This window comes from Scyliorhinus canicula, chromosome 19 (assembly GCF_902713615.1).
Source record: "Scyliorhinus canicula chromosome 19, sScyCan1.1, whole genome shotgun sequence".
NCBI classification, from domain to species: Eukaryota; Metazoa; Chordata; class Chondrichthyes; order Carcharhiniformes; family Scyliorhinidae; genus Scyliorhinus; species Scyliorhinus canicula.
In genome coordinates this window covers 49543435-49666186 of record NC_052164.1, presented here as the reverse complement: position 1 = coordinate 49666186, position 122752 = coordinate 49543435, and the positions used below count along the sequence as shown (strand labels likewise).

At 47.9% G+C, this 122752-nt stretch overlaps 1 protein-coding gene across 1 annotated transcript; it reads left to right on the top strand.

Annotated features, from left to right (window-relative positions):
• Window positions 1–8062: 8062 nt before the first annotated feature.
• LOC119954180 (proline-rich protein 29-like) lies at window positions 8063–58143 on the top strand. The gene is made up of 6 exons (XM_038779171.1): window positions 8063–8216; window positions 19540–19630; window positions 26748–26866; window positions 30479–30705; window positions 52905–52975; window positions 57974–58143. Exons 1-6 carry the CDS (start codon window positions 8142–8144, stop codon window positions 58003–58005), a joined length of 615 nt encoding a protein of 204 aa, XP_038635099.1. The 5' UTR covers window positions 8063–8141; the 3' UTR covers window positions 58006–58143.
• Window positions 58144–122752: the final 64609 nt, after the last annotated feature.

Genomic DNA, 122752 nt, shown 5'->3' with positions numbered 1-122752 from the left:
AAATCTGAGAACCCTCTTCATAATACAGCTGGCGTCTCTGCACAGAGTTCAGTCTGTAAAATTCTCATGTATAAATCTCCAGTAATATCCCAGGGAGACAGCGTATCTGGTGGGCAAAGGATAGAATTGCACTGATCTGAATCCCGTGGGTGAGGCTCCATCTGGTGGTTGAAGGGCAGAATTGCACCAATCTGAATCTCTCGTCTAAATCTATTTCCCAGAGAGTCATATTTGGAGAAGACCGGCGCCTACAGAGGCCACAATCGCAGCAGTGAAGATTAATCTCAAATCTTTTGTCCAGGGCTCTCTGCTCTGTTGCGGTGAGGGGTCACAAGTCCGGCGGTACCCCTCCTTACTTCTTCTGTTCCCCGCAGTTATGGGTGGTCTTCTCCTGGGGGCGGGTTTGGCGGAAACAGTAAATGCAGTGTCAGACGGTCCGACACGTGCAGCTCAGGGGTTGGGTAGCTGGTGGCTTCAGTGGCCAGGACACAGCGAACGGCATCAGCCGGCAGCATCCTTTCCGGGCCAGGGTACAGGGTTGCCTGCCTCTCCTCCAAGGCATCTAGCAAGGCCTCCAGTCCTGCATCAGTGAAACTTAGGCTGTGCGTCTTGCTGCCGTCTTGTTGACTGGGACGGTGTGTGTGAGGAGTGAAATGCTTATGGCTGCAGAGTGCCAGCCTTCTGAGTGTCAATCACGGACCAGGCCACTCCTGCACCGATTCTCATTGGAATCGATTGTGTTCCATGTGGAGTCGGTGCTAGCCCCTTAACGGTCGTCGAATCGGAGCAGGTGCGTTGCCAGTTTTGCTGTCGTAGAACTCCACTAGTCCTGCCCTGGCGTTAACACAGTCTCAGGAAAGGTGAATCTGGCTGAGAGGTGCTGTTCCACGAGCTCATACTGAACTTCATTGGAACCCTGCAGCAGGCCGAGGGTGGGGATCTCAGATTGGGAGCAGAAAATTAGACCAATAAGTGACCCAAAAAAGCTTGGAGTCATGGATGGAAACATTCAGAAAAGGGAGGAACAATCTTGTTTGGTCTCTCTAGTGTCGAGGTGATTGCATTAATTGTGAGCTGCAAATGGAGCATATTAAATTGAAAGTAGTATGCTGTGGTGTTTCAAGTGTTCACCTAATTCTTCTGAAATGTTGTGAGGGTTCCCGCCTCTCCCACCCTTTCAGGCAGTGAGCTCCAGATACCCACCACCCTCTGGGTGCAAAAGCTTGTCCTCAAATCCCCCCAAAATATCCTTCAATCTATGCTCCTGGTTACTGACCCCTCTATTAACATATTAATCTTCCTATTTACTCTTTCTATGTCCCTCATAATTTTGCACCTCGATCAGGCTTCTCTGCTCCAAGCAAATAACCCCAGCCTCTCTTGATTGCTGAAACGCTGCAGCCCAGTCCTGGTGAATCTCTGCGCCCTCTTTCATGTAATCCCTAGATTGCAGCTTAAATTCAACCTGAACAAAGAGATTAACTGCAAATGTCCGAGTCTCTCATCCTGAGCAGCGATAATGGCTCTGTCCAATTTAAAATTTTCACTTGTGATTTGCTCAGATGCTCCCCCATCTGTTTTATACTGGTACTGCACCACAATTTGCTGCCGAGTCCCAGCCCAGACCAATGTTGCCCTAACATGGCTGGAACCGATTGTAATTAGGTCCCATGCAAAAGCAGGTTCCCTATCCGCAGTTTCACCGTTATTTTGCATGAATGAAACCACTCCTTTACATTTACTGTGATCAGAAATAGCCAATGCCTACTGTAACTGTTTTGAGGCTTTTCAAACCGAGGCCAGGAAATGCAAACGGCAGAACAAAAGTGCAGGAAAACAAAGAATCTGCAAAAGGGGAAGATGTGTTATGTACTCTGGGATAACACAGGCTGCAACTGGATGCAGCTTTGACCAAAAGATACTCCAGACCTTGAAGTTAGTTCAATCTGATTTATTGAACCAGTAGCACAGTTAGCACAGTTCTCTGTGAGTTCGACTCTCTGCTAACCTAAGTGTGGTTACTCTGTCTGACTGAACCAGACTAGCTCTTAGCCACGTGGTGGAGGTGTGATACTGTAAATACACCCTGACTCACTCTGATGATGTTCATCAGTGGAAAGGGGCGGAGCGTGAGTGCCTCGTGCCTTTTATAGTGAGATACCACCCCTGAGTGTCCTGCCTGCTCATTGGTTATGTCCTGTTCTCTGTGTTCATTAGCTGCTGTCTGTATTTCATTATCTGCATGTTTGCATATCATGACAGGGGAGGTGGTGGTGTAGTGTATAGTCACTGGACTCGTTATCCAGAGAGCCAGAGTAATGTTCTGTGTACCTTGGTTCCAATACTGCCTTGACAGATGGCAAAATTTCAATTCAATAAATTTCTGGAATAAAAAGTCTAATGATGACACTGACATTGTCAATTGTTGTAAAACCTATCTGGTTCACTCGTGTAATTTAGAGTAGCAAATCTTTGCCCTTACTTGATCTGGTCTACATGTGACTCTAGACCCATAGGAATGTGGTTGATTCTTAACTGCCCTGCACTCTGAAACAAGGAACAATTCAGCCCCTCGAGCCTGCTTCACCATTCAATATGATGATGGCTGATCTCATCTCCACCTTTCTGCCTGCTCCCTATGATCCTTCATTCCGCTACTAATTCAAAACCGCTCTCTGTCCTCCTTAAATTTGGTTAGTCGTCTGGTGTCCACTGGACTCTGGGGTAGAGAATTCCACAGATTCATGGCACTTTAAGTGAAATAATTCCTCCTCATTTCTGTTTTCAATCACTTAGCCTAAAACTGCAGCCTTTCATTCCAGAAATGGCCCAGCAAGTCATCAGTTCAAGGGCAATTAGGGATGGCCAATAAATGCTGAAATGCTGGTCTTGTCAGAACAATAAGAAAAATTAGAAACAACAAATATGCCCCTCAAAATGGATGCTTCCAACCAGATGAACAAACATCTTTTGCAGATCGAGGAAGAAAGATTAAAGTCACTGCATGAGTTGTCAAATTTGCAAATCTCCGTTTCTCGGAGTCACGCGACACAGATGAGATTTGCGTTGCTTTGGACAATATAAAGAGTTATCTTGCCTGTGACGTTAAATATGATTTTATTGTCCTGACTGGAAGAAAATGGCGATGGCAGAAAAACCAAGTGGAGTAGCCCATTGGAGCTTTTAATGTGGGGACGTGGGTCCAAATCCAGCTCGAAACCGCTGAGGAGACTTGGTTGTGCGAACTTTGGGTTTGTAACGGGTTTTTGTGCAATAATAACAGGAGCCAAACAATTTTCTGCCTTTAGCGGTTTATTTTGGAAACTGACTATGCCAATCGGTACATAGTCATGAAGATTGAACAGGTTAGGGGAGCACGGTAGCATGGTGGTTAGCATAAATGCTTCACAGCTCCAGGGTCCCAGGTTTGATTCCCGGCTGGGTCACTGTCTGTGCGGAGTCTGCACGTCCTCCCCGTGTGTGCGTGGGTTTCCTCCGGGTGCTCCGGTTTCCTCCCACAGTCCAAAGATGTGCGGGTTAGGTGGATTGGCCATGCTAAATTGCCTGTAGTGTCCTAAAAAGTAAGGTTAAGGGGGGATTGTTGGGTTACGGGTATAGAGTGGATACGTGGGTTTGAGTAGGGTGATCATGGCTCGGCACAACATCAAGGGCCGAAGGGCCTGTTCTGTGCTGTAATGTTCTTTGTTAATGCTGCAATGTCCGCATGGACTGATCAAAATGCGGTTCTGATGTCTGGATCACTCTGGTGTTGCGCTGCTGTATACCCTCCAGACAGTCTACCACTTTGTGATGGTTTGCTTTGCCATCCATAACCTGATACAGCAGTGGGGCGACATGATGGTGGTGGTGGAGGAGGAGGAACATGCGGCCTTGTTTGCGAAGGAGGATGAGGAGCTGGATCAGGACGGGATGGTGGATAAGGCCGGGAAGAAGCGCAGGAGGATGGAGGTAGGCAGCGGAGGTGGTCGGCATGCTCGGAGGGCCAGAAAGATCCTCATCCTCACCCTATTCTCGAGTCTTTGTCCATCAGCTGACCCCTCCCCACCCAATTCCCCTCCTTCCCCCACATTTCCCACCATTCTCCCCCCCGCCCCTTCCCAGACAAACCCCCCCGTCCAGCTACCCTGTTCCACCCTTCCGATGCCAGCACTTTCAGCAGGTCAATGTACAAGGCAGGAGAGTGATGAACAATTGCTGTGACATTAGCGCCTCAGTTTATGCCAAAGTCTGACTTTTGCCTTTCTGCTGGCAGCTCGCTCACACCATCTTCTGAATGGGGTTTGTGTCGGGGGCATCTGATCTTGGAGCATTGTGCCCAGGAGATGGGGGTGGGGTGAGCGGAAGGCAACAGGGTGTGGCACTTCAGGCAGGCCTGCTGTGAAGGCTTCACATGTATCAGTTGTTACATGTTTTAACACCAATAATTTTACATTTCCATTCATTTTTGTGACACCCCCCGCCACGCCCCAAGTGGTCACTCAGTGATCCTCTCTCTTCTTGACCTTACGTGGTCTACTGCGACTTCCAGGTGTGTCCCGAGGATGGACATCAGAGGTGAAGGCAACCTGCTGCTTTCGTGTCCTGTGGCCTTTGTAGCCCTTGGTTGAATTCCGATGGGGGGCCCCTGCCGACTTACCTGTGTCACTGACATCACCATGCCGCCCTGTTCTTCCCTTGAGACGCGCTGGTGTCAGGAGGGAGGGATTCGGAAGAACTGGAAATGGCCGTTGTTTCCTTGTTGGCAGACCCAAGGTTGGCCTCCAGCGCATCCTCCTCCCTGATGGTGCCCCATGGGCTCCGTGGGTCTCAATATAACATCACAGCGCAGTACAGGCCCTTCGGCCCTCGATGTTGCTCCGACCTGTGAAACCAATCTCAAGCCCAACTACACTATTCCATTATCATGTATATGTTTATCCAATGCCCATTTAAATGCCCTTAATGTTGGCGAGTCCACTACTGTTGCAGGCAGGGCAAGGAACAGCTACTGCGTGTCCTTGATAAGTATGTACCTGTCAGGCAGGAGGAAGTGGAGAGCAAGGGAACCGTGGTTTACTAAAGTAGTTGAATTACTTGTCAAGAGGAAGAAGGAGGCTTATGTAAAGATGAGACGTGAAGGTTCAGTTAAGGCGCTTGAGAGTTACAAGTTGGCTAGGAAGGACCAAAGTGCTCACCTACCTCCAAATCTAACATATGTCCTGGTTCATTACCCAGTACCAAATCCAATATGGCCTTGCCTCTCGTTGGCCTATCTACATACTGTGTCAGGAAACCTTCCTACACACATTGGACAAAAATGGACCCATCTAAAGTACTCGAACTATAGCGTTTCCAGTCAATATTAGGAAAGTTAAAGTCCCCCATAACAACTACCCTGTTACTTTCGCTCCTATCCAGAATCATTTTTGCAATCCTTTCCTCTACCTCTCTGGAACTTTTCGGAGGCCTATAGAAAACCCCTAACAGGGTGGCCTCTCCTTTCCTGTTTCTAACCACAGCCCATACTACCTCAGTAGATGAGTCCTCATCAAACGTCCTTTCTGCCACCCTAATACTGTCCTTGACTAACAATGCTACACCTCCCCCTCTTTTACCACCTTCTCTGAACTTACTGAAACATCTAAACCCCGAAACCTGCAACAAACATTCCTGTCCTTGCTCTATCCATGTCTCCGAAATGGCCACAACATCGTAGTCCCACGTACCAACCAATGGGAAGGAGGGGCAGCTGGAGTGAGCTCCAGATGCCTCTGCATCATCTGGCTCTGCCAGTCCTTTTTTAAAATAAAAATTCCAATTGAGGGGCAATTTAGCATGGCCAATCCATCTACCCTGCATATCTTTGGGTTCTGAGGGTGAGATCCACGAAGACAAGGGAAGAATGTGCAAACGCCACATGGACAGTGACCCTGGGCCGGGATTGAACCCGAGTCCTCATGCTGTGAGGCAACAATGCTGACCACTGCATTACCGTGCTGTCCTTTGGCTCTACCAGTCCTGGCTTCCCCATTGTCTGCACCATGGTCTTAATACCCTTGGCGATGCTCCTCAGTGACTGTGCCTTGCTCCGCAGTGCCTCGGCAATGTTCACCTGCTTATGGGACATGTCCCTCGGCGACTGGGACATGATGTTGAGGTCATGTTGATTGTTATCACAGACTGAGCCATGCCTTGGACACCACCATTCAAGATGCTGATCTCGCGCTGCAAGCTTTCCACTGCAGTCGTCACCCCGACAATGTTCGGATTTGTGCCATGTATTGTCGGCATCATCTCCTGCACCCATAGCCTTTGGGCTCCTCCAATCTGACATCACCTCCTGACTCTCACAGTCGTGTCCTAGCATCTGTATCAGCTCTGGATAAACTCAGGGCAGCACGGTGGCCTAGTGGTTAGCACAACCGCCTCACGGCGCTGAGGTCCCAGGTTCGATCCCGGCTCTGGGTCGCTGTCTGTGTGGAGTTTGCACATTCTCCCTGTGTCTGCGTGGGTTTCGCCTCCACAACCCAAAAATGTGCACTGTAGGTGGATTGGTCACGCTAAATTGCCCGTTAATTGGAAAAAATAATTGGGTAATCTAAATTTTTTAAAAAAAAGCTCTGGATAAACTTGCCCTGAAGCTCGGCATCTGACTGGGATTCAGCTCATTCCTGGGACCCAGCAGACCTCCGACTGCCTACTTCCTTGGCTGTTCCTACCTCCGCCTGATGTGCCTCAGCAACTGTGTGGTGCTCACCAGATTGTACCACAGAATCCTGTCCATGAACATTGCCACCGAGTTGTATGCCTCTGCGCTAGTGGAATGTGGGGTGATATCTATGACGCTTTGCTTGTGATCTCATCGGGGCTCTCCACCTTGGGTGGCGGGGTGGGGACAACTCCGGGTGGCCTGCCCTCATCCCGCAAGAGAATGGACAGGTGGTCAGTGAGAGGAAAGGATCATTTTGTATGACATGAACAGCTCACTTGAGACAGGTCATCTGGGTGAAGGGAATGTGGATCCTCACCTCTGTGGCACAGGCCAACCAACCCTCGTCTTGGCTCTTTCCTGATTATTACGCTTATCTTCTTCTGTGAGGACAAAGAGAGTGCTTTGTGAACCTCACATTTGCTGGGTCGGGGGGGGTCTCTGACAGGTGCCATGTGTGGACACCGCAACTGGACATGAAGTGAGTGTGCTGGTGGGTGGCAGGGGATGGTGAGGAACAAGCATAAAGATTGGGTGTGGCAGGATGTGAGGTACAAGCCAGTGATTTGTCGGAGGGTGGAAGTGCGGGTTTGGGAATTTGAGGGGGTGGAAGGCAGAACGAATGCCAGGAGAGAGGTGGTAACTTACCCTTGCAGCTCGCTGGAGGTCTATGGTCTTCTTCCTACATTGGATGTTGGTCCTCCTGGTCATGCTGCCCTCATTGCCAATTGGTATTGGTTACCCTGCTGCTGGTCGTCTGACCCCCCTCAGGGGAACAGGATGTCCCAGCTCACATCCATAGCATCCAGAAGCCTGACCAGGTTGGCATCGTCAAAGTGAGGAGCAGGTCTGCCCGCTGCCATGTTTGTGTGCTGAGTGAATGCTGAGGGGGCCTTTAAAAGCAGCTCCCCATTGTTCGCAGCAAGGTGCTGAGGGGCGGGTCTGATGAATCAGATGGCGTGGCAGCCGGAGGAGCTCTTGGGGACTTATTTCCCGCACTAAGTGACGTAAAATAGGGTCCATAATTTCACCAACGCGGCTGTCGAGAAACCCCACCCCGCCAATAGTGCCCAAAATGACACTTAGATATTTTTCCGTTAAATCCCACCCTCAAATTCTAGGCACAAAGCCCAGGATATTAAATCACAGGAAAGATATTTGTCACTTTGATCTTTTCACTTTGCCATTATAGTATCAGGTTGTTTACATGAGCTGCACTCATTCCTGCTGGTAAGCATTGTGTCTCTCTGGATGCATTCAAAGTCCAATGTCAATAGTTATTTACAGTGGCTGCCGTGTTCAGCTCAATCACGTCAGTGTTTATGCCTGGTTCCCAAGGCGACCAGTTGCATGGTCTCTCAGATGGTTTACAAGCTGACTGATCTGCAGCAGAGTTCTCCCATTCAGAGTGTCGTGCCTGTGAGTGAAGAACATGTACTTTGCAGAGAGCTTTTCTCCTCAAGAGTGGAAGCAGGACCCTCAGGGAGTGCAGATCATTCAACAGCAGGTTAGTGAGGCCCAAAGACTCAAGCTTGGGTGTGCGGAGTGCCTCCAACCTTCTTGTAGGCCATTCGACACTGCCTCTCTTAAACTAGTCAGCTTGTTAATGCTGGTTAATAGCTCCTCACGGTAACAGCGTATGCCATGTTCAATAGCAACAGACTTACCTCTGGGTCAGAATGTTATGATCATACTCCGGGATTTGAACATTAAATGCAGGCTGACACTCCAGTGCCAATACTGAGGGAGTGCTGCACTATCAGAGGTGCCGTCTTTCAGATGGGGCCATATCTGCCCACTCAGGAGACCTAAAAGATCCCGTGGCAATATTTGAAAGATAGGTTGGGCAGGGGGCAGTGACCAGAACAAATATTAATCCTTTGACCAACCTCATGAAAATAGATTGAGATATGTGATGATTGGGTACACAGGACTGTGATCATCCCTACACTGCTCATCGCCTCCCCTCCACTAACCCTCTTGCTATAGGTTACGAGAATACAGACTGGTCTTACGCATGAGCATGGCCATTTGAGAGGCCGTCTGCTGGTATCTCAGTAAAAGAAGGGCTGGGAAATTGGAAAAGAGGATAATTTTAGACAAGTTAACTGTAAAAATTAAACTAAAAAATCAACTTGCATTCCTGTGGCACCTTTCACAACCCCAGAACATCTCAAAGCAAACTACAGCCAATGAAGTACTTTTAAGTGACTTCATTGGTGAACACAGTTGTGATTTGGGAAACGAGGCAGCCAGTTTGATCACAGCAAGCTCCCAAAAACAGCAACGTGATGAACTGTTTCTATTTACTGCTGTGTTGGAACTATAGAGTGCCGACAATGCAGAAGAAGGCTATTCGGCCCATTGAGTCTGCACCAACCCCCTGAAAGAGCACCCTATCTAGGCCCATTCACCCCTCCATCCCTGTAAAGTGAATGGAATGTTGGCATTTATAGCTAAAGGAATGGAGTATGAATGTAAGGAAGTGTTGTTGCAACTGTACACGGCATCCTGGAGTATTGTGCACAGTTTTGGTCCTTTTTTGAGGAAGGATGTTGTGATATTGGAGGCAGATCAGAGGAGGTTCACTAGGTTGAATCCAGAGATGAGGGGTTTGTCGTATGAAGAGAGATTGAACACTTTAGGCCTATACTCTCTAGAGTTTAGAAGAATGAGGGGAGATTAAATTGAGGTATACAAGATGATAAAAGGTATGGGTAAAGCAGACATAGAGCAGATGCTTCCTCTTTGTGGGGCATTTTAGAATGAACGGTCATAGTCTTAGGATAAGCAAATTTAAAATGGAGTTGAGGAGAAACTACTTCTCCCAATGGGTTATGAATCTGAGGAATTCGCTACCCCAGAGTGGATTGAATGCTGGGACATTGAGTAAGTTTAAGCGGGAGTTAGACAGATTTTTAATGGTAATGGGTTAAAGGGTAATGGAGAATGGGTAGGATGGTGAAGTTAAGTTCACGACGGGATTAACCATGATCGAATGGCAGAGCAGACTCGATGGGTCCAATTCTCCTCCTCTATCTTATCAACTTATGAACTTATGAACTCTGGAAATTGACCATAGCCAATCCACCAAACCTCCACATCTTTGGGTTGTGGGGGGAAACCAGAGAAAACCCATTCAGACCCAGGGAATAGATGCAAACTCTTCACAGTCACCCAAGGCTGGATTCAAATGAGCATCCCTGATGCTGTGAGGCAGCAGTACTAACCACTGTGCCACCATGCTGCCCTGGCTGTTTCCTACCCCATGCTCAGTGAGTCAACATTTGGGTGGTCACTATTTTAATACTTTGTTCGCTTTGGCCACAAACCAGTCATAGCCTCCCAGTAAAGTTACCTGTAGCTATGCACTCGGCCAAGGAAGGCTAAACTGACCACCCATCCTTGAGGCAGTGCTCAGCAACTTCTGAAGAGGTTGAAAGTTTGGCAATGGAGGAGGGAAATCTGCCATTCCATGGTGCCCTCAGCAGCCAATCCACCTCTGTGTCACCCTGCAGGGGGCTCTGTTTCATCTGATATGTGGCACTGCCACTTTCTGTATCTTTGCCCCAACATACAATTTGTCTGAAGTACCATGGGCCACTTGAAAGTATTCACACATCTTAAGTAAGGATTCTGCCCAATCATCGCTTCATTTAGCCAAAATGTTTATGTAATCTCCTTTCGATCACTGGTAGAGTAATATAGCACGTTTCCATAGTAATTCTTGTGAAGCACCATCACACAGGAAGGCTCCTAAAGCCTCAGGCCCAGCATTCTACAACAGTGAACCACTGGTGGGTGTGTAACTGCAGGAGTTCCTCTGTGTGGTGTCCTGGGCCTAACCATCTTAATAATAATAATAATTGTTTATTGTCACAAGTAGGCTTCAATGAAATTACTGTGAAAAGTCCCTAGTCGCCACATTCCGTCGCCTGTTCGGGATGCCGGTACGGGAATTGAACCCGCGCTGCTGGCCTTGTTCTGCATTACAACCCAGCTATTTAGACCACTGTGCTAAACCAGCTCCGTTTAGCTTTATCAATGACCTTCCTTCCATAATAAGAGGTTGTGTTGAGGGAGAGCACTGCAGTGCTGGAGAAAGCGGATGTCCCAGAAGATTCAAGGAAAGTATCAGTTTGGGTAGTGCTCATGGTGACATGGTGGCACAGTGGTTAGCAATGTTGCCTGACAGCACCAGGACCCGATTCCAGCCTTGGGTGACAATTTGTTCAGAGTTTGCATGTTCTCCCGGCATCTGCATGGGTTTTGATAGGAAGAACATGCATTCTGTGTATATGCTGGCCGAAGACCCAGGATAGGGCTGCTGCCTCACGGGCGACAATGTCGCAGAGCCTCCTGGACATTGCAGCGCCGTTCCTGAGCGTGCCTCAGTCACAGCAGGCCATGGCTGGAAATATTGGCTGCATTGCCCAGGTGCTGGCCGATATGGCGCCGTCACAGAGAGAGGTGACCCAGTCCTGAGGGAGTTGGCACAGTCGCTGGCTGATGTGACACAAACTCAGAAGGTGATGGCACAGTGGCAGCATTATGTGGCGCAATCTCAGATGGAGATGGTCCACTCCCTGTGCTCGATGGCCGTGAGCATGCAGACCAGACACCAGAGCGGGTCTCCAGAACTGGCAGTGTTAGGTGTCGGGGGAGCCTCAAGGGGTAGCTCTGCTCGCACCCCCATCACATGGAGCAAGTTGGGAGGCCATTGGGCAACCAAGGCAGGAGAGGTGATGGGGCCCATGCTGGTGACTCCCGCAGGCATGTGCTGGAACACAGCAACACCTCAGATTCCACCCCCCCCCCCCCCCCCCCCTCCACTTACCTCCATCCCATCCCTGGGGCATCTAGTGGGCCATGGGCAGAACACAGAACACAGAACAGTACAGCACAGAACAGGCCCATCGGCCCTCGATGTTGTGCCGAGCAATGATCACCCCACTTAAACCCACGTAACCCGTATACCCGTAACCCAACAATCCCCCCATTAACCTTACACTACGGGCAATTTAGCATGGCCAATCCACCTAACCCGCACATCTTTGGACTGTGGGAGGAAACCAGAGCACCCGGAGGAAACCCACGCACACACGGGGAGGACGTGCAGACTCCACACAGACAGTGACCCAGCCGGGAATCGAACCTGGGACCCTGGAGCTGTGAAGCATTGATGCTAACCACCATGCTACCGTGAGGCCCAACAGGGTGGCACCACGCCACCCGTGACACCCGAGCAGCAGCCGGGCCCATGCGGGCTCGGTCGCTTGAGAAGACGGTCACAAACAGCGACCCTTGTCACAGGGCAGGATTCAGAGCAGGCCACCTGCATTCCTGCCTGGGGATCCACCTAGACATAACATCAGGGCAAGTATGGCCAGAAAAGTAGACACCAGTTAATTTGGCATGGGTTCAAGGCACAGTTTAGTTATAGGAGCTCGGGCACAAACCTGCATATATTTGTCCACAATAAATAACTTTTACCACTGTTACAATGTGCATCAGTGCTCTGTCTGATGGGTGTGAGGGTGATGCATGATCAATGACTACTAAAGCGAGGTTGTAGTCCAACTGAAGGCTTTAATAAGCTAGATGTTTCCCCCCAGCAGCTCAGGTACAGAAAGGGAGCTGCTGGGGCGGCACAGGCTCTTATACCCCGCCTTGCAGGGCGGAGCTACCATACAGGCTCGACCAATGGAAAGCATACATTATCTACCAATGGTGTTCCAGCACTACTAGGTACTGTAATACCGCTACACAGACTACCACATTCACCCCCTGTTAAAAAAGAGTCCGGCGGGGGTGGTGGCTTGGTATTACAACATGGTAACGAGGTAGAAGTTATGGTTATGGAGGTACCGTAATACCTCCGAACAGCGTTTTGCCTGATTATCGTAACTATTTACAATTTTACAATTAACTATATACATGTTAAAATGAAGCAATCAGTCGATCGTGGGCCCTGATCGTCCTCTGTGATCGTCGAAGCTTCGGTGGTGACGCCGGTGGAGGTTCGGGCGTCTGTGACTCCGGGAGTGTGGTTTCGATCTCTGTGGCAGCTTCAACACCCCTAGACAACGCTGGTGGGGGAGCTGATTGACCTGGGAAGGGAGCGTCTGCGGGGTGCATCGGTGGGCGGGGGGGCCTAGACGGGGCCGGCGGGAAGAACTGATCCTCCTGGGAAGGGGCAGCTGTAAGGTGCACCGGTGGGATGGTGGGTGGGACTGGTGGCGGGGGTGTGCGCGGGTATCCGGTGGGCGCCAGGTCTCGTAGGGAGACCGTGTCTTGTCGGCCGTCGGGGTACGGCACGTAGGCGTACTGGGGGTTAGCGTGGAGAAGATGGACCCTTTCGACCAACGGGTCTGACTTGTGCACCCGCACGTGTTTTCGGAGCAGGATGGGTCCGGGAGCTCCCAGCCAGGTCGGGAGCGAGGTCCCAGAGGAGGACTTCCTGGGAAAGACAAGGAGGCGTTCGTGAGGTGTTTGGTTGGTCATGGTGCAGACCAGGGACCGGATGGAGGGTAGAGCATCCGGGAGGACTTCCTGCCAGCGTTAGACTGGGAGATTTCTGGACCATAGGGCCAGTAGGACGGTCTTCCAGACCGTTCCATTCTGCCTCTCTACCTGACCGTTACCCTGGGGGTTATAACTGATTGTCCTGCTCGAGGCAATGCCCTTGCTGAGCAGGAATTGACGCAGTTCGTCGCTCATAAAGGAGGACCCCCTATCACTACGCATGTAAGCGGGGAACCCGAACAGTGTAAAGATGCTATGGAGGGCTTTGATGACAGTGGTTGCGGTCATGTTGGGGCAGGGGATGGCGAATGGGAATCGGGAGTACACGTCAATAACGTTCAGGAAGTATGTGTTGCGGTTGGTGGAAGGGAGGGGATCTTTAAAGTCCATGCTGAGGCATTCAAAGGGACGGTGTGTTTTCTCTGGCTGGTAGAAGTGTGGCAATTCCTGGTGGCTGTCCTGACCTCCTCTATGGAGTAGGGCAGGTTGCGGGTCTTGACAAAATGAAAGAAGCAAGTGACCCCCGGGTGGCAGAGGTCCTCGTGGAGGGCTCGGAGACGGTCACTTGTGCGTTCGTACATGTGCCGCTGGACAGGGCATCAGGAGGCTCATTTAGCTTCCCAGGACGATACAAGACCTCGTAGTTATAGGTGGAGAGTTCGATCCTCCACCGCAAGATCTTATCGTTTTTTATCTTGCCCGCTATGCGTTATCGAACATGAAGGCGACCGACCGTTAGTCAGTGAGGAGAGTGAATCTCCTGCCGGCCAGGTAATACCTCCAATGTCGCACAGCTTCTACTATGGCCTGGGCCTCCTTTTCGACTGAGGAGTGGCGGATTTCAGAAGCATGGAGGGTACGTGAGAAGAAGGCCACGGGTCTGCCCGCTTGGTTGAGGTGGTCGCCAGAGCTATGTCTGACGCGTCGCTCCCGACCTGGAAGGGGAGGGACTCGTCGATGGCATGCATCGTGGCCTTTGCAATGTCTGCTTTGATGCGGCTGAAGGCCTGGTGGGCCTCTATCGACAGGGGAAAAACTGTGGATTGGATCAGAGGACAGGTCTTGTCTGCAGAGTTGGGGACCCATTGGGCGTAGTAAGAAAAAAACTGAGGCAGCGCTTCAGGGCCTTGGAGCAGTGAGGGAGGGGGAACTCCATAAGGGGGCACATGTATTCAGGGTCGGGGACTATAACTCCATTTCACACTACGTAGCTGAGGATGGCTAGGCGGTCGGTGCTAAACACGCATTTATCCTTGTTATACATAAGGTTAAAGATTTTTGCGGTCTGGAGGAATTTTCGGAGGTTGGTGTCGTGGTCCTGCTGGTCATGGCCGCAGGTGGTGACATTATCGAGATACGGGAATGTTACCCGTAAGCCGTATCGGTCAACCATTCAGTCCATCTCTCATTGGAAGACCGAGACCCTGTTAGTGACACCGAAGAGAACCCTTAAAAAGTGGTAGAGCCGTCCATCTGCCTCGAAGGCAGTGTACTTGCGGTCACTCGTACGGATGGGGAGCTGGTGGTAGGCGTACTTAAGGTCCACCGTGGAGAAGATCTTGTATTGCGCGATCCTGTTTACCAGGTCGGATAAACGGGGGAGAGGGTACGCGTCCAGCTGCGTAAACCTGTTGATGGTCTGACTGTAGTCGATGACCATCCTATGATTCTCCCCGGTCATTACCACCACTACTTGAGCTCTCCAGAGACTGTTGCTAGCTTCAATGACTCCTTCCCTCAGTAGCCGTTGGACCTCTGACCTAATAAAGATCCGGTCCTTGACACTGTACCGTCTGCTCCTGGTGGCAACGGGTTTGCAATCCGGGGTGAGGTTTGCAAACAGGGAAGGCGGATCGACCTTGAGGGTCGCAAGGCTGCAGACAGTGAGAGGGGGTATAGGGCCACCGAATTTGAAAGTTAGACTTTGGAGGTTGCACTGGAAGTGTAACCCTAGGAGTGTGGCCACGCAGAGGTGGGGAAGAATGTAGAGCCGGTAATTTTTGAACTCCCTTCCCTGGACCGTGAGGTTTGCTACACAGAATCCCTTTATCTCCGGAGGCCAGGGAGATTTTTTGATTAACAGGGTGGACGGGGAGAGAACAGCACCTTACCGTGTCAGGGTGTATGAAGCTCTCCGTGCTCCCAGAGTCGATTAAGCAGGACGTCCCGTGTCCGTTGATTAGCACCGTTGTTGTAGCAGTTGAGAGTGTTCGAGGCCGAGACTAGTCCAGGGTCACCGAGGCTAATCGTGGCAGCAGCTGGGTGTTATCATCGGGCGGTGTGTGGTCATCTGCACCAAGGTCCTGGGAGTCCATGCAAGATGGCGGCGCCCACTGGTAGCACATGACTGTGGGTGCACAAAATGGCAGCGCCCATCCATCACACGCGGCGTCAGCGGAACAAGATGGCGGTGCCCGGAGGCCACACGTGGCCCTGGAGGAGGAAGATGGCGGCGCTCGCTGGCCGCACGGGGCCTGTGGCGAGGGTTGCAGTGGCGGTCTGCATTCGCTTCCGGGAACCGCAGCGACTGCCTGGGTCTGGCATACCGCCACGAAGTGACCCTTTTTGCCGTACCCTTTACATGAAATGAAATGAAAATGAAAATCGCTTATTGTCACGAGTAGGCTTCAATGAAGTTACTGTGAAAAGCCCCTAGTCGCCACATTCCGGCACCTGTTCGGGAGGCTGTTACAGGAATCGAACTGTGCTGCTGGCCTGCTTGGTCTGCTTTCAAAGCCAGCGATTTAGCTCTGCGCTAAACATGTGGACGAACGGGCTAGGCAGTGCTATCAGAGGTGTTTGGCTTGCCCGCAAAAATAACAGTGGGGTCCCCCGGAGTTGCCGGGACATCTTGCAGCGCAAGCATGTGGGGGGATGTGGGATGCCTCGGAGTCGGCTGCAGAGGGATTCCACGCTGTCCAGGGGGCTGCTGCGCAGTCGGGGGCGAAGGCGCGGGCGTTTCGGGAGACCACATTCAGGGAGCCGGCAAGGGCCGTGCCTCCTTGAGGCCTAGAGTTTCTTTCTCCAGCAAAACCGTGGCGGATTTGAGAGGACAGCATACCCGCAGCGAAAGCGTCCCGAACAGTTCAGTGTGGTCGTTTGCTGAAACTTGTGACCAGCTGCAGCTTCTCCCCAACACTAGGAGCGCACGGTAGAATTCTTCTAGTGACTCACCAGGAATTTGTCGCCTCGTCGCAAGTAGATGCCGGGCGTAGACCTGATTCACAGAGCGAATGTAATGTCCTTTCAGCAACTCCATCGCGGTATCGAAGTCGTCCGCGTCCTTGATGAAGGTGTAGACTTCGGGTTCACCCTCGAGTGCAGGATCTGCAGTTTCTGTTCTCTTGTGGGTGTGTTTTCTCCGTTCCGAGGTAGCCGTTGAAGCACGCCAGCCAGTGCTTGAAAGTCGCCGCCGAGTTTACTGCATGGGGGCTGAGTTGCAGACACTCCGGCTTGATTCGGAGCTCCATTCTTTAAATCTAGCTTATTAAATTGATACACGATCAATGACTACTAAAGCGAGGTTGTAGTCCAACTGAAGGCTTTAATAAGCTAGATGTTTCCCCGCCAGCAGCTCAGGTACAGAAAGAAAGCTGCTGGGACAGCACGGGCTCTTATACCCCGCCTTGCAGGGCGGAGCTACCATACAGGCCCGACCAATGGAAAGCATACATTATCTACTAATGGTGTTCCAGCATTACTAGGTACCATAATACCTCTACACAGACTACCACAGAGGGGTGGGCTGGTCTAGGCTGATTGGGGGGTGAAATGTATATGGGCAGACATTTGGGAGGATATGAGTAGAAACTATGGGTGGTGCATGCCCCCACCCCCTCCCCCTTCCTGACTGTGTGAGGGGTGGGCTTGGCTCAGGGACCACAGTTCAGCCAGCGCTCACTGTTCCTGTATCCTACCCCATCCCCCCCCCTCCCCTACACCCCCCCCCTCCCCCCCCCCTCCCCACCATCCCCACCTCTGCCACCCAAGGGATCCGGTTGGACCATGTAATGGAACGGCCAGTTCACATGGAGGGATCACCTAGCTGAACGGTGGAAAGTGCTACCATGGGCAGGGGTCACTCGTTGTAGAATGATGTGAAGCACCAGAGCTCATCGCAGAGAGGGTTGTCATCATCGTCCATCCCATGGACCATACCCGCTGTTACCGCCAACCCAGGGCCCATACTCTGTAGTGCGGCAGATATGTATCATGGAAGGGGTTGCAGGCATGAGAGGTGGCAGGGGAGGCGTGGTGGGGGTGGGGTTGGGGGGGTGGTGTGGGGATGGGATGTGGTGTCCGTTTCCCTGGCCAGTCCCCACCCCGTGTCGATGAACCTGGAGCGATCAGAGCGCACTGTGCACATCGGCCGAGACGCACATGGTGTGCGGCATCCCGTGCCTGCCCACGCATCATATCATGCCCTTTTCGCCCTCCCCAGCATCCTCCTCATCAGATGAGGACTGACATTCCTCCTCATCCTGCGGCACGTTGCCCCTCTGCTGTGCGATATTGTGGAGGATGTAGCCCTGTCCGGCGCCCCCCCCCCCCCCCCCCCCCCCCCCACCGTACCGCTGGCATGGGCAGCGCCAGCCGATGGTGCCCCTGGAAGCAGGAATGGGCACTGGGCCAGATGCCCCCCATGGTACAGGGCAGTGATGAGGCCTGGGATGCGGGGATGGGGGCGGGGAGGAGGGGGGCATGTAGGGGCAGGTATGCATTGCCGAGTAGATGCCAGTGTTGTAGCTCTACTGGAACAACTTGGCCAGGAGTGTGGCAAGCTCTGGAACAAAAACCTTCAGTACTATTGCCGGAATATTGTCAAAACACATAGCCTTTGTAATATTCAGTGTCTTCAGTCATTTCTTGATAGCACGTGGAATTAATCAAATTGGCTGAAGACTGACATCTGGAGGTTGGGGACCTCTGGAGGGGCCTGAAATGGATTATCCACTTGGCACATCTGGCTGAAGGCTGTTGCAAAAGCTTCAGCCTTATCTTTTGAACTGATATGCTGGGGTTCTCCATCACTGAGGATTGGGATATATGTGGAGTCTCCTCCTCGTATGATTTGTTTAATTGTCCACCACTATTCACAACTGGCTGTGGTAGGACTGCAGAGCTTAGACCAGGTCCATTAATTGCGGAATTGTTTAGCCCTCACTATCACTTCTGCTGAGGCTGTTTGGCATGTAAGTAGTCCCCTAGTTTAATGGTAATGATAGAGTGGGGATATGTTGGGCCATGAGATTACGGGTTGTGGTGTTCAACATGGAGGTCTACTGATTCATCCACTGAGATGGAGGAGGGGTGGCAGGTGGTAATCAGCAGGAGGTTTGACGTGATGCCATGAGGTCCCATGGAGCCCAGAGTTGATGTTGAGGGCAACATCGCTCCTCAGTGCATACCACTGTTCTGCCCCCAGTAGTGGGTCTGTCCTGCCGGTGGACAGGACACACTCAGGGATGGTGATGGTGGAATCGTGAACATTATTTGTAAGGTATGATTCTGTGAGTATCACTATGTCAGGCTGTTGTTTGATTTTTAAAAATAAATTTAGAGGATCCAACTTTTTTTCCAATTAAGGGGCAATTTAGCGTGGCCAATCCACCTATCCTGCACCTCTTTTGGGTTGTGGGGGTGAGACCCACATAGGGGAGAAAGTGCAAACTCCACACGGACAGTGACCAAACCTTTGGCCGGGATCAAACCTGAGTCCTCAGTGCCGTGAGGCAGCAGTGCTATCCACTGCGCCACTGTGTCGCCCTCAGGCTGTTGTTTGATTAGTCTTTGGGATAACTCTCCCAATTTTCACTCAACCCTCTGATCTTTAGTAATTAGGAATTTGCAGGGTCGACAGGGTTGGGTTTGCTGTTGTCGTTTCCGGTGCCTAGGTCGATGCCAGGCGGTACATCCAGTTCTATTCCTTTTTGTAGACTTTGTAACGGTTTGATCCAACTAAGTGGCTCGCTCAGACATTTCAGAGGGCAGTTAAGAGTCAAGCACATCGCTTTGTGGCTGGAGTCACATGTAGGGCAGACCAGGTCAGGGCAGAAGATTTCCTTTCCTAAAGGACATTAATGCATCAGTGAACCACATGGGGTTTTACAACATCAACAATGGCTTCATGGTCACCATTAACAAAAGTAGCTATTTAATTCCAGTGGCGGGGTTCAAACCCATGTCTCCTATCATTCGTCTGGGCCTCTGGATTCCTGGGCCTCTGGATTTCTGGTCTGTTGCCATTGCCATTACAACCCCTTCTTCCCCCTCAACATTATTTTAATCCATCTCATTTTCTGCAGATTCCACAACAGCCGACGACCATATTCCAGAATCTTTCTGGAATGCAGCATCTTCAAACTCCACCAATCAGGAATGGGCATGTGAAGGAAGGTAAGAGTCCCTTTTCTGTAGGGACTAAGAGTAATAGCAAAGCACTAATCGGAATAACCAGGGACGAATTGAATCACTTGGAACTAACCAAAATAACCAGGGACTAACAGAATAACCAGCGACCAACCAAAATAACCAGGGAGCGACATGGTGGTTTTGCTTTCCTAATGGGTAATCCTGTGTATTGGGAGCACTCTCTCAGACTGACAAATATTGCAATGCCAGACCAGACCAGAACTGTGTTGTGATTATGTACAGAAACCCCAATATTTTATTCTAGTTTTGTAAATCTGAGGAAAGGATACCTCGGTCCACGAATGATTTCATGCAATATAGGGATATGATATATTAAAACAAACTTTAAACTAAAGTATTAAAATATCTCTAACAATGGTTAACACTGTTGCCTCACAGCTCCAGGGACCCTTGTTCGATTCCGACCCTGGATCACTGTGAGGAGTTTCCACACATTTCCCTGTGCCTGCGTGGGTTTCCTCTGGGTGCTTCCGTTTCCTCCCACAGTCCAAATATGTGCATGTTAGGTGGATTGTCCAAATATGTGCATGTTAGGTGGATTGGCCATGATAAATTGCTCCTAAGTGTCCAAAAGGTTAGGTGGGGTTATGGGGTTATGAGAATAGGGTGGAGGCGTGGGCTTAAATAGGATTCTCTTTCCCAAGGCCAGCACAGATTTGATGGGCTGAATTACCTCCTTCTGCACTATAGGGATTCTATGGTCACACAAGAATATAGCTTAAAATTCCCCCATAATCAATACAGTGTCACAAAAACCCTTAACTGCTGTATGTATTTCCACTCAGATAACAAAACCATCTCAGATCCCAATCCACTTTTAAATGCTATTAGCACTCAGGAATACTTTCTGTACAGAGATGTCTTGAATACCTCACTTTGAGAAAGAGAGATATTTTGAGATTGCTTAACTGAAGAGACCTAACACCCTGTCAGAATAATGCAGAATCTCTGGCGGGATTAGGGTATTGAATTTGATGATCAGCCAAGATCAGAATCAATGGCGGAGCAGGCCCAGAATGTCTACTCCTGCTTCTGTTTTCTCTGTATGGGCCTATGTATGTTTCTATGTATTTCTTCAGATCACCTTCCAGCCAGAAACTAACCCTGAAAACCTCAACACCTGACCGCTTCAACCCGTGGCTCCTCCCATTAACTGCATAATCTTGCTAAACTGAACACAATAACCCTAATTATTACTCCCCAAGGAACACTTTTAATCTAAATGAAAGACCATTAGTCCAAACTTTTATAAGGCTTTAATTGCACCTCTGGTTCCAAAAAGCCTAGCTATATCGGAAACCAGGATTTTAAAAAACACCACCATAGCAATTACACAAACACTAATCTTTTAATCCTTACTGCACCAAATCCATATAATACAATACATCTGAAATTTCTACACCTCCCCCCTTAAAAAAATCAATGGCCAATCAATCAGGTGGCATCATCATTTTCCAAAGGGTTTACACTCTCAACATTTCTCATTACTGAACACAACTATAAGATATATATCATATTATATTTAAACATGCAAAGTTAAACATAGGTATTGTCCATTTTAATCTTTCTTTTCCACCTTTGAATGTTTCAGCCTTCTCACATTTCAAAGTCATGATAGAGCATCTGCAATCATGTTTTCTCTTCCCACTGCATGTCTAATGTTTTATTTAATGGTTGTAGCAATAAACACCATCTAAATCGTCTTGCATTTTGATCCTTAAACTTTTCCAATAACTTGAATGGATTATGGTCTATATATACAACTGTCTCCGATGAGTTGTTCGCAATATTAATGGCAAAATGTTGTAACGCCAATGCCAAACTCAATATCTCCTTCTCGATGGTTGAATATTTCTTTTCATGAATATTTAGTTTTGGCGATAAATAGCCAACAGGCCTTTCTCTACTTTCGGCACCTTCCTGCAACAGTACAGCACCAACACCCACATCATTTGCATTACTTGCCACCTTAAATTGCTCGGCATAACTATGTGTGCCAACACTGGTGCAGTGGTTAACAAAGTTTCCATATTAACGAATGACTCCTGAAATTCTGAAATCCATTGAAATTTTCTGTGCTTTTTCAGAAGTTAAATCAGTGGAGCGACCACACTGCTAAAATTTGGCACAAATTTTCGGTCGAAACCACTTCTGCCCAGAAATCTCAGGACTTCTCCCCTCATCGATAGTATTGGTTTTAACATTCCATGCAACCATCTGACCATGTTAAATTGTATGGCCGAAGAATGTGACTTGAGCTTTTACAAATTCACTTTTAGCCATGTTTATCACCAACCCAGCCTCCTGTAGTCGAAGGAACAATTCTTTAAATGTTCCAAATGCTCCTTCCACATTTAACTGAACACCACTAAATCATCAATGTATATTGCACAATTATTTAGTCCAGAAATGATCTTGTAGGTTTATATTTGGAATGTTGCTGGCACATTCTTCATTACAAATGGTATGACTGGTACAGACTGATACATTTAGTGTCATAGAAGCCAAAATTTCCTTTGCTCTGTCTGATAAATCAAGCTTGGTAATAAAATTCACTTGTCTCACCTTTTCAACACAGTCACCCAAATGAGGAATAGGATAAGAATCTGACTTCGTAACTGTACTAGTATTTCTATTGTCTATACATAATTGCTGTGCTTCATCTGGCTTTGATACCACCACAAAAGGCGAGCTCCAAGCAACACAACTCACTTTGATTATATAATTCTTAAGCATGCTTTCAATTTCCTTTGTACATTCCTTTGTAATTTTAGTGGATTGACCCTGTATGTTGTTGCTTAATTGGAGTAGTGTGTCCTATATCTACATCATGTATAAGTACTTTTGTACTTTCTAATTTGTTCTCACATATAGCTCTCTATGTGACTTTGATGTTCCTCCGGAAAGTAATTTTTCCTAACTTTTTATCATTTCTTCATTGTCCAATCTAATTTGAGGATGTCAAATTCATAATCATCTGGATTTATCTACTTTCTCTGAGTTAAAATGAATAAGACCTCCTCCTTATTTCTTTCTCCATCAAAATATCTGTTGACACACTCTGTGACTTTTCCTTCTATTTGGCGTTCTTATCAATTAATTCACCTCACTAAATATCCTTCCAATTTAATAAGGCCCACTAAATCTTGCTTTTAATGGTTCGTGTACCATTGGTAATAATATGAATACTTTCTCTCCACTAACTAAACTACAAACTTTTGATTTCTTATCCGCTTCTTTTTTCATCACATGCTGTGACAATTTTGAATGCTTTCTAGCCAACTCACCAGCCCTAGTTAATCTCTCCCTGAGATTTGACACATAATCCAAATGCTGCCTCATCAATTTCTCTTTCATCAATTGAAGTGGTCCTCTTACCTCATGATCAAAAATCAATTAAAATGGACTGAATTTAGTTAATTCATTAGGTGAATCCCTAATTGAAAATAGCACAAATGGAATTCCTTTATCTCATTCCACTGGATAATCCTGACTCTCAACCCTCAACATGGTTTTTATCATTCAATACCACCTTTCTAATGCTCCTTGTGATTCTGGATGATATGCAGTTCAGTTAAATTGCTTTATTCCTAAACTATCCATAACTTCGCTGAATAACTTCAAGTAAAATTGGATCCCTGATTGGATTGGATTTATTTTGGTAGTCCATATCTGGTAAATCATTTGGTGAACTCTTCTGAAATTCTCTCAGCTGAAATGTTTCTTAATGGAATGGCCTCCTAAAATCTAGTAGACACATCTATTATGATTCCCACTTTCCATTTGAAGCAGGGGCTCTACGCAATCAATTACGACCCTTGTGAAAGGTTCCTCAAATGCTGGAATGGATTTTAAAGGTGTTGGTTTGATTGCCGCTTGAGGTTTCCCTATTACCCGAAATGTGTGACATATTCTGCAAAATCCTTATGCAGTCCAGGCCAATAAAAATGTTTTTGTATTTTTGCTTGAGTTTTTCTCACTCCTACTGGGACGTCATGTGCTACCTCAAACCCTCCTTTCAATAATCCACCAGTATACCACTTGGTGAATTTCTGCCCATTTCTCATCTGCTTGACTATGCCAAACTCTCCATTTTCTCATTAATACATTATTTCTAATGTAATAACACACTGGTGTACATTCAAATTTTCTTTCTGTATATGCTTTCTCATACAACTGCTTTATCTTTGAATCTTTCCACTGTAGTTATCCCAACTTTCTGTAACAAAAGATATCCACCTCATCCACCACCTGTTCTTGTTTATTATCTAATCAAACATTGTGTGCAACTAATGGCCACATCGCACCTGACTCGGGATGTGACCGGTAAGTCTTGTGAGATTTACCTGGTTCGTTACGCCTCACAAGATCTAACGGGATCTCACAAGATGTCACGATCTGGATCTTGCCCATAATGGACAGGATCCAGATTTTCACATTCAAGTGAGCAGGTAGCTTTGCTTGACTATGTGTTTGTCAGATTTACCAAACACCCACGATTGAGACCGCGCCCGTGAGCCGTATAACACTGGTCTCCACAAACGTGGACCATGCGGAATGGCACTTGTGGGGTCTCCCAGGTGATTGGTGGGTGGTTGACTTCTGGGAAGGGTGGTACCCTGGCACTGCTCATGCCATCTGGGCACCCTGACAGTGCCATCTGGGTGCTGCACACACACTGATGGGGTATACATGTGGCACTGCCAGGCTGACAGGACACTGCCAGATTGCCAGGCTGGTGTCCAGGTGGCATTTTCCCTGTGCCATCAGGCTGGTGGGAGGGGGGGGGGGGGGGGGGGGGGGGGGGGGGTATCCTCTCCTTATGTGGTGGGGTGTAGAGGCCCAATGACTCTGCCACTGATTGCTAAGTTTGGACATTGGGCGGTGGTCTGGAGGCCATGGTGGATGGTCCAGAGAAATGTTGCCCCGATCCCTTCTTGCACTAGCGAGCGAAGTTCATTAATGCAGGAAATGGTACTGTGTGGCCTCGGCAGGGCGTTCCATGCTGGGAAACACCTGGCTAAACCTGCCCAGCATGGGACTCTGTTTTATTTCAATTAAATTGCACCCACTGTTTCTTATAACTGAATCTTAGCCTCCCTATCTGTACTCCTCATGTTCTGTTCCTCCTACCTCAACATGTTCCTTTGTGATCTTGTCACCACACAATCAGGGACCACCCCTGGGATATGTTTCTTGCAACACCTCAGTTATTTGACTTCCCACCGGCTTTGCAACCACGGTAGGCTGCAGTCCTACCTGTGGTCGAGCTATATCATTATCTAGGATAAATTGTACCCCTGAAAAACATAATTTCTCTGTTACTCCCACCACCACTTCACCACTTTTCACCAGATCCTCTAACCTTACCTTACATCGTGGCACACTATTGTTCTCACCAATAATTCCACATATTACCGCCTTTTGAGGTAATACACCTTCCAAACTACATATCACCTTACCTCTCACCATTAAAGATTAACTTGCTCCTGTACCCCTTAAGATTTTAACCTTTTTACCTTAACATATTCCACCTGTACACAAGAATAAACCTTACCCTCACAAATAAAATCTTCAAAAAGATCTGGCACCTGCATATCCACCACCCTCAGAACAGGCTGTATACTCTGTTGTACCTGTTCTGCTGGAACTATGTTTTTTTTGTCCCCACTTTAATAAACCACACTGGCTTATCTTGTTTTAATGAGTCTGTGTTCCCAGTTTTTTTCTGAAGCCACCAACACTGCGACTTCATGCATCTAACTTTATTATAATAAGATCATAAAAAGTTCAAACAGCAAACAATGCAAGAGTGTGATACTTTTCTGAGTGAACATAAAAAGCATCCTAACACCATCCTTGAAAAAGACTTTAGTTTTCTTACCTCTCTTCCACTATCATAGGTTTCCTTTTTAACCTGAGGCAAACGTTCCTGAATATCTCCAACTTGAATTCCTTTGCCTTGACTATCTGTGAATTTCGCATTTCCCCACTTACTATCCTTCACATGTTGAAATTCATGTTAAAAACCTGACTTTGCTTTGTGAACTAGTTCAAAATCATTGACCATTTCTACTGTCCATCTACTGGGGGGAAGTGAATCTTTAAATTCTTCCAAAATAACCATTTCCCTATAAGCACCATAGTTTGATCTATTTGTATGCTCTTATCCACCTATCAAAATTATTTTGGCTGGTTGAAGCTGGCCCCACCCTAATTGCTGAGAGGCAGTTTTCTGTCAGGCACCTGGAGCCTGCTTATGGGTGTACATTGTATTCTTCTGTTTGAAGCTTAAGTAGTGTGAGTCACCTGGTTAGCTGGATTCTGTACAAAAGACAGACACAAAGCGCACTCAGTAAGCTTTGCGTAGGTGAAGGATACACATCCTGAGTGAGTGAGACACATCCAGAGTGGGAATTGGAATTTGGTGCAGTGAGGTAATTCGGTGCAGAGTAGGTGAAGATGCTTTTTCCCTATCGTTGTGTTCTCTTTCTTCTGGCCTGTAACTGTTAATCTTCAGGGAGAGAACTAGAGAGCATCCTGGGAAGGTAAGTGATTTTTATTTTAGTTTTTATTACCTATTCAAATTGTGTGTGGGGCGAACTGTAAGTGACATCACAGTAAAGCTGTGAGCTGATTGGCTGGTTGGGAATCTGTTAAATTTGAAAAAAAAAATAATATTGCAAAAATAAATCTAATTGATTAACTAGATAGTGGAGTAACTTAACCTGAGGGCAGAGATTGGTATTTAGCATTTAACTTTACAGTAAAAATCATGTAGTGTCAGGGCCATATAGTTAATTGTCACTCAATCTAACAATAATTCAAGTGTTGTTATGTTTTTTAAATGATCTGGTGAGTAAACTGAGCCAGAGATGAAAGGGAATACGAGGGACATTAAATAAATTGGTGCGAGTGTGAGGAGGAGATTTTGTAAAGTGATTGCTAGACAAATGAAAATAAAATCCCGGCAATACACAGAAGAAGGCCATCGGTTCATCCTGTTTGTTCCTGTTGGATTCCTGAGTCTAGGAATTCACTGGGTTACAGGTTCTGACAGTTAATATATTTTTTCTTCCAGACCTGGTGGACCTGATGATGATACAGAATGCCCAGATGCACCAAGTGATCATGAATAACATCACCATGGCAGCACTCACGAGCTTTGGTTACAGTGCACAACCGCAGCCTGCCGTACAGGTCAGAGGACAATTATTTTCAGCACAAGCTGAAAGAACCACTGTGTTCTAGAGGTCAGATGGCATTTATTTTGGGGGAGGTAATGGAGGAGCAAGAACGAGGCAGGGTCCCAATTCCAAATCGTAGCCCACACTTCAGCCAAAGCTCAGTGTGCAGCTCCCTCACCCGAATCAAGAGGTGTGGTTTCAAATCCCACTTCAGCGACCTGCTGACAAAGCTGACATGACATGTGCTGAGGGAGTGTTGCATTATCAGGTGTGTTTTCGATCAAATGAGATATTAAACTGAGGTCCCAAATGCTCTCTCAGGCGAATGTTAAAAATCCCATGACACTGTTTTGAAGTACAACAGGAGTGTTCCCATGCAATTACTTCTCAATCTAGATCACAAAAATGAATCATCTGATCAATATCACTTTGCTGTTTTGGAAGCTTGTTGTGTAATTGATTCTTGCATTCCTACAGCAGATTAGAGATCTGTTACACCTGAGAGACACTCACGACCTCTGTTTAACATCTCGCCGGGATTCTCCGACCCCTCGCTGGATTGGAGAATCCCCAGGGAGCAGCGCGAATCCCACCCCGCCGCCCCGACGCTGGCGCAAATCCTGCCCCTCCGCCCCAACGCCAGCTGCCATATTCTCCGGCGCCATTTTTCAAGTGGGAGCGGGACTCCTGCCACGCCGGTCGGAGCCGTTGGCAGTGCCCCCCCCCCGGCAATTCCGCGGGCCCAGATGGGCTGAGTGGCCGTCCATTTTTAGCCAGTCTCGCCAGTGTGGGTTACTCAGCTCCCAAACAGCGGGACCTGGCAGGTGAGTATGCATGGGTATTCTTTGGGGGGGGGGGGGGGGGGGGTGCGGGGGGATCCGACTCCAGGGGGGGGCCCCAACAGTGGCCTGGCCCACGATTGGGGCCCACCGATCTGCGGGCGGGCTTGTTCCTTTGCGGCACTTCTTTCTTCTGCGCCGGCCCCTGTAGGGCTCCGCCATGGCCAGAGTGGAGAAGAGAACCCCAAGCGCATTCGCCAAAATATGCCGACCGGTCTGCACATGCGCGGAATCACGCCGGCCCTTTGGCGCATGCGCGGACTCGTGCAGTCCCTTCGCCGCCATCTGGAGTGGCGACAACCCCTCCGGTGTCCACCTCGCCCCCAAAAATGCGGAGAATTCCCCACTTTTGGGGGCTGTTGAAGCCGGAGTGGTTGGCGCCGGTTCTCCCATCGGTATGGGGACTTAGTCCCCAGAATGGAGAATCCTGGCCCTCATCTCCAACAGTGCAGCATTCCTTCAGGACCGGACTGGAGTACCAGCTCAGATTATGGCGGGGGCCTTGAACTCACGGACCTTGGAACACGGAAGGAACAACAGAGCAATGTCAGACGAAGATTGCAGGGAGTTCCCCTCGCGCAGTATTAACCCAAAGTGAACTGAATATATCACTGGACTAATAATCCACAGAGTGGGAGCTCATTAATGCAGTTTGAGAATTTGAATTTGTTTCGTAAACAAAAAATGGAAACAAAAATTAATAGTTGACCATGCGGCTGCTATAGAAACCCGACTGGCTCATAAATGTATTTCCGGGAAAGAAACTTGCTGTTTTGGCCCACACATGACTTGAGTCCCACATTAACGTGGTTGACTTCTAATTGCCCTCAGGAATGTCCCAACAGGGGCTGTTTAGCGCACTGGGCTAAATCGCTGGCTTTGAAAGCAGACCAAGCAGGCCAGCAGCACAGTTCAATTCCCGTAACAGCCTCCCCGAACAGGCGCCGGAATGTGGCGACCAGGGGCTTTTCACAGTAACTTCATTGAAGCCTACTCGTAACAGTAAACGATTTTCATTTCATTTTTTCACAAGATACTCAGTTGTATCAAAATGCCACAGCAAGGGGCAACTAGGGATGGACAATAAACGGCCGCATTGGCAGCAACAAGTACATTGTTTTTGTGAAGGTTGAGCCAGTGAGTGGGACGTGGTCATGGTAAGTCACAAATAGCAGAAGAGCCAATGCCACAGGCCCAGCAGTAAGACCTTTCACACAGTGTAATCTAGTCAGCTGGAATCAATCCACGAGCAGCTACAGACAGACTGTACTCACTTCAATCGTAAATAAAGTAAAGTTACCATAGTCCCAGATGACTGTAGGCTGCTTTCCCCTTTGAGGGGAAAAGCTGACTGGTGGTGATTTAACCTGAGGATCACCACACCTCAGGTGAGGGACAAGGTTGAGAAGGCGGAGCCTTCATGAATAACCTCAGTCAGTATGGGAATTGAACTCACACTGCTCGCCTCGCTCTGCATCATGATCCAGCTGTTCAGCCAACTAAGCTAAACCAGCCCCTGAATTGTAGGAGAATGAAGTGGATAATTAGCAGAAATGTTTCTCAAGGAGGGTTGTTAGGACATGACTTCAAAGTACTCAGCTTTTTAGCAATGAGACTTTGGCATTCTTAAATGTAAGCTGAGTGTAAAGAACACTTTTGAAGAGAAAAAAATTGAAAATGCCTCTAACATTGAGATGATGCTGGTTTTTAATGGTTAGCACAAACTGCAAACATGGATTGACCCAAGGCCTTGTCCACAATGAGTGAAGCTGACCCTCAAGAGTAGGGGTTCAGGAGAAGGCCACTACTTTTCAAATCAGGTCCTGAGGCAGGGTAGGGGGAGCATGGACAGGATTCCCTCCCGTATTGCCCCACCTGCTTTGTAAAATTTTATGGCAGGGCCTCAGATGGGAGGCCCACCATTTCCCCGATTAAGTCTGTTAGGCTCCTTAATGGCTAATCTGATTGGTTGGCAGATCGCTAAGGCTGGACCTCCTTCCAAATGAGGACAAATGTCCCATCTGCTGCCAACCACTGCTCATTGGAGTGATGGGAACGAGTGATGGGGTATTAAGTCACAGCCATCTGCAAAATTCAGACCAAGGTCTCTAATTTCCTCTTACAATCCTTGTCACATGTTTGACTTGACAGGAAATGCCACCCTCCCCATTTAAGGACTTCAACTGTTTACACCATGAACTCCAAAATTCTCATGAACCAGGTACGATAACATCTGAATTTTAAAAATCTCATTCTGGTGTTCAAAATGATCAATGGCCATATCGGCATGTAGCAATGCATCCCTTCGCCAGGCCGACAATCCTCTAAGAATTCTCGCCTCCTCTGCATCCCCACTCTATTCACAACGTCATTGGCAACTAGACCTTCCTCTATCCAGGTCCATGTCTCTGGAATTCCCTCCATGAGCCTCTCCCCATATCTTTCCTCCCAAAGACTTTCCTAAACATCTGCTGTTTCAATCAAGCATTTGGTTATCTGTCTTAATACCTCCTTATGTGGTTTGCTGCCAATTTTTGTCTAATAATGATGCTATTCCTATGACTGTCATTGGGGCATTTTCTATGTCAATGGAGCAATATAAATACAAGTTGTTGAATTAGTCCATTGTGGACCCATTCCACCTGATATGGCTAACAACAGCTGCTATTTGAAATTCCCACCATTACAATTATTAGTTTTAAATCTAGAAATGTGAAACCTCTGTGTGTTTGACAAAAGTATTAAGTTTGAGCAATCAGTTTGAGAATGTGCTGTCTTGTGTTCAGAACCCAGTAACAATCAGAATGGAAGAGAGCGAGCCTGATGCTGTTTATCACCATCACTATCAGCCTTGGCCATATCCTGCATACCCCTCTTGGTCTACACTGCCACCTCAAGCCCAAACGCAGAGCCATCCTCAGGCACATCATATGCTGAGACTACTGCAAGAGAATTCGAGGCCGACGGTACGACACGTCAGTGGCGACGCACCCCCAAGTCCGCGACGAGAGATGTAAGCACTATCATTGTACAAGGGGCTGCAGAGCATCCTCAGTCTTTAGAAGTTGGGGATCATAGAGTTTTCCAAAACCCAAAGCTTCCAGGGATAACACTGGCTCTTAAGATCAATGGATTTGGTAAAACATCCCATCCACAGCTGTATGCCCTTCCTGGCATGGGTAGCGTACCACTGACCAGGAAGATCCCAGCTCCTGCTCCATGCTGTATTGGCGGATCACAGCCATGGCGCTGCAATTGCTCTGTGTGCCTCCAAAATAGGGAAAAGAAACGTGCCAATGCTTCAATGTGGGAGTGCATCTGGGGGTGAGGGGGAATATATGAGGATGAGAAATGGGGGGGAAAGGTCCAATCCTTATACGCATCTGTCTCTGATATTGGCCAACAATTGTCGATGCTCCATTTTGCCTTCTACCTACCTCTGACCTGGGATCTCTATGACCTCAGACTGCACACTATTGTTTCCTCCCTATTCCCTGTTTAATTGTCACAAAACCACTCTCTAAATTGTGTTTTTTCTGTGCCCATTCATGTGCATTTTGGTTCAGACCAGCTTTGCCATTTCCAATTTCTCCTCCTTTGACCCCGCTCTCCTGTTGTCATACCCTGATTATTCACCTGTGCGGCTCTCATCTCTGCCCCATGAAGTCCAAGGGATGCAGAGTTGAACAGATACTGGGATTACTGGGTTTAGCACTTATCGACAAATCTGACTGGGTCTCTTAAAAACTAACCAGTCCTGCACACGTATGACAAAACTGTTCACTGTTCCAGGATCATCCTGTGACTGAAAACTGTTTTCCCTCTTCATTGTCTCGTCCACTTTCACCTCTATCAACAATTAGGAGAACCTCATGGTTTTTTGGCATCAAGACCATCCAATCAGCTACCTCAGCCAGCTCCTTCCCTTAGCCCACCAGACTGAACTCCAAACTTCCTGCTCCCACCGACTTCCCGATTCCTACATTTACATCCTTCTCTACTTCTCCTCTTATCATCCCTCATTTCCTCCGCAGGTTCATCTTGCCAACCATATTTCCCTCTCCTGACTATCCCACTGAACTGATGACCTTCCCTCCGTGTCTTTTATTAGCCAATACTGTGAAAGGTTTTCACTCTTCAGATACTTTCAATCGCCCCTCTTCAAAAACAACCCCTTGATCCCTCTCAGCCTCCAGGAATCCCGCTGAGTAACTTTGCAATTCTCAGTTAAACAGTTCTTAAACACAAGAAAAAACTTACTATCTATACCTGCTACCAACTCCAACTAAGAAATCCAGATACCATTTATAAATAAAATTAACAAACAGATTAACATAGAACATACAATGCAGAAGGAGGCCATTCGGAAAATCGAATCTGCACCGACCCACTTACACCCTATCCCCGTAACCCAATAACCCCTCTGGTGACTGAGGGCAATTTATCATGACCAATCCACCAAACTTCACGTCTTTGGACTGTGGGAGGAAACCAGAGCACCCAGAGGAAACCCACAGAGACATGGGAAGAACGTGCAGACTCCACACAGACAGTGACCCAGCAGGGAATCAAACCTGGGGCCCTGGCGCTGTAAAGCCACAGTGCTAATGACTTGTGCTACCGTGCCACCCGATTACTTGCTTAACTGACTAGATACCTTTGGAGAGATTTTGTTTCAAGAGCAGTACACTTCTGCTCAATCTCGCAGCATTTGTCAAAATTTCTGTTCAACTTAAAATCCTTCTGTCTTGTCAAACTGCAAAACTACAGACATACCTGACTCCACCCATTAATTACATCATCTGTATCCCACTAAAATGTTACATGCCCTGCTTAGCTAGGACTCAATGCAACCCCTCATAAAGTATCTACTCTCCAGGGAGTCTCCAGCAATCAGAACTATTTTCCAATAGACCTTTATATTTAAACAAGTAAATGGTTAGGACGTCACCTTTTATGACTTCTTAATTACAGTTTTAGCAGACACACAGTATGGATACCTTAACCTAAATTCTTTAACAATGTTACGGTTACAAATATATACCTTAACCCAGATTTTTACAAGCCTTCCTGCAACAGATATAAAATATAATATGTAACAATTTCTACATTCATCACAATATAAATACAAATCTGCATCAATTGACACTGCAACACTTGGAGGAGGACTTTCCATGGTGTCTGACCATGGAAACAGCAATGAAGGATGATGTCATGCAATGAGATATGACCTTATCTTGCTATATTCTCATTCTCATGTCTGATTGGAAAATGGGCTTTTATTTCATATTTGTGGCCTCTTTATGCATGGCTTCCCTGTTGAGTGCACAATATCTGAAAATAACCACTTATCTTGTTTAACAGACGTAACGGTCATGTTTACATGTACTTGTTCAACAATAAATAACAAACATTTGAGATCTTTGGAGCATAACTTTGGCTCACGGCACATTCTATCAATCTCCAAATTTGCCTCAATGCTGCTTGTTAGAAAGTCAAATACTGGGGAAATATTTTAGTTGAAGGATAAACCTCCAACTCCTGACACCATTTTGTGTCCTTATGACCCTTCCATAGTTCTGGCACAGATGCTACCAGACCTGCTGAGTTTATCCAGCATTTTCTGCTTTTATTTCAGGTTTACCGCATCTGCAGTATTTTGATTTTTTTTTGCCATTTTGATGATGCTCATTGCCTTCTTGCACAGGCAGAGAAAAGGTGAGGAATAAGAGTGATGTAAATTGTTGTTTACAGCACTGGAGGATGCCATTCAGCCCGTTTTGCCTGCACCAGTTGTTTGCAGAAGAATTTCAGGACAAGTGGAGAGGTCTCCCATTCCCTGTCTGTATAGCCACTTGGAGTAAATCAGACGACCAATCAGGTGGAAGATACTCCACTACAAGCCACAAAGAAGAAAGGGGGACAATAGAGAGTGAAGCTGTTGTGTATTCATGTAATGCTGCCTTTTGGTGGAATGTCACGTGATCTGTAGTGACGTTAGCGGTGTGTCTGCACAGGCTTTCGTATAAAGATATTCCTTCTTCAGCAGCTAGTCAATTGCAAAAAAGGTCTTCGATTTTGAAAGCATATGATTGTGATATCCAGTATCGTCAATCAAAGCAGCACGCAAATGCAAATGCTTCATACAGACAGCCGTTACAAGTCAAACAAGAACCAGAGCAAATTTTGTATGTATCTTGGGCGGGATTCTCTGTCCAGCGACATCGGAATCGCGAAGCACGGTTAGGTGGAGAATTGCACCTCAGCCTGAAAATCGAGACCTGCACTGGGCGCCCAATGGAATGCCACACTCCGGTGCCTCAACAGTGTCCAAAGTGTCCAACAGCGCCAGAGTTTGCTGGCATTTGTGCCACTGGCCGGGGTGCTTCTGCCAGGGTGGCGGGAGTAATGGGGAGGTGGTCAGCAGATGGGCCATGGGGTTGGGGTGGAGGGGCATGGACCATCATTGCCGCAGCCTGCAAGGCTGCCATGTGGCTTCACACGCCACTAACTGCCGACTGTGAACTCAGCACCATTGGCCATATGGGTGTCACCCTTGACCTTCCCCTGGGTACCCTCTGGCCCCAGCCGATCCATCAACGGGATGGCGTGCTCCAGCACAACCAGTGCCATCTGCTTGGCTGGGATGAGGGTGTGTAGGAAGTGGAGTATCTAGATTCAGCTCCTGCTTGTCAGGCTTTAGAGTGGCAATCCCGACTCCGGTGACTCACACTCCAGAGTTTGTTGGAATTGCATTAATTCCACATGGCACCAGTGCTAGCTCATTAGGACATCCTGAACCGCTCCTGGACTGGTGCCGCTTTGGGGCCGTAGACTCATTAAATTCAGTCTCAGCATCAGCACTTAGTCCTAGAAATGGAGAATCCACCTCCTTATATCTCCCTCACATGGATGATGTACCTGTGACTTCATCTCAAGAGCAGAGGTATACAAGAGCTGATGCAATGATTGAATTGGATTTGTTTATTGTCACAAGTACCGAGGTATAGTGAAAAGTATTTTTTTGCGAGCAGCTCAAACAGTACATGAAAAGAAAACAAAATAAAAAGAAAATACATAATAGGGAAACACAAGGTACACAATGTAAATACATAGACACCGGCATTGGGTGAAGCATACAGGAGTGTAGTATTAATTTGGGCAGCATGGTAGTACAAGTGGATAGCACTGTGGCTGCACAGCACCAGGGTCCCAGGTTCGATTCCCTTCTGGGTCGCTGTCTGTGTGGAGTCTGCACGTTCTCCCTGTGTCTGCGTGGGTTTACTCCGGGTGCTCCGGTTTCGTCCCACAGTCCAAAGACGTGCAGGTTAGGTGGATTGGCCATGATAAATTGCCCTTAGTGATCAAAAAAGGGTAGGAGGGGCTATTGGGTTATGGGGATAGGGTGGAAGTGAGGGCTTAAGTGGGTTGGTGCAGAATCGATGGGCCGAATGGCCTCCTTCTGCACTGTATGTTCTATGTTCTATGTTCTAGTCCTTCAGAAGGTAGTTTAGGAGTCTGGTAACAGCAGGGAAGAAGCTGTTTTTGAATATGTTTGTGCGTGTTCTCAGACTTTTGTATCTCCTGCCTGATGGAAGAAGTTGGAAGAATGAGTAAGCTGGGTGGGAGGGGTCTTTGATTTGCCCACTTTCTCCAGGCACCGGGAGGTACAGATAGAGTCAATGGATGGGAGGCAGGTTCCTGTGATGGACTGGGCTGTGTTCATGCAGATGTCGGCACTGGACTGGGGTGGGCACAGTAAGAAGTCTCACAACACCGGGTTAAAGTCCAACAGGTTTGTTTGAAATCACAAGCTTTTGGAATGCTGCTCCTTCAACAGGTGACTTCACCTTGTGATTTCAAATAAACCTGTTGGACTTTAATCTGGTGTTGTGACACTTAAGAACATAAGAACATAAGAACTAGGAGCAGGAGTAGGCCATCTGGCATCTCGAGCCTGCTCCACCATTCAATGTGATCATGGCTGATCTTTTGTGGACTCAGCTCCACTTCCCGGCCAGAACACCATAACCCTTAATCCCTTTATTCTTCAAAAAACTATCCATCTTTACCGTAAAAACATTTAATGAAGGACCCTCAACTGCTTCACTGGGCAAAGAATTCCATAGATTCACAACCCTTTGGGTGAAGAAGTTCCTCCTAAACTCAGTCCTAAATCTACTTCCCCTTGTTTTGAGGCTATGCCCCCTAGTTCTGCTTTCACCTGCCAGTGGAAACAACCTGCCCGCATCTATCCTATCTATTCCCTTCATAATTTTATATGTTTCTATAAGATCCCCCCTCATCCTTCTAAATTCCAATGAGTACAGTCCCAATCTACTCAACCTCTCCTCGTAATCCAACCCCTTCAGCTCTGGGATTAACCTAGTGAATCTCCTCTGCATACCCTCCAGCGCCAGTACGTCCTTTCTCAAGTAAGGAGACCAAAACTGAACACAATACTCCAGGTGTGGCCTCACTAACACCTTATACAATTGCAGCATAATCTCCCTAGTCTTAAACTCCATCCCTCTAGCAATGAAGGACAACATTCCATTTGCCTTCTTAATCACCTGTTGCACCTGTAAACCAACTTTCTGTGACTCATGCACTAGCACACCCAGGTCTCTCTGCACAGCAGCCTGCATTAATATTTTATCATTTAAATAATAATCCCGTTTGCTGTTATTCCTACCAAAATGGATAACCTCACATTTGTCAACATTGTATTCCATCTGCCAGACCCTAGCCCATTCACTTAACCTGTCCAAATCCCTCTGCAGACTCCCAGTATCCTCTGCACTTTTCGCTTTACCACTCATCTTAGTGTCATCTGCAAACTTGGACACATTGCCCTTGGTCCCCAACTCCAAATCATCTATGCAAATTGTGAACAATTGTGGGCCCAACACGGATCCCTGAGGGACACCACTAGCTACTGATTGCCAACCAGAGAAACACCCATTTATCCCAACTCTTTGCTTTCTATTAATTAACCAATCCTCTATCCATGTTACTACTTTACCCTTAATGCCATGCATCTTTATTGTAGTAGTATGACTAGGGGTATTAAGGTACCTTAGAAGTGAGCTGCTATTGGTGCAGAGGACTCACTGCCCATTGGCCCGGGTAAGTCATGTGCCTCTCAGCCAATTGGCTGAGAGGTAGGTAGCTCCGCCTACAAGGCGGGATATAAGAACCCATGTTCCCCGGCAGTCGGCCATTCTTCTGTACGTCTGCTGCCGGGCACACATCTTGTGCATTAAAGCCATTTGTTTGTATCACATCTTCGTCTCGTGTCCAATTGATGGTGCATCAATTTAATGCACAAGTTTTAAAAGATGGAGCTTCGTACCAAGCCGGAGTGCCTTCGACTCAACCCGCACGCAGCAAATGCAACAGCTGCATTTAAACACTGGCTGGCGTGTTTCAATAGTTACTTGAGCACAGCCAAAAACCGCCCGACGAGGGAACAAAAACTGTATAACCTCCACGCGTGCGTGGGCACCGCCGTGTATACGCTCATAGAGGACACGACAGACTATGACGCAGCTATGGACTTGCTAAAGGGACATTTCATCCGGCCGGTAAACCAGGTCTACGCACTGCACTTACTGGCCACGAGACAGCAATTCCCTGGTGAGTCTTTGGACGAATTCTACCGGGCCCTCCTTGTTCTGGGGAGAAACTGCGCCTGGCCACAGGTTTCTGCGGCTGAGCACACCCAACTTTTAATTAGAGACGCTTTCGTTGCGGGTATTCAATCTTCCCAGATCCGGCAGAGACTCTTGGAGAAAGAAACGTTAAGCCTCGCTGAGGCACGGGCCCTCGCCTTCTCTCTCGATGTCGCTAACCGCAATGCCTGCGCATACGCTCCCGACCGCGCAGCGGCCCCCTGGGCAGCATGGAAAGTGACACACCTCACCCCCGCAGACTCGGACCCCCCTCAGGCCTGCGCCGCAGGGCGCCCCGATAAACCCACAGGGCCCCGCTGCTACTTTTGCGGCCAGGCCAAGCACCGCCGCCAACGCTGCTCGGCCCGCACCGCAACCTGTAAAGGCTGCGGCAAAAAGGGCCATTTTGCGGCCATTTGCCAGTCAGAGGCGGGCGCTGCAGTCCCGAGCAGCGACCGCGAGTCCCCACCCCGCGCTCCTCACACACCCCGTGCGGCCCGTGGAACTCTCTGCCCCCACCCCCCACCGCCACGAGTGATCACCGGGCGTCGCCATTTTGGGCCCCCGGCTCCACGTGCGATCCCCGGACGCCGCCATTTTGGGCCCCCGACTCCACGTGCGATCCCCGGGCGCTGCCATTTTGTTCACCCCCCACCTTGTGCGCAAGTGACCACTCGCTGCCGGATGACGACTCGGAGTTCCGGCCACGACTCGCCTCAGTAACGTTGGATCAGTCACGGCCCCGCACGCTTTCCACGACGACCACGAAGATCTTCCTCAACGGTCATGAGACGAGCTGCCTGTTGGACTCCGGGAGCACGGAATGTTTTGTCCACCCCACCACGGTAAGACGCTGCGCACTTCCCGTTTATCCGGTAAAACAAAGAATCGCTCTGGCCTCCGGTTCGCACTCGGTCCAGATCACAGGGTGCTGCATAGCGGACCTCATGGTCCAGGGGAGGAAGTTTAAAAACTATAAGCTCTTCGTCCTTCCCCATCTCTGCGCAGTGGCACTCCTGGGGTTAGATTTCCAGTGTAACCTCCAAAGCTTAACAATCAAATTCGGCAGCCCTATGCCCCCCCTTACTGTCTGCAGCCTCGCATCCCTCAAGGTCGACCCCCCATCCTTGTTTGCAAACCTCACCCCGGATTGCAAACCCATCGCCACCAGGAGCAGACGGTACAGTTCCCAGGACCGGACCTTCATCTGGTCCGAAGTCCAAAGGCTTCTGAAGGAAGGGGTTATCGAGGCTAGCAACAGTCCCTGGTGAGCACAAGTGCTGGTGGTTAAGACCGGGGAGAAAAACCGGATGGACATAGACTACAGTCAGACCATCAACAGGTTTACACAGCTGGATGCGTATCCTCTCCCACGTATCTCCGACCTGGTTAACAGGATCGCGCAGTACATGGTTTTTTCCACGGTGGACATTAAGTCCACCTACCACCAGCTCCCCATCCGCACGAGTGACCGAAAGTACACTGCGTTCGAAGCGGATGGGCGACTACCATTTTTTAATGGTTCCTTTTGGTGTCACGAATGGGGTCTCAGTCTTCCAAAGGGAGATGGACCGAATGGTCGACCAACACGGTTTATGGGCAACCTTCCTGTATCTCGACAATGTCACCATCTGCGGCCACGATCAGCAGGACCACGACGCCAACCTCCGCAAATTCCTCCGTACCGCAAAACTCCTTAACCTAACCTACAAAAAGGATAAGTGCGTGTTTAGCACCGACTGTCTAGCCATCCTCTGCTACGTAGTGCGTAATGGAGTGATAGGCCCCGACCCCGAACGCATGCGCCCCCTGATGGAGCTCCCCCTCCCCCACTCCCTCAAAGCCCTCAAGCGCTGTTTGGGCTTCTTTTCATATTACGCCCAGTGGGTCCCCATTTACGCCGACAAAGCCCGCCCCCTCATCCAGTCCACCACGTTTCCCCTGTCGATGGAGGCCCGCCAGGCCTTTAGCCGCATCAAAGCAGACATTGCAAAGGCCACGATGCGCACTATCGACGAGTCCCTCCCCTTTCAGGCCGAGAGCGACGCGTCTGATGTTGCTCTGGCGGCCACCTTCAATCAAGCGGGCAGACCCGTGGCCTTCCTCTCCCATACCCTCCACGCTTCCGAAATCCGTCATTCCTCGGTCGAGAAGGAGGCACAGGCCATAGTCGAAGCAGTGCGATATTGGAGGCACTATCTGGCCGGCAGGAGGTTTACCCTCCTCACAGACCAACGGTCAGTGGCTTTCATGTTTGATAATGCACAGAGGGGCAAGATAAAGAATGATAAAATTTTGCGGTGGAGGATTGAGTTGTCCACGTACAACTACGACATCTTGTATCGTCCTGGGAAGCTAAACGAACCTCCCGATGCTCTGTCCCGCGGCACCTGTGCCAACGCACAAGTGGACCGCCTCCGAACACTCCACGCGGACCTCTGCCACCCGGGGGTCACCCTCTTTTTCCATTTCATAAAGACCCGCAACCTGCCCTACTCCATCGAGGAGGTCAGGACAGTGAAAGGGACTGCCACATCTGCGCGGAGTGCAAGCCGCACTTCTGCCGCCCTGAGCGAGCGCACCTGATAAAGGCTTCTCGGCCCTTTGAACATCTCAGCATGGACTTCAAAGGTCCCCTCCCCTCCAACAACTGCAACACGTACTTCCTCAACGTGATTGACGAGTACTCCCGTTTCCCTTTTGCCATCCCCTGCCCCGACATGACTACAACCACCATTATCAAAGCCCTGCACACCATCTTCTCCCTGTTTGGTTACCCGTACATTCATAACGATCGGGGGTCCTTATTTATGAGCGACGATCTGCGTCAATTCCTGCTCAGCAGGGGCATCGCCTCCAGCAGGACGACCAGTTACAACCCCCGGGGTAACGGATAGGTCAAGAGGGAGAACAGTACGGTCTGGAAGACGGTCCTGCTGGCCCTACGGTCCAGAAATCTCCCAGTCTCCCACTGGCAAGAGGTCCTCCCAGACGCCCTCCACTCAATCCGGTCACTTCTCTGTACCGCCACTAACCAAACGCCTCACGAACATCTTCTTGTTTTTCCCAGGACGTCTTCCACAGGGACCCCGCTCCCGACCTGGCTGGCTACCCCCGTGCCCATTCTGCTCCGGAAACACGTGCGGGTGCCCAGGTCGGACCCGTTGGTCGAAAGAGTCCAGCTACTCCACGCGAATCCACAATACGCGTATGTGGAGTTTTCTGACGGCCGACAGGACACGGTCTCCCTTCGGGACCTGGCACCCGCCGGATCTCGGCCACACCCCCCAGCACCAGCCCCCCCCGACACCAACTGCCCCCAGCAACGACGCACCCACAGCTCAGCGGAAAGGGACCCCCTCCCACGGCCTGGCCCCGCTAGCTCCGACCAGGGGTACGGATGCAGAAACAAGATTATTGCTCCCGGAGTCACGGACGACCAGCGCTCCGACGTCGCCGGCACCACTGCGCAGGTCGAGCAGGACATCGAAGGCGCCCACTCGACTGATTGAATCGATGTGACCTACGGGTGGATTTCTGCCTGCGGATGGACTCTTGTGATTTTCTTTGTTCTTTATCTATTCACCCATTCTCTCTCTCTCCCCCCCCCCCCCTCCGATTATACACACTGTACATAGTTGCTGTTTTTTTTTCCTCTTGCACATTAGTTACGGGTCAGTGGGCAGCCATCGATGCAACGGTACGGCCTCAACATCTCTAGTCATACTACCAGTCTCATGTACTCACGGGACACCACCACCCCCCCACCCGCCTCATGCCCGCGTTTCCTCCCCGCTTCCTTTTCAACAAGGGGTGAATGTGGTAGTATGACGGGGGTATTATGGTACCTTAGAAGTGAGCTGCTATTGGTGCAGAGGACTTGCTGCCCATTGGCCCAGGTAAGTCATGTGCCTCTCAGCCGATTGGCTGAGAGGTAGGTAGCTCCGCCTACAATGCGGGATATAAGAACCCGTGTTCCCCGGCAGTCGGCCATTCTTCTGTACGTTTGCTGCCGGGCACACATCTTGCGCATTAAAGCCTTTTGTTTGGATCACATCTTTGTCTCGTGTCCAATTGATGGTGCATCATTTATCTTATGCAGCAACCTTTTGTGTGGCACCTTGTCAAAGGCTTTCTGGAAATCCAGATATACCACATCCATTGGCTCCCCATTATCTACTGCACTGGTAATGTCCTCAAAAAATTACACTAAATTAGTTAGGCACGACCTGCCCTTTCTGAACCCATGCTGCGTCTGCCCAATGGGACAATTTCTATCCAGATGCCTCGCTATTTCTTCCTTGATGATAGATTCCAGCACCTTCCCTACTACCGAAGTTAAGCTCACTGGCCTATAATTACCCACTCTCTGCCTACCTCCTTTTTTAAACAGTAGTGTCACGTTTGCTAATTTCCAATCCACCGGGACCACCCCAGAGTCTAGTGAATTTTGGTAAATTATCACTCGTGCATTTGCAATTTCCCTAGCCATCTCTTTCAGCACTCTGGGATGCATTCCATCAGGGCCAGGAGACTTGTCTACCTTTAGCCACATTAGCTTTCCCATCACTACCTCCTTAGTGATAACAATCCTCTCAAGGTCCTCACCTGTCATAGCCTCATTTCTCTCAGTCGCTGGCATGTTATTTGTGTCTTCCACTGTGAAGACAGACCCAAAAAAACTGTTCAATTCCTCAGCCTTTCCTCATCTCCCATTATTAAAACTCCCTTCTCATCCTCTGAAGGACCAATATTTACCTTAGCCACTCTTTTTTGTTTTATATATTTGTAGAAACTTTTACTGTCTGTTTTTATATTCTGAGCAAGTTTACTCTCATACTCTATCTTACTCTTCTTTATAGCTTTTTTAGTAGCTTTCTGTTGCCCACTAAAGATTTCCCAGTCCTCTCGTCTCCCACCAATCTTTGCCACTTTGTATGCTTTTCCTTCAATTTGATACTCTCCCTTATTTCCTTAGATATCCACGGTCGATTTTCCCTCTTTCTACCGTCCTTCCTTTTTGTTGGTATAAACCTTTGCTGAGCACTGTGAAAACTCGCTTGGAAGGTTCTCCACTGTTCCTCAACTGTTCCACCATAAAGTCTTTGCTCCCAGTCTACCTTAGCTAGTTCTTCTCTCATCCCATTTTAATCTCCTTTGTTTAAACACAAAACACTAGTGTTTGATTTTACCTGGTGTGTCTGTGGAGAATCCAGGACCATGACGGTGGTCTGAACCTTGCCAGCAGTAAAGGTTCCTCACAGATCAGGGTGCCATTTTATCCGGCGGCCCCAATATTCTTAATGATCCAATGATGGGGAAGTTTATGGAATCATAGAATCATGGAATTATAGAATCACTACAGTGCAGAAGAAGACCATTTGGCCCATCAAGACTGCCCCAGGGGGCCTTACCAGGTAAAGGGGGTTGATGGGGGTGTTATATTACTTTTTGTCATACATATATTATTCTTTTGAACCAGCCGAGTTGTTGAAATGAGTAGTAGTCTTCTTGTGACGATAAAATAATTTATTGAGTAATATAAATAAATATTGTGAGTTCTTTTTACTTAATATTCAACTAGTAAAACAAAGAAACAATTGTAGAGATAACTAATTAAATTATACAATACAATTCTTTGATAGCTAATAACGTCTTCTCTATCTAGCATTCCTATGTCTGTTCTCTCTGCACTCCTACACACTCCTTCGGAAAGAATGGGAAAGCTATTTATATAGGTCCTGATAGTGAGACATCAAGTGCGGGATTCTCCAACCCCCCTCCGGGTCGGAGAATCCCCGGGGGGGGGGGGTCGGCGTGAATCTCGCCCCGCCGCTCCGACACTTGCTGCCGTATTCTTCGGCGCCGGTTTTCAGGCGGGGCGGGGTTTACGCCACGCCAGTCGGGGGCCGTTGGCAGTGGCCCCTCCGGCAATTCTCTGGGCCCCGATGGGCTGAGCAGCCGTCAGTTCCTGACCAGACCTGCCGGCATGAAATGGACATGGTCCCACACAGCGGGACCTGGCTGCTGGGCCGTCTAGTGCTGTCCTCGGGGGGATCCGGCCCCGGGGGGGGCGCCCACGGTGGCCAGGCCCGTGATCTGTGGGCGGGCCTGTGCTGTGGGGGCACTCCTTCCTTCTGTGCCGGCCTCTGTAGGGCTCCACCATGTCCGGCACGGAGAAGAACCCCCCTGCGCATGCGCTGGAACACGCTGGCCGGTCTGAGAATGAGTAGAACCACGCCGGCAGTTCTGTGCATGCGCCAACTCGTGCCGGCCATTTGCAGGAGAATTCCGCCCATAGTGTTCAATTGCCTGTACTGGCATTACATATATTGATCATGTATATTGATATACAGAGATCACTACAGGGTGTTCCCGGTGACCCCCAAGGTTGGGAGGGTTTATATATGCAAACGGGTGGGAGTTGCCTACGGGAGGGTGGGGGAATATTGGGGCCGTCGGACAAAATGGCACCCTGATCTGTGAGGGACCTTTACTGCTGACGAGGTTCAGCCCACCATCATGGTCCTGGATTGTCCACAGAAACACCAGGTACAGGCGATGGGTAGGAGCGAGCATTCAGCAGACAGGCAGGAGTCAGACTTTTGTATGGATTGAGGAGCACCAGCGATCAGTTCTCAGCATTCCCCTTCGTGCCATTGCCAGTGACTCATTTACAGCATCTACAGTCCCATCACCTTGGAGTGATGTTACACAGACCCGAGGAGGGTGGAACAGGGTTGTGGGTGGGGGGAGGGAATGGAAGGCGGGGAGGGATAAGGGAGGGAAGCAGGAGAGATGATGGACTAAGCCATGTCCTATGTGAAGCGGGCAAGGATGAGGGCACATGTGGTTCTCGATTTTGACCTCCCCTGCCATCTAATGGCCACATCGCACCCTCGCTCAAGCCCAACCCGGCCGTAAAACTGTGTCCTTAGAATAGTGTGGGGAACTAAACTTGCCAGCCAGATCGGCTCCTCAGCGATTGGGGTGCCATTTTGAAAGTGTGCCCCGATCACAAAGTAAAGTTGAGTGTCCCCACACACACCACCCACAGACAATGCGAGCCCTTGCAGTAATGGACAACATCCCCAACCCTCCACACCCCAGGACAGTCATTTTCAAACCCAGGGTCGTAACCCGCGGGAGGGTCATGCGGCCATTCGTTGTGGCGTTCCCGATCGCCAGGCCATGCATCATGGCGTTCCCGCTCATGGGAATTAGTGCCCGACAGTGCATACGGTTTTTAAAATGCCGGCCAAGACTGGCTTTAAGAATGTCACTCCCTCAGCAGTAAGCAGACTATGCCCAGCAGAGTTTGGGCAGCGTGGGTCACGAAGATCAGCCCGCATAGAGCACGAAGTCGGCCGACGCGGGTTACAAAGGATGGCTGGTTGGTAAAAATGTGTCCTAGGCAAAAAGGTTTGAAAACTATTGCCCTAAGGCAAGCTCCCCCCAATCACGAAAGGTTAGCCTGACCACCCCCCTCTCCTGCCAACATCCAGGCCTAATCGTGACGCTGCCCCACATCCATCCATCTTTGTCGGCATCGGTGCATCTCCCATCCCCATAAATGAGCATATGGGATCTCTGAGGGACCCCCACATTTAAGGCCTTCCTTTTAAGTCCTTCACTTTTTAGGACCCACCCTTTTAGCCCCCCCCCCCCCACCCTTTATTCCCCCCCTCTTTGTAACCCCACTTCATACTCCTCACCCATCATACCTACCATTCACCCCTCCTTTCATAGGCATGGGCCCCTTAGGCCCTGTCCCTTTGGCTGTGTCCCTAGCATGCCTGCAGTGCCAGGGCACTGTCCAGCCCTGTGCCCTACCACCTGGGGGGTTCCAATGGCCTCAGAGCCCCAGGCTTGTTCCTCACACCAGCAGAGTCCCGTACGAATCCCCGCCCGGGTGAGGCCTTGCTGGTGCGGTGTTGATCCCCGGGAGCTCAGAGAATACAGCCTCAAATGGCTGAGGTTACGACACCCTGGGCAAGTGCAAGGTCAATTCCAGTCTCACGTGCCCGGAGTCACAACACAAGTGAATTAACCAATAATTCTTATATAAATACCTCAAGTCTTTGTCCCTTGGCTGCCCAATAATTACTGTCACCAGGTATGTTTGGGGAGAGGGTGGCTACTGCAATTCACCACTATATTGTATTGTATTATGTTGATGTCCCTGTGGGTCCCGCGGGCTACCAGCTGCCCCCCTGGGGATCCTGAACACCGCCCCAACCCTACACGGCCTACACCCCCCCTTCCCCCATCGCCGACGCACCGTGATGAAGCTCCAGACGACACGCTCCCGGAATCAACGAGTCCAACACACGTGCCCGCAGCGACGAGTCCAACACCCGTGCCCGCAGCGAAGCTGGAGCTGAGGCAATCACAGAGAACGATTAAGGCGCCAGACAGACTCAATCTGTGAGCCCACCTCACCCCCGCTGGACTTCAATTTTTAATAGGGGGTGAATGTGGTGAACCTATTGCTACTGCAATTTACCGATGTATTGTATTGTATTATGTTGATGCCCCTGTGGGCTCTGCCTGTGGCTCCGCCCCCTCAGGGTGGTATATAAACCTGCAGCCTGTAGGCGGCTCTCAGTACAGAGCAGTCTCAGGCAGGTACAGATCTAGCTTATTAAAACCACTGTTCACTTCTACTAATCGTCTCGTGTGAATTGATGGTCGAATCACCGGGTTTTTAAACGTAAACACGATTACTGTTTATAATGAGAATTAACATGAAGTAGTCCGTAAATACAACTGATTAACTTATTTAACTCTTAACTTCCACTTAAACTTCCCTCTCCCCAAACATACAAAACAGACAAACATAGGGGGTGAAAGGGGTGAAAAATAATAAGGATTCAAGTCAAAAGTGAGTATTGGCTTCAGATGGAGCTTTTTTTTAAGCAGCTTTGTTACAATCCTGGCCTTCTTTTTAAGGCTTTTACTGTGGTTTCATTCAGCTATCTGTGGTTTCAGAATGCAGTGCTCACAACTTTTAGCAGCTTTCCTGAGAGAGTTATACTGCTCACAGCATTACCTTGTTGTACTTTGCTTTCTATTCGTGGTTTGGCTTCAGGCCTCTATAGTTCCAGGAAAACAGCACTTGGAGGCTTTCTGGAGAGTGAATCGGCCCTCACAGTGCCTCCTGGAGAGATCTGCCAAAATCAATACTGAAACCAACGTGAAACATCGGGACTCTGAATAACATCCAGTGGAATAATATCCAAACACCACCTGTTACCGGGCAGAAAATAGACCTCTGGGCCCATTCATTGGCCACCAGCCAAATGAATCAATCGAAGTCCCATCCCATCTCTCTGTCACTGGTTTTTGAGAAGCTGACAAAATTAATTGTTGAGGGAAAGGCTGTGCATGTCGTCTGCATGGACTTTAGTAAGGCATTTGACAAAATCCCTCATGGCTGACTGGTACAAAAGGTAAAGACGCATGGGGTTCGGGGTGTGCTAACGAGACAGGAAAAGAACTGGCTTGGCAACAGGAGACAGCGATTAGCAGTGGAAAGGAGTTTGTGAGAATGCAGATCTGTAACTAGTGGTGTTCCACAGGTGTCAGTGTTGGGACCACTGTTGTTTGTAATATACAAATGATCTGGAGGAAAATGTGGTTAGTCTGATTAGCAAGCTTGCAGAGAATACAGCAGAAGAAAGATAGATTGGAACAGAGAAATGGCAGATGGAGTTCAATCCGGACAAATGCGAGGTGATATATTTTGGAAGATCAAATTCAGGTGTATATTATACAGTAAATGGCAGAACCTGGGATAGCATGGTGGCGCAGTGCCTAGCACTTCTGCCTCATGGCACCGAGCTCCCAGGTTTGATCCCGGCTCTGGGTCACTGTACATGTGGAGTTTGCACAGTCTGCCTGTGTTTGCGTGGGGTTTGTTGTGTTATGTTTCTTTGTGTGGCATAAGCTGCTTCCTTGATGTATGCTTTGACAAAGGAAGGTCCAGACTTTGTAATGAGTTCAATATGTTTATTGAACTATTAACACAGTTCTTAAATGAGTTTGACACTCCTGCTAATCTGCTAAGTAACTCAGTCTAACTAAACCAGTCTGCTCTAAGCCACATGCTGGGTATGATGCTGTTGATCAACCCTGATGTACTCTCCAGATGTCTGGCTGTGGAAAGAGGCAGAGCATGTGCGCCCTGTCCTTTTATATGGGTTGTGAAGTGCCCCTTGTGGTAATGCCACCTCTGGGTGTCCTGATTACCCATTGGTTGTGTCCTGTTGTAATGTCCCATTGGCTGTATGTCTGCGTGTCATGACATCTCTGGTGCTCGCTCTAGTGGTTACTTAGTTGTAGTGTATTTACATTAACCCCTTGTCTATATACAGTGATGCATATCACCACAGGGTTCACGCCCACAACCCAAAGATGTGCATGGTAGGTGGATTGGCCACGCTAAATTGCCCCTTAATTGGAAAAAATGAATTGGGTACTCTAAATTTATTTTAAAAAGTACATGGCAGAACCCTTAGGAGCATTGGCATTCAGAGGGATCTGGGCATTCAGGTCCATAGTTGCATGAAAGTGGCTATACAGGTGGATAAGTTGGTCAAGAAGGCATATGGCATTCTTGCCTTCATTGGCCGGGATATTGAGTACAAGGGTTGGCAAGTCATGTGCAGTTATATAAAACTTTAGTTAGGCCACATTTGGAACATTGCGTGCAGTTCTGGTCGCCACACTACCAGAAAGACGTGAATGCTTTGGAAAGAGTGCAAAGAATTTGTACCAGGATGCCTGGTCTGGAGGGTGTTTTTTGAGGAGAGGTTGAATGAACTCCAATTGTTTTCATTGGAAAGACGGAAACTCAGGGGAGATCTGATCGAGGTCTACAAAATTCCGGAAGGTATACACAGGGCGAATTGTCAGAATCATTTTCCCAGGGTGGAAGAGTAAATTACAAGGGGCACAGGTTCAAGGTGGGAGTTGGAAAGTTTAGGGGAGATGTGTGGGGAAGTTTTTCACGTAAAGGATGGTGGGCACCTGGAACGCATTGCCAGTGGAGGTGGTGGAGGCAGGCACAATAGCAACATTTAAGATGTATCTTGATAGACACATGAACAGGCAGGCAATGGAGGGATGGAGATCATTTGGGCAATAAGTCGTCGGTCTATATAAGGAATCTGGATCGGCGCAGGCTTGGTGGGCTGAAGGGTCTGTTCCTGTGCTGTAATGTTCTCTTTGCTCTTTCTTGGTGCCAGCAGTCTACTATCTCCACTTTTAATCAGCACAGCCTTTTGGATTCTTCTGTTTGAATTAACGATACTGGCTGCTTGCCTTAAAGTTAGATGTTCATTAATCATCCATGGATCAAAAAGGTAACGGCAAAAATTAAAGAAAGGGGAGTAAGGGAATACACAGGAACAAACAGGAAGGACCCTTACGCTGCATATTTAGATGAGCCTAATAGCTTGTTTAAATATGATTATCTTGATCAAGATTGCGTCGGGCGTACTAAATCAAGGACTCACCATCATACTCTTCTTCAAGAGGAAATTGAGAATGTAATTCCACCTCTTGATACCACCTGATAATTAAGAAATTGTTAAACAACAACAACAAGCACTACTTTCGAGGGCAGAGCAAAACTCAAAGGAGCTACATGACAAGTGGAAAATAGACACCGGTCATCATCCTTGCAAAGACAGGTCTGATATCTTACACCGTCCAGATGGATGATGAAAGAGTTTGGCAAAGTCATGCTGCCCAACTCCTAGTTCACAAAATCAATGAACTGAGTCTTCACCAGAAGTATTCCCGTTGGAGTGAATGGCAAGAGATATGTCAGAACCGAGGTCTACTACAGAGGAAATGACAGAATCTGTCACTACAGAATCACCAGTTAAAACTGTACAGATACCGAGTTAGTTTCTCACGATGTACCACTAAAAGGTGAACCAGATGTCCGTGATCTTGAAGGGCCAGATTCCTGAACTTCAAATATTACCTATAAGAGACAGACATCCTCCAAAGAGGCTGGTTTACTAATATGTATATGTATAGATTACATAATTGTATAAAGCAATGTCATGAATATTTGCCCTCTACCTTGCAGAGGCTGAGCGCCAACTCTCTCAGACTTCCTCCTACCTCCTCCTGGACCATGACCAGACCACTGAACATCGAGCCATTATCTCCGACACAGTTAGTGACCTCATTTCCTCTGGATGCCTCCCCCTTTCGGCTTACAACCTCATAGTCCCCCAACCCCGGACAGCCCGCTTTTACCTACTTCCCCAAATCCACAAAAAAGACTGTCCCGGCAGGCCCATTGTGTCAGCATGCTCCTGCCCCACCAAACATTTTTCCTCTAATCTTGACTCCATCCTCACTCCACTTGTCCACTCCCTCCCCACCTACATCCGGGATTCCTCTGATGCCCTGCGTCATATTGACAGCTTCCAGTTCGTGGGCCCTAGTTGCCTCCTTTTTATGGGTATGTGGAACATTCCTTGTTCCAGGCCTATGCGGGTCCCCTCCCACAACTCCTATACCAGTACATTGATGACTGTTTTGGTGCCGCTTCATGCTTTCGTCCGGACCTGGAAAAATTCATCAACTTTGCTTCCGGCTTCAAGTTTCCACCCCTCCATCACTTTCACCTGGTCCTTCTCAGACACTTCTCTTCCCTTCCTTGACCTTGCTGTCTCCATTTCCAGCAATAGACTATCTACTAATATCCATTACAAGCCCACTGACTCCCACAGCTGTCTGGACTACAGCTCTTTGCACCCTACACCCTGTAACGACTCCATCCTTTCTCTCAGCTCCTTTGCCTCCGTTACATTTGTTCCGATGATGCCACTTTCCAAAATGATGCTTTGAAAATGTGTTCCTTCTTCCTCAACCGTGATTTCCCACCTACGGTTGTTGACAGGGCCCTCAACAGTGTGCGGTCCATCTCCCGCATCACTAACCCTCGTCCCCTCCCTTCCCTCTCAAAACAAGGTTCTCACATTTCACCCCACCAGCCTCCGTATGCAAAGCATAATCCTCCACCATTTTTGCCAACTCCAGCGCGATGCCATCACCAAACACATCTTCCCTTCAGTCCCACTGTCAGCATTCCGCAGAGACCGTTACTGCCGAGATAATCTACTTCATTCCTCCACCATATCTAACACATCTCCCATCACACAGCACTTTCCCATGCAATCGCAGAAGGTGTAAAAGCTGCCCCTTTACCTCTTCCATGCTTAACATTCCAGGCCCAAAACACTCATCCCAGGTTAAGCAGCGTTTCACTTGTACCTCTATCAATTTGGTCTCCTGCATTCACTGCTCCCAATGTGGTTTTCTCGATATTGGAGAGACCAAACCAGACTGGGTGATTGCTTTGCAGCGCAACTTCGGTCTGTGCGCATTCAGTACCCTGGCCTTCCTGTTGTTTGCCATTTTAACACAAGACCCTGCTCCCATGCCCACATGTCTGTCCTTGGCCTGCTACAATGTTCCAGTGAAGCGCAACGCAAACTGGAGGAACAACATCTCATCTTCCGGTTAGGCACACTACAGCCTTCCAGTCTCAACATCAAATTCAACAAATTCAGATGATTAGCTCTACCCCACCTAGACCCCTTTGGTTTCATCCCATTTCGTTTTAACTGTCTTTTACCATTTTTTTTCCTGGTCTTTCCTTATATAGATTCCACCCCCCCCCCCCCCCCCCCACCCCCATCTTATCCCCCCTTTACTTACCTTTTCTCCCCTTTGCTTCCCCGTCCCCTCTCCCACATCTACATCTGTCATATTTTCCCTCTGATGTTAGTTTCTCTGCTGTTTGGCCTTTCACAATTTGTTTCTGTGGGGACTGCCTCTTTTCCCCTTGGTTTCTGTGGCTATTAGCACCCCGTTTCCCTGGGTTTCTGTGGCTATTAGTACCCCATTTCCCTGGATTTCTGTGGCTATTAGTACCCCATTTCCCTGGGTTTCTGTGGCTATTAGTACCCCATTTCCCTGGGTTTCTGTGGTTATGACTCATCTTTCATTCTCTCACCCCACAGTGAGCATTTATAAGCATTTCCCACTTTCCAAGTCTTTCAGCTCTGACAAAGGGTCATCTGAACTCGAAACATTTGCTCTGTTCTCTCCCTACAGATGCTGCCAAACTGCTGAGATTTTTCAGCATTTTCTCTGTGGTTTGATGAATATTTTATTGGGTCTGTTTAACAAGAAGCCGTTTGCACTAAAGGAGTAAGGGGGGAGGACTGTTATGTTATGTATTCAAGTAACACTGCCTGCTGCTGGAATGTCACATGATCTGCAGTGATGTCAGTGGTGTGTTCTGTGTGGTCTTTCAGCTCATCACCTTACCCTGACAAAGTAACATCTCTCAGTAAACCCTGAACTAGGTCCTTACGAACTTAGAACGTTGAACCTCTACTTCTGTTTCTCTTTTCGGCTAACAACAAAAATATAACTGAAGCAAAGAAAAATATTAACATTTTAATTTCCTTCAGCAATTTAGCCAGCGGCAGGGCGCACATACAATGAGAAACCCCGTTGACGACAACGGAACCAGATAATCCAGCCTTCGGCCAAAGGCGGGCCATGTCCGCCAATGCGAAACACCGCGGGGGGCATGGGATTGCCAGCCAGCCTTTGTTTATTTACTATATCTGTCATAATATACCCCAGTATATCATGGTGCAGACACAAACTGATGGACACACACAGGGACCAATCAGCTTGTACAAACACCGCAGCCAATCACCAGTTAGAATACACACACTATAAAGGCAGAGGGCACCACGGTGCCCGCTCATTCTGGGTGCTGCCTCTGAGTGTAACAAGAACTCATCCAGCCCAGCACAGTCTCTCGTTTAAGTTAGCATAATTTAGACTCACAGTCATCGTGTGTTAGTTAGTTAGATATAGTTAATAAAATTGAGTTGAACCTTCATCGGTGTTGGAAGTGTCTGTTCATCTCTCAAGTCTACACTAGCCAACACTTCAATATCCATCACTGCTCTCTTTGGCTGTGCCATCGTGAAATCTTTTGTCATTTAATCTCCCTGCCCACCACTGTATCACAGACCTTGGGCACGCGATTCAGCGGCCTCGTCGTGCCCGACTTGGTGTCGGGTCGAGGCCGATGAATCTTGCGAGTGGCAAAAGAACAAATCCTGAACCGTGCTTCAATTTAACGATAATACATCAGGTAAATCCAGAAAATATGAATCTTGGACTCCAAAGGAAAGCAAATGTTCAAAATGATCTACTCCTCGGCAAAAGCCTGTCCTCACTGCACTTCCAAAGGTACTCAACCTGTCTTTCCACATCCCCAAAAATGAAGCAACTTATTGCATGTGGCCACACGGAGCTAATAAACCTGGCTGTGTCGCTATGAGTTAAAGTTGGTCAAACTGTTCATGACCCAGCAGGAATTTCCAGTAAAATTGTCGATGAATAAAGGGTTAGATAGGCCACAGTCGCTTTAGTCGCTACAATGGGTTCATAATTAACCAGAATCTGTTGGATTTTCTCCTAGTAAAGCCGTTCCTCCACCCCCACCGCCAAGTGCCACAGGGACAGTTGGGGCTGATGTCCGTCCAGCTTCAGGTAAGCTGAATCACCATGAAATACCTTGTGCTCCTGCCCAATACACACCTAAACCTCCCCATCCCAAATAATATTCCATGCTGTCGCTGTTAAAAAGCCTATTAACTCCTTTAACTATAACTTACCCCAGGTCAGACATCCTAAAGTGTATCACAATTGGTCAGTTCCCTTATTTCCAATAATTCTCCTGAACCCATTCCATTCACAGACCTGAAAATACCTTTGTCTTTTTACTAAGTTTGACATTGCGTGACACTATAATCTGATTCATTCCATCTTTCGCTCCACTGTTCTTCTGCACCATGGGGCCTTCCCTTCTCCCTGATAGTTTCAATGTTTAATGTATAACATGCCATAAGGATCGATAAAATCCTTGCTTTGTTTTGTTATTTTTTATTATATCATGTTATCTGTAACTATATGCAAAATGCTATGAATTAATTGTTATGCAAACCATAAAATCCCTACAGTGCAGAAGGAGGCCATTCAGCCATCGTGTCTGCACCGACCATCTGAAAGATCAGCCTACAGAGGCCCACTCCCCCGCCCTATCCCCACCTAACCCGCACATCTTTGAACTGTGAGAGGAAACTGGAGCACCCAAAGCAAATTCACGCAGACACGGGGGAAATGCAAACGACACTCAGCTACCCAAGGCCGGAGTACAGTTTTCCAAAGGCATCACTTCTGAGCGTCAACTTGATTTTTTTACATTCTCTCCCTCCTCTAAAACCCATCTCCAATATCTAAAGACCTGGGCTACAGTAAGAACTCTTGCCAAATTCCATTAACATACCAGCATATAGTAATGCATGAAAACATGGACCTATAACATGTTTCAGGCTCCATCAATAATGCTATGCGATTTGTTTTCCTCTTTTGTTCCCAAATATTGTTAGTTATCGGACTTTAAGTTTGGAAAGGTCACAATTCTTCATATCTAATTGCCAATACCGTCTTTAAAAGAAGGAACGGTTTGAACTGGTTCTCTTACATACCACATGAGTCTCCAGTCAAGCTGTGATTTGTGGCTCTTTGGAACACTTACACATAAAATGTGAAGTTTAGATGGATTGACCCTGCTATAATTGCCCATTTGTGTCCAAAGATGTGCAGTTTGGGTTGGGTTTGAGTGGGGCAGCTAGGTCGGGTGCTCTTTCAAAGGTTTGGCGCGGACCCGATGGGCCAAATGGCCTTCTTCTGAACTGGAGGGATTCTATTCAATGTAGAATAATTACTACCTAATATTTTGCATATGTTTACACATACTACAACAATATATAACAAATAACAAAACAAAACATGCGGCAATTGAACAAATTGCATCGCAGCCGAGGAGTGGGACCCCCAAAATATAACCAGGGTCCGGCGCACGGGCCTTCACTCAACCACATGGTCTCTGCCTTGCTTCATACACTGATGTCGAGCTGGGGACTGAGACCAAAAAACCCATGGGGTGGAGGTTTAGGATCACGGAAGAGGCAGCCAACATGTAGCCCTAGAGTTAGATTGAGTAGCACCAATCTACAATATGTGATCAGTCACCTATTCGCAAGTCCAGTCAGTTACTGAAACACACTGGCATGGAGAAGTTAACAGATGAACACGAGGGGGCCATTCAGCCCCTTCAGACTGCTCTTCCATTCAGCTGGTTCATGCGTAATTTGCACAAATTCATTTAGTTGCCTTTAATCCATACCCCTTGATGCCCTTACTGAACAAAAATCTCTCCGATTTCAATCTCAATTGGTCCAGCCATAACAACAACTATTTGGCATAAGAGAGTTGATATTTTCACTCTTCTTGGTGTGAATTGCTTCCTGACATCTTCCCTTCAATGGTCGAGCACTATTTTGAAGATAATACCCTCGCGTACTGGATTCCTCCCAGCAGAGGCAGTAGTTTTGCTGAAGGAAATGGGGAGAGCAGGAAAGTTAGCGGAGGAAGTTTGTGGGAAAATCAGGAGTAAAAACTCTCTTTAACCTTATTATTGTTTTTGCAGCTTAGGCGGGACAGTCATGTTAAACATATGTTCCAATTTTTATCGGTAGAATTCATCCCGCTAAGGTAGCTGCGCTCCTCCAACTCCAACCTCTTGTGCACATCCCATTCACCTCATCCACAATTGGGAGACATTGCCAAAGTTACCTCCCAAAACTTCTTTCTCCTTAAGATCCACCTCTTGCAGTAAATTTGTGACTGCCTTTCGAGTCACATAAGAGATGGGACGGCATGATGGGCGGCACGGCAGCACAGTGGTTAGCACTGCTGCCTCACAGTGCCAGGGACCCAGGTCCGATTCCGGCCTTAGGTGTCTGCCTGTGTGGACTTTTCACTTTCTCCCCATGCCAGCGTGGATTTCCTCTGGGTGCTCCAGTTTCCCACCACAGTCCAAAGATGTGAAGGTTAGCTGTATTGGTCATGACTAAATTGCCCCTTAGTGCTCCAAGATATACAGGTTCGGTGGATTGGCCATGATGAATTCATGAGGTTACACGGATAGGGCGGGATAGGGTGTCTGGGAAGAGTGCTCTTTCAGAGGGTCAGTGCAGACTCGATGGGCCAAATGTCCTCCTTCTGCACTGTAGGGATTCTGTGGCTCTCATGATACTCTTTGGAAGTAGAGAATAGAATCATTCTTCCTGGTGTCCTGGCCGATATATATCCCTCAATACACATCACAAAAATGATACTCTGGATATTCAGACAAAATTAACAGTCACTTGGACAAATGTGGTTAATTAAGGAACGACAACACGGATTTGAAAAGGGCAAATTGTGTTTTTTGAATTTTCTTAATGAGGTAACCGAGAGAAGAGTCGATGCAATTGTGTAGTCATGGAATTTCAAAAGGAATTTGATAAAATCCCTCATGCAAGTTTGTCAGCAAAGCTGAAGCCCAAGGAATAAAAGCAGCAGTAGCAACATGGGTATGGAATTGGCTGGATGGTGGGAAACTGAAAGCAGTGGTGAATGGGTGACGAGAGAAAGATATATAGTGGGGTATTCCAGGGTCAGTGTGAAGACGCCTGCTTTAACTGATATAGTATAATTGACCCAGACTTCAGTGTACAGGGCACAATTTCAAAATCTGTGGATAACACAGAACTTGGAATTATTGTAAACTGTCAGAAGGATAGTGAAAAACCTCAAGAGGGCATGGACTGGCTGGCAGAGCCGGGGGGGGGGGGGGGGGGGCAAGTGTCAGATGGAAGTTACCGTAGAGAAGTGTGACGTTGGGGTTGCCCCCCTCGGTGAAGCGGAGATTTTATAGAGGTGTTCAAAATCAGGAAGGGCCTGATAGAGTAGACAGGAGAAACTGTTTTCATTGGCAGGGGGCACAGATTTAAGCTGGTTGTCAAAAACAGTAACGTCAACATGAGGAAAAATGTTTTTAAGCTGTTAAGGGACAGGGCTTAGATACTCCAAAGTGTATTATGAAGTTTACCTGACCTATAACCTTGATGTTGAATTTGGCTAGGATAGGCCTTTGCTTCAGGTGTGATTCATCAGACTTCTGAGGCGCTTTAATCAAAACAAGGTGAATTCTTAGAATGTAGTTAACATATATATGTAAACACAGCAAGACTTTTTTTGATCAATTTCAAACATAAAGCCAACACAACAGCTACAGTAATCTATATAACACTTAATTAATTCCCCCTTAGCTGTTGCAATTCAATGACAAAATCCAATAAACCAAAACCCCTTTCAAGGGCATGGCCCAGCGCACTGTATTCTCACTTGAATTGGCCTGGTCCTTTCCCTGAGATTCTGATCCAGTTTCAACCAGCAGTTTCAAACTCTTTCTGGAAAACAACTCTTATCTTTAAAATTACCAAGGCAGTTTTGCCACACCCGATGTGCTTTTCACTAGAACAGCTTTTAAAAACAGGGAAAACACTTCCTTCTCCTTCTGCAGTTCAAAGCATCAAAACGAAAACTGAAACCAAAAAAAAACCCTTCTCATCTGACAGCCACAGCCCAGCTCCACCCACAAATTGACATCACTGAAGCTGTGCAGCAAGTCACACGACAAGAGATCAAACCTTTCTTAAAGGGCCACTCACATGGCAAGGGTCTGGAACGCATTGTCCGAGAGTGTGGTGGAGGCAGATTCAAAAGGGAACTGAACATATTTCTGAAGAGAAAAACATTTCCGGGGCTCCAGGGAAAGGTTGGGGGAGAGGGACTAGACAAACCAGTCACAGAGAGCCAACACAGACCTAATGGGTGAAATGGCCTCATTCCAGGCTCTAAACGTCTATGGTAATTTTCACATTATCACATTGCTGTCTGTGGGAGCTTCCTATGTGTGAGTTGGCTGCCAGGTTTCCTACATTATAGCAGTGACCGCACCTCAAAGAAAACATCATTGGCTGTAAAACAGTTTGGGATGTCTGGTGTTTAAGAAAGGCACATAAAAATGCAAGTCTTACTTTCTTTAATGTCTCCTGCTTTGGTACGTATTCATTTTAATCTAATATTCCTGTGAAGTCCTTCAGGGGGTGGCACGGTGACACAGTGGTTAGCAATGCTGCCTCACAAGGCCAGGGACTGGGGTTCAATTCCGGACTCGGGTAACTGCCTGTGTGGAGTTTGCACTTTCTCCCAGTGTCTGCGTAGGTTTACTAGTTTGTACGTTCTCCCAGTGTGTGCTCCGGTTTCCTTCGGGTGCTCCGGTTTCCTCCTACAATCCAAAGATGTGCAGGTTAGGTGGATTGGCCATGCTCAATTGCCCCTTGTATCCAAAAGGGTAGGTAGGGAATAGGGGGAGGCATGGACTTAAGTATGGTGCTGTTTCCAATGGCTGGTGCAAGCTCAATGGGCCAAATGGCCTCCTTCTACACTGATTCTATGATTCTAAAGGTGATGTCTAATTGTCGGTTGAAATCTCCAAGGAAAGAAGAGATAGCGCAGTACATTTTCCAATTAGGCTTAATCAATTTCCACAAGTTGTTTTCGAAGGTCACTGATAATCTGTTCTTCACTCTGCAGAGTATTACGATGTGGCTGATGGCCAAATGTGATGAGTCCCATGTTTGGTGGACATCCTTCCACAAACCACACGTCTGGATCCTTGACTGCCGAGACCTGACAGGCTGAGCACCAGCAGCTAATGAAATGAGACTCTGTAAACATTGCAATAAATGTGCACTTGGCAGGACTTATCTGTGCTATTGCTTTGATTATCACAGGCTCGTATATGGTGCTCTGCTGAACACTCTTTTAATTGTCTATTCCCCGTGGAAACAAAGAGCCGTAAAAACTGAAAAAAAAAACAAGACACTGCAAATGGCATACATTCCCCACGGCCCCCAGGACAGAACATTGTCCTGTTTTTTATACAGCAAGCTGGGTGCTTCCAGGTTTCATTTCTTCATTGAGAATTGAAGAAATTTGACACCAAATATACAGGACCCATACAGGTCTTGCTCGCAATTATGTTCTGCTTGATTTTTTTCCCATTCTTCCTTCTCTAACTCTATGTATAAAACTCTATATTACCATGTCCCTCATGTGCCTATCCGGCTTCCCATCAAATACATTGTTACAATTTGATTCAATTATTCCCTGTGAGAGTTCCGCTATCTCAACACTCTGACTAATGAAGTTTCTTTTGAATCCCCTTTTGGGTTTCTTGGTGACTACCTTATATTTGGGAGCGGCACAGTGATTAGCACTGCTGCCTAACAGTGCCAGGGACCCGGGTTCAATTCCAGCCTCTGGTGACTGTGTGTGTAGTTTGCACATTCTCCCCGTGTCTGCGTGGGTTTCCTCCGGGTGCTCCGGTTTCCTCCCACAGTCCAAAGATGTGCGGGTTAGGTAGATTGGCAATGATAAATTTCCCCTTAGTGTCCAAAAGATTGGGTGAGGATGCGGGGATAGGGTTAGGGCGTGAGACGAGGTGGTGTTTTCTTTCCAGGAGTCGGTGCAGACTCAATAGACTGGGTGACCTCCTTCTGCACTGTAAAAATTCTGTTCTGTTCTATTGATGGCCTTTGGCTATGCTGTTTCCCACCTGAGAACAATATTAAGGCACCAATCACTCAGGAGGGATTATATAAACATGCTGTGGATTAATTTATTTAGACTAGGCACATGAGAACAGATGTACATGAAGAGAAAGCTTGAAAGCACTTCAGCATTAATGCTGTTCAAAGGCTAGAGTAAAACTGAAACTGGATTGCGCGACACATTTTCTTTCTGGTGATGTCATGCTGCAATCTGTTAAATGCATTTTACGACACACTCTTTTCAAACCTTTCATAATTTAAAGGCCTCTATTAGAGAAGTATGAAGTCTTCTCATCTCGGAAGCGGAAGCACAGACTCTTAATTCTTTCCTGCTATTTCTGGTGTCATCCTCGTAAATATTTTTCCATCCGCTCCAATGGCTTGATATCCTTTTTATAATGTGGTGATCAAAAATATACATAGTTCTCCAAATGTGGTTTAACATTATGAGTTCAGAATCACTTCTCTACTTTGCAATTACATCCCTCTAAAGATAACCCTCAGTGTTTGCTTTGATTGTGTTATATGACATCTTTATTTTATTTAGCAAAATGTAATACATCACACTTACAATGGATCAGACAACTTGGAGATGCTGCGGCTGTTCGCCCTTGAGGAATGAATGGCAAAAGGAGATTTGATAGGTCTTGAGAGGTTTTGACAGAATAGATAGAGAGAAACTGTTCTCATTGGTGGAGGAGTTAGATACTAGTGGACATCGATTTAAAGTGATTGGCCAGTGAACCAATATGAACCAATGTTTCTGTAAGGGGCAGCACGGTAGCATGGTGGTTAGCATAAATGCTTCACAGCTCCAGGGTCCCAGGTTCGATTCCCGGCTGGGTCACTGTGCGGAGTCTGCACGTCCTCCCCGTGTGTGCGTGGGTTTCCTCCGGGTGCTCCGGTTTCCTCCCACAGTCCAAAGATGTGCGGGTTAGGTGGATTGGCCATGCTAAATTGCCCGTAGTGTCCTAAAAAGTAAGGTTAGGGGGGGGGGGTTGTTGGGTTACGAGTATAGGGTGGATACGTGGGTTTGAGTAGGGTGATCATTGCTCGGCACAACATCGAGGGCCGAAGGGCCTGTTCTGTGCTGTACTGTTCTATGTTCTATGACGTGAGGGAAAATGTTTTACGCAGTGAGTGGTTAGGATCTGGAATGTATTGTCTGTGAGTGTGTTGGAGGCAGATTCGCACAGTGAGTGGTTAGGATCTGGAATGTACGATTTGTGAGTGTGTTGGAGGCAGATTCACACAGCGAGTGGTTAGGATCTAGAGAGTACTGTCTGTGAGTGTGCTGGAGACAGATTGACACAATGAGTGGTAAGGATCTGGAATATATTACAGAGAAACATAGAAACAGAGAAGATAGGAGCAGGAGGAGGTCATTTGGCACTTCGAGCCTGCTCCTCCATTCATCACGATCGTGGCTGATTGTCCAACTCAATATTCTAATCCTGCTTTCTCTCGTGAATCTTTGATCCATTCGCCTGAAGTACCATATCTAACCACCTCTTGAATATATTCAATGTCGTAGCCTCAACTACTTCCTGTGGTAATGAATTCCACAGTTTTTGGCTGAAGAAATGTCTCCTCATCTCTGACCTAAATGGTCTTTCCCGAATCCTCAGACTGTGATCCCTGGTTCTGGACACACCCACCATCGGGAACATTCTCCTTGCATCCACCCTATCTAGTCCTGATAGAATTTTATAAGTCTTTATGAGGTCCCCCCTCATTCATCTAAACTCCAGCGAAAACAAGCTTAACCTAGTCAATCTCTCTTCAGATGACAGTTCCGCCAACCCAGGAACCAACCTAGTAAATATTCGCTGCACACCCTCGAGAACAAGAACATCCTTCCTCAGAAAAGGAGACTGTGACGCAGCATGGTAGCACAGGGGCAGCACGGTAGCACAAGTAGCTACTGTGGCTTCACAGCGCCAGGGTCCCAGGTTTGATCCCCCACTGGGTCACTGACTGTGCAGAGTCTGCACGTTCTCCCTGTGTCGGCATGGGTTTCCACCGGGTGCTCCGGTTTCCTTCCACAGTCCAAATATGTGCAGGTTAGGTAGATGGGCCATGATAAATTGCCCTTAGTGACCGAAAAGGTTAGGAGGGGTTATTGGGTTGCAGGAATAGGGTGGAAGTGAGGGCTTAAGTGGGTGGGTGCAAGACTCGATGGGCTGAATGGCCTCCTTCTGCACTGTATGTTGGACCATCGCGTCAAGTGCAGGAGAATCCCGCCCACTATGTGGGAGTAAGGTGGATGCAGGTTCTATCATGGAGTTCAAAAGGAAATTGAATGAACTTCCTAAAGTTCAAAAAACAAATTGCAGGACTACAGGAAGGAGCGGGAGTCTGAGATTTGTAAAATTGTTCTTTCACAGAATTAGCACAGGCCTGATGAGCTGAAATGCCTCCATCTGTGCTGTCACCAATCTTTTATTCTCTTTGATTTTGAAATCAAGTTGCCATTTGTAATCCCATTCTACGGGTTTAATAATGTATTTTTCTCATGTTTACAGTCCTCCTCAGCAACGGGAATCGCTTGCGCGCAATCTGCGCGGCTTCGGGGTCATTGACAGATTTTCCGAGCAAAACTGGCCGGGTTTCAGTCTGCGGCCCCTGGTGGGGAGTGGGGGGGGCATCAAGGATGGCCAGGGGAGCGATCGGGCGGCACGGATCCAAGGGCGTGCGCGATCTCCGTGGGGGGGGGGGGCTACATTTTGTATGATGGTCTGTGGTCCGAGTCCGCCATCGCGCATGACGAGGCCACTGCAGGCCATCGCCACGCGCATGCGCAGACTCCCTACCAGAAATGCAGGGCCCCGTATCCGCAGCGAGAGCTGCGAGGAGCACTCCTGGGCCCTGCCAGCCCCCTGCAGGTAGGAGAATCACTCAGAACTTTCTTAAGGAAAGTCAATAGTGAAACGCCAGCTTTTCTACGCCGACGTGGGGACATAGCCCCATTTTTGGTGAATCCAGCCCCAGATCTTTGTTTGTAAGATCAGGAGGTAAAATCAATTTGGGTGGAGAGCAAAGAAGTCACTAGTGTGAGTAGTTTATAGATCCTTACATTGTAAAACAGAATATACAGGAAGACATAATGAGGGATTGGAAGAAGGGCACTGCAATAATCATGGGTGGTTTTAATCTCAAGCTGGTTTAGCACACTGGGCTAAATTGCTGGCTTTTAAAGCAGACCAAGGCAGGCCAGCAACACGGTTCAATTCCCGTACCAGGTGCCGGAATGTGGCGACTAGGAGCTTTTCACAGTAACTTAATTGAAGCCTACTCGTGACAATAAGCCATATAATTTCTTCACAAATATTGGATGAATCAGATTGGCAAAACGCCCTGACAGATGAATTCATGGATGACACATGGGGTCAATTTCTTAGAGCAAAACATTCCATTCCACTCCATAGTTTGGGGGATAGATAGGAGATTCTGTGGGAACGAGAGAGACTCGCGATTGGGGTGTTGCCTCCCAGGTGCCAGGGTCCGCGATGTCTCGGATCGTGTTTTCGGGATCCTTAAGAGGGAGGGGGAGCAGCCCCAAGTCGTGGTCCACATAGGTACCAACGACATAGGTAGGAAAAGGGACAGGGATGTAAGGCACGAATTCAGGGAGCGAGGGTGGAAACTTAGATCCAGGACAGAGTTATTATCTCTGGGTTGTTACCCGTGCCACGTGCTAGCGAGTTGAGGAATAGGGAGAGAGAGCAGTTGAACACATGGGTGCAGGGATGGTGCAGGAGGGAGGGTTTCAGATTCCTGGACAATTGGGGCTCATTCTGGGGTAGGTGGGACCTCTAGAAATGGGATGGTCTACACCTGGACCAGAGGGCTACTAATATCTTTGGGTGGAGGTTTGCTAATGCTCTTCGGGAGGGTTTAAACTAGTTCAGCAGGGGATTGGGAACCTGAATTGTCGCTCCAGTACACAAGAAGTTGAGATTAGTGAGGTCATGTGTAAGGATTCAAAGTTGCAGGAGTGGACCGGCAGGAAGGAAGGTGGTTTCAAGTGCGTCTACTTCAATGCCAGGAGCATCCGGAATAAGGTGGGTGAGCTTGCGGCATGGGTTGGTACCTGGGATTTCGATGCTGTGGCCATTTCGGAGACATGGATAGAGCAGGGACAGGAATGGCTGCTGCAGGTGCCGGGATTTAGATATTTCAGTAAGCTCAGGGACAGTGGTAAGAGAGGGGGAGGGGTGGCATTGTTAGTCAAGGACAGTATTACGGTGGCTGAGAGGACATTTGATGAGGACTCGAATACTAAGGTAGTATGGGCTGAGTTAAGAAACAGGAAAGGAGAGGTCACCCTGTTAGGGGTTTTCTATAGGCCTCCGAAAAGTTCCAGAGATGTAGAGGAAAGGATTGCAAAGATAATTCTGGGTAGGAGCAAAAGTAACAGGGTAGTTGTTATGGGGGACTTTAACTTTCCAAATATTGACTGGAAACACTATAGTTCAAGTACTTTAGATCGATCCGTTTCCTGACGCAGTTTCCTGACGCAGTATGTAGATAGGCCAATGAGAGGCGAGGCCGTATTGGATCTGGTACTGGGTAATGAACCAGGACAGGTGTCAGATTTGGAGGTAGGTGAGCACTTTGGTGATAGTGACCACAATTCGATTACCTTTACTTTAGAGATGGAAAGGGATAGGTATATACCGCAATGCAAGAGTTATATCTGGGGGAAAGGCAATTATGATGCAATGAGGCAAGACTTAGGATGCATCGGCTGGAGAAGAAAACTGCAGGGGATGGGCACAATGGAAATGTGGAGCATGTTCAAGGAACAGCTACTGCGTGTCCTTGATAAGTATGTACCTGTTAGGCAGGGAGGAAGTGGTTGAGCGAGGGAACCATGGTAGTAAAAGAGCCAGAAGGTAACAATGATCACAGCATAATAGAATTTCATTTGAGGTTTACAGTGTGGGTCTAAGAATAGTTTCCTGAACTAAAATAAAGATTTAACAAGGGTATGAGGACAGAGTGTGTTGAAATGAGCTGGTAAAATTTGTTTCAACGTATGACATAGAACATAGAACATAGAACATTACAGTACAGTACATGCCCTTCGGCCCACGATGTTGCACTGTCCTGTGAAACCCTTCTAAAGTCCCTCTACACTATTCCCTTATCGTCCATATGCCTATCCAATGACCATTTGAATGCGTTTAGTGTTGGCGAGTCCACTACTGTTGCAGGCAGGGCATTCCACGCCCTTACTACTCTCGGAGTAAAGAACCTACCTCTGACATCTCTCCTATATCTATCTCCCCTCAATTTAAAGCTATGTCCCCTCGGGCTGGACATCACCATCCGAGGAAAAAGGTTCTCGATGTCCACCCTATCTAATCCTCTGATCATCTTGTATGCCTCAATTAAGTCCCCTCTTAACCTTCTTCTCTCTAACGAAAACAGCCTCAAGTCCTTCAGCCTTTCCTCATATGATCTTCCCTCCATACCAGGCAACATTCTTGTAAATCTCCTCTGTACCCTTTCCAATGATTCCACATCCTTCCTATAATGTGGCGACCAGAACTGCACACAATACTCCAAATGCGGCCGCAACAGAGTTTTGTACAACTGCAACATGACCTCATGGCTCCGAAACTCAATTCCTCTACCAATAAAAGCTAACACACCGTACGCCTTCTTAACAACCCTCTCAACCTGGGTGGCAACTTTCAGGGATCTATGGACATGGACACTGAGATCTCTCTGCTCGTCCATACTACCAAGAATCTTACCATTAGCCCAGTACTCTGCCTTCCTGTTATTCCTTCCAAAATGAATCACCTCACACTTTTCTGCATTAAACTCCATTTGCCATTTGTCAGCCCAGCTCTGCAGCTTATCTATGTCCCTCTGTAACTTGTAACATCCTTCTGCACTGTCCACAACTCCACCGACTTTAGTATCATCTGCAAATGTACTCACCCATCCTTCTACGCCCTCCTCCAGGTCATTTATAAAAATGACAAACAGCAACGGCCCCAAAACAGATCCTTGTGGCACACCACTAGTAACTGGACACCAGTCAGAGCATTTCCCATCAACCACCACTCTTTATCATAGATCATAGAACAGTACAGCACAGAACAGGCCCTTCGGCCCTCGATGTTGTGCCGAGCAATGATCACCCTACTTAAACCCACGTAACCCGTATACAATCCCCCCATTAACCTTACACTACGGGCAATTTAGCATGGCCAATCCACCTAACCCGCATATCTTTGGACTGTGGGAGGAAACCGGAGCACCCGGAGGAAACCCACGCACACACGGGGAGGACGTGCAGACTCCACACAGACAGTGACCCAGCCGGGAATCGAACCTGGGACCCTGGAGCTGTGAAGCATTGATGCTAACCACCATGCTACCGTGAGGCCCCTTTGTCTTCTATCAGCTAGCCAATTTCTGATCCAAACTGCTAAATCACCCTGAATCCCATGCCTCTGTATTTTCTGCAATAGCCTACCGTGGGGAACCTTATCAAACGCTTTACTGAAATCCATATACACCACATCAACTGCTTTACCCTCATCCACCTGTTCGGTCACCTTCTCGAAGAACTCAATGAGGTTTGTGAGGCACGACCTACCCTTCACAAAACCATGTTGACTATCTCTAATCAAATTATTCCTTTCCAGTTGATTATACATCCTATCTCTTATAAACCTTTCCAAGACTTTTCCCACAACAGAAGTAAGGCTCACTGGTCTATAGTTACCAGGGTTATCTCTACTCCCCTCCTTGTACAAGGGGACAACATTTGCTATCCTCCAGTCCTCTGGCACTATTCCTGTAGACAAAGATGATTTAAAGATCAAAGCCAAAGGCTCAGCAATCTCCTCCCTAGCTTCCCAGAGAATCCTAGGATAAATCCAATCCGGCCCTGGGGACTTTTTCACACTTTCCAGGATCGCTAACACCTCCTCCTTATGAATCTCAAGCCCTTCTAGTCTAGTATCCTGTATCTCAGTATTCTCCTCGACAACTTTGTCTTTTTCCTGTGTGAATACTGACGAAAAATACTAATTTAGCACCTCTCCGATCTCCTCAGACTCTACGCACAATTTCCCACTACTGTCCTTGACTGGCCCTATTCTTACCTTAGTCGTTCTTTTATTCCTGACATACCTATAGAAAGCTTTAGGGTTATCCTTGATCCTACCTGCCAAAGACTTCTCATGTCCTCGCTTGGCTCTTCTTAGCTCTCGCTTTAGAGCCTTCCTAGCTAACTTGTAACTCTCAAGCGACCCAACTGAACCATCACGTCTCATCTTCACAAAGGTCTCCTTCTTCCTCTTGACAAGTGTTTCAACTGCTTTAGTAACCCATGGTTCCCTCACTCGACCACGTCCTCCCTGCCTAACAGGTACATACTTATCAAGGACACTCAGTAGCTGTTCCTTGAACATGCTCCACATTTCCATTGTGCCCATCCCCTGCAGTTTTCCTCTCCAGGCGATGCATTCTAAGTCTTGCCTCATCGCATCATAATTGCCTTTCCCCCAGCAATAACTCATGCCCTGCGGCTTATACCTATCCCTTTCCATCGCTAAAGTAAAGGACGGTTGAGAAATAGTGGCAGCATTCAGGCAACCATTTCATTACTCTTAACAAAGATACATTTCATTGAGAAAGAAAGACTCTATCAGAAGGCACACCATCTGTGACTAACTGTTGGTGGGAAAATTCTGTATCTCACGTTATATTCAATTCTGTTCTCACATTATATGGCTCTCACATTATATTCAATTCTGTTCTCACATTATATGGCTGTGGGACATGTTGGTGTGAATAACCTGCTGTTTGCATAATAGCTAATTGTTGCAAATTGTAGCTAACTTCGTAGCCCGATGTGCTTTCTGTGTTTGGTACTAAAGACAGTCCTGTGTGCAGAACAAATGACTCATCGCCAGGTGCTGACCCAAAGACAATGAACCATTCACAAACTTTGCTCAAGGTCTAAATGCCTTAAGATGACTCTGTTTTGCCCAGCTAGCTACCAGCTGGGAACTTAACAACAACAGGAAGAGGCAATAGATTACAAACTAATAACCATTTATGGCATGGACTGAGATAATGGAGGACTAATTAGGTCTAATTAGTTACATGTAATGATTGTGATGCGAACAAAGGTGATTGGCTGTACGTAAATGAGATTACGAACTGATTTAGCTTCTGTATCTGTATATTAACCCATGCGAGCCTTAGCTCAAGTGGGATAAGGTGCTGTCGGGGCTGCGGAGCCTCCAGATCTTGTCTCCCAGAATTCTGACATAATAAACTGCTTTTTGATTACACATACTCAGGCCTTCTTGTGAATATTTTCACTCCTAACACTAACTAAGGAAGTTAAGGATAGTATCAAATTGAAAGAAAAAGCGTTAACTTCTGTCAATCCACCTAACCTGCATGTCTTAACTTCTGTCAATCCACCTAACTTAGCAAGGGTCTCGCAGGTATTGGCATCTATGCTGCATTTCTGTGGGAGGGTGTGCTGGTTTCCTCTAGATAGACGCCTGGTATAGGACATTTTTTAACGTTGATCTGCCGTTGCACATCAGCAGACACACCGTCCTTGACAGAAGGTCAGTCCAGTTCCAGTGCCAGGGAACCTCAAAGACTAAGTATCTTTTAACTGCCGCATCCTTCACCCGCCATCGCAGCCGTTGGTACCATATGAGTATCTTTCACCTTACCATCATGGGTGACCCTTCCAGGAACTTAAGACTTCTGATGGCATTGCTCTCTGAATCATTGGAACATCAAACCTTTCCACCACGGTAAGGTGTCAATCCAAGGAAAGAATGTGGTGTACTTGAATTTCCAAAAGACATTCAATAAAGTGTCACATCAAAGTTTACTGGACAAATATGAGTTCATTGTTGAGGGGTGACATATTAGCATGGAGAAAGGATAGGGTATCGAACAGAAAGCTGAGAGTAAGGATAAATAAGTCATTTTTTGGATTGGCAAGCTGTTACAAATGGAGTGCCACAGAGATCAATGCGGGGCATCAACTATTTAAAATCTCGATAAATGGCCGGCACGGTAGCACAGTGGTTAGCACTGCAGCCTCACAGCGCAAGAGACCCGGGTTCAATTCCAGCCTTGGGTGATTGTCTATTTGGTGTTTGTCATAATATTCATCCATGTATATAATGGAGTGCAGACAGGCAGTGATTGACACACAGAATGGCCAGTAAGCACACAGAACACAGCAGCCAATCACCAGATAGGACACGACCAAAGCCAGAGGACACCAGTTTTCCCGCTCTCTTGGGATCCAGCCTCTGAGACAGTCAGAGCTCGTGAGCATAGCCAGTGCAAACACCATGTGGTAGTCAGTAAGTCTGGTCAGGCTAGCCGCAGGTCTCCAGTCAAGTCAGCATAGTGTCAACCCATAGTTGAACATGTAAAATAGTTAGATGTTAAATAAAATCGTGTTGCATCTCATCAAGTGTTGGAAGTCTGTCTCTCGCTACACTGCATCAAACGCAGTCCACATAGACCCAGCCTGCCCAACACATCAGTGTTTGCACATTCCCCCGTGTCTGCATGGGTTTCCGTCGGTTACTACTGTTTCCTCCACAGTTCAAAGATGTGCATGTTAAGTGGATTGGACATGATCAACATGTGGGGTTACAGGGATAGGGTGGGTGTGTGCCGAGGTAGAGTGCTCTTTTAGAGGGTCAGTGCAAAATTGATGGGCCAAATGGCCTCTATCTGCACTGTAGGGATTCCATAGATTCTAATTGGCTCGGATTGAGGGGCCGAATGTATGGTTGTCAAATATTCTGATGATACAATGGTAGGGAGGAGAATAAGTTGTTAGGGTGACATAAAGTTCATAAAGAGAATCAGATAGGTTAAGTGAGCCACTAAAATTTGACAGATGGAGTTTGAGGTTGAACTTGTTCACTTTTTCAGGAAGAATAGAAAGTAGGAAATGCAGTCCCTCAAGCCCACTCCGCTATTCAATATGATCACAGCTTATCTCACCTCGGCCTCATCACCTTCCTGCCTGTTTCCCATAATCCTTCTTCCTGCTGTTAATTAAAAAACTATCTATCTCCTCAAATTTGTTCAGTGTTCCTGTGTTCACTGCACTCTGGGGCAGGGAGTTCCACAGATTCATTGCCCTTTCAGTGAAGTAATTGTTCCTCTTTTCTGTTTTAGAACTGCCCTCCCCCTCAGTCTAAAATTATGGCTTCTTGTTCTAGTATGTCCAGCAAGGGGAAGCATCCGCTCTAAGTCTACACTGTCAATCACATGTCCATTAGATCTCTTCTCATTCTTCTAAACTCCAGCGGGTTTAGGTCTTAGCTACTCAATCTCTTTTCATAAGAAAAGTCCTTCATCCTTCGAACTTATCTTATGAACATTCTCTGCAATGTCTTTAATGCATTTGCATCCTTCCTCAAATAAAGGAACCAAAACTGTGCAGTACTCCATATGCAGTCTCCCCAATGCCCTATACAGCTGCAGCAACATTTCCCTACTTTTATATTCTATTCCATGAGCAATGAATGCCAAAATTACAGTTGCCTTCCTTGTTACCTGCTGTACCTGTATTCTAACTTTCTGTAAATCATGCACCAGAACACCCAAATCCTTCTGCATTTTGAAGTTTTTCTCAATTTAGATAATATGTTGCCTTTTTATTCCTCTGACCAAAATGGATAACCTCGCATTCATCCACGTTAAATGCAATTTGCTAGATTTTGGCCCACCCACCTAACCTATCCATATGCATTTGTAAATTTCATATTTCCTTATTGCAATTTGCTTTCTTACCTATATTAGTGTCATTTGCGAATTTGGCAATAGTACCTTCCATCACTGCATCCAAGCCATAGAACATATGTCATGTGAGAGTACCGTTAAGAAATGGATGTTTAAGCAATGTACCTTTAAGAAATGGGAAAGCTCATATTACTGAAGTGATGTCAGAGGGGGAGTGAGCTGAGATCACTTCTGCTTTTTGGGAGTTTTAGTTTCAGTTTTGAGGAAAAGAGCTTGGGCGTGTCTGTGTTTTGCAGTGAGCTGGATCTGCTGTGATCTCTGCCAGCAAAGACTATCTCTGAATCATTTGGGTGATTTAAACTCATAATAGTAATGTCTTTAACCTGATGTGTTTCTGTTTGAAGGTGTTAAGTCTTTTGGAGGTTTGAAGGAACATTTTGCGGGATAATTTCGTGTTGTGTCATTTTCAGGGTTATCTTTGAAGTAAGGGGTGTTAGGGATCCAATGTTTATTTAAAAAGGTTAAGTTGAAATCATGGAATAAACATTGTTTTGTGTTTAAAAACCCATGTGTCCATAATTGTGATACCACACCTGGAGACCAAGCCGTGTGCTTCCAAAGCAACAATATATTAAAGGGAGAGGTTGGTTGAACTCCATGATACATTTTAGGGTTCTAAAAATGCCGCTCCTATAACAATTGGGGGCTCAAGGGCGATAAAAGTCTATCTATTGGATTGGCTTTTGTGAACTTAAAGACAGAGAAGGATTGTTTATTTTCCGGTGTGGTATTTTAGTTTAAGTGGGGAGTGTGTTGTGGACAATGGCTCTTTCAGAAGCTCAGAAGTTTTTGGGGGTGGAGTATGTCACACGCAGTACCTTACGGACAGAGACGAAAAGCAGGCTGTTAGATTTGGCAAAAACATTGCAGTTAACATTACCTGACAAAATGCGAAAAGATGAGGTGATTATGGCGGTGGTTAAACATTTAAAGTTGCTGAGATAGAGTCTGACTCATTGGAAATGGCAAAAATTCTGTTGCAAATGAAACAAATGGAACATGAGAAAGAATTAAAGCGGCTTCAATACGAAAGAGAGAGAGAGATAGAGGAAAAAGAAAGAGAGAGAGAGAGGAAAAAGAAAGAGAGAGGAGAGGAAAAAGAAAAGGAGGGAGAAGAAAGGAGAAAAGAAAGAATAGCCCTAGCAGAACAAAAAGAAAAAGAAAGGGAGATACAGATCAGGGAAAAAGATAAAGAGAGGGATTTTGAACTTCAGAAAATGGTCATGAAACAGGAAAGTCAATTAAAATTGGCAGACATAAAGGGAAACGTACAGTTGGATGATAGTGATGAGGATAGTGAGAAAGAGGACATAGTCGAAGGCTTGGTGGGAATCTATTTAAATATGTCCAAGCATTGCCAAAGTTTGACGAGAAGGAAGGGGGAGCCTTTTTCATTTCATTTGGGAAGGTAGCTAAACAAATGAAATGGCCACAGGACATGTGGGTGTCACTGATTCAAACAAAGCTGGTAGGTAGAGCTTGTGAAGTGTTTGCATCACTCCCGGAGGAGGTATCTGGAACGTATGAGGAGGTGAAGAAATCCATCTTTGTGCAAATGAGCGAGTGCCTGAAGCTTACAGACAAAGGTTTAGAAATTTAAGGAAAGAATTTGGTCCAACAGACATGGAATTTGAAAGGGTCAAACAGAGTAATTTTGATAAGTGGATAAGGGCTTTGATAATAGACCAAAAGTATGAAGCTCTCGGAGAAATTATACTTTTAGAGGAGTTTAAAAATTCAATTCCTGATGTAGTGAGTAATCATGTAGAAGAACAGAGGGTTAAAACTGCGAGATAAGCATCAGAAATGGCAGATGATTATGAATTAGTTCATAAATCGAAGATTGGTTTCCGACATCAGTTTCAGCCGGTGAGGGATAGAAACTGGGGACATGAGAAATACTCAAGTAGCAAAGGTAAAAGTGATCTGATGGGAGACAATAAAGAGAGTGTACCTCAGATTAAAAAATAAATCCAGGAGGGTGGAAAAGAGATGAAAAGTTTCAAATGTTTTCACTGTAATAAACTGGGCCATGTAAAATCACAATGTTGGTGGTTGAAGAAAAGCACCAGGAAGGCCGATGTGGTAAAACAGGATAAGACAGTGGGATTTGTTCGAGTGGTAAAGGAAAGCCCAAGGGAAGCGAAGGAGGTGCAAATTATTGAAAAGTCTGTTCAAGAAGTAATTGTTAAGTAGGTGCCAGATGTCTTTAAAGAATTTACTTGTGTGGGTAAAGTTTACTCATGTGTATCAGGAGGAGCAGGTAAAGAAGTCACAATTGTAAGAGATACAGGGGCTAGTCAATCTTTAATGGTAAGAGATGAGGAATTATATGGTTTGGGAACAATGTTGCCAGAAAAGGTGGTGATATGTGGAATTCAGGGTGAGAGGAGTAGCATTCCATTTTATAAGGTAAGGTTGGAAAGTCCAGTGATGAGTGGTGAAGTGGCAGTCGGAGTAATAGAGAAACTATCTTGTCCAGGAATACAGCTTATTTTGGGTAATGATATAGCTGGATCGCAGGTGGGAGTGATGCCTACTGTGGTTGATAAGCCGGAAAATCAGACAATTGAAGTGTTGAAGGACAAATATCCTGGGATTTTTCCGGATTGTGTAGTAACCCGGTCGCAAAGTCACAGGTTCAGACAAGTGGTAAAATCGTTCTCCCGTGGTTTGTAAATAGCATTGTTTTTGTTCAAGTTACTGCATATTAATCATCTGCACCAGGCACCTTCCCTTGTATATAGCTTTGTTTCCTGTGTATAGATTTGTACATATGTCTTCGCACCTCACACTTAGTTAAGTACATTCTTCACACACCCACACTATTTATTGTCACATATTCACATCAACATTTTTTTTAAAGTGGGGGGGGATGTCATAATATACACCAGTATATCATGGTGTAGACACATACTGATGGACACACACAGGGACCTATCAACATGTACAAACACCGCAGCCAATCACCAGTTAGAATACACACACTATAAAGGCAGAGGGCACCACGGTTCCCGCTCATTCTGGGTGCTGCCTCTCAGTAGAACTCATCAAGTTTAGCACAGACTCACACCACGTGCTGAGAGATTCAACTGGTTCGGACAGGCTTAGGTATCTAGTTAAACTAACATTGTTTAAACCCACAGTTCTCGTATGTCGATTAGTTCATAGTTAGTTAATAAAATAGAGTTGAACCTTCCTCAGTGTTGGTGGTATATGTTAACCTCGCAAGTCTACATTATCCAATACTTCAACTATCTCCAAAGTGCTCTCCCACAAGCAAATCTGGTCCGGTTCATTACCCAGACCAAATCCAATGTGGCCCCGCCTCTTGTCGGTCGATCCACATATTGTGTGAGGAAACCCTCCTGCACACACGGGATAAAAACAGCCCCATCCAAACTATTCGAATTATAGTGGTTCCAATCAATATTTGGAAAGTTAAAGTCACCCATGACAACAACCTTGTGACAACTGCACCTATCCAAAATCTGCATTGCAATCTTTTCCTCCACATCTCTGTTACTGTTCGGGGGCCTTTAGAAAACTCCTAACAAAGTGACCGCTCCTTTCCTATTTCTAACTTCAGCCCACACTATCTCAGTAGACAGGTCCTCCTCAAACTGCCTTTCTGCAGCCATTATGCTATCCTTGATTAACAATGCTACTCCTCCACTTCTTTACCACCTTCCCTAATCTTACTGAAACATCTAAGCCCTGGAACCTCCAAAAAGCATTCCTGCCACTGTTCTATCCACGTCTCCGTAATGGCCACAACATCGTAGTCCCAGGTACCAATCTATGCTTCAGGCTCACCAACCTTATTCCTGGTGCTCCTCACATTGAAATAGACACACTTCAAACCACCTTCATGCCTGCAGGTCCACTCTTGTGACCTTGGCGCCTTCCTCAGTACTGCATTACCTTCAACTTCCTGAACTCCAGCAACGATATCTCCTGGACTACAAATCAGTTTCCCATCCCCCTGCCAAATTAGTTTAAACCTCCCCAAAGAGCTGTAGCAAATTTCCCTCCCAGGATATTGGGGCCTCTCTGGTTCAGGTGTAACCCATCCATTTTGTACAGGTCCCACGTTCCCCAGCATGTGCTCCAATTATCCAAGTAACTGAAACTCTCAATCCTACACCATCCCTGTAGCCACATGTTAAACTACACTGTCTCCCTGTTCCTCACCTCGCTAGCATGTGGCACTGGCAGCAAACCAGAGATGACAACACGGTCTGTCCTGGCTCTCAGCTTCCACCCTAGCTCCCTGAATTCCTGTTTTACATCCGGTCCCTTTTTCTACCTACGTCGTTGGTACCGATGTGTCCCATGACTTGTGGCTGCTCCACCTCCCCCTTAAAGATCCTGAAAAAACGATCAGAGACGTCACGGACTTGGCACCCGGGAGGCAACACACCGACCACGAGCCTCTATCGTTACCACAGAACCGCCTATATGTACCTCTAACTATAGAGTCTCCAATAACTAATGCTCTCCTGCTCTCCCCCCTTCCCTTCTGAGCCACAGGGACAGACTCAATGCCAGAGACCTGGTCACCATGGCTTACCTCTGGTTGGTTCTTCCCCCCCCCCCCAACAGTATCCAAAACGGTATGCCTGTTATTGAGGGGAACAACCGCACGGGATCCAAGCACTGACTGCTTCTTCCCCCTCCTTTTCAAAAAAATATTCTTATTGAAGCATTTGCAAAATGTTTATAACAATAACAAACAAAACAATAACAACATAAACATCAATAAGGTAAATTAGACATTTCCCACACAACCCCTTCTGTACATCCCTTCACCATATTGCACCTACACCCCCCCCCCCCCCCCCCGCCCTTCAGAATGCTGCTTCTGCTGACATATTAATTTTCCCCGAGAAAGTCGTCGAACGGCTGCCCCCTCCGAGAGAACCCCAGCATTGACCCCCTTAAGGCAAATTTTATTTTCTCGAGGCTGAGTAACCCAGCTATGTCACTGACCCAGGTCTCCACACTCGGGGGATTCGAGTCCCTCCACATTAAAAGGATTCGTCTCCGGGCTACCAGGGAGGCAAAGGCCAAAACGTCGGCCTCTTTCACTCGCTGAACCCCCGGGTCTTCTGGCACTCCAAAGATCGCTATCTCTGGACTCGGCACCACCCGTCCCCGCCAGCTTCGGAATTAGCACCCTGCTTAGAACAAAAACATCAATGCGAGAGTAAACTTTATGGACAGGAGAATAAAACGAAAACTTCCTCGTCCTCGGCTGTTCAAATCTCCATGGATCTAACCCCCCCTCCCCCAATCTGCTCCATAAATCCCCTCAACTCCTTCGCCGTGGCTGGCCTTCTTCCAGTCCTGGATGTTGACCGGTTCAGATCAGGATCAATGACCGTGTTTAGTCTCCCCCCATGATCAAACCATGAGACTCTAGGATCGGGATCTTGCCTAACACCCATCTCATAAATCCCACATCGTCCCAGTTCGGAGTGTATACGTTTACGAGTACCACCCGTACACCCTCCAGCTTCCCACTCACCATAATATATCTACCCACTTATCTGCCACAATTCTTCCAGCCTCAAACGCCACCCGCTTACTGATCAATATGGCTACCCCCCTGGTCTTTGAATCCAGCCCAGAGTGAAACACCTGACCAACCCACCCCTTTCTCAGTCTCGTCTAATCAATAATCTTTAGATGTGGCTCCTGAAGCATTGCTACGTCTGCCTTCAGCCCCTTTAAATGCCCATTCAAACCCCCCACATTCCATGTAATCAGCCTGGACGGGGAGCTGCCCCCCCCCCCCCCCCCACCCCCCTGCCGACTAGCCATAACCTCTTTTTGGCCATCCCAGAGCCCGCGCCCGCCACTTCCCCGAACTCTCCCACAAGCAACCACCGCCCCCGACCTCCCTTTTGTTCTCTGATAATAGTTCCTCCCCTGTCAGCGAAGCAGCCTCCCCCTTCACCCCCCCCCCCCACAACAGTCCCCGAAACCTGATCCCCCAGGTAAAGCACCATCTTAGCACATGTGCACCCCCCCCCCCCACCTCGCTTCTGAGAGTCAGCTGACCCATGCTGACCCCGGCAGCCTCCGGCCTTGGTGCCAAACAGTCTGGCTCCCTATTGTTCGAACCCCTCTCCCGACATGCATAAACCATTTAAAACCATCGCAGTCCCCAGTAAGTAAACAACCTCAAATAAAATAAATTAATATAAACCAATAAAAAAACAATCACTTGAAACCAGACCCAACCTCCCACAGAATAGCGCCAACTTCAGGGCTCCCCTCCCCCTTCCGCATCCAATCTCTGCAAAAACAAAGCAACCTCAGACCACCACCCCAGCCCAATGCTTAACCCAGAACCCCACACTGTCTTATTTGAACCGATACAAGAATTACGAAACATACAAACCACCGCCACATAGCTCTTTCAAGACTTAAGTGTCCTTTAAGACGCTTCCAACTTCTTTTCTTTGATAAAATACCATACATCGTCTGGTGCCTCAAAGTAAAAGTGTCGGTCTTCGTACGTCAACCTCAACCACGTTGGATACAGCATCCCGAATTTCACCCCCCTCTTGAAGAGGATTGCCTTCACCCGGTTAAACTCAGCACGTCTCTTGGCCAGCCCCACTCCCAGGTCCTGATAGATGCGCACCTCGCTGTTCTCCCATCTGCTGCTCCGTTTCTTGGCCCACCGCAAGACAAGTTCTTTGTCCGAAAAATGGTGCAACGCACCACCATGGCCCTTAGCGGGTCATTCGCCTTAGGCTTCCTTGCGAGGGCTCGATGCACTCCGTCCACTTCCAGGGGCTGAGAAAATGCCCCGGGCCCCATCAGCGTCTCCAGCATGCTCGCCACATATGCTCCCACATTCGACCCCTCAATTCCTTCGGTGAGGCCAATGATCCTTAAGTTCTGCCTCCTGGACCTGCTATCCAGGTCCTCCAACTTCTCCTGCATTCCCTTGTGGTGCTCATCCAACATCTCCACCTTGTGCTCCAGCACGGTTAGATAGTCCTCCTGGCTGGACAGCTTCAGCTCAATTTCTTGTATCACTTTCCCTTGGGCCGCCTGATTCAAAACTACTTGATCGATCGCAGCCTTGATCGGGTCCAGCATTCTGAGCCACCGCTTCCTGGTCCTGACCCTCCGCCATGTTGCGCCGTGGTACCAGCTCCGACTGCTTCACTCTATCCGGGCTGAGTCATTTTACACGGCCACTTCTCGTCCAATTAGCCATACATCGGAGAGGGAATCCTTCTTAATATTATCCACTTCACCGATCTATCCCATAATGACGGAGAAAAGTCGGGGAAAAAGGTCCAAAAGTCCGTTTCAGGTGGGAGCTATCGAATGTGCGACCTATTCCTCCATGGTCGCCACCGGAAGTCCTTCCCCCTCCTTTTAAACGTCACCCAGCTACTTTCATTCTTAGGGGTAACTACATCCCTGTAGCTTCTATCTATAACCGAATATGCCTCCTGAATGCACCTCAGTTCATCCAGCTCCAGCTTCAGTTCCCTAACCTGGTCTTTGAGGAGCTGGAGCTGGGTGCACTTCCCGCAGGTGAACTCAGCAGGGCCACTGACTGTCCCTCACCTCGAACATCCTGCAGGAGGAACATTGCACTGCCCTCTCTGCCATCCCTTCCATTTATCCACTTGACAATTACAGAGAGAAAAAAAAAGCTTACCTGATTTTCACACTCTCAGCAGGTTAGAGGTGGTGGAAGGGTGAAGAGAGGAAAAGGAAAGAAAAGCTTACCTCACCAACTTACCACACTTTTGTTTAAGTACACTGGTCTAACACTGGCTGCAACTGGATGCAGCTTGGATCAGAACGATACTCCAGATCTTGAAGTTAGTTCAATCAGGTTTATTGAACTAATAGCACAGTTAGCACAGTTCTCTGTGAGTTCGACTCTCTGCTAACTTAAGTGTGGTTACTCTGTCTGACTGAACCAGATTAGCTCTTAGCCACGTGGTGGAGGTGTGAGATTGTAACAACACCCATGACTGACTCTCTAGATGTTCATCAATGGAAAGAGGCGGAGTGTGAGTGCCTCGTGCCTTTTAGAGTCAGCACCTACCCCTGAGTGTCCTGTCTGCCTATTGGTCATGTCCTGTTCTCTTTGTCCATTAGCTGCTTCTCTGTATATCATTATGTGTGTGTGTGTGTTGCTTCATATCATGACACACACAGTTTTTTTTAGAGGAGGAGGATGGGTGGGAGACAGTATCTGTGTAGTGTCTCGGGTTTAGCCACTGCCTGAAATATATTACAGTAAGAAGTCTTACAACACCAGGTTAAAGTCCAACATGTTTGTCTCCACATCATGAAATATATTAGTTCCAGAAACTCACCCTACAGCAGCTTTCTGCAATTCACTCCCCGCAAACAGCCAATCAGCGTCGCCGCTCTGCTGCCGTCTGCAGGACACTTGCCTCAACTTGTCCCCACAGTCTATCCTCACTGAGAGCTCCTTCTAGTCACAGTGACTGCACCTGAGGCAAATCACTCGCTGTCACAGCCAATCAGCATCGCCGCTCTGCCGCCCTCTGCAGGATCAATGTTGTTCTTAATAGGCAGGAGATAGAAGTATAAGAAGAAATACGTTTTGCTGTAACTGTACGGTGTTTTGGTGAGACCACATTTGGAATACCGTGTGCAGTTTTGGTTTCCACATTTAAGGAAGGATGTTGGAAAGTCACCATAATCCCAGATGACCATAGGCTGCTTTCCCCTTTGAGGGGGAGAGCTGACTGGTGGTGATTTAACCTGAGGATCACCACACCTCAGGCAAGGAGCAAGGGTGAGAAGGCAGGGCCTTCATTAATAACCTCAGCCGGTACAAGAATTGAACCCACGCTGTTAGCTTTGCTCTGCATCACAAACCAGCTGTTCAACCAACTGAGCTGTACAGGCATAAGGAAGGGTATACTAACATTGGCGGTCGTACAGCAAAGGTTCATTAGGTTGGCCACCGAAATGAGGGTGTTGCCCGAAGATGAGTATCTGGCGAAACTGGGCTCAGAGTCTTTGGAGTATAAAAGAATGAGAGACTGATCTCATTGGAAATTGCTAAGTTTTGATAGGTTAGATGTGGAGTGATGTGTTTGCCTGGTTGGGGAATCTAGAACATGGGGTCGCAAATTTAGGATCATAGGCTGATCATTTAGGATTAAGATGAGGAGAAATGCCATCATTCAGAGGATTCTGAATCTTTCGAATTCTCTATCCAGACGGTTGTGGATGATCCATTATTGAATATATTTGCGGCTGGGACACAGTTTCTCAGGAATTCTGTACATTTGGGGAACGGACGGAAAAGTGCTGTTGAAGCCGGAGATTATCCGATCATTGTATTGCATGGGGAGCAGGTTCCACTGGCCAGATGGTTTATCCCGTTTCATATTTCTAATCTTCTCATCGAATAATTTCTTCAGCTCGGGGAGCTTTGCAACAGACAAGTTCCAAGGGCAAGGAATCTCTGCTCCGGCCTCAGTTCACAAATGGCTGAAATTCTCATCCAGGATTCTTTACTCCAGACATGCCCGACGCCGTCATGAAATCTGGAGAGGTTCACGACGGTGTCGGAAGCCTCTCCCGGCCCCCTGTTCTCCCCTACCCGGGGAAATCGGCAGCCGGGCCTTGTCCCTGGCTTCAAGGCCCGGCGCACCAACAATGAAGCTGCGGCGGCGCCTAATGACGTCAGCCGCGCATGCGCGGGTTGGACAGCTCAAACCCGCGCAGGTGCGGTTGCCGTCTTTCCCCTCAGCCACCCCGCAAGACGTGGCGGCTTAATCTTGGGGGGCAGCGGAGGGGAAAGAGGGCGTCCCCTTGAGACGCCGGCCCGACGATTGGTGGGCACCGATCGCGGGCCAGTCCCCTCCTGAGCACGGTCGTGGTGCTCGATCCCCGATCCGCCCCCCTAGGCCCCACACTTATCTGGCATGTCATGTTCACGACGGCAGCGACCAGGTGTGGTTGCCGCCGTCGTGAACAGGTCGGGAACGGCAGGCCGCTCGGCCCATCCGGGTCAGAGAATCGCGGGTCGCTGTGAAAAACGGCCGTCCGCGTTTCTCCGAGCGGCGTGTCGGGAAACCGGACATGCCATTTTGGGAGGGGGTGGGAAAATAGGGGGAGGTGCGGGAGCGGACCTCCCGCTATTCTCCCACCCATCGTGGTTGCGGAGAATCGTGGCCGACAATTCCAATTTTCTCCTGGCCTTGCCTCCTGCCCTCGAAACATCAGATGGTGCAGTGTTCTGCTGCTCAAATCCAAATTCTGTATTGATTATGGTTAATTTGAAGTAGGTGCTGGGGATTAACTTGTAATAATCCCTTCATAGAACAGTACAGCACAGAACAGGCCCTTCGGCCCTCGATGTTGTGCCGAGCAATGATCACCCTACTCAAACCCACGTATCCACCCTATACCCGTAACCCCCCCTTAACCGTACTTTTTTTTAGGACACTACGGGCAATTTAGCATGACCAATCCACCTAACCCGTACATCTTTGGACTGTGGGAGGAAACCGGAGCACCCGGAGGAAACCCACGCACACATGGGGAGGACGTGCAGACTCCGCACAGACAGTGACCCAGCCGGGAATTGAACCTGGGACCCTGGAGCTGTAAAGCATTTATGCTAACCACCATGCTACCGTGCTGCCCCCAATATCGTCCCAATATCGACACAGAACAAAACTGTCGTTGTCAGATTAGGAAATGTAACTCTACAATAAATACTCATAAAAGTGAGTGAAGACTGGTCCCAAAACCCATCCCTCGAGAAGTGGATTTCTGGATTCCCAATATAGGAAGTCTGAGAGACAAGAGGAGACACTGGGTGGCATGGTAGCACAATGGGTAGCACTGCTACTTCATAGTTCCAGGTTCAATTCCAACCTCGGGTGTCAGTGTGGAGTTTGCACGTTCTCCCCGTGTGTGCGTGGGTTTCCTCCGGGTGGTCCGGTTTCCTCCCACAGTCCAAAGATGTGCAGGTTAGGTGGATTGGCCATGATAAATTGCTCTTAGTGTCCAATAAGGTCAGACTGGGTTACGGGGAGGTAGGTTGATTTTCCCAAGGGCAGGTACAGACTCGATGGTCCGAATGGCCTCCTTCTGCACTGTTAGAAAATCTATGTGCTCGAGAGACAATTTACGAGGACGTTTGGGTACAATTATATTCAGGAATGCTACTTGGAGGAAAGAGGGAAGATCATGAAGTATGTGTGTGTTTGTGGACTTGAAAAGTGCCTGGGCTGTGCACATCAATAACCTATCCCACCACCACCACCACCATCACCATCACCAAATTGGCAAACCCAGGTCAGCTGGAGATGCCTGGGTGAATTTTTCTTTAATCCCGATCAACAGGATCTAGGCTTGTGCAGTTTTCTTGTGCAAATCGAAGACATCTCCCCTGTGAACAGGAAGAAGGAGTTTGATAATCCCCAGGAAGTGTATCCCTGCAGCACCCACCCACTGATCCTGATGTGACCCAGTGGTGACCCAGTTCAACAACCTTCTTCATTCGCTCCGTTTCTCTCTGGCCTCCTCAACTGGACATTCGGCCTCCTTGCCAGTTGTTGTTGTATCTCTAAACTGCAGGTCCTGGGTTCGAATCCCATCAAGGCAGGTGGTGAAATCTGGAATTAAAGTCCGATGACGACGCTGAAACAGACCCTGAAACCATTGTTGATTATCGGATGGTCTCTGACGCTACTCCAGGTTGGAAGACCCTAGTGATTTTTTAAAAATGTGCTCCTGGCTTTCCGTGCTGACGTCAAGAGGAGACAGTCTGCCCCGCTGGGTTTTGGGCCCATGCACTGCTGAGGGGGCCGCATGCGCTGAATGGCAGGCATTCTGAAAGCCGGTCATGCAGTTGGGCACTACTTCCCGCAATCAGGAACGCCATGATGCCCCATGGCCCCCGCAGCTCTCCCAACACCCACCCACAACCCACTTGTGGGTTGCAAACGTGGGCTTGAAAATGACTGCCATACATGCAGCACTGTTTGTTTAGATAAAATAACTTGCAAAATAAAATAAATAAAGAGAAAATAGTCACTGTTCAGTTCGCTACTTTAGGACGTTTCTCATGAGAAAAATACAATATTATACTTTGAAATACTGCACATTCCTAAATTCTTACATTCATATTGAAATAAAATTTAAAATAAATATAAACTTGTGAAAGAATCACAATAAAAATGTAAATACTGCAAATAAATGTAAAAAATTCTGTGCACCCGCTCACTCTGGTTTAAGTTGACCAGTCTCCATCTAGTGGCAGATGTTAATCATTGCAGGGCCACCTTCACCGACCAAATTCTGCCACTAGATGGACCCCGGGGTTTCAGTGGGAATTCAGCAGCAAAGCCATGGGGTGAGGCAAGGACTGGAGCCAGGAGCGGAACCAGGAGTGGAACCAGGAGTGGAGTCATTGAAAACAGAACCCCACCCTCTCCGGCCTAAAGTAAGAACAAAGGATGGGAAAGGGAGACTGGGGGACTTCCGGTTGCGGCTATGCGGAGCTAAGCCGCGCGTTCGGCAGCTCCCGCTTTAAGAGGACTTGTGGGCTCTTTTAAGGGCCCCAAACGGCGCTGATTCGACGATTCCCGGTGGATAAAGGGGTCTGGAGCAAAACCCCCCGGGATTTATGGTGCGGACTTGAAGTGGGGCGAGGAGAAAAATGGCAGCAGCTCCCCTGGAAAAGCGGGGGAAGGTGGACAAAATGTCTGCTGGTGGAGCCCCTGAGGAGTGGAGGCAGTGGGCTGAGGAGCAGCATGCGGCCCTTCTGCGCTATTTCATGGAGCTAAAAGAGGAGTTGTTGGAATTCCTGAAGGTGATGACGAGTAAGCTGCTGGAGACCCAGGCAACCCAGGGTGCGGCGATACATGAGTTGCAGCAGCAGGCCTCTGAGCGCGAGGAGGAGGTTTCGGCCCTCGTGGGGAAGGTGGAGATACACGAGGCACTTCATTAAAAGTGGCAAGATCGGTTCGAGGAGATGGAACTTCGGTCACAGAGGAAGAACCTGCGGATCCTGGGCCTCGAGGAGGGACTGGAGGGGTCGGACCTGCCGGCCTATGTGGCTGTGATGTTGAACTCGCTGGTGGGGGCAGGATCCTTCTATCTGCCCCTGGAGCTGGAGGGGCCCCACAGAGTACTGGCCAGGTGGCCTAAGGCAAATGAACCCCCGCGGGCGGTGCTGGTGCGGTTCCATCGGTTCAGTGACCGGGAGTGTGTTCTCCGATGGGCCAAGAAGGTGAGGAGTAGTAAATGGGAGAATTCGGAAGAGCGTATCTACCAGGACTGGCCAAACAGAGAGCCGGGTTTAACCGGACGAAGGCGGTGCTCCATGGAAAGCAGGTGAAGTTCGGCATGTTGCCGCCTGCGCGCCTGTGGGTCACCTACAAGGACCGGCATCACTACTTTGAGTCCACGGAGGAAGCGTGGGCGTTCGTGCAGGCTGAAAAGCTGGACTCGAACTAGAGATTGGGGGCTGTGGGAGTTTTTCTATTTCTGTATCATTGTTTATGCTGTAGCTGGTTATTCTGTTTGTTTCTGTTTTTTCTTTCGCTTTCGGACGATGTGGGTTATGGTTTTGTGTTCTAAGGGGGGTACTGGGGTTTGTGGTTGATCTGTGTCTTTGTTTGTACGGAGTTGGTGTTTGGGTTGGGACTGCTGTTTGGGAGCTGCGTTGGTGGGGTGGGGCAGTGTGAAAGCGCGGGCTTTTCTCTGGTTTCCTGCGCTGCAGGACGAGGGGGTGGAGCTGGTGGTGAGGGGCGTGGTTATTAGACCGGGTTTCCCGCGCTGAGGCAGTGCCAAGGAGCTGATGCAGGGGAGGAGTGGGGACCTCATATCGGGAGGTGTCGGAGTTAGAGTGGGAGCTGCCGGGGTCAGCAGAAGTCAACTGGCTCACGGGAGTACAGTGGAGGGAGAGTCGCGGCTAGGAGGGGTTCTAGCCTGGGGAGGGGGTATACCGGGTTGCTGCTGGATTGGCCAGGGAGGAGTTGGTGCGGGTCGGGGAGGGTCGGGGTGAGGTTCTATCGCCGTGGGAAACAGGCCAAATGGGTGCTGGACAGGGGCGAGCAGTCGATGGGCTATGGCTAGTCGACGGGGGGGGGGGGGGGGGGGGGGGTGATTACGTGGAACGTGAGGGGGTTGAATGGGCCGGTTAAGCGGGCACGGGTGTTTTCGCATCTGAAGGGGCTGAAGGCGGACGTGGCCATGCTCCAGGAGACCCACCTGAATGTTGCGGACCAGGTCCGTCTGAGGAAGGGGTGGGTGGGGCAGGTTTTCCACTCAGGGCTCGATCGAAGAACTGGGGAGTGGCGATCCTGGTAGGGAAGAGGATGGCGTTTGAGGCGCCTGGGGTTGTGGCTGATAGTGGCGGCAGATATGTGATGGTGAGCGGTAAGCTGCAGGGCGAGAAGGTGGTGTTGGTTAATGTGTACGCCCCAAATTGGGATGATGCTGGTTTCATGAGGCGTATGTTGGGCCGCATTCCTGGCCTGCAGGTGGGGGGCTTGATCATGGGGGGGGACTTCAATACGGTGATGGATCCCCTACTGGATCGTTCTAGTTCAAGGACAGGCAGGAGGCCGGCGGCGGCCAAGGTGTTGAGGGTGTTTATGGACCAGATGGGAGGAGTGGATCGCTGGAGGTTCGGGAGGCCGAGTGCTCGGGAGTACTCTTTCTTCTCCCATGTGCACAGGGTTTATTCCCGCATTGATTTTTTTGTTTTGAGTAGGGGACTGGTCCCGAGGTTGGAGGAGGCCGAATATTCGGCTATTGCGATTTCGGACCATGCTCCGCATTGGGTGGATCTGGAGATGGGGGAGGTGCGGGACCAGCGCCCGCTTTGACGTCTGGACATGGGGTTGTTGGCTGATGAGGAGGTGTGTAGGAGGGTTCGGGGATGTATTGAGAGGTACCTCGATGTCAATGATACTGGGAGGTCCTGGTGGGGATGGTGTGGGAGGCTCTGAAGGCAGTGATTAGGGGGGAGCTGATCTCCATCCGAGCCCATAGGGAGAGGGGGGAGAGGAGGGAGAGGGAGAGACTGGTGGAGGAGCTGTTGAGTGTGGATAGGAGGTACGCGGAGGCCCCGGAGGAGGGATTGCTGGGGGAGCGGCGTAGCTTGCAGGCCAAGTTTGATTTATTGACCACCAGAAAGGCGGAGACACAGTGGAGGAAGGCGCAGGGAGCGGTCTATGAGTATGGAGAGAAGGTGAGCAGGATGCTGGCGCACCAGCTTCGTAAGCGGGACGCGGCTAGGGAGATTGGTGGAGTGAAGGATAGAGATGGGAATGGGGTGCGGCAGGGGGCAGAGGTCAATGAGGTCTTTAGGGACTTGTATAGGGAACTGTACCGGTCGGAGCCGCCGGCGGTGGGAGGGGTAATGGAGAGTTTTTGGACAGGCTGCGATTTCCAAGGGTGCAGGAGGAGCAGGTGGAGGGACTGGGGGCGCCCATTGAGTTGGAGGAGCTGGTCAGTGGGATTGGCTACATGCAGTCGGGGAAGGCGCCGGGACCGGATGGGTTCCCGGTTGAATTTTATAAGAAATATGCGGACCTGCTGGGCCCCTTGTTGGTTAGGAACTTCAACGAGGCATGGGAGGGGGGGTGTTCTGCCCCCGACGATGTCTCGGACGCTAATCTCCCTGATCCTGAAGCGAGATAAGGACCCCTTGCAGTGCGGATCATACAGGCCGATTTCACTGCTGAATGTTGACGCCAAGTTGCTGGCGAAGATCTTCGCTACTAGAATAGAGGATTGGGTGCCGGGGGTGGTACATGAAGATCAGATGGATTTTGTGACGGGAAGGCAGCTGAGTACTAATGTGCGAAGGCTGCTAAATGTGATAATGATGCCGGCAGCAGAAGGAGAGGTGGAGATTGTGGTGGCATTGGATGCGGAGAAGGCTTTTGACAGGGTTGAGTGGGGGTACTTGTGGGAGGTGTTGGAGAGGTTCGGGTTTGGGGAGGGGTTTATTAAATGGGTGAGGTTGCTGTACGAGGCCCCGATGGCGAGCGCAGCGACAAATGGGAGGAGGTCCAAGTACTTCAGGCTCCACCGTGGGACGAGGCAGGGGTGCCCCCTGTCCCCCTTGCTTTTTGCGCTGGCAATTGAGCCTCTTGCCATGGCTCTCAGGGAGTCGAGGAGGTGGAGGGGTTTGGTGCGAGGTGGGGAGGAGCGCCGAATGTCGATGTATGCGGACGACTTGCTGTTGTATGGAGCAGACCCGGTGGGAGGAATGCCGGAGGTGATGGAGATTCTTGCTGAGTTCGGGAGTTTCTCGGGATATAAATTTGAACCTGGGCAAGAATGAGCTGTTTGTTGTACACCCGGGAGATCAGGAGGAGGGGATTGGTAGGCTCCCGCTAAAGAGGGCAGTGAGGAGTTTTAGGTACCTGGGGATTCAGGTGGCTAGGAGCTGGGGGACTCTGTAAAAGCTCAATTTTACTCGGTTGGTGGAGCAGATGGAGGAGGAATTTAAAAGGTGGGACATGCTGCCGTTGTCGCTGGCGGGTAGAGTACAGTCCGTTAAAATGACGGTGCTCCCGAGGTTTTTGTTTTTGTTTCAGTGCCTCCCCATTTTCGTTCCGAGGGCTTTTTTTAGGCGGGTGAACAGCAGCATTCTGGGATTTGTTTGGGCGCACGGGACTCCGAGGGTGAGGAGGGTCTTTTTGGAGCGGTGCAGGGATAGAAGGGGGTTGGCGCTGCCCAACCTCTCTGGGTACTATTGGGCGGCTAACATCTCGATGGTACGTAACTGGGTAATGGATGGGGAGGGACAGCATGGAAACGGATGGAGATGGCGTCCTGTGGAGGCACGAGCCTGAAGGCACTGGTAACGGTGCCGCTGCCGCTCCCTCCAACGAGGTACACTACGAGCCCGGTGGTGGCGGCTACCATCACAATTTGGGGGCAGTGGAGGCGAAACAGGGGGAAAGTGGGGGGCTCGATGGAGGCCCCGCTGCGGGGGAACCACCGGTTTGTCCCAGGGAACATGGATGGTGGGTTCCTGGGGTGGCACAGGGCGGGCATTAGGAAGTTGGGAGACCTGTTTATCAACGGGAGGTTCGTGAGCCTTGGTGAACTGGAGGAGAAGTTTGAGCTCCCCCCGGGGAATATGTTCATGTACCTTAAGGTCAAGGCATTTGCTAGGCGACAGGTGGAGGGGTTCCCTTTGTTGCCCCCGCGGGGGGTAAGGGATAGGGTGCTTACGGGGGTGTGGGTCGGGGATGGGAAGGTGTCTGACATCTACCAGATAATGTAGGAGGTGGAGGAGGCGTCGGTAGAGGAGCTGAAGGCTAAGTGGGAGGTGGAGCTGGGGGAGCAAATTGAGGAGGGGACATGGGCGGACGCCCTGGAGAGGGTGAACTCCTTCTCTTCATGTGCGAGGCTTAGTTTCATCCAGTTCAAGGTTCTGCACCGGGCCCACATGTCCGGATCTAAGATGAGTAGGTTCTTTGGGGGCGAAGACAGGTGCGTCAGGTGTTCGGAGAGTCCAGCGAACCATGCCCATATGTTTTGGGTATGCCCGGCACTGTTCTGGAAGGGGGTGGCGAGGACGGTGTCGAGGGTGGTGGGATCCAGGGTCAAGCCAGGCTGGGGACTCGCGATATTTGGGGTTGGGGTGGAGCCGGGAGTGCAGGAGGCGAAAGAGGCCGATGTCTTGGCCTTTGCGTCCCTAGTAGCCCGGCGGAGGATCTTGCTGTAGTGGAAAGATGCGAGACATCCGAGCGTGGAGACCTGGATTAATGACATGGCAGGATTCATTCAGCTGGAGAGGGTAAAATTCACCCTGAGGGGGTCGGTACAAGGGTTCTTTAGGAGGTGGCAGCCATTCCTCGACTTTCTGGCTCAACGATAAGGTACTAGGTCAGCAGCAGCAGCAACTGGGGGGGAGGGAGGGAAAAGGGGGGGGGGTTAGGGGGACAGTGTTTAAGTTAATTTGCTTATTGTTAATTTATTTTGTTGTTTATTGGGGTTGGGTGGGGTGGGGGGGGGTTTGTTATATGCATTGCTACGGGTGCTAGGGGGTGTTTATTACTATTATTGTTATTGTTATTATTGTTTTGTTGATATATATTTTTCAAAAAATTCCAATAAAAATTATTTTTTTATAAAAGGGAAAGGGAGACTGGGAGAAGGCTGACTGATGGCAAGGGCCTGAGCGGGACCCTTGCCAGGAATGTTGATAGAGAAAGGGGAGCAAGTGAACTCCGCAGTGATCACAATGGGCACCAGGGACTTTCAAGGTAAGAATAGAAGGCAGAACTGGCAGGGGAAGAGGGTCTTCGCCACTGAGAGCGGGCATGGAAGCAATGGGGAAAAGATGTGAGCATATTGATGTCTGTGGCAAACAAAGTGAAAATTGCAAAGTTAAATATACTGACTGTATTATATTAAGCCATGATGTGGAGATGCTGGCGTTGGCTGGGGTGAGCACAGTAAGAAGTCTTACAACACTAGGTTAAAGTCCAACAGGTTTGTTTCAAATCACTAGCTTTCTGAGCACTGCTCCTTCCTCAGGTGAATCTCCATCTGATGAAGGAGCTGCTCTCCGAAAGCTACTGATTTGAAACAAACCTGTTGGACTTTAACCTGGTGTTGTAAGACTTCTTACTATTTTATTAAGGACATTAGAGCGAAACAATGTTTAAGGAGACAATGTTATTCAGGGACATATTGTACCGAGCATTTATGTTGGCAGGTTAGGTGGATTGGTCATGCTGAATTGTCCCTTAGTGTCCAAGGATGTGCAGGTTAGATGGGGTTGCAGGGTAGGGCAGAGAGTGGGCTTAGGAAGGGTGCTCTTTCAGAGGGTCAATGCAGACTTGATGGGCCAAATCGCCTTCTGCACCGTAGGAATTTTCTAGATTCCATGAATAAAGTCTTCATGATGATTTTCTTCTCTTCCTCGCGGTTGCAACAGAGAATTGTTAAATTATCTAATGGTGAATATGTAAATTCATCCACAGCAGGTTCTGTATGAGAAGAAACTTCAACATTACTTGAGAGGGATGGTCTGCCCCTGTACTGTGGCTACAATCGCGGCAGGTGGTTTTGGAGAGGAAGCATGGGGTCCCCACCGGCACGCTGCAGGCCTTTCATGAAAAGTGGGTGTCGTAGGACTGGGGTGCGCTATAATCCTGGTCATGATGTTTTGGTTCCGTTAGTTAATTTTCCTTTGAGATTTTGTTTTAGTTACAACCCCTGGCCAGGGACTATGATCCCCGTCATTTTGATTAATTAATTGATCATTTAATTCAAATAGTATAAGGAGGTTCAGTGTCTGGTCGTGGGGGAGGTCCCCAGTGAAGGGCTCTCGATGCGGGAGTCCTCCCTTTCTCCATTGTACAGCTCGCGTGGAGGGTGTTGCATGCAGCATTGCCATGAAATTGTAGATTAAGGTGGTGTGGTGGTATAACTAGGAGGTTTACGGTACCTATCTGCCATTGGTGCAGAGCACTCGCTGCCGATTGGCTCAGGTCGGTTATGTGCCTCTCTGCTGATTGGTTGAGGCTAGTCATGTGACTTCTCACCCATTGGCCGAGAGGCAAGTAGTCCCGCCAACGAGGCGGGGTATAAGAACCCGTAGGACCCGGCAGTCGGCCTTTCTCTGTAAGTCGACTGCCAGGCACATAACAAGTTGATTAAAGCCTGATATATAGAACTTCTTCGTGACTTGAGTCCAATTGATCGTACATCAGGTGGTTCATGGACTCCCAGGCCACATGCCTTATTGCGGCCAAGGGGAGTCAGTGTTCCATGTCTATGAATGTTGCCTGAGGCTGCAGCCCCATTTTAGTGATTTGGATGAGCTTCTCCTCAACCTTTGGTTGCACGTCAGCCCATGCTATTCATCTTTGGTCACCCGGTGCAGGGTAGGGGGGGAGGGGGAAGGGGAGGGGAGGAGGGGAAGTCCAGGGGAAGGGGGAGGCAGGGGGCAGATCACTCCATAAGCCTTCTCCTGGGTCTGGCCAACCTGGCCATTAACAGTTACAGGCAGCAAGCAGTTGAGGCGGTTGTCCAGTCCCACTGTCTGACCTTCTGGCGTGGCTACACTCATGGCTCAGTGGCCATGGAGATAGAGCATGCAATATCCACCGGCACTTTTCAGGCCTGCCAGAACCATGGGGGCTGAGTGAGTGCACCCACAGAAATTATATTTTGATTTTGTTAATGAAAATCCCATTGCCATTTTGTCGAAATTACAGCGCCTCACCGGGACCAATCATCCCGTCAGGCTTTTGCTTAATTTACTGACTTTTTATTTAAAGGAGTATAAAATGGAACTAATATGCTTGAGGCCTTCCCTGACTGGTGAGCGTTGCAGGGATTTGGGTGAATCATCACCCCCGGGAATTACATTTGAGTTTGATTAGTTAAGTTTCCTTTGATGTTTTGATTTTTGTCACTGTACCCCACCAGGGGATTTCACCCCCTCTCATATTTGTTGAATTTAGTGAACTATTTATTTTTTAAAAACGGGTATAAAGAGGTACCACTCCTAGAAAATGTTTTTTTTTCTTATTTTTTAGAAATTTAGAGTACCCAATTCATTTTTTTCCAATTAAGGGGCAATTTAGCATGGCCACTCCACCTCGCCTGCACATCTTTGGGTTGTGGGGGCGAAACCCATGCAAACATGGGGAGAATGTGCAAACTCCACACAGACAGTGACCCAGAGCCGGGATCGAACCTAGGACCTCGGCGCTGTGAGGCAATAGGGCTAACCCTCTGCGCCACCGTGCTGCCCTCACTTCCAGAAACTATTGATATCATTCTTCATTCAAAGGTTATCAGGGGTAGACACATTCCGATCAGCCAAGATTTTATTGAATGGTGGAGAATGTTTGAGAGGCCAAATGGCCTGCTCCTGATCCGAATGTTCATAACAGCATTCGTTTGTGCTCATTGGTGTTCCAAAGCAATGGTGTAGTCATCATTTGACAACTAATGGTGATCCAATGACATCATTGACGATTAACTGACATGAAAAGAAAAGTTTCAAAGCTTATAAAACAACATTTGCGATCATTTAATATTATTTAAATGCCGGGAAAAACTTCAACCGAGATTGACATAATCAAGGAGCTTGCTCATGAGGAAAAACTCTTTTGGTGAGCACTGCAAAATTGGGAGCTGACACATACATAGAACATAAAACATACAGTGCAGAAGGAAGCCATTCGGCCCATCAAGTCTGCACCGACCCACTTAAGCCTATCCCCTATCCCCGTAACCCAATAACCCCTCCTAACCTTTTTTTGGTCACTAAAGGCAATTAATCAAGGCCAATCCACCTAACCTGCACATCTTTGGACTGTGGGAAGAAACTGGAGCCCCCGGAGGAAAACCACGCAGACACGGGCAGAACATGGAGATTCCACACAGACGGTGACCCAGCAGTGAATCGAACATGGGCCCTTGGCGCTGTGAAGCCACAGTGCTAATCACTTGTGCTACCGTGCTGCACCCTATAGATACATAGAAGATAGGAGCAGGAGGAGGCCTTTTGGCCCTTCGAGCCTGCTCCGCCATTCATCACGATCATGGCTGATCATCCAACTCAATTGCCTAAACTTGCTTTCACCCCACTGCCTTTGATCCCATTCTCCCCAAGTACTATATCAAACTGCCTCTTGAATATATTCAAAGTTTTTGCATCAACTATTTCCTGTGGTAATGAATTCCACAGGCTCACTGCTCTTTGTGTAAAGAATTGTCTCCTTATATCTGTCTGAACTGGTTTACCCTGAATCTCATCCTCTGCCTGTGACCCCTGGTTCTGGACACACCCATCATTGGTAACATCTTCCCTGCATCTACCCCGTCTAGTCCTGTTAGAATTTTAAAAGTGTCTATGAGATCCTCCCCTCATTCTTCTGAACTCCAATGAGAACAATCTCAACCTAGTCTCCTCATACGACAGTCCCGCCATCCCTGGAATCAGCCTGGTAAACCTTCGCCGATTCCCTTGAGAGCAAGGACATCCTTCCTCAGAGAAGGAGACCAAAACTACACACAATACCCCCAAGTGTTCCCTCACCAAGGCCCTGTACAATTGCAGCAACACATCCCTGCTTCTGTACTCGAAACCTCTCGCAATGAAGGCCAACATACCATTAGCCTTTTTAACCGCCTGCTTCATCTGCATGATGTTATATGTGCAGCCAATAGACTGTTTAACATTCCAATGGGGAAGAGGCTTTGCATCCACTCCCCATTTCCACAGGGGAATAGCCCAATTGCCCATTTCCCATCACCCCAGCAACAGCTGCCCCCCCCCCCCCCCCACCACTAAACCCCCAAAGTGGAACATAAAATTAGAAAAGGCTGGAAACTCTGTCATTCAATTTTTCACATCATTGGACGAATTGAGCAATTGATGTAAAGGGATATTTCAGCACAGTCTTTAACTGCTCTCTGAACTTACTCTGTGTCACAGCATAAATACAAGTGTTTGTGCAACAACTCAGGAGCTGCAGCATAAAGCCCATCTCCTGTACAAAAGCATTTATAAATATAGAATGATACCCCAATAACCACATCCGTCTGCCTAAAGAATACACCATTAACATTGCCCATAACAGAATGAAATTTGCTGAAATAACAAACAGTAAAACGATAGATTTTCTTCGACTCTCCATCTCTGGGTCTCTAGATCTCTCCCCATTGTTGTGAGCCCGGAGTCTCTTGCGGGCTCTGCTGCTCACTAAAATGTGTCTGATGGTGAAAAGATTGAGCAGCAGGATCAGGACGAATGGAACCGCAGGGGTTAGAATGTGATGGAGGAACTCAATTGTCACCCAGACCCGAGAGAACAGAATAATGATTGTTACATCACAAAACCAGGGATCATTTCTCATTGAATACCGACCCGTCAACATAAAATACCAGAAAATGTTCTTTAAGCAGCTCAGCACAGTCACTGCTCCCAGAATGAAAACCACCATTTTCTCTGTGCAATATTTAGTTTTCAGTTTCTGGCAACAAATGGCCACAAATCGATCAAAGGTGAAAGTGACGGTGAACCAGACAGAACAGTCAGTGGCTGCAAAAAGTAGGATGGCATGGATATTACATACAGGCACGGACCTCAGGAAAATAAACTGTTTTTTATAAACAATTGGAATTTGCCTCAATATCAGGTCGAGGATAACAACCAGTAGATCCGCTGTTGCCATGGCCACCAGGTAACAAGTGACACATTTGGAGAGGCCACACTTTCTGTGAGATAGGATCGCAATTGTCACTAAGTTAACTGTGAAGAAGGAAAATAAGCAGGGATATTATATATTAGGCTGGGAGAAACGTTACAAGTTTGACTAAGAACTTAAGATTTTCATATATACTACGATACCCAGTGATGTACAGGAATGAATCTACCGGTGACAGGGTTATCTGTTGGAAATAGGACTTATGTGTCATTGAAAGCAACCATTAAATCAAAATTAATATTGGGGATGAAATGGAACACGAGGGATCCCAGGTTTTATGAGACTGGACAAAAGGCACTGCTGATTTGACAATTTTGTTCCTGATGCATAAAGAAAGATAATGTGGGGTAAATAGAGGCGACCCAAGACCAGCAAGAAGAGTGAGAGCAGAGTAAGACTAGCAGAGTGGTAAAGAGTGATGGCAGAGAAGTTGGAGACCAGCAGCAATGGTGAGAGTGAGCCTGACAGGCGAATAAAGAGCAGCAGCAGAACAGACCCAAGACCGGCTAGCACCCATGTCAGCACATAAGAAACACTGTTACTGGCTCAGTCTTAGAAAACTAAGAGCACGGCCAAGGGTAACAATCTGTGTGTGTACCCTGTCAACTCACGCAAAATGGGATCAGTTTCAATGAGGTTACCTCTCAATCTTCTAAACTCCAGAGGGGTTTGTTGTTTTAAGAATTCATACTACCTATTTTTGGTCTATTATGAAAGTAATTATTTTTGCTGACTGCTGGCCTGTGGCTGACTGTCAAATTATTTGGGCCCATCAGATTGCTTATTAAAGTATAATCTGTAGCTATTTGTTGGTGAGTAATATTGATCAGTATTTGATGAAGGTGAGGTGACAGAAGTGCAACAACAACAAATTGCTTTGATGCGACGGGTTCCACACAATAAAACATCCCAATGTCCTTAACAAGAGCTTTTCGAAATTTGAAGGGATTGCTCAGCTCGGTTCTCTGTTCTGCTCGCAGTTACCTCAATCCTAAATGGCTTCCACATGACTGAATTACGGAATTGATTGGAATAGTAAAAGGCTGTTATTCGTAGGAAGTGAGAATGGTAATTCATCAATTTATTTCACACGCCTCTTTTTGTCGAAGATCCAGAACAAAACGTCCTAAACAAGTCTTGCTTTCTATATTTACACTTTAAATTTGTTAAGAATTTTGCAATATGACTGATTTTGTGGGGAAGAGCTTTACTGGAAATATACATGGTTAAGATAATGAGGAGCATTTAATAATAAGACACCACCTTTGAGATGTGTGATCCTTTATCCTCATATAATAACTAGCATGTATGTTCCATGTTTATAATGTCTATTCATCTGAGCATAACAAACTGTTAACAAACTGCTTAAATAACCAAGTGCTGCTGTTCTTTACATTACATCTGTATTGTAGATCAGACCCCATATTGTAGATCTGTCCCCGTATTGTAGATCAGACCCCGTATTGTAGATCAGACCCCGTATTGTAGATCAGAACCCGGATTGTAGATAAGACCCCGGATTGTAGATAAGACCCCGTATTGTAGATAAGAACCCGTATTGTAGATCAGACCCGTAATTTAGATAAGACTGTCACACTAACATGTGATACATGCCACTTGGAAACATTGAGGAAATCATCATAAGGATACAGTGATCAAACTAGCTTTCTGAATTTAAACAGCAAACCCTCTGGAAAAATAGACACTTAAGAGTGTTGATAACATCTGGAAGTCAAATATCATTCGCAAAACTAATGTAGAGAATGTTTTTTTTTATTCATTCATGGGACGTGAGCATCGTTGGCTGGGACAGCATCCCTGAGCGCATTTAAAAGTCAACCACATTGCAGAATAGCAGAATGCCTCCTTATGACCGACTAATAACGGTGATAATGGGCTGCAAGTCGTACAATAATGATGGAATCATTGAAACTTACAGCACAGAAGGAGGCCATTCAGCCCACCATGCCTCCATGTGTGGCTGTGCAAAGTCCCACATCCCTGCTCTTTGTCTGTAACTCTGCAAGTTCCTCATCCTCAAGTAACTGTCTAATTTGCTTTTCAAATTATTTATAGAATTGGCTTCCACCATTTCATGTAAATCATTCCTAATTCCTTCCTCTTCCACCCTCACCCACGAAAACAAGCGTGAAGGGCTAATGGATTTCATTGTTACTATGATGGAGAGACATTCAGCTGCCTTTGCCACATCATTCCATTCACAAATTCACCAGGCTTAACTTCCGCTATGGATCCACCCCCCCCCCCCCGCCCCCCCCTCACCCCCCCCCCCACCCCACCGCTCATGTGCGATGTTCTTTAGATCTCTCCTATCTCTCCACCCCCCCACCCCAATATGCAATATTCTTTAGGTCTCTCCTATTTTCCCCTCCCTCCCGAAATGTGCACCTTTTCATGAAATCCACCTCCTCTTCTCTCCACCTTGCATCCCACCTAACTGCTGACCATCCAACTCCCATTCCTCATCACCATGTTGATGCACTATCAATTACGACGAGACGAGAGTAGAGAGAGTAGAGTGTAATCAAGGCTTTATGATGCAGAGATGTGTAGCTTCCCGCAGCTGCTGCCAAAATTGCTGCAGCTCGGAGAGCCCACACATTTATACTCCGCCTACTGGGCGGAGCCAACAGGCAGGGATCCATCGCCGTACCTGTTGTACCTTACCGTGATACACCTCATATGCAATATATATAAAACAGTGGTGACTACCACATTCACCCCCTGTTAAAAAGAGTCCAGCAGGGGTGGTGGAAGACTAGTTACAGGTATAGGTTAACAATTTAGGATAAGTTTACAAATTCAGACGATCGGGCGCCTTGATCCTCCGTTGTGAGCGCCGCAGTCCCGGTGGCGATGCAGGTGTCGGTTCGGTCGCCGGTGACTCTGGGAGCGTGTCGACCTCATCTTCATCCCCGGGTGGGACCAAGGGGAGGACGGATCATCCTGGAGCGGGTGCTGTGGTGAGGTGCGCTGCGGGGATGGAGGGTGGCGCCGGGGCAGGGGGTGGGGGGGCTGGGGACCCAGTTGGCACCAGGTCCCTGACGGAGACTGTGCCTTGGCGGCCGTCGGGGTACACTACGTAGGCGTACTGCGGGTTTGCATGGAGTAGCTGTGCCCTCTCAGCAAACAGGCCCGCCTTGTGGAGCCGCACGTGCTTGCGGAGGAGAACGGGTTCTTGTGCTGCCAGCCACGTTGGGAGCAAAACCCCGGAGGTGGACTTCCTGGGGAAGGCAAAGAGACGTTCATGGGGGGGTTTCATGAGTGATAGTGCAAAGGAGCGACCGAATGGAGTGAAAGGCGCCAGGGAGGACCTCTTGCCAGCGGGAGGCCGGGCTGGACGGCCTTCCAGACCGTCCCATTCACCCACTTCACTTGCCCGTTTCCCCGGGGGTTGTAACTGGTCGTCCTGCTCGAGGTAATGCCCTAGCTGAGCAGGTATTGGTGCAGCTCATCGCTCATAAATGAGGATCCCCGGTCGCTGTGGACATAGGCGGGGAAACCAAACAGAGCGAAGATGGTGTTGAGCGCTTTGATGACGGTGGCAGACATCATATCGGAACATGGGGCGCCGAAGGGGACAAAACCGGGTGAGGTGCGCTGCGGGGACCCCCGGGTGACAGAGTAAAAAAATGGGTGACCCTCTGGGTGACAGAGATCGCCATGCAGGGTCCGGAGTCGGTCCACCTGTGTGCTGGCACATGTACCTCGGGATAGGGCATCGGGGGGCTCGTTGAGCTTACCGGGGCGATACAAAATCTCGTAATTGTAGGTGGAGAGCTCAATCCTCCACCTCAAGATCTTATCATTTTTAATCATGCCCCACTGTGTGTTGTTGAACATGAAGGCAATCGACCGTTGGTCAGTGAGGAGAGTGAATCTCCTGCCTGCCAGGTAATGCCTCCAATGTCGCACAGCTTCTATGATGGCCTGGGCCTACTTCTCGACGGAGGAATGCCGAATTTCGGGGCCATGGAGGGTGCGTGAAACGAATGCCACGGGCCTGCCTGCCTGGTTGAGGGTGGCGAGCAGAGCGACGTCTGATGCATCACACTCGACTTGAAGGGGAGCATCTCGTCGACCGCGTGCATTGCGGCCTTGGCGATGTCGGCTTTGATACGGTTGAAGGCCTGGTGAGCCTTGGCCGTCAGTGGGAAAATGGTGGAGTGAATGAGTGGGCGGGCCTTGTCCGCATAGTTAGGGACCAAGTGGGCTTAGTACGAGAAGAACCCCAGGCATCGTTTGAAAGCCTTGGGGCAATGGGGAAGGGGGAGTTCTATGAGGGGGCTCAGGCGATCAGGGTCGGGCCCTAGAACTCCATTTTGAACCACATAGCCGAGGATGGCTAATCGGTTAGTGCTGAAAACACACTTCTACTTGTTGTACGTTAGGTTGAGGAGTTTGGCGGTGTTGAAGAATTTGGAAAGGTTAGCGTCGTCGTCCGCCACAGATTGTGCTGTTATCCAGGTACGGGAAGGTGGCCCGCAGTCCGTACCGGTCAACCATTCGGTCCATCTCCCATTGGAAGACCGGGACCCCGTTGGTGATGCCGAAGGGAACCTGAAGGAAATGGTAAAGGCGGCCATCTGCTTCAAACAGTGTATGGGCGGTCCGCCTTACGGATGGGGAGCTGGTGGTAGGCAGATTTCAGGTCCACTGTCAAGAAGACACGTTACTGTGCAATCTGATTGACCATATCAGAGATGCGTGGGAGGGGGTACGCGTCGAGCTGCGTGTACCGATTGATGGTCTGACTAGTCAACGACCATCCTGTTTTTCTCCCCAGTTTTCACAACTACCACTAGGGCTCTCCAGGGGCTGTTGCTGGCCTCGATAATACCTTCCCGCAGCAGCAGCTGGACCTCAGACCTGATGAAGGTCCTCTCCTCGGCACTGTACCATCTGCTCCTGGTGGCGACGGGTTTGCAATCCGGGGTGAGGTTTGCAAACAGAGAAGGCAGGTTGACTTAAGGGTCGTGAGACCGCATACAGTAAGGGGTGGTAGGGGCCTGCCAAATTTCAGGGTTAGACTCTGGAGGTTGCACTGGAAGTTCAGGCCGAGTAGCAAGGCAGCGGAGAGGTTGGGGAGGATGTAGAGCTAGAAGCCGCTGAACTCTACATCCTGGATGGTTAGGGTGGCGGTGCAGTACCCCCGGACCACCATGGAGTGGGATCCGGATGCCAGGGAGATTTTCTGATTAATGGGGTATACCGTGAGGGAGCAGCGCCCTACCATATCGGGGTGGATGAAGCTCTCAGTGCTCCCAGAGTCTAGAAGGCATGATGTCTTGTGCCTATCGGCCTTCACTGCCATCGACGCGGTCGTGGGATTGTGCAGTCGGGACTGGTCGATCGTGATGGAGGCGAGACATGGCTGCTGTTGGAAGGCCCCTAGCTGGTCGTTGGCAGTTGCAGGCGATGAGCAGCCCGATGAGGTGCCTGACGAGCAGCGACCCTGAGGTGGGAAGATGGTGGCGCCCTCGGGGCGCATGTGGCGGGTGGCATGAAAGATGGCGGCGCCCACGGGCCGCACGTGTTCTGAGGTGAGCAGGATGGCGGCGCCCACGGGCCGCACGTGTTCTGAGGTGAGCAATATGGCGGCGCCCACGGGCCGCACGTGTTCTGAGCCGTGGAAGATGGCGGTGCCAATGGGCCACACGTGTCCTGAGACGAGGAAGATGGTGGTGCCCACGGGTCGCACGTTGGGGGTGCCGGGACAATGGGTCCGGCTACAGAGGGCCTGGCACACAGCAGCAAAATGTCCTTTCTTCCTGCAGGCCTTGCAGAGCGCGCTCCGCGCCGGGCATTGCTACCGGGGGTGCTTTGTCCACAGAAGTAGCACTTGGGTCCCCCGGGGTTGGTTGGCTGCTGCGCGATGCAGGCTTGGGGTTGGCTGCGGATGGTCACTGGTGGGGTCCACAATGTGGTGTTCGCTGGCGGGGTCCATGATGTCCAGGAGGGGGCCGCCGTGTGGTTGGGGGCATACGCATGTACATTGCGGGAGGCGACTGTGAGTGAGATCGCAAATGTCTTGGTCGCCACGAGGTCGAGGGTAGCCCCTTCTGAGAGGCGCTGCCGGATGTGCGCCGACCCTCTGCCCGTAACGAAAGTGTCCCTAATTAGGAGTTCAGAATGTTCAATGGCCGAAATGGCCTGGCAATCGCAGTCCCTCGCCAGGGCATGCAGGGCATGCCAGAAATGTTCTGCAGACTCACCAACGAGTTGATGCCGCGTGTAGAGGAGGTGCCTGCCATAGATCTTATTGGTCTGCTGAGTGTAGTTCTCCTTCAGTAGCTCCATAGCCTCGGCGTAGGTTGGCGTGTCCCAGATGAGGGGAAAGATATCGGAGCTCAGCCGCTTATACAGGATCTGGAGTTTCTGTGCCTCTGAGGGTGGTTCTGTCGTAGATCCGATGTATGCCTCGAAGCAAGCTAGCCAGTGGGCGAAGGCCGACTTGGCGTTGTCTGCTTGAGGGTGCAGCTGCAGGTGATCAGGCTTGATGTGGAGATCCATCGTAATAAATTGATGAACTATCAATTACGACGAGACGAGAGTAGAGTATAATCAAGGCTTTATTACACAGAGATGTGGAGCCTCCTGCAGCAGCTGCTGAAATAGCTGCAGTTCGGAGAGCCCACACATTTATACTCCGCCTACTGGGCGGAGCCAGCAGGCAGGGATCTACCCCCGTACCTGTAGTACTTACCGTAGCCTTACCGTAATACACCTCATATGCGATATATATATATACAACAGTGGTGACGACCACACATGTGAGCTGATATTGTTAATAAATCTCTCTCTTCAGGTACTTCACATCCCTCCCCCTCAAAACCTACTTCACACCCCTCCCCCGCAAACCTCTCATTATCACCCCTCTCCTCAAATGACAAACCTTCCCATTTGTGATATGATGGAAGGCAGGAGAGATTAATGAACAATGATGATACTGAAATCGTTGAACTCAATGTCAATCAGAGTCTCCATTTTCCTGCCTGGCCGAGAAACTGGCAAATCTCCAAACACTGACGATCTGAAACATTGGACCATCACACATTTCTTTCCCAGTATCACATTTAAGGGGTACGCCAATGATGTTCTGGAGAATCCCTCGAGGATGTTCCCATGTAAGGACTTACCGGGCAATTTCCCGGAAGCGCTAACTTCCTCTGGACATTTGCACTGAGCTGGGAGCCATCTGCCAAAGTGATTTAAATCACTAACTTCGGATGGTTCTGGCAGTATTACCCTGATAATGACTCTGAAAGAGTGAGAGGGAAAAAAAGCACTTGTAACTCCGGAGTAACTATTTTAAAGACCCAGACCCACCATTGCCTGGTGCTCCCTCCCCAACCCCCACACCAGCAAACACCACCCCCCTCCGCACCCTCAAATAAACCTAACACTCCCTGACCCGACACTGGACCCAGCCCAAAATCCAAACCGGCACCCACCAAAATCTGACACGACACAGCATCACCACCAATGTCTGAACCCCCTCATCCTGTTCACTTACCTTTGAAAATCACCTTTTCCGTTCCAAACATCCCTTTAAACTAAATGTGGGGCATTTCCTTCTTTGCTGAACTCCATTTGCACCTTGCTGCTGGGTCCCTTGGAACTGTTTCGCTGCTCCTGTCTCATTTGGACTGAGTCAGGAGCGTTGGGAGAGACCGGTCTTTGGAATTCCAGTGAAGACAAGTTGCTACAAAGTAGGGAGGCATGGTGGCACAGCGGTTAGCACTGCTACCTCACGCCGCCAGGGACCAGATTCAATTCCAGCCCCTAGTGGACATATGGGGCGCGATTCTCCGCTCCCCAGGCCGGGTGGGAGAATCGCGGGAGGGCCGCTCTGGCACCCCCGCGATTCTCCCATACCCCCCAAAATGGAGTGTCGGGTTTTGCGACACGCCGCTCGGAGAATCGCGTGTCGCCGTTTTTCACGGCGACCCGCGATTCTCTGGCCCGGATGGGCTGAGCGGCCTGACGTTCCCGACCTGTTCACGCTGGCGGTAACCACACCTGGTCGCCTCCGGCATGAACATCGTGCGAAAGGTGAGTTTGGGGCCTGTGGGGGGCGGAGAGGGGAACGAGCACCACGGCTGTGCTCGGGAGGGGACTGGCCCGCGATCGGTGCCCACCGATCGTCGGGCCGGCGTCTCTCAGAGACGCACTCTTTCCCCTCCGCCGCCCCGCTGGATTAAGCCACTACGTCTTGCGGGGCAGCGGATGGGAAGACGGCAACTGCGCATGCGCGGGTTGGAGCTGGCCAACCTGCGCATGCGCGGCTGACGCCACTTAGACGACGTCGGCCGCATCATTATCGGCGCGCCGCCTTGACGCCAGCGTTAAGGCCCGGTGGCCGAGTTCCCTGCAATGCTGCTCCTAGCCCCCAGGGGGGGAGAATAGGGGGCGAGGAGCGGCCTCCGACGCTGTTGTGAAACACTCCGGGTTTCACGCCGGCATCGGCTGTTGCGGAGAATCGCGCCCATGCAGTTTGGACGTTCTCCCCATGTCTGTGTGGGTTTCCCCCGGTGTCTCCAGTTGGTTCCCACAATCTAAAGATATGCCGGTTAGGTGGATTGGCCATGCTAAAATTGTACATTAGTGTCCAGAGATATGCAGCTTAGGTGGGGTTACGGGGTAGGGCCTAGGTAGGGTGCTCTTTTACAGGGTCAGTGCAGACACGATGGATTGAATGGCCTCCTTCTGCACTGTAGGGATTGATCAATGGTAGCAACTTGACAAGTGATTGCCACTCTTGAGGAAGTTACAGGCCATTAAGTTTATTTTTCTCTGCGCATCGAGAGGAGCTCCCGGTGGCCACTATTTGCAGCACTTTCGGGGGCTTCCTCGATTCTTCGCTCTCCACCCTGATTATTGTCGGCCTTTGGGGCCGTCCCTGGCATCAAGCGGGGCCGGTTCGAAAACCGGTGAGGAACCCCGTGCGGAGGTCGGAGCAGCTGGGGCGGAGCAAAACGGAGGTCGAGGTGGCAGACCTGAAGCCAGGGTGTGATGTAGGTGAGATGTCCCACATCGGGTGGCTCCAGCCTAGAATGTTGTAAGAAGAGAGACTTGGACACACACAAACTGATCGTGGTGGGGGGGGAGGGGGGGGGGGCTGGAACTTGGTGCAGGAGCCAAGGTTGGACAGGTCACGGCCGCGCTTGCTGGCCCCATCAGGGGGGGAGAAGGCGTTGGCTGATTGTGGAAATGGGAGGGGTGGACCCTTGGAGGTTTCTGCACCCGAGGGAACGGGAGTACTCGCTTTTCTCAGCAGTCCATAAGGTATACCCGCGGATCGACTTTTTTGTGGTGGGGAAGGCTTTGTTGTCTGGGGTTAGGGGTCGGAATACTCGGCAATTGCAGTGTCAGATCATGCTCCGCATTGGGTGGATATGGTACTGGAGAAGGGGGTAGCGCAGAGGCTGGGGTGAAAACTGGATGTGGGGCTTTTGGAGGACCAAGGGTTCTGTGACAAAATTGAAAACGTAATTGAGGAATATGTAGGTTTCAACTGGACGGGTGAGGTGACGAAGGCAGTTCTCTGGGAGGCTCCAACGTCGGTGGTGAGGGGTGAGGTGATTTTGTTTAAGGCCAGGGTGGACAAAGAGGAGAGGTTGGAGCGGCATAGGGTAATAGATGAGTTGTTGGAGGTAGATAGGAGTTATGCAGAGGATGGGGAGCCAGCGAAACTGGAAATGAGGAAGGAACTACAGACGAGCTTTGACCGACTATCTACCAGGAAGGCAATGTGCCAACTGAGACGAGCAAGGGGTGCAGTTTACGAACATGGATATAAGGTATGTTAGCAGGTCAGCTCCGGAGGGAGGCAGCGGTAAGGGAAATTGTTCAGGTGAGAGATAGGGTAGGGAAGTTGGTGGTGGCTCAGGATCTGATTAACAAGGTTTTTGAGGAGTTTTATCAGAGGTTCTACAGGTCAGAGCCACCTGGGGGAGACCGTGAGATGCAGGAATTTCTAGATGGGTTGGAGTACCCGAGGTTAGGGGAGGGGGACAGGGCTACATTAGAAGGAGCAATAGTGAAGCAGGAGATAAAGGATGCAATTGGGAGGATGCAGTTGGGGAAGGTGGCAGAGCCGGATGGGTTTCCGGAGGGATATTATAAAAATTCAAGGATAAGCTCCCTGATAGGGAGGGGGTGTTGCCACAAGCTTTTGGGCAGGCATCGATTTCACTGTTGCTAATAAAGATAAAGATTCGCCGGAGTGTGGGTCGTATAGGCCCATATCATTTCTGAATGTGGACGCAAAAGTATTGGCAAAGGTACTGGCGGGTAGGCTGGAGGACTGCCTCCCTAAGTGATAGGTGGGGATCAGACGGGGTTCGTGAGAGGGAGGCAGCTATTTTCAAACGTTAGAAGGGTATTGAACGACGGTATGGCACCAGCAGAAGGGAAGGAAACTGAGGTGGTTGTGGCATTGGACGCTGAGAAGGCGTTTGACCGGATGAGCCGGGAGAGAGCGGGTAAATGGAGTTGAAATCAACCATGATTGAATGGTGGAGTGGACTCGATGGGCCGAATGGCCTTACTTCCGCTCCTATGTCTTATGGTCTTATGGTCTTATAGAATAGGGGTACTTAATGGCAATTCTGGAGCGGTTTGGGATAGGACCAAGATTTGTGAACTGGGTAAAGCTATTATATAAGGAGCCAAGGGCGAGTGTCCGCACAAACAACATCAGCTCGAGATACTTTTCTCTCCACCGTGGGACGAGGCAGTTTGGACTCGTGATTGGGTCATTGGCCATCGCATTAAGTTCAGGGGTATGGAAAGGAATGGTGCGGGGAGGGAGAGAGCATAGGGTGACTTTATATGCCGATGACTTGCTGTTATACTTGTCGGAAGTGAGTGTGTCGATAGGGGGAATATTGGAGCTGCTTCGAGTGTTTGGGTCTTTCTCGGGATACAAACTAAATCTAGACTAAGAGTGAGTATTTTGTGGTGTCTCGGCTAGGGGTGGGGGCAGGGGTGGGAGGGCTGCCATTCCGTCGGGCAGGCACTCACTTTAGGTACCTGGGGGTGCATGTTGCCCTGGAAGTGGGGGGAGGGGGGGGTTCCACAATTCATGGGCATTATTCATTATGCACTTTCAAGAACTGGATAACATCGAACATTAGTTGGGGGGTGGGTGGGAGGGTTGGGGGAAGGGGGAAAGTGTATGTTAATGGCCACTATGGGTGATCCCTAATTCCTTTTTGTCATTGGGTTGTGTGAAATGCGGGCTAATGTTTGGGGTTTGGTGGGAGGATGGGATTGTTATTATTGATATGGGGATTGACATATTTGATACTGATTATTGTTTATTGTTGGTGGGTGTAAATTTGGGAGTAGTGTAGATGAACAGAGAGATCTCGGCATCCAGGTACATAAATCCCTGAATGTTGCCACCCAGTTTAATAGGGCTGTTAAGAAGGCATATGGTGTGCTAGCCTTTATCAGTAGGGGGATTGAGTTTCAGAGCCACAAGGTCATGCTGCAGCTGTACAAAACTCTGATTAGGCCGCACCTGGAGTACTGCGTGCGGTTCTGGTCACTGCATTATAGGAAGGATGTGGAAGCTTTGGAAAGGGTTCAGAGGAGATTTATTAGGATGTTGCCTGGTATGGAGGGAAGGTCTTACGAGGAAAGGCTCAGGGACCTGAGGTTGTTTTCGTTAGAGAGGAGAAGGCTGAGAGGTGACTTAATAGAGACATATAAGATAATCAGAGGGTTAGATAGGGTGGACAGTGAGAGTCTTTTTCCTCGGATGGTGATGACCAACATGAGGGGACATTGCTTTAAATTGACGGGTAGTAGATATAGGACAGATGTCAGAGGCAGTTTCTTTACTCAGAGAGTAGTAGGGGTGTGGAATGCCCTGCCTGCAACAGTAGTAGACTCGCCAACTTTAAGGGCATTTAAGTGGTCACTGGATAGACATATGGATGAAAATGGAATAATGTAGGTCAGATAGGCTTCAAATGGTTTCACAGGTCGGCGCAATATCGAGGGCCAAAGGGCCCGTACTGCGCTGTAATGTTCTATGTTCTATGTTCTAAAACCAGTACATCAATTTTGACAAGGACCAGATGGGTCAGGACATCACTCCAGATGCCACCCTCCCATATTTGGCCTTATGTCGGAGTGACGGCACCATTTCCTCGGGTAGAAGGTGATGGGACTCCTCCAGTCGAAGGAAGAGGGGTACTGCAAGCCCTCTCTGATGCTCGCAACTCTGCCTTTGTAGCTCCAATAGCTCTGGGATGGCAGTATCACGGGGCACATCATTGGCAAAGTCCTGGGCTCCAGCATCTATCTGAGTGCCAGAACCCAGGGACATCCTTGCCTTTGCCTGCTGTGAATCATCAGGTATCAATCTGCCTACTACTTAACCCCACTAAGATGCAAATATCTGTGCTGCCTCCATGATAGTTCTCAGTGCCGGGACCCTACAAGGCTGTATTTAGCCCCCTACTATACTCCCTACACACACACGACTGTGTGACAAAACATGGTTCCAACTCCATCTTCAGGTTTGCTGATGACATGACCGTAATGGGCCGGATCTTGAACGACGATAAGTCAGAGTGCAGGAGGGAGATAGAGAACCTAGTGGCATGGAGTAGCGACAACAATCCCTCCCTCAACATCAATGAAACTAAGGAGCTGATCATTGACTTCAGGAAGCGAAGTATCGTACACAACCCTGTTTGTATCAATGATGCCAAGGTGGAGATGTTGACAGCTTCAAATTCCTAGGTGTGGGTAGCACCAACAAACTGTCCTGGTCCACCCACAAGAAATGCTGTGCGCAAGAAAGCACAACAGCACCTATACCTTCTCAGCAAACTAAGGGAATTCTGCATGTTCACATTGACTCTTACCAGTTTTTCCAGATGCACCATAGAAAGCATCCTATCTGGCTGCATCACAGCCTGGTATGGCAACTGCTCGGCCCAAGACCGTAAGAAAATACAGAGAGTTATGAACACAGCCCAGTCCGTCATGCGATACCGCCTCCCATCCATTGACTCTACACCTCCTGCTGCCTTGGAAAAGCAGGCAACACAATCAAAGATCCCTCCCACGTGGGTTATTCTCTCTTTCAACCTCTTCCGTCGGGAAGAAGAGACAAATGTCTGAGAGCAGGCACTAACAGATTCAAAAACATCTTCTTCCACCTGTTACCAGACTCCTCAATGGCCCTCTTATGGACTGAACTGATCTCTTCACACATCTCTACTGTGTAGCCACCTGGGGTGGCCACGTCCCGATTTCAAAATGGACATTTGCAAAGAGTACAGGGAAAATTGGACAGTGCTAGGAAAAAAAGCAGGTGCAAGGCTTGCCTGTGGATTTGAATTTGCAGCCCCCAGACAGAACTGATACTACAAGCCATTAGCATAGCAATGAGCTATCTCCGGGGACAAAAGAGAAACATTTAAGCAATCGGTACCCGAATAGACTCCCCGGCGCCAGTGGAAACTAAAACAAAGGCAGGCCAACGGTTACCTAGGGCCCGCCCAGTGATCGAGCAACAACCCCTTTATTGGAGAGAATCAATACAAACGATTGGGACATGGTCCACTAAATTGGGGCCAAGTTCAGGAACCGCACAGAAGCGCGCAAAACCCTTTGGGGTATAAAGAAGAGTCCCCAAGGTCAGAGCACTCTCTTCTTCTTCACCTTCACCTTGGCCTTTGGCTCTCAGCGACGAGAGGCCCGCCAAGCACCAGCCAATTAAGTCTAAGGTCAACACACGCTACGAGATAGGCTCTCCTAGCTACTATTCTATACCAGTTCGAAGCCAGCAGTATCAGAACCGGACAACGGCCATTGCTCCTCTGACTGAGGAGGCGCCCGAAGCTAAGTATAGGCTTTTAGTAGTAGTTGTAGTTTAGTGAGTAGAGTTTGTGCATGAGTAATAATTGACTGTGTCTGTAAATAAATGTGCATTGATTTCAAACTTACTAATTGGTGTATCGAGTCATTGATCAGTATTCGGTTTTGAACCTTGTGATGGTATCAAAAGGATACCTGGCGACTCTTGAGCAACAGTAGTTAAAACAGCAAATTAAGGAAAGCATAACGAGCAACAACTAAGTAGTGCTACACTCCTGTATGCTTCACCCGATGTCTGTGTCTATGTGTTTACATTGTGTATCTGTTCTATATCCTATGTTTTTTCATGTGTGGAACGATTTGTCTGGACTGCATGTAAAACAATACTTTTCACTGTACCTTGGCACACGTGACAATCAATCAAATTAAATTAATGTGGCATGAAATTTGATTTACAGACAAACTGTGGTTGAACACATCATACTGAACAATAACGAGCAGACACAAGCAAGACAAATCTCTTCACCTGAGACTGTGTACTGCTGGTTTCCGAAGGTCGCACTCCAGCCCTGGCTCATGGGCTCAACTAAAATCCTTTCAGCCACATGGAGCAGAACACCATTGCATAAGTCATGGGACTCTCCTTTTTTGGTGCCCTCCTGGGCCCTGCGATTGCTATTCTCACACCACACAGGCAGCCTGGTGGTCTCTGCAAAAGCCCCTGAAGTGCCCAAAACATTGGGCTGCCTGCATGCGCTGGAAATCTCCAGCTGTTGGGATTCTCTTGTTGCACTGGCAGCGTACCCCTGCCTGTGGATTTCCCAGTGGCGTGGGATGGCTTCAATGGGAAATGAGAGTTGGGATATGCAGAGCAAAGTTTTGGATGAATTTAAACTTGTGATGTTTTTCGAACTGGGAGCGTGTCCAGGATACCATTGGAACAGTCAGGTCTGGGTTTAGCACAGACATGGATGATGGCACATTCAGCAAACAGGCTGAGGCAGAGGTGGTGACGGGTGGTATTATGGAAATATTAATTGGCAGGTTTGATGAGGGAGAGTGTCAGAAATCAGCTCAAGGTCAAAGGGATTGTGAAGTTGCAAACAGCCTGTTTCAGACATTGGTTAGGGAGGCGTGTCGAGTCAATGGACAGTGAATAGAATTGGTGAATGGCAATGAAGACAACGGCTTCTATCTTCTCAAAACATAAATGAACAGTATTGCAGTTAGACATGGAATATGTAGAATTAATAACCAGAAGAGAGACTTACCAGGGACGCCGACAATAGCGAGGACGGGATAGTAACCTGCTTGAATCACCTGAAGTGTGTATCTGATTCTCCCTGCTAATTGTATCCGATCTAGAGAAAGCATGTACAGTGCTGAGGATAAACCCCTGTCCATTGCTGTAACATTCCAATCCATTCTTCCCAGATTCTGTGCCACTCCCTGGAGCTGTTAATTCAAGTTAGTGAATGACTGACGCTCCTGTTGACACTGGAATAACATTGAAATAAGTGCCTTATTAATAGAAAAGGGAAATCCTCCAGTGACACAATTAGATTCCATGTAGACTAACATTAATTACAGTCGCTGAACAAACAGCTTTTGTTTCTTCTTGTGTTCGATGTCTAGATGGGAGTCTTTGGGGTGTGCCTACTTTCTCTAGTAAGCTTCTATAATTTATACATTGTAAAAACCGTTATTGTTTATTTCTAGCTCCATGTACATCTTAGGAACTCTAAGGTTTGACTTCTTCAACCTCCAAATCTCTGTTACTGGGTCACGTATATTGTTACTTACACATTTGTTTTGGTAGTGTTGGTTGGATTACACAAACAGAACTGTAATCCAATCAGACTCCAATCCGTGGAGTGTGAATGGCTGGGAGTAATAGGACTGGAACATGTACTATGGGTTCAGAAACAATTAGAAACCAAATGACAAACATTTGACGAATTTCCGGTGGCAGCCAATGAATGAGTGGTCGCACACAGGGCAGCTCCGGCTCAAAGGTGTTGGTTTGGGCATTTTATACCCGTTGGTGGGTGGATCCGGTAGGAAAGTGGTGCAGAAAGTGTTGAGGGAGATGTTCACACAAAGTTGGCATGTCTACTGGCTACCAAACCTGGCACAAAACAGTTAAAGACCTGGCCCAGGAATTGGAGGGCACGTCTGGCACAGCAACAATCGTGAGAATGGCGGAGGGGGAAGGGTTCTACCCAGTGGGCAAGGCCCAGATAGATCATTAAAGACAAATTTAAAGACATTGATCCGCGGGTGGGCCTGTGCTGTGGGGGCACTCTTTCCCTTCACATCGGCCGCTATCAACCTCCTCCATGGCCGGTGCGGAGAAGAATCCCCCTGCACATGCGCTGGGATGACGCCAGCACACACTGGCGTTCCCGCGCATGCGCCAACTCATGCCGGCTGGCGGAGGCCCTTTGGCGCCAGTTGGCGTGGCGACAAGCCCTTCCGCGCCGGCTGGCGTGGCGCCAAACACTCCGGCACTGGCCGAGCCCTCAAATCACAGCTCCAAAACATAAGACTTGGCTCCCCACTCTGCAACTGGATCCTCTATTTTCTGACCAACAGACCACAATCAGTAAGAATGAACAACAACACCTCCTCCACAAGAGTCCTCAATGCCGGTCCGTTTTTGTCCAATGTGTGCAGGAGGGTTTCCTGACGCAGTATGTAGATAGGCCAATGAGAGGCGATGCCGTATTGGATTTGGTACTGGGTAATGAACCAGGGCAGGTGTCAGATTTGGAGGTAGGTGAGCACTTTGGTGATAGTGACCACAATTCGATTACCTTTACTTTAGAGATGGAAAGGGATAGGTATATACCGCAAGGCAAGAGTTATATCTGGGGGAAAGGCAATTATGATGCGATGAGGAAAGACTTAGGATGCATCGGCTGGAGAAGAAAACTGCAGGGGATGGGCACAATGGAAATGTGGAGCATGTTCAAGGAACAGCTACTGCGTGTCCTTGATTTTTAGGTCATCATTGGCTGCAGGAATAGTGCCAGAGGACTGGAGGATAGCAAATGTGGTCCCTTTGTTCAAGAAGGGGAGTAGAGATAACCCCGGTAACTATAGGCCGGTGAGCCTAACATCTGTGGTGGGTAAAGTCTTGGAGAGGATTATAAAAGATACGATTTATAATCATCTAGATAGGAATAATATGATTAGGGATAGTCAGCATGGTTTTGTGAAGGGTAGGTCATGCCTCACAAACCTTATCGAGTTCTTTGAGAAGGTGACTGAACAGGTGGACGAGGGTAAAGCAGTTGATGTGGTGTATATGGATTTCAGTAAAGCGTTTGATAAGGTTCCCCACGGTCGGCTATTGCAGAAAATACGGAGGCTGGGGATTGAGGGTGATTTAGAGATGTGGATCAGAAATTGGCTAGTTGAAAGAAGACAGAGAGAGGTGGTTGATGGGAAATGTTCAGAATGGAGTTCAGTTACGAGTGGCGTACCACAAGGATCTGTTCTGGGGCTGTTGCTGTTTGTCATTTTTATAAATGACCTAGAGGAGGGCGCAGAAGGATGGGTAAGTAAATTTGCAGACAACACTAAAGTCGGTGGAGTTGTAGACAGTGCGGAAGGATGTTGCAGGTTACAGAGGGACATAGATAAGCTGCAGAGCTGGACTGAGAGGTGGCAAATGGAGTTTAATGTGGAGAAGTGTGAGGTGATTCACTTTGGAAAGAATAACAGGAATAAGGAATATTTGGCTAATGGTAAAATTCTTGGTAGTGTGGATGAGCAGAGGGATCTCGGTGTCCATGTACATAGATCCCTGAAAGTTGCCACCCAGGTTGATAGGGTTGTGAAGAAGGCCTATGGTGTGATGGCCCGTTATTGGTAGAGGGATTGAGTTCCGGAGCCATGAGGTCATGTTGCAGTTGTACAAATCTCTAGTATGGCCGCATTTGGAGTATTGTGTACAGTTCTGGTCGCCTCATTATAGGAAGGACGTGGAAGCTTTGGAACGGGTGCAGAGGAGATTTACCAGGATGTTGCCTCGTATGGAGGGAAAATCTTATGAGGAAAGGCTGATGGACTTGAGGTTGTTTTCGTTAGAGAGAAGAAGGTTAAGAGGTGACCTAATAGAGGCCTTCAAAATGATCAGAGGGTTAGATAGGGTGGACAGAGAGAGCCTTCTCCCGCGGATGGAGGTGGCTAGCACGAGGGGACATAGCCTTAAATTGAGGGGTAATAGATATAGGACAGAGGTCAGAGGTGGGTTTTTTACGCAAAGAGTGGTGAGGCCGTGGAATTCCCTACCTGCAACAGTAGTGAACTCGCCAACTTTGAGGGCATTTAAAAGTTTATTGGATAAGCATATGGATGATAAGGGCATAGTGTAGGTTAGATGGCCTTTAGTTTTTTCCATGTCGGTGCAACATTGAGGGCCGAAGGGCCTGTACTGCGCTGTATCGTTCTATGTTCTATGTTCTATAAGTATGTACCTGTTAGGCAGGGAGGAAGTGGTTGAGCGAGGGAACCATGGTAGTAAAAGAGCCAGAAGGTAACAATGATCACAGCATGATAGAATTTCATTTTTAATTTGAGGTTTACAGTGTGGGTCTAAGAATAGTTTCCTGAACTAAAATAAAGATTTAACAAGGGTATGAGGTCAGAGTTTGTTAAAATGAGCTGGTAAAATTGGTTTCAATGTAGGACGGTTGAGAAATAGTGGCCACATTCAGGCAACCATTTCATTACTCGTAACAAAGATACATTTAATTGAGAAAGAAAGACTCTATCAGAAGGCACACCATCTGTGACTAACTGTTGGTGGGAAAATTCTTTATCTCACATTATATTCAATTCTGTTCTCACATTATATGGCTCTCACATTATATTCAATTCTGTTCTCACATTATATGGCTGTGGGACATGTTGGTGTGAATAACCTGCTGTTTGCATAATAGCTAATTGTTGCAAATTGTGGCTAACTTCGTAGCCCAATGTGCTTTCTGTGTTTGGTACTAAAGACCAGTCCTGTGTGCAGAACAAATGACTCATCGCCAGGTGCTGACCCAAAGACAATGAACCATTCACAAACTTTGCTCAAGGTCTAAATGCCTTAAGATGACTCTGTTTTGCCCAGCTAGCTACCAGCTGGGAACTTAACAACAACAGCAAAAGGCAATAGATTACAAACTAATAACCATTTATGGCATGGATTGAGATAATGGAGGACTAATTAGGTCTAATTAGTTGCATGTAATGATTGTGATGCGAACAAAGGTGATTGGCTGTACGTAAATGAGATTACGAACTGATTTAGCTTCTGTATCTGTATATTAACCCATGCGAGCCTTAGCTCAAGTGGGATAAGGTGCTGTCGGGGCTGCGGAGCCTCCTAGATCTTGTCTCCCAGAATTCTGACATAATAAACTGCTTTTCGTTTACTCATAATCAGGCCTTCTTGTGAATATTTTCACTCCTAACACTAACTAAGGAAGTTAAGGATAGTATCAAATTGAAAGAAAAAGCGTTAACTTCTGTCAATCCACCTAACCTGCATGTCTTTGGACTGTAGGTCTCAACTTAGCAAGGGTCTTGCAGGTATTGGTATCTATGTTGTATTTGTGTGGGAGGGTGTGCTGGTTTCCACTAGGTAGATGCCTGGTGTAGGACATTTTTTAACGTTGATATGCCGTTGCACATCAGCACACACACCGTCCTTGACAGAAGGTCAGTCCAGTTCCAGTGCCAGGGAACCTCAAAGACTAGGTATCTCTTAACTGCCGCATCCTTCACCCGCCATCGCAGCCGTTGGTACCATATGAGTATCTTTCACCTTACCATCATGGGTGACCCTTCCAGGAACTTAAGACTTCTGATGGCATTGCTCTCTGAATCATTGGAACAGCAAATCTTTCCACCACGGTAAGGTGTCAATCCAAGGAAAGAATGTGGTGTACTTGAATTTCCAAAAGGCATTCAGTAAAGTGTCACATTAAAGTTTACTGGACAAATATGAGTTCATTGTTGAGGGGTGACATATTAGTATGGATAAAGGATAGGGTATCGAACAGAAAGCAGAGAGTAAGAATAAATAAGTCATTTTTGGATTGGCAAGCTGTTACAAATGGAGTGCCACAGAGATCAATGCGGGGCCTCAACTATTTAAAATCTCGAAAAATGGCCGGCACGGTAGCACAGTGGTTAGCATTTCAGCCTCACAGCGCAAGAGACCTGGGTTCAATTCCGGCATTGGGTGATTGTCTATGTGGTGTTTGTCATAATATACATCCATGTATATAATGGAGCGCAGACAGGCAGTGATTGACACACAGAATGGCCAGTAAGCACACACAACACAGCAGCCAATCACCAGATAGGACACGACCAAAGCCAGAGGACACCAGTTTTCCCGCTCTCTTGGGATCCAGCCTCTGAGACAGTCAGAGCTCGTGAGCATAGCCAGTGCAAACACCATGTGGTAGTCAGTAAGTCTGGTCAGGCTAGCCGCAGGTCTCCAGTCAAGTCAGCATAGTGTCAACCCACAGTTGAACATGTAAAATAGTTAGATGTTAAATAAAATCGTGTTGCATCTCATCAAGTGTTGGAAGTCTGTCTCTCGCTACACTGTGTCAAACGCAGTCCACATAGACCCAGCCTGCCCAACACATCAGTGTTTCCACATTCCCCCCATGTCTGTGTGGGTTTCCGTCGGGTACTACTGTTTCCTCCACAGTCGAAAGATGTGCAGGTTAAATGGATTGGACATGATCAACAGGTGGGGTTACAGGGATAGGGTGGGTGTGTGCCTAGGTAGAGTGCTCTTTTAGAGGGTCAGTGCAAAATTGATGGGCCAAATGGCCTCTATCTGCACTGTAGGGATTCCATGGATTCTAAATGGCTCGGATGAAGGGGCCGAATGTATGGTTGTCAAATATTCTGATGATACAATGGTAGGGAGGAGAATAAGTTGTTCGGGTGACATAAAGTTCATATAGAGAATCAGATAGGTTAAGTGAGTCACTAAAATTTGACAGATGGAGTTTGAGGTTGAACTTGTTCACTTTTTCAGGAAGAATAGAAAGTAGGAAATGCAGTCCCACAAGCCCACTCCGCTATTCAATATGATCACAGCCTATCTCACCTCGGCCTCATCACCTTCCTGCCTGTTTCCCATAACCCTTCTTCCTGCTGTTAATTAAAAAACTATCTATCTCCTCAAATTTGTTCAGTGTTCCTGTGTTCACTGCACTCTGGGGCAGGGAGTTCCACAGATTCATTGCCCTTTCAGTGAAGTAATTGTTCCTCTTTTCTGTTTTAGAACTGCCCTCCCCCTCAGTCTAAAATTATGGCTTCTTGTTCTAGTATGTCCAGCAAGGGGAAGCATCCGCTCTAAGTCTACACTGTCAATCACACGTCCATTAGATCTCTTCTCATTCATCTAAACTCCAGCGGGTTTAGGTGTTAGATACTCAATCTGTCTTCATAAGAAAAGTCCTTCATCCTTCGAATTTATCTTATGAACATTCTCTGCAATGTCTTTAATGCATTTGCATCCTTCCTCAAGCAAAGGAACCAAAACTGTGCAGTACTCCATATCCAGTCTCCCCAATGCCCTATACAGCTGCAGCAACATTTCCCTATTTTTATATTCTATTCCATGAGCAATGAATGCCCAAATTCCATTTGCCTTCCTTGTTACCTGCTGTACGTGTATTCTAACTTCCTGCAAATCATGCACGAGGACACCCAGATCCTTCTGCATTTTGAAGTTTTTCTCAATTTAGATAATAAGTTGCCTTTTTATTCCTCTGACCAAAATGGATAACCTTGCAATTATCCACGTTAAATGCCATTTGCTAGATTTTGGCCCACCTACCTAACCTATCCATATGCATTTGTAAATTTCATATTTCCTCATTGCAATTTGCTTTCTCACCTATTTTAGTGTCATTTGCAAATTTGGCAATAGTACCTTCTATCACTGCATCCAAGTCATAGAACATATGTCATGTGAAAGTACCTTTAAGAAATGGATGTTTAAGCAATGTCACTTTAAGAAATGGGAAAGCTCATATTACTGAAGTGACGTCAGAGGGGGTGTGAGCTGAGATCACTTCTGCTTTTTGGGAGTTTTAGTTTCAGTTTTGAGGAAAAGAGCTTGGGCGTGTCTGTGTTTTGCAGTGAGCTGGATCTGCAGTGATCTCTGCCAGCAAAGACTATCTCTGAATCATTTGGGTGATTTAAACTCATAATAGTAATGTCTTTAACCTGATGTGTTTCTGTTTGAAGGTCTTCAGTCTTTTGGAGATTCGAAGGAACATTTTGTGGGATTATTTTGTGTTGTATAATTTTCGGGGTTATCTTTGAAGTAAGGGGTGTTAGGGATCCAATGTTTATTTAAAAAGGTTAAGTCGAATTCATGGAATAAACATTGTTTTGTGTTTAAAAACCCATGTGTCCATAATTGTGATACCACACCTGGAGACCAAGCCGTGTGCTTCCAAAGCAACAATACATTAAAGGGAGAGGTTGGTTGAACTCCATGATACATTTTAGGGTTCTGAAAACGCCACTCCTATAACAATTGGGGGCTCAAGGGGGATAAATGTCTATCTATTGGATTGGCTTTTGTGAACTTAAAGACAGAGAAGGATTGCTGCTTTTCCAGTGTGGTATTTTAGTTTAAGTGGGGAGTGTTGTGAACAATGGCTCTTTCAGAGGCTCAGAAGTTTTTGGGGGTGGAGAATGTCACACGCAGTACCTTACGGACAGAGACGAAAAGCAGGCTGTTAGATTTGGCAAAAACATTGCAGTTAATATTACCTGACAAAATGCGAAAAGATGAGGTGATTATGACGGTCGCTAAACATTTAAAGTTGCCTGAGATAGAGTCTGACTCATTGGAAATGGCAAAAATTCAGTTGCAAATGAAACAAATGGAACATGAGAAAGAATTAAAGCGGCTTGAATACGAAAGAGAGAGAGAGAGAGAGGAAAAAGAAAGAGAGAGAGAGAGGAAAAAGAAAGAGAGAGGCGAGGAAAAAGAAAAGGAGAGAGAAGAAAGGAGAAATGAAAGAATAGCCCTAGCAGAACAAAAAAAGAAAGAAAGGGAGATACAGATCAGGGAAAAAGATAAAGAGAGGGATTTTGAACTTCAGAAAATGGTCATGAAACAGGAAAGTCAATTAAAATTGGCAGACATAAAGGGAAACGTACAGTTGGATGATAGTGATGAGGATAGTGAGAACGAGGACATAGTCGAAGGCTTGGTGGGAATCTATTTAAATATGTCCAAGCAGTGCCAAAGTTTGACGAGAAGGAAGTGGAAGCCTTTTTCATTTCATTTGGGAAGGTAGCTAAACAAATGAAATGGCCACAGGACATGTGGGTGTTACTGATTCAAACAAAGCTGGTAGGTAGAGCTTGTGAAGTGTTTGCATCACTACCAGAGGAGGTATCTGGAACGTATGAGGAGGTGAAGAAATCCATCTTAGTGCAAATGAGCTAGTGCCTGAAGCTTACAGACAAAGGTTTAGAAATTTAAGGAAAGAATTTGGTCCAACAGACATGGAGTTTGAAAGGCTCAAACAGAGTAATTTTGATAGGTGGATAAGGGCTTTGAAAATAGACCAAACGTATGAAGCTCTCAGAGAAATTATACTTTTAGAGGAGTTTAAAAATTCAATTCCTGATGTACTGAGAAATCATGTAGAAGAACAGAGGGTTAAAACTGTGAGATAAGCAGCAGAAATGGCAGATGATTATGAATTAGTTCATAAATCGAAGATTGGTTTCCGACATCAGTTTCAGCCGGTGAGGGATAGAAACTGGGGACATGAGAAATACTCAAGTGGTAAAGGTAAAGGTGATCTGATGGGAGACAATAAAGAGAGTGTACCTCAGATTAAAAAATAAATCCAGGAGGGTGGAAAAGAGATGAAAAGTTTCAAATGTTTTCACTGTAATAAACTGGGCCATGTAAAATCACAATGTTGGTGGTTGAAGAAAAGCACCAGGAAGGCCGATGTGGTAAAACAGGATAAGACAGTGGGATTTGTTCGAGTGGTAAAGGAAAGCCCAAGGGAAGCGAAGGAGGTGCAAATGATTGAAAAGTCTGTTCAAGAAGTAATTGTTAAGAAGGTGCCAGATGTCTTTAAATAATTTACTTGTGTGGGTAAAGTTTACTCATGTGTATCAGGAGGAGCAGGTAAAAAAGTCACAATTATAAGAGATACAGGGGCTAGTCAATCTTTAATGGTAAGAGATGAGGAATTATATGGTTTGGGAACAATGTTGCCAGAAAAGGTGGTGATATGTGGAATTCAGGGTGAGAGGAGTAGCATTCCATTTTATAAGGTAAGGTTGGAAAGTCCAGTGATGAGTGGTGAAGTGGCAGTCGGAGTAATAGAGAAATTATGTTGTCCAGGAATACAGCTTATTTTGGGTAATGATATAGCTGTATATAGATTTGTACATATGTCTTCGCGCCTCACACTTAGTTAGGTACATTCTTCACACACCCACACTATTTATTGTCACATATTCACATCAACATTTTTTTTTAAAGTGGGGGGGGGGGGGGATGTCATAATATACACCAGTATATCATGGTGCAGACACATACTGATGGACATACACTGGGACCAATCAACATGCACAAACACTGCAGCCAATCACCAGTTAGAATACACACACTATAAAGGCAGAGGGCACCTCGGTTCCCGCTCATTCTGGGTGCTGCCTCTCAGTAGAACTCATCAAGTTTAGCACAGACTCACACCACGTGCTGAGAGATTCAACTGGTTCGGACATGCTTAGGTCTCTAGTTAAACTAACATTGTTTAAACCCACAGTTCTCCTATGTCGATTAGTTCATAGTTAGTTAATAAAATTGTTGAGTTGAACCTTCCTCAGTGTTGGTGGTATATGTTAACCTATTTAAATGCCGGGAAAAACTTCAACCGAGATTGACATAATCAAGGAGCTTGCTCATGAGGAAAAAACTCTTTTGGTGAGCACTGCAAAATTGGGTGCTGACACATACATAGAACATAAAACATACAGTGCAGAAGGAGGCCATTCGGCCCATCATGTCTGCACCGACCCACTTAAGCCTATCCCCTATCCCCGTAACCCAATAACCCCTCCTAACCTTTTTTTGGTCACTAAAGGCAATTGATCAAGGCCAATCCACCTAACCTGCACATCTTTGACTGTGGGAGGAAACCGGAGCCCCCGGAGGAAAACCACGCAAACACCGGGAGAACGTGGAGACTCCGCACAGACGGTGACCCAGCAGTGAATCGAACATGGGACCGTGGCGCTGTGAAGCAACAGTGCTAATCACTTGTGCTACCGTGCTGCACCCTATAGATACATAGAAGATAGGAGCAGGAGAAGGCCTTTTGGCCCTTCGAGCCTGCTCCGCCATTCATCACGATCATGGCTGATCATCCAACTCAATTGCTTAAACTTGCTTTCTCCCCACTGCCTTTGATCCCATTCTCCCCAAGTACTATATCAAACTGCCTCTTGAATATATTCAAAGTTTTTGCATCAACTATTTCCTGTGGTAATGAATTCCACAGGCTCACCGCTCTTTGTGTGAAGAATTGTCTCCTCATATCTGTCCGAAATGGTTTACCCTGAATCTCATCCTCTGGCTGTGACCCCTGGTTCTGGACACACCCATCATTGGTAACATCTTCCCTGCATCTACCCTGTCTAGTCTTGTTCGAATTTTATAAGTGTCTATGAGATCCCCCCCTCATTCTTCTGAACTTCAATGAGAACAATCCCAACCTAGTCAATCTCTCCTCATATGACAGTCCCGCCATCCCTGGAATCAGCCTGGTAAACCTTCGCTGACTCCCTTGAGAGCAAGGACATCCTTCCTCAGAGAAGGAGATCAAAACTACACACAATACCCCCAAGTGTTCCCTCACCAAGGCCCTGTACAATTGCAGCAACACATCCCTGCTTCTGTACTCAAAACCTCTCGCAATGAAGGCCAACATACCATTAGCCTTTTTTACCGCCTTTTTTACCGCCTGCTTCATCTGCATCATGTTATATGTGCAGCCTATAGACTGTTTAACATTCCAATGGGGAAGAGGCTTTGCATCCACTCCCCATTTCCACAGGGAATAGCCAATTGCCCATTTCCCATCACCCCAGCAACAGCTGAACCCCCCCCCCAGCCCTAAACACCCAAAATGGAACATAAAATTAGAAAATGCTGGAAACTCTGTCATTCAATTTTTCACATCATTGAACGAATTGAGCAATTGATGTAAAGGGATATTTCAGCACAGTCTTTAACTGCTCTCTGAACTTAGTCTGTGTCACAGCGTAAATACAAGTGTTTGTGCAACAACTCAGGAGCTGCAGCATAAAGCCCATCTCCTGTACAAAAGCATTTATAAATATGGAACGATACCCCAATAACCACATCCGTCTGCATAAAGAATATGCCATTATCATTGCCCATAACAGAATGAAATTTGCTGAAATAACAAACAGTAAAACGATAGATTTTCTTCGACTCTCCATCTCTGGGTCTCTAGATCTCTCCCCATTGTTGTGAGCCTGGAGTCTCTTGCGGGCTCTGCTGCTCACTAAAATGTGTCTGATGGTGAAAAGATTGAGCAGCAGGATCAGGACGAATGGAACCGCAGGGGTTAGAATGTGATGGAGGAACTCAATTGTCACCCAGACCCGAGAGAACAGAATTATGATTGTTACATCACAAAACCAGGGATCATTTCTCATTGAATACTGACCCGTCAACATAAAATACCAGAAAATGTTCTTTAAGCAGCTCAGCACAGTCACTGCTCCCAGAATGAAAACCACCATTTTCTCTGTGCAATATTTAGTTTTCAGTTTCTGGCAACAAATGGCCACAAATCGATCAAAGGTGAAAGTGACGGTGAACCAGACAGAACAGTCAGTGGCTGCAAAAAGTAGGATGGCATGGATATTACATACAGGCACGGACTCCAGGAAAAGAAACTGTTTATTATAAACAATTGGAATTTGCCTCAATATCAGGTCGAGGATAACAACCAGTAGATCCGCTGTTGCCATGGCCACCAGGTAACAAGTGACACATTTGGAGAGGCCACACTTTCTGTGAGATAGGATCGCAATTGTCACTAAGTTAACTGTGAAGAAGGAAAATAAGCAGGGTTATTATATAATAGGCTGGGAGAAACGTTACAAGTTTGAACTTAAGATTTTCATATATACTACGATACCCAGTGATGTACAGGAATGAATCTACCGGTGACAGTGTTATCTGCTGGAAATAGGACGTATGTGTCATTGAAAGCAACCATTAAATCAAAATTAATATTGGGGATGAAATGGAACACGAGGGATCCCAGGTTTTATGAGACTGGATAAAAGGCACTGCTGATTTGACAATTTTGTTCCTGATGCATAAAGAAAGATAATGTGGGGTAAATAGAGGCGACCCAAGACCAGCAAGAAGAGTGAGAGCAGAGTAAGACTAGCAGAGTGGTAAAGAGTGATGGCAGAGAAGTTGGAGACCAGCAGCAATGGTGAGAGTGAGCCTGACAGGCGAATAAAGAGCAGCAGCAGAACAGACCCAAGACCGGCTAGCACCCATGTCAGCACATAAGAAACACTGTTACTGGGTCAGTCTTAGAAAATTAAGAGCACGGCCAAGGGTAACAATCTGTGTGTGTACCCTGTCAACTCACGCAAAATGGGATCAGTTTCAATGAGGTCACCTCTCAATCTTCTAAACTCCAGAGGGGTTTGGTTTTTTAAGAATTCATACTACCTATTTTTGGTCTATTATGAAAGTAATTATTTTTGCTGACTGCTGGCCTGTGGCTGACTCTCAAATTATTTGGGCCCATCAGATTGCTTATTAAAGTATAATCTGTAGCTATTTGTTGGTGAGTAATATTGATCAGTATTTGATGAAGGTTAGGTGACAGAAGTGCAACAACAACAAATTGCTTTGATGCGATGGGTTCCACACAATAAAACATCCCAATGTCCTTAACAAGAGCTTTTCGAAATTTGAAGGGATTGCTCAGCTCGGTTCTCCGTTCTGCTCGCAGTTACCTCAATCCTAAATGGCTTCCACATGACTGAACTATGGAATTGATTGGAATAGTAAAAGGCTGTTATTCGTAGGAAGTGAGAATGGTAATTCATCAATTTATTTCACACGCCTCTTTTTGTCGAAGATCCAGAAAAAAACGTCCTAAACAAGTCCTGCCTTCTATAATTATACATTAAATTTGTTAAGAATTTTGCAATATGACTGTTTTTGTGGTGAAGAGCTTTACTGGAAATATACATGGTTATGATAATGAGGAGCATTTAATAATAAGACACCACCTTTGAGCCATGTGATCCTTTATCCTCACACAACTAGCATGTATGTTCCATGTTTATAATGTCTATTCATCTGAGTATAACAAACTGTTAACAAACTGCTTAAATAACCAAGTGCTGCTGTTCTTTACATTACATCTAGTATTGTAGATCAGAACCCGGATTGTAGATCAGAACCCGGATTGTAGATCTGTCCCCGTATTGTAGATCAGAACCCGGATTGTAGATCAGAACCCTATTGTAGATCAGAACCCGGATTGTAGATCAGAACCCGGATTGTAGATCAGAACCCGGATTGTAGATCAGAACCCGGATTGTAGATCAGAACCCGGATTGTAGATCAGAACCCGGATTGTAGATACGACCCCGTATTGTAGATCAGACCCCGTATTGTAGATCAGACCCCGTATTGTAGATCAGACCCCGTATTGTAGATCAGACCCCGTATTGTAGGTCAGACCCCGTATTGTAGATCAGACCCCGTATTGTAGGTCAGACCCCGTATTGTAGATCAGACCCCGTATTGTAGGTCAGACCCCGTATTGTAGAACAGACCCTGTATTGTCGATCAGACCCCGTTTTGTAGATTAGACCCCGTATTGTAGATAAGACCCCGGATTGTAGATAAGACCCCGGATTGTAGATAAGACCCCGTATTGTAGATAAGACTGTCACACTAACCTGTGCTACATGCCAGTTGGAAACATTGAGGAAATCATCATAAGGATACAGTGATCAAACTAGCTTTCTGAATTTAAACAGCGAACCCTCTGGAAAAGTAGACACTTAAGAGTGTTGATAACATCTGGAAGTCAAATATCATTCGCAAAACTAATGTAGAGAATGTTTTTTTTATTCATTCATGGGACGTGAGCGTCGCTGGCTGGGACAGCATCCATGAGCGCATTTAAAAGTCAACCACATTGCAGAATAGCAGAATGCCTACTTATGACCGACTAATAACGGTGATAATGGGCTGCAATTCGTACAATAATGACGGAATCATTGAAACTTACAGCACAGAAGGAGTCCATTCAGCCCACAATGCCTGCATGTGTGGCTGTGCAAAGTCCCACATCCCTGCTCTTTGTCTGTAACTCTGCAAGTTCCTCATCCTCAAGTAACTGTCTAATTTGCTTTTCAAATTATTTATACAATTGTCTTCCACCATTTCATGTAAATCATTCCTGATTCCTTCCTCTTCCACCCTCACCCCCGAAAACAAGAGTGAGGGGCTAATGGATTTCATTGTTACTATGATGGAGAGACATTCAGCTGCCTTTGCCACATCATTCCATTCACAAACTCACCAGGCTTAACTTCCGCTATGGGTCACCCCCCCCTCCCCCTCATGTGCGATGTTCTTTAGATCTCTCCTATCTCTCCACCCTCCCACCCCAATATGCAATATTCGTTAGGTCTCTCCTATTTTCCCCTCCCTCCCGAAA

Excerpts from the sequence above, each read along its gene's own strand:
- LOC119954180 (XM_038779171.1), top strand. The coding sequence starts at position 8,142 with ATGTACTTTGCAGAGAGCTTTTCTCCTCAAGAGTGGAAGCAGGACCCT. Across the intron at positions 19,631-26,747 it reads GAATGGGCATGTGAAGGAAG|ACCTGGTGGACCTGATGATG; the intron begins GTAAGAGTCCCT and ends TTTTTCTTCCAG. Across the intron at positions 26,867-30,478 it reads AACCGCAGCCTGCCGTACAG|AACCCAGTAACAATCAGAAT; the intron begins GTCAGAGGACAA and ends TCTTGTGTTCAG.